General features: G+C 43.2%; 1 protein-coding gene across 1 annotated transcript; it reads right to left on the reverse strand.

Annotated features, from left to right (window-relative positions):
* Positions 1-23,879: 23,879 nt before the first annotated feature.
* FAM20C (FAM20C golgi associated secretory pathway kinase) lies at positions 23,880-83,026 on the reverse strand. Its single transcript, XM_059826373.1, is given in 10 exon segments — positions 23,880-25,005; positions 25,828-25,887; positions 25,983-26,064; positions 27,624-27,733; positions 28,342-28,522; positions 36,632-36,747; positions 38,542-38,634; positions 71,621-71,699; positions 80,474-80,635; positions 82,495-83,026. Coding segments are annotated over 10 exon segments (1,668 nt in total). The 3' UTR covers positions 23,880-24,752.
* Between the last annotated feature and the right edge of the window lie 61,153 nt (positions 83,027-144,179).

Genomic DNA, 144,179 nt, shown 5'->3' on the forward strand with positions numbered 1-144,179 from the left:
TCGGAGTCAGTGAATCGGGGACTTTTTATTATCTGATATGGCCAAATGGACAAATACAAGGCAAGCAAATACAAGGTGCAAGCAAGCTTTGCCCAAGCTGCCTGAACGCACGTGGTCTTGTAAGTGCAAAGATAATCACCCCATGGCGATGCAGGTCACCAGCTTCTTGATAGACAAGGAGGTGGGCTCTGAGCCGCTGGAGCACATGCACAGCTTGTCTATGTCTCCAACCACCAGAGATGGTCACTGTGAGAAGCTGTAACCCTCCAGGGACTGTTTGAATCAAGTCTGAATCAAGTGGCCATTTGAACCAATAGTCCCCTGCCTCCTCCCTTGGACAAGCCTGTGAGATTTAGTGGTGTATATTGAACCGGGACCCACAGCTGTAGGGCACAGGCAGGCTGAGCAGCTCGTGGTCATTTACTGCTTCTTTCTGCACCTTGTTGGCACCTGCAGCATTACGAATCCTGCACCTTGTAAGAACAAAAGGGATAGGAAGAGGCAACACTGTTACGTTTTGCTGATTTTATTTTCATTTGAAAGTAATAATTCATTCCAGTTCACTTACTCATAGCTCTCACCCACGCAGAAGTTTTCTGGGAGCTGCATGAACAATCCCAAAACAACGCAGATCAAACTGGCAGGACAAAAGTAACTGGAAACTGGGCCCTAAGCGAGTGCTGTTACTGAAGAAGGGGATGGTAGGCAGGGACTCCGTGTTGAGTTGTAACTGAGCTGCAGGATTGCCTCTTTCCAGGTCCTCCATCTACTGGTTTCCCTTCAGGCATAATCCCTTCTAATTTCTCCATGAGGTGCAATCTGTGGCTACATAAACCTCCTAGGATATTCCAGTTTTCTACAATACCCATCTTTGTAATGGGATCACGCTTTGTAAGATGTTTCCCACCTCTTAGTCACCAAGTAATAATATTTCCCCATTACCAGTATGATTTCTTTTTCCCATAACTCACCCCTCCTAACTCCTAGATCTAATTTGATGTATTTCTCCCTGTAAGCAAATCCAATTGTCAATGCTTTTCTTCATTCTGAAAAAAATTCATGTTTTGATAATACCAGTTAAACTACTCAAATTAATTCCAGGATAAACACTTGATGGTTAATGTGTCAGGGACATCTGATTACATTTTCCTCAACCCCGGACATAAGCCTTTTTCTCTTCCTCTGAATTAGAATAATCATTCACAGTTCATCATTTATCATCCTTCAAGTATTTGGCTATCTAAAACATGAAAGCAACTCTCAGCAGAGAACCGTCAGCTAACATTGTATGTTGAGGTTTCTGCTGATAGCTCTTTAAAGAGGTGTAAACTCCCTTCTTGCTTTTCCATTCTTTTCATCTTATGAGAGGCTTTCCGATGCACACAGCGTAGTCTAAAGAGAAATAAGCTTTGATCTCTGACACCTGAAATGCATTCTCACCATTAGTAGTTTCAGGTGAAAATATTTGTAGTGTAATGCTAGTCCTTGGTTCTGCTGTCTTTAGGAAGGTTGGGAGCATTGCTGTGTGTCTATTTGAGAAGTCATATTTTATGTTTGAGCTGGGTAAGTGTGATAAAAAGAATATATATGAAAATATAAACTAGCTTTGTTTCTGCTTCTTCTCGTTAAGTTTTGACCTTAGATTATTATTCTTCACCACATTTCAGTTTGATCAATTTGAAATGTCTTTGGGATTTAAAAGTGTCTGAAGCCAACCTATAGCGCTAAAAGTTTCTCATTTTTCTTACGCTCAGTATGTAGCTGCCTTCCTTTAGACAGCTGAATTTAACAAAATGAAACCTTTAAGAAGCTGAGTATTTTAATGGAAGCTCAGCTTCTTCCCATTTGTCTGGTGTGTGGTGCTTTCAGGTATATATGGGTAAGTTCTCAGTAAACTGCATATCTTGATTAAGGGTTGAAGATATCCTTATTTGAGAGCCAAATCCTGTGTATTTTCTGACTAACCTATTTTTGCAGTGGCATGTTAAACTAGGTGTGTAAGCAAGGGGGTGGTTATTTATAAGCATACCTCTCAGTTAATGAGTATTTGTGAGAGTAGTTTATTTTTCTTTAGTATCTTCCTCATTTTCCAAGTTGTTCATCAATTCCTATGAATAATTCTCAGGACTTCAGAATTTAGAAATATTGGTCCTAGTTCTTGAGCTCTGAATAGAACACTTTTGGGGAAATAATATAAGATGACATACATATTTAACTGCTGGTGGGAATTTCTAGGCAAACAGCAATTTATGAAACTTTAAGGATTCAGGGACTCTGTATATGGCTGTATGTTCAAAAGCTAATAAATAGGATCTCAGAAATTACAGGGGAGCAAAGTCAGCACTTTTACCATGCAAAAGATATTCCTAAATACAACTGCTTATGTGCTCGTCTGCTCTAATACTGGCGAATAGTCCCCAAAGTGAACAAAGCACAACATCTCTCCTTAGAGCTGCAACCCAGCTGTAAGGCGAAAATGGTATTATACGAGGCATTTTGCAGTGTGAAGCTTCAAAAAACTAGCAAGAGAGCTAGTTTTGTGCTCCATTTGCTGCCCCATGCAACAGTTTGCAGCCACAACTCCAAGGGCACCCAAACAGCCCAACATTGTACTTATAAAATAGAGCCACAAGCAAAGGACTTGTATCACTCACCACCACAGCAGCTGCTTGGGGTGAATGGGAGCAGAGAAGAAGGAGTTATGTAGGTGGTGACAAAAGTAGTGACATGACCCAGGAAACAACAAGGAATGTATCTATATTTAATTGCAGCTCCTGTTGTTAACAATAGTCTTAAGTGGAAACTTCAGTGTTACCATTTGGAGACTGGTCCATAAAGGGGTGATCAGTGGGTGGAGGTGAGACATGGGGATGGTTCTTTCTTTATAGCTGCCTGGGGATCTTGACAAATTGTGTTTTGGGTGTTTTGTTTGTTTTTTTTTTTCCTTCAATACCAGTCAATTTGGAAAAAAGATAAGCACAATTGCAAAAAGGAATTTTAAATGCCCTGAGACTAATGAAGAATGTGCTGATCCTCCAAAACATGCACTGCCACTGTCCAATACACAGCATTGATCTGAAAGGAAGCAACGATACAAGATAGTCCTGGATATTTTGCTTCATGTCTCTAGTTTTATCCCAACCAAACAACGCTGTGCCCATGCTAAAATGAGAAGCAGCGATCTTCAGTAGAAGTAACTCTGCTATGCAAGCTGCCTTTTCCAATGCAGTGTCCGACAGCAGTAGAATAAGTACGGCTCTTTGCTGTCTTAGCTGTGCTTGGTAGTGCTTGGTGTTACCTATTCAGCATACTTGGGAAAGACTTGAAGCAGCCTCTTACCTGACATTGGGCTCTGGGCTGCTAAAGGCAATTCATACTGCGGAGCAGCCTATAAACAGAAACAATCTTGAAAATTGCTCAGATGTGGAGAGATGCATCGGTATTGACAGAGGATATTGGGGTAGAATTATGATTTCTAGGAAGTGGGAGGCAAAGCAGCCAAATTATCACTTAAAATAAGCAGAGAATCCTATTCTGGCACATACTGCGGAGATATTTGCTGGCAGTGCATCGCTGTGCGCTGGCAGTTGAGAAAACTGGAGCATAGGAGCTTTACAGGTCATACAATGTACTTTTGAGCTATTCTGCAATAACTAAGCTTGGGAGAGAACACTTCTTTTTGTTCATTTTATTTAATAAGTAAAAATCAGACACCAGGGTGAGAAGATCATGGAAAGGCTGTCTGAATCATGAACTCTTTATTTGCATTTTGAAATAGAACTCAATAGAAATCTTGGATCCCAGTAACTCTAAATTTGGAGCATGCAGAATTCATCTCAGTCTTTTTGTGGTTAAGGGCCTATACATCTCTTGCTAGCTTTTGTGGGGAAAACTTCTTCTAAAAAAAGGCATCACAACTATTTATGTTTGTTTGTTTGGTACAGTGTTGAACAGCATCAAGCAGAGAGCCAGAGATGTATTTAGATTCATTCCCCTGGAATACGTGTGGGGATGGACATGTTCTTGATTAAAACTTGGAGTTTAGAAGATTGTTTCCCAAGGTTATTTTTGGTTGCTGGAGTCTGGATGTGAAGCTTGTCGCCTGGCTCCCACCCCAATGCATTCATATCTGATTTGGGCAATTTAGAACTTAATCTTTATTTGGAAGCAAAGGAGAGCAACTGTTCACTTTGCAGATTTCGAGGGATGTCCCCAGTTTTCCTTAGGACAGCGTAAAGCTGTTTGAGCAATCTGGGTCTTACAAATGCATCCATCTCACAGCTTGTCAATATATTTTGTTACCAGATGAGGGGTAGATTGAGAAACCTCTGAATTTCTTGGGGTGTCTAGGGAAAGGACAACACTTTTGTGTAAGAGTACCCATCTGAAAAGTTTTCTCCTCCCGTTGCCCTGCTTTGGCATTGGCTTCCCCCATGCAATGGTGCTCAACAGCGTGAGCTGTGCTGTGATGGGAAGGGAAACGGTGATGTGTTTGAGCGGGAACAAGTGGTTGTGGGGATGGATCTGGCAGCTTCACCTTAAGAAGCTCCTGTCTCCCTCCATCCAGAATGGGAAAGGCAATCCACAGGTCCTGCAGAAGGCAAAACGTGACATTTATGAGTGATTATCAGTTCAGGGGTCATTTAACATGATTCAAAGAGGCTGAACTGCTGAAAATGCTCGATATTCAGAAGAAAGGAATTATTTGTCTGTTCTGAGGAAACTAATCCGGTGGAGCTAATGAAATTATGGTAAGACCTGCATTACATGAGGTCATCAACAGCAATTTGGCTTCAAGTTGTGGTATCAAAGTGCATTTAGAAACTGGCAGCATTGCAACGCGGGAGCAGGTTGTCACCGTGAAAATGCCCCCAGAAGGGGTTTGGATGTGTCCTGGGCCACGGCATCAGGATGCTCCCAGCGGAGCACTGGGATCTGGCAGGACGCAGGGACACGGCGAGGGAGCGCAGAGCCCGCTGCACTGCTGCTCCCCTCTGCCTCATGCAGGGCAGGGCTCTCCACCAGCTTTGCCCCCCTCTGTGCTTATCTGGGTGACGCGTACAGGCTTATGCAAGTTGGACTAAGGGGAGAGCACAGGGTATGCCAGGCTGAGCAAGAGCGGAGGCTCCCTTGCTATATATTCCTTCAGGGTCAGTTGCTGTTCACTGCTTGGGATCAAATCCCCTTTAATCCCTGGGAGGGAAAGACCCCAGATGCTGCCTGCTTGGTTTCATTACGCAGGAGCAGAGCTGAAACCATTAGAGAGACTGTTTCCAAGCACAGCTGCCTAAAAATCTTCATGGTGCATATTCACGCCTTTTCCCCCACGGACAGCCAAGCAGCAAGGACTCTTTGTGCAAAACCCATTTAAAGAATTAACTCAGCTTCCGTGCTGTGCTCCCTGAGGAGAGGAGGAGGGTCAAGGTCCTGCAAAGATGAGGATGACACTAAAAATCATTAAACGGCAAAATGAGGGTGACCATTGCTGTCCTGGCCATTTAGGTTGCACATTTTCTTCCTACTCGCCCAACCTCTTGCTGTTAGGCTGGTTGCGTTAGAACTGAGAATTACATTGTCTATGTGCAGATATTTGTGCAGCAGCCAGTTTCTTGCCTCAATCTCTAGGCCTATTTCAAACAATTTTTGTAGTAGTTCAGAATTTTATTTAATTAATTTTATTAATGATTTATTTATTATCTGATGGGAAAGCTGAGCCTGGACTCATCTCTCGCTGGATGTCTGAGACATCACATGGACATGCACTTTGGAGACAGAAACTGGTGGCTCTGCCAAGCTTTACTGCTCCCTAAGTCATCCCCTGCCATTTGCAGCAGCATCCCAGTCCTCCCCCAGCTCTGTAACAGCCATCGGCCGATAATGCAACAAGTCAATAAGAAAATTATTTTCCCACTGCCCACCTTTCTAGCTAAGTGGTCCAGGGACTGGAAACAGGCTTTTCCTCTTTGAAAGATAAATATTCTCTAGCTGTCACAGTGTTTAAAAGTGGGTTTTGCTTCACAGATGACCTCAGTTCTAAGATTTCATGGATCATGATGTACCCTGGCAAAAAAATTCACCTTCCTCTGAACATTGCATTGATTAATACAGTAGTATGTGCTAATAACCTAATAATAAACTGATAAATGGTTTGATAAATCAGTTGTCACACAGCAAACCAGGAAATACTTCCCTTGCCAAATAAGAGGTCACTATCAAGCCTAATGTGAATTTAATAAGAGCACACATGCAACCGCTGGCTCCAGATGATGCTTGACTACAGGACATGCCTGATGACAGTGAACTTTCATGCAGAGGTGGTGAGGATATGTATTTAAAAAAAAAGATGTAAGCAGAAGAAATGAAAGAGGTCTGTATACCTCATATTGTATAAAGCCTTCTTACTGATTAGAGGTTGACCATAATAACAAAGGGTCAAAGGAAGAGCCTAATGCTAATGAGAGCAGGGAAGAGTTAAGGCGCTCAGGGTCGTGTCCCTGGAAGTACACACAGCCCCTTGCCTTTGTGCACCTTGACAGCAATTTGCACAGAGCCAGGCAAACCTTATCAATAGCATACGCTCCTGCAGGGCTGCGCCGACTATAGCAAGGAGGCAGCGGGGATATAGAAATATTGTCTATACGGCGAGATAGGGAAATACCTTTGCAGCACTGGTACCCCTCCAGGAGCGGTTCAGAGCTGGAGCTGGGTGCTGCTGCTGCTGCCCTCTAGATGGTGCAGTCTGATAAAAAATTTGAGAAGAGACTGTGATTTGCTTTGATTGGAGTCTCTCCCGCTTTTTCTGGGCAGAGATTTTTTAATTGCATTTACAGGAGGGCATATTGCCAATGACTGGGAACTGGAACACTGCACTGCTGGTAATTCCCTTAAGTGTTGGGATGAGAGCCAGATCCATATGGTATATGCACATTTCCTAAAACCTGGTGCACTGTACTGTACTGTACCTTGAGATATTTTGCACATTAAGGTTCTACCTAAAGCATTCTATTTGATTTTTTTAATATATATATATATATTTTTAATCCAGGAGTCTGGGTTCTTGAAATGCACAGCGTTTTGGAGGTCAGACAGTGAAATGTCACAGAGTTGAGTAAGAGACCTGGTTTAGTGGTTTTGAGTATTTATAGCTCAGAACCACAGGTTCCTGACTACAAATTTTTAGTGAACAAAACCAGTAGTGTATATGTCGTGCTGCAAAGGAGATATTTCACAAAGCCGATCACTGTCAAGTGGAACTGATTGGAAAAAAAAGAAGGAAAGAAAATGGGGATAAAAACACACCAATTCTTAAAATGCTAAAACTCATGCAAAAACACCACTTGAGACAGAGGACAACAATTTGAGGTGAAAGCCCGCTTTTGATTCACTGATGAAATAAATGCACCAGCCAGAGTGAAAAAAGCTACACCGCACGAGAAAGAGTGTGCGTACAAATGGGCAGCAGCCAACACAAACTGGAGATCACTTGGTCCAGAAAATGAATGTGAGGGGGAGATCTACATCTGAAAATCCAGAGCAGGAATGGTTAAGGAAAGTAAAAGGGAGATTTGTTTTCAAGCAAAAACATATCCTAGCAACATAACAGGCCTAATATTAGGTGGAGATACTGAAGCTGACACAGCTATGGGAAAGGGAGAGGTATCCAACAGATACCTTCTGTATTTGGAAAGCAGCTTGCTGCTCACATGAGCTTGGCTGGTGCCTCCTCATCCATCCAGCTAGGAAAATGTTAGGCATCATCTGCTAGTGAAAAAATCAGACTTAATTGGCCAAGGAAGTCTCTGGCCCATGATAATTCATTTTTTGATAGCTTAACTGCAGTAAAGTCCAGGACTAGAAGGATGCTACTGCTACATCAGTACTTGAATGGGGCCAGCCATTCCTGCTGGTGGGACATCTTGTCATCCAAGAGGTGGATAGTGAATCCTATGAAGATAAAATGCACGGACAGGACTATAATTAATGCTAAACAAATAGGAAACAGATTTTCTAGATAAGGCCTAAGTTTACAAAGTTGGTAATTGCCTAGATGTGGTCTGATTGCTGGACTGGAGAGTAGATAGATAGGAGAAGGTCATTTTGCTTCTGATCAAGCACGTGTGATGCCAGTGATGGGACTGTTCATGTGTTGAAGGGTTTGGGAGTGCTGATGGGAGCACAGAAGAGACTGGCACTGCCAAATTGAAAGAGCTTATCTGAAGGGAAGGTTGCAAGGGAACGTGACTGCAGGATATATATAACATGGTGAAAAAGGTCATAGCAAAAAAGTGACACATTCAGACTGGAGAGAAGGCACGCATGTTAAATGGAGGGCATCAGGAGAAGCTGCCAAGGGAAGCAGGTTGCTTTGTCATTTCCTCATGGCTTCAAATCAACTGTAGTTGCCTTTCAGGTAACTGCTTTGGTCAGATAATTACTGGGCTCAGTCCAGGGATACCTGGTGAAACGCTGACATAAGGAAGATCAGGTTTACATCAGGTCTAAGGTCCCCTCCTGGCCTTTAACTCCAAAGTAATGAAAATTGTCTCTGAAGAAAGATTGATAGAGACAGTGTGTGAGAGGAAAGGATAAGCTGGGGATTTTCTTCTCCCTCCTTGTTCATGTAATCTGAATTTAGTTGTCTCTTATCTCAAGCTTGGTAGGTCTCTTACTCTGCAGAAGAAAATAACAATAATTGCAAAGGAGACCCTTGAGACATTTTTAAGGACATTCAGCACCTGTGAGTATTTGAGGACATCCAGCACCAGCTCTGACCCAGCTCCCATCGGAGTGCGATACAGCTGTGTTGGTACATTACACCTGAGCTCAGAAGCCGCACTGATAGGCTCGTTCCCACACATTTCAGCAATTCACTGTGTCCTCCAAGGTAACATGTCCCCTCCAACACCTGGCAGGTCAATGTGCCACTGCTGGGGATGGAGATGTCAAATCTGAGTCTGTGCCCAGGTCTGGGGAGCTGAACAAACTGCTTGCCTGTGGACAGCCCTTAGTGGGGTTGGGCTTGCCCACACCAGCAACCATCCTGCCCAGCAAAGCATCAAAATAAGAGCTCTGGTGCTGGAAATTTGCCTGAATTAATTTTTGTGGGTTTTTATTTTTTAATCTTTACATTTTCTTCTCAGTGTATACTTGCTATTTACAATGAATTCTTCCTCTCCTGCCCTTTGAAGTGACCTTAGCTCAGACCTGCTGGCCTCTTCTCCAGGTTGCAAGAGAGACAGCATGACTGGAGCAGCTGGGACTTCAGATCAGGGAACGTGGTGGAAAAGAATATGGCTGTTTTTTGCAAGAGACTGTAAGCTCCAGTCCAGTGGGTTTTTTAAAGTATTATCAGAAGTGAAAGGCTACATTTAAAAATGTATAAGCAGGGACTTTCAACACTGCATGCCTTCATTCATAATTCACCAGTGCTCATTTCTAAAGAAGATTTGATATTTTTACAAGGTAAATGTACTTAAAAACCTTTCTTTACTTTGCAGTGAATGTGCGATTAAGTGAACTTACTGAAAAGGAGAGGGAAGCAAGGTTTAGAATAGGGTCACCCAGATAGCCATGAACTGATTGTAATTTTCATGTAATTCAGCTGTGATTGGGAAATGTTGTTGCATTCCTGTTCATAGTACAGCCACGGGTTTGGTGCTGGTAGAGCGACTTTTCTGAAAAAATCTCCAAATTCTTGGCTGGTGACTATTATTATCAGCACTTTTATGCCCGCAGCCAAGAAGCTGCTTGGTGAAGAGGAAGGAGCAATGTCATTCTCATCTCTCCCTGACGTGCCAGAGCCCCACATTGCTGAAACCAGTTCAGCAGACTGGTCTGGCCTGAAAGTTGCACCAGCGTGTCCTAATACCTAAACCAATCCCAAAGACCTGTTAATATGTAGGTACGAGAGAGAGCTCTGTAGATGCTAAACTAGACTTGGCATGAAGCAAATTGTCTACTGAGTGTAAGACCATTTTCCCAGCAGACCAAACAAAAAGGTGACTCCAAATCCCTGCCTCTTGCCCACAACCACGAGGTCTCATTTTGCTCATCTTTGGCAGTGTGCTGAGCCTGGGCTTGCTGATTCCTGCAGGCTAAGAGAGATTCACTTGTGCCGCTCGCTTTCCTCCCATGGAGCAAGGAGGCAGGCTGAAGTTCTCCAAGTTTTCAATGATCTTCCAATGTCCCTTGGAAGTAGAGACAAGGTTTCCCTATAATTCACTGAGAAAGAGTTATAGCACATCACAGAAGCCAGAAGGTGAGTGGACAAACTCTTGGGAAGTTGGGGCAGATACCAAGCCACAGCAGTTTAGGTCCTGTTGTGCAATATGGCTGTTCACACTTCAGCTAAGCTACCCCAAGACATGAGTATGTACATACTTGATTTAGCTCTGTTGCAAAGACACAATAAAATAATTTGTTCAAAGTCACTGCCTGTGGCAGAATAGGGAATGGGACTATGGTTGAGGCACAAGTTGGGTCTGAAGAGTGATGTTGTAGGCACTAATGCATTACACCAACAAGTAGCAGCTTTCTGGCTCTGGGAAGGCTTGTGCTTGGCAGGACAGCTCAGTGCTGTTGTACCTTGAGGATCCGCTCCAAAAAAGCTGAACTCTGGTGCAGGGCATGAAGTCCCCTGAAGTAAGGATGCTTAGCGCTGACGGAAGCACAGAACTTTATCCAAGTCCATCATGCTCAGGCTCCTGCTGGCACCAGCCAGCTGGTCCCTGCTACACTCCCTCCTGCGTGTGGTCTGCTCGCCCAGGACCGGTGTCGGCACTTGCATAGATCTATGCTGGGGGAAGGACGCAGAAGATGTTTACTCAAGCAAGAGATACCCACCGTTTCAGCCTCCACAGTAACTAGGAGCAAAGCACTTTTGAAGCACCTTCCCTGCACCTATTATATAGGCGCAGTGTGAGGTACAGCCATTAATCAGACAAGCTGCTGGAGAGAACTACTAATTGAGAGCAGCCTGACTCCCTGAAGTTTCCCTCCCTCTTTCTACCCGTACAATTTGTTCCATACATGGGTGTTCAAGAGCAGGTTGTGGCAGGTTGTGGTTTTACACTTTTACTGTGCAGGGGATTGGAGGAGGGGATCAGCAGTGTTTATACAATAATAAAGTGTGTGTGTGTTACATGGCTTTGTCCACATCCGTGCAATGGGGTGGATGCTGTGTGTTCATATTCCAGTTCTGCAGGAAGAGGTAAGAGCAGGTGGCTGACAGGAAGCAATTGGAGAATTTCCATGGACATCTGACTTCAAATGTCCAGATCGGTGGCTGCCAGCTCACCAAAGCAGTACCAGTATAAAGAGTGTTTCCAGCTGGTGTTGTAAAACTCAGCATGCTCAACTCGTTCGCTTAATGCAAGATTGTGTTGCAATGTGCAGTACTTCAACATAAAGAAGACTTTCTTTGCACTAGTAATCTTAAAGTCAAAGAGCCACTTGTGGGTGAAAATGCTGCTCACTAGAAGAGCTCCAGAGCAGGACTAGCTGAGACTACATAGAGAAATGAAGAAAAAATTGTAATCTCATGTATGGCTGGATAAATCAGGTGGAAAATTCATGGAATGCACTGGAAAGCAGCACAGTGAAACCAGAGTAAGAGGAATCAGCCAGGCCCCGTGTCCCAGATGTGCTACACCACACTCAGCAACCTCCAGACAAGGTCGCTGCTACCTCGAGCACTGTGAATCAGCACCTGCTGCTTTATTTTCTAGCCCAAAATCAGCATTTTCGTCCTCATTTTCTGCAGATGGATGCATTTTTCCCCCCCCCATCATGATCACGCTTAAAGGGCGCTATTAAAAATGGCACTAACTCAGAATAAACTGTGAAAGATTTTTGATGTGGCATACCCCTCTTAGGCACTCTTATCCCTCCTCTTTGCTGCTGGCTCAGGTGGGCGAAGAGAGACATCAGCAGCTTGGGCTCCTTTGAACAAAGGGAACGGGACAGTAATGTCCCCGTGTTGCATCTGGAAGGGGGTGGGGAACCGCCGCTGGTTGGACCCAAGACAACTCTTTGTGTGGGGTGTTCCTGCTTGGTGTTGTCCCCAGCACAGTGTTGTTATGCAAAGGGAAGTCTTTCTGGGGGAAATGTAAGGAAAAGAGCCTCTGTCCCTAACAAGGCCATTTGGGGACAGTCTCTGCCTAAATTCGTTCCTGTGTAATCCTCAACTGGATCGCACTTTTTTTTCCTTCTCTGCTCAGTTCTTCATCCTTTAGGAGTTGCCTAGGACGGCGATGAAAGCCTGCCTCCTTCCCTCAAAGGATCAAATCCATTTGGCCTGTTTTCCAGCCTGATTGATGTTTATATCTATTAATTGTTTTCCTTCTCATTTTCTGATTTCCTACTGATATCACAGAAAGCCCTGAAGAAAACAATCTTTGATGGAGAATAACATATTTCAGAGGACAATTTCCCACCTCCAATATTTGTGGATAATTAGAGGATTGAGTATAAATGGTTTGCAAAGCTGCTTATTAATGTATTTTTTCTTTCACTACCTAAAATAGTTCATATCTCTGTGCGTTTCAGACATCCCAGGCTCTTTTTCATGGAAAAAGTCAGAGGTGACCCCCTCAACTCCTGTTGTCCATGTCCTGCCAACTTTGATTTTAAGCAATATCAGATTTTTATCATCTACTGCAACATGACTCCTGGTGTTTACCTCCTGCTTTATCTTCCACATGCATCAGAAAGTGAGAACGGATTAACCCACGCACTTCCCAAAGCAGACAGGTCCTGTGAGTTTCCATAGATGGACAAATTGAGGTGAAAAAATGCAGTGACATCATAAGATCACAGGATGAATCGAGATGAATTCTGGAACAGGAGATTCTCCTACATGGTAACTTTTGGCTCCAGATGAAGGTACACATTAATCACAGGATGTGACCTTATCTGAGTCAGGTTAAGGTTTTCGACTTTTAACAAAACCAGAGCTGGGAACTCAGGGGGAAAAAGCCGTTTGAGTCACAATATATGGCAAACTAGTATTCAGGACAGATGGTATTTTCTAAAAGTAGCTGTTTACTCCTAGAATTACTCTTCTTCCTTCCTGTGGAATTTCCTCCTCATTCTGTGGCACTTCTGCCCACAAACTTGTCTTTTTCAGCATATTTCCGGTGGCAATTTTAACAATTTTTAAAAAAAAAAAGCTATAAAAAACCCTCTCTCCCTGTCTTTGTCTTCTTACCTTCATGTTCCTCGCTGGCAATATCCTGTCTTAATTATGGATAAATGTGCAATATTTAGTTATTTTGGAAAATGTCTTTTGCCTTCATGTAGGAGGTATAATTAGCAGCTTAGTTAATCTTGCTTTTTGTTCAGCTAAATGTCACACTCTCTATTTGTGTTGTTGCCTTTGTTTCCATCTAAGTAAGGAAATCAAGAATAGATTGCAAAAAGAAATGTATCTTGTTTTGTTTTCTTTTAGAAAACTGGCTTTCAGCTGCACTCTCCTCTCCTCCTTGCACCTTTTGTAAAGGATGGCAGTCTGTTTCAGATGCCTGCCACTGTGATCTCTCCCTTCTGACAAATCCCACCTGATTTTATGCCAGTGTGCAAACCAAAAGAAATCAGGATTTGGCCCAGCAGACCCAACAAAAACCGTACATGGGGCTTGACCCAACTCATTCGACACCTTATGGAGCAGAACTAGACCCAATTAAATACCTTAAAGGTGCCGTTCTGTGTCGGCCTCATTGTCCTGTGACAGGACTTGGCTTTTGTCTTCCTCAGTCACAATCTTGAACGTTAGCTTTTCTGTTAGTTAAGCCATATTTTCTTTCAGTTTGGACATCGATGACTTTCCACTGGCACCATATTCATTAAACTGCCTCTAAGTCCGTAGCAGTATTCAAAAGTGTTCCTCATTAAATCTTGGAAGGCAGACAACCTTTCCTCTTGTATGTTGGAGAGGATGAAAGTACTTGCAAAATTCTTCCTTATAGAAATAAAAATAGTTCCAGAAGCACAGCATTTTTTTTTCCTATTACACACAAGTTGCTGTGCTAATGATTGCAGCTAACATTGTCTTATGTTATTTCTGGATATATTTACGATAACCCCAGAATGATTTAACAGGGATTTTTCTCTTCATATAATTAACTAGCATTCTTGCTCTAGTGTCTTATTGGTACCCATCACCCTGGTTTCAACACTCATTTCAGAAATAAAATTAAAGACACAGATGCTGAATTTTGCACTCTTCACAATGCTGCATTTTGTTTTGTCTGCTTTTACCTTTTAACTCTACGCTTGTTATAAAATTAAAGATATCCCAACTCTTAAATTATAGAGTTGCACTTATTTTAGGGATAATGGAACTGCAGATGTAGTTATTAACTTGTTTGCTTGAGAGAGAGAGGAAAAAAATAAAAGAATTATTGTTGGTACTGCAAAAGAAATATGGAAAAAGTGCTGGCTTCGGATTACACATAGTAAGTGTCTGAAAAAACGGAGCCAAGTGGGAACCTGCAGTGCCAAACTGTTTGCAATTAATCCCGGCTCACCAAAGCTTGAAAAGCAGATTTTTCAGCTGATATATATTACATAGTACCCTGGAATAGGCAGGCGGCAGCTCCATTCCTCTGGCAAAATAGCTGTCTGCAAGAGAAGAGTTCATCTGTGCAGGAGACAGAGCTTTCTCTGAGGTTACGCACTGTGCTCCTGCAGAAGAAAGGGGCTGTGGGAACCCTGCTGCTTGCTGCTTTCATCCTGACTGGAAGTGCTACTTCTTAGGCTTCGCCTTCTCCAGTGGAACCAGAGCAACGGGATCAGTTAAAAGGGGGAAAGAAAAATCCCCAGACAAAATACATACTTTGCTACGTGCATACTGCATTGGCTGAGTAAAGCACCTGTGAGAGACGGCAGGCAGGGCAGTCCTGCGAAGTGCCCAAGCACTCGTGCAGTGGCAGCAGTATCATTCCCACAGCCTCACAGCCCAGCAGGCTGGGCAGGAATCGGCAAGAACAGAAGAATAACAGTTTTCAGTTAAAACGCTGTAAGGCTACTTTTTAGGAAAAAATTATGTTTATGGACATTTTCAGCATTTTCTTCTTGTTAATTTTTCCCCTGTGAAAGAAAAACTCTTTTCCTTACTATTCATTTGACTTTGGGTCTTTGGAGTGCTATTTTTCATAACCACATTGTTTAATTTTTCTAAAAAAGATTATGCTTTCCCAGATGGTGCAGGGATTGGGGTTTCTAGAGAATACAAATTCCACTTTTACTGTTAATTAGAAAGAGTTTTGAATACATTGTAGGACGCTTCTGCTGCTGAATTTCCAGTGGAAGACTTTGTCCATCTTCCTTGCCTGGGTGGCACGACTCTCCGGGTCTCTTCCCAATGTCCCTGTCCTTGTTTGGGTTTAGTCTTATATCTCCACCTCTATTTTATCTGTTGCTGAAGGGAAAGCATAAAAATTCTCTATTGAAGTAGTTGCCTTAGACCCAGTCAGGTTTCCACCATCACAGTCTTTTAACAAACCTGGGCATGTAGAACTTCAACAGTCTTTAATGCTACTTTAAGGAAAGAGCATCTTCCTTCATTCACAAGCACCAAGCATATTACTGCAGTCAGGCACAGACCAATGGTCTCATGAGCAGCACTTATTTCCACTATTGTTCATGCTCATGCCAAAGATTAATCTCTTTGCCCACAGCAGACTATTTGTCTGATTTATTTCTGTGTATGAAAGGGACCCTACCCAGAGCTCTGGCTCTGTGCAGTCGTTGCAAGGACATCCAATTATCAGTTCATCATTTTAGTTTGATTAAATGATAGTTATGATGAACAGCGCCACTTGTATTGTGTCCTCTGCTCTTTTGCGTTGCTATTAACACACACGTAGCACTGGCTGCGCAGGAGACCAGCCCTTGCCTGAATGCAAAGCCGGCTAAACTCAAAAAGGGCCTTTTTAGTGACTTCAGGGGACCTTGGATCCAGCCTCTGATACGAAGTGTCATAGGCTGGTAGTCATAATAATTTGCTTCTCCAGTCACAGGGAACTCCATGCCTCTAGATAGAGCCAGCTCAAATAAATACATATTCAAATGAGAACACACCATAGGTGGGAAGATAAATATAATTGCACCCAATTTTGCACTTGCACTTGTCCTCTACGAGCTAAAACGAGATTTTTAATAAACTTACTGTGAATATGTGCATCTGCTCTGCCTTTTTTGCATAATGAGCACATTCCTGATACTTAAAGAATTAGCTTCCTCTCTCTCTAAGAGATAGGCAAAATGAGGCGTGCTGTTATTCATGTATTTATTTATTCATTCATTATTTTTTGCCTGAAGCATACTGGGCAATCCATCTTGTTCCCAGGAAAACCCCAGGGGATATGGAGAAGGCTCAGTGTTCAGCTCTGAACTCAATTATCACAAATCTCATCCTATAAATGAGAACACGTTGCAGAGAAAGAAGAAAATGCAGCTCCCCATAGTACATTCCCTGAAAGAGAGAGAGAAAAAAATGCTTTTGGACAATTGCCTTGAGAAATGCAGGGGAGAGAGATTATCCAGCCTCCCCCAAATCTGTGCTGCAGGAAGACAAGGGGCTGGTAGCTGTCCTTCCAGGTACGTTTTTGCTACATCATGGTTTCACACACTGAGCAAAGTCCAAAGCAGCAGCGATAAACATGGACAACATACATCAGCCTTGAAGCGAGTATCTGCAACTCAGACGTGATCCTTCCCTGAAAGGAAGGCAACTTTTCTTGCTCGAACGAACCAAAGCATGAGCTTTTATTTCCCCCTTCAATGACTCAGAGGATAGGTCTAAAAATATATTATTTGCCAAAGTAATTCAGATGCTACAAAGCCATCAGGAGAGCACCTATAGGGTGTATCCCTGCAGCGTGACTTACGTCCATTACGTGGCACATCACTTCCACAGTCTGCCGAAACCCGCTCCACAACTGCACAATGTGCCCCAACACCTCCGAATGCTGCAATGAGGCCAGTTTTCCAGGAAAATATCACCAGCTCATAGGTTTTTAAATGTTTGGTACCACCAAACTCCCCACTTGCTAACAGACTGATAGAGCTGATATTTTCCTTCAAGTGATGTTCGTAGGCAGATGTGATTTGTAACCAGGGTGATTGTTGTAGTCCTCTTAATGACTCCATTTACAGCAAAAGCTAGACACCCACTTGTGCCTGGTCATAGGGGAACAGGGTGTGCAGATTGTGCCAATGCAACACAAAAGCTGTGGAAGCAGGAGCAGCTCTTTAAAACTGATATTGGTGCATTGCTGACCTCTTAGTGGCTTTGCTTTATTTAGGTAGTGGTCCTATTTAAGCATATTTCATTGTTTTATATAACTTTTAAAACTTATTCGGGTTCTGACTTAATCTGGGCAACTGCAAGAGTCTTTGCTGCAGTGAGAGACCGCTGTTCCTGGGATCTCTGCAGCTTTGCACTGAAGGCTGAAAACTGAACGATTGGCCTCAGATGCCCGAACAGCGTGGATAACCCCCCACTCTGTGTTGTGCTGGTTTAGACGAATCGCTGCAAAGGGGTTTGAAGGCTGATGAATGAGCAAGAAGCTTGTTGCCTGGCTGAAGTGGTGCCTAACCAGTCAGTACACCCCGATTTGTAGCAACACAGGGGGCTGTGTAAGGAATGGGCTCTCGGGCTGCTGTGGGATGCCGTTAGACAGGCAACATACCTGTAGTTGCCAGCACTCAACATCTGAATTATCCAGTCCGGGGGGCAAAGTGTGGAGACCTGGCAAATAAGTGTCTGAACCCGTTAAAATGCTAATCAAGCATGACAGGCTTGAGGTAGGATGCTCTAATGAGAGTGAGGATGTGTGAGATGCTGTCATAAATACGTAGCAGTCTGCCAGTTGGTTTGTATCGTCTTCGCAGACTACACAGGACTGTATATTCCGTATATTTTTCTTCTGATTTCTTAGCCTCCCTCCTTGGTAGGTAGCATTTATTTTCACCTCTTGCAAAACTGAGCCCCGTGTAAATAGCTAAGGGGTTACTCTTTAACCAGAAACCACGTATACCACCACCAGGTCAAATAAAACACTGGTACAGCCATTAAGGTCTTTTAATTTTTAACGTCCTTATTTCCAGGGTGTTTCTCAGAAGCTCAGGCGAGCAGCTCTGTACCACCGGCCTCTGCAGCTGCTCTGGGCTGGATCCAAAGAAACTTGAAACCACTGGGAAGGTTTCCATTAACTTCACTAGCTTAGGTCCTTTAACAGGAAAATACTGATCATTTCTGGTGAGTGTGGAGGCTTTGTGGGATGGCTCTGCCACTGTCTATTTAAGAGGTGAAAAAATCCACTGTGGGGACCACACGTCCTAAACACTACAAAAACTATTTTTCCACTGGAGCTTTCATTCAAACACCTGAGTCATGACACAGGTTTTCTAACTTTGTTTTGGCTTCTTCAGAGGGAATTGTTTCCTTCCATTTCTTGCATCAAACCTGAAGACAGCCAACAGGCTCCTCTTGCTCACCCTGCTCTTAACAGCATTTAAGAGCCTTTAGGACAGCAAGGAATCAGGGGCACTCAGACAGCTGAATTTCTGGTTACTTTTTTTATTTCATCTGTTGCCAACACATGGAGGAAAAAAGGCATAACAGCTACTGTGGCAGAACCACCCCCTCCAAACGCTTTGGTGTTAGAGCACTGCTGAAGGACCAAAACACCAGTTTCAGTGCCACTTTCAGGATAACAACTGAAGCCAGAGGGATCTGTAGGTACTGGATCAATAAGAATTGTTTTTTTCTTACACCAGACAAGCGGGTTGCTTGTGCCAACAACACTTGCAGTCCCTCCTGGTGAAGAAAAGAAGGGGTTTACTATACTGTATTTAAGGAGCAAAGTTCAGCAAGGCTTTTCTACATATACAGAGGCAGGGTCTTCATCTGCACAGGTACAGATAGTGCAGAAGATGTCCTCAAATATAGCCCTCAGATGGACAGTGAGGGTAAAGCACTTGGTCAGGCACTTATGAATGGGGTCTGGAGGAATAAGTGATTTCACCGCAATTATCACACAAGCTCCTATAGAAGTCTACTAGATGTGTCACAAAGTGGGGGCTTTGTAGGCATGACCAATGTAAGGAAACCTGCTGCAAACAGTAGAGTCTAAAGGCCACTGCCAGCATTTAAATGAAGCTCCAATTACAGTGCAAAGACTTAGCTATAGATGCCTCAATTTATAAATAATGAATTTTGGAGTTTATTCAGGCTAAAAAAGCATCCATTAAAAATGGAAATCCAGTGCAAATCAGTGAAGCAAACAGCTAGAAGTACAGAGAAAAGATAAACAATAATAATAAATTATTTAAGCTTATAGCTAAGAAAGCCATGAGAAAGTCAGAGACACTATTCGTCTGTAAATGGGGCAGTGAAAGAAGATAATGGGCCTGAATTCTGCTCTGTAAAACTCTCACTGACTTCACTGATTAGGAAGGAGTTGCTTAAAAATCAGCAGAAAGGGTTCTGATTTGGTCTGGAAAATGATGCGAACTTCACTCAGTGGACTTAACCAGAAAAGCCTTTTACCGTCACTGTTTATAAAGTGCTGCCTGTGGCAAAGATTCCTGGAGCTACTCTAAGAGGTTACACAAACTGTTAAGGCGAAGGACTGAGGAGGATATGCTAGAAGGAAAGCTGCTTGCAGTTTTGGATAGCCTGATTTGCTTAGTTTACAAATCAGAAGAGGATTTGTCCTCCATTTCCAAAGCTCAGCCTGAGATCAGAGCAGTAAGTGCTGCTCCTGGCTTATGTATCAGTGTCTGCAAGAAAGGATTTCACCATCAACTTGCCTTTGTCATTTTGAGTTTGTTTTTTTTCCCGCTACTTGGGCTTCCTCAGCTGCATTGCTTACATTTTGCTGACAGCTTTAACTTCCAATTGTCATTTAGCTGTGCATGAGGATTCAGGACATGCATGCAGATTGTAGTCCTCGCTTGATTTGTAGCACCTTCTGCAGGCATCCAGGTGCTCTGGCGAGCAACACCGACGTACACTATATTTCAGCAGACTCCGGCAACCACCTCTGGAGTGACACAGGGCTGGCGTTAGTACAGCACCAGCAGTTGGAGGGATGAGATTTCAAATTGTCTGTTTTGGGGAGGATCTATCTTAAGTCCCCCCGGTATGTATTTTGAAGTTATGTCAGGGTCAACTAAAGCATGTAGGTGGTTTTGTACATATGTCTATCAATCAGTGAGCACCCTTCTAGAAGAAGCGGTAGCTTCTAACTTGTAATAACTTGAAATTCCACGTGAAAACTTGTCCCAGGCAACTCAGCATTTCCCTCAAACACTCAATTTACAGTTTCAAAAGAATCTTCCTTGTGCATGTTCATTTCTGCATATTGGGCCCCAAATATTTTAGTAAACAACCACTGGCAAGAAAGTCCATGGAAACAACCAATATCTGGAATAATTTCTGGAAAATGGATTTTGTGGTCATACATTCAGTACTAGAAGCAAGTTTGCTCCGTCAGGATGCAAATTATCAAGGCTCTAGTGTACGTCCAGCTCCAAGCTGGAAACTCAATATGCTTAGGCTGGGGCCACAAAAGCCTTGATGCAGGGACAGTCCTCATGTGGAGTTTGGATGCATTAAGGCGACGATGCAGTTGCTGCAATGGAAGAGAGCAGGACACCCCCCTCGGACCTATAGGTACCGTGTACAGACCCACTAGCAGGAACCAGGATACTGTTTGGACACCCCTCCCTGTAACACCCACATAAGACGAGTTCATTTTCAGTTCAGTGCCCAAAGGCAACAGTCAGGCTGAAATCCCAGGTTCCCTCCTCCTCCGCAATGCTTCTTGCTGTTGCTTACATTGCAGTCTCCTTCAGGCTTGCAGCTTGTATATACATCACGGTCTCTGCCCAGTACTGCTGATCATAACAGTGATAACTAATTCAAACAATGAGAGCTTTTTTAAAAAAATTTGTGTGAATTTCCTTTGATGCTTAAATAACAGAAAAACAGCAAAACAAAATGAGGCTCTCATCTGAATTACTCAGGAGAATACAGTAAGCTATTCTAGGCTGTCAGATACAGTTGTAATTAGGTGCTTTTAGAAGTATATTATCTATTTTTGTCTTTTATTGTGCATACTGTATTTATTGTGCTGAACATGTTATGCCCCTGATAGACTACTGCAGATTTCTTAGTACGTTATTGCCTAGGTGCTGTTGCTACACCCATTTTTGAGATTCGGAGACAAACCGATGGGATTCTGACATTTATTTATCTTCTTAGAGAGAATCTTTTTGTCTGGTAGATACGTAGGACTCCTAAAGTGATGTTACACCCTGTCATGCTAATCCTCCTTAGTTCATGGATTACTGACCTAATGCACAATGACAGTCCTTTCAGAGCCATCGTCTTGCACTGTGCTAATCTGCTGTCACATGTGCGTGCTGAAGTGCACAACCTCTGCACATCAAACCTCCCGACAAGAACCCCCAAGAACAAGCTGTTCCTGTGCAACGGCACCCTCAGATTGCACCCACTGCTGAGAGCTCGGAAAGCTCTCGTTGCCTGTAGAAAGATGCGTTTCGCCTCAGGAGAGCAACACCCTTTCCCTAAAGGCTCTCAAAACCCGTGAGGTTTTCAGGAGAAGAAATTCAGGTCAGCTACGAGCTCTGTCTTGGGGCAACGCAGATGCACCCCGAAAGCGGAGGTTTGCCCCTCCCTGGGCTGTACAGAGCTATTCTCAAGGCTGTGTTAACCCCAAGAGCTGAAAGGCAGAGCCACAAGTTCACTTCCCCGCGCCAGCTTCCCCTCTGTCGTGCCCACTCACCCTGCCCACATGGAAAAGAAATAACGGAACAAGGCAATAATTCTTTTCCCCTCCCAAATACCTCGAAAATTAACGTGAGTCAAAGCTCTAGCTACCTGGCAGTGTGAACACGAACACATCAGAGCTTCCTGGTAGATACCGAGAAGCAACTCCACAGCTTGTTTAATTAATCCGCCATTCCACTTGCAATACCCTCCAGATCAGTCCTGGGTCCTCAGCTCCCCCGGCCACGCGAAGGGCCCGAACTCAGCTGGTGCCATTCATCGCCTTGTTCATTCATCCCAGTTTTTCATCAGAGAGCGCAGAGGAAAGGAAACCTCTCCCAGCTTCTTAACTAATATCTCCCTTCTTCAAAGATGCTCGTGTGTCTTATCCCAAAGAAAAGCTTCCCCTTCAGCTTTTCTGTATGGCTAATTTAGGACTGGAGACAAGAAGAATTTTTACAGGTCTAGAAAGCTGTAGCGCAGAGCTTCCAAGGGGAAGCATCAAAGTTTAGGAAAGGAAAGAAACTGGAGACCCTACAGAGCTGGTTACAATATGGCAAGGCTGAGTGACCTCTAGTTGATTATTCTATAGAAACACTACTATTTCTGCTTATAGAAATACAGAATCGGGTTCGTAAGAGTAAGTGTATATCCCTGACAGCACCAGGCAGCCTTCTGCAGAGACCGACAGCTTGAACCACCCTGCCGGGAGCTCCCAACCTACAACCCAGCTTCTAATGAACAAAGACCTTTGCTAAACCTGCTCCTCTCTGAGCTAAGAGGCTGCCAAGTGCTGCTTTCCGAAAGAAAAGCAGGTTTGCAGGCCCGGAGCCCCTGGCTGCCCCGACCCCAGGAGCAGAAAGCAGAGCTGTGCCAGGGAGGTGGATTTATAGCCCCTCTCTGCTGCCCCGGCACAACCGCGTAGCGAGAAGAAGCTGCAGCTGCAGGGAAACCCCGGCCAGGCATTAAGGATAAAGCAAGGATAATAGCACCCATTCCACCTGTTAAAAAGCCTAAGTTTTGAGTTTTTTGGCTAACAGAGAGAGCGAGTGAGAGCAAGCTGCAGTGCGAGTGCTGCATTACAGAGAACCCCCGCGCTACCACGGGCGGCTCTCGGAAAGTGAAAAAAAGCCATGGGGTGACACTGAAATTTTCGAAGCTGATGGACACTTGTATAATCGGAGATGCTCTGTTGTCTTTGTATGCAATGTATCTAAGAGTCATGGGAATTTGAGACGGGCAGTGAAATAGCAGAAGACATATGTTTTTTAGTGATAATATATCAACTTAAGATGTGAATGAGACGATATAGCAGGTCTTTCTCTCATTCATAGTATGCTGAAATGCCTACATTGTAGTCTATCTGGCTACAAGCTTTTAAAGTATATGTTTATAAATCCTTGAGAGGAAAGACATAAAATGAAACAAATGACAGCTTTGAATTATAGCTGTGATGAATATTGTTATAATAAAGTCTCTCCTCACCCAAAAGAGCGATGAGGGATTCCTTCTGTACCACACCATGTTTTCACAAGTCTAATAGAGCCACTTGTCCAATTTATAGCTTGCTTTTGGGCTGAAAGTCTCCACATGTATTACATGAACTCAGCTGTAAACGATTCACAACTATTTGGTTGAGAATTCCCTGTTTCTAGATCATTTAGGCTGAGATTTTCTGGGTTGTGCAAGGGCTTTTGCTACCCAAGTCAGAGGAACTGATGTATCTAAATCCTCCGGGCAGTGTGTCAAGCCATAATCTTTTAGAGGTGTTGCTCTACAGCTTGTTTCTGCAGCTATATTCGCAAGAGGAAGGGATGCTGAAATGATAGTCAAAACAATGCTTTCATGGGAAAGATTAGCCATTTCCAACACCATCGTCCTTATCGGAGTTGTAATGTATATTAATCACCAATTCGCTACATTAGCTTGACTGGCTGTTGCTACAAAAGGGGATGACAATTTAAACAACTACTTCTGGAATACTTGGCTGGTGTGCCCAGCTTTGCTCTGAACAAGAGTTTCAGTGAAAAATTAATCCATTTAGACACGATGGCCACGCATTTTGCCATATCTTTATTGCACTTTTACCACGTTGCAAACAATTCCACAAAAATGCTGCAAAAGTAAGCCTAGAGCTGCTGAAAGCAGCTTTTAACCCATATATGTATATATTTACACAAAACTATCAAAAGCAAAGTTGAAAAGTAGCAGCTCAGCTATGATAGTCTAGAAAGATAAGAGCTGCCACCTCCTTATGGACAAATAGTACAACTTGTCATTTTACATCACTTTGTAAAACCAACATTCAAGTATTCCTGTCAATGCACAATTAGTGAAATTCCCTTCCGATAACCACTGTATTTATTATTATTGTAATAATTATTATTTTTTGCCTTTAAAAGTTCATAATGCCTTAACCCTTTAAATGCCTAGTAGCTGGGGAAAAAAAGCATTCAATTTAAATAAGATACAGTGGATTAGAGCACTTAAAGGGTTAACACAAAATACTAAGTGGACTGTCACCACAAATAAAGTGAGTCACAAAACTATGCCGTCCCTCTTAGTTAAATTTGGTAGGTAGGTCTGGGGTTTCATAGATATACCATATATAAATACAAAATATTAAGTAAAGGCCTCCTTTCTATACAAAAAGGACAGGAGGTGTTTTGCTAGCAGACTGTTGTCTGTCAATGATCTGAGTATTTTCTGAATCTTTTCATAATCTCTCTTTAGGAACTAATGAAAAGCATCACATTAGACTTATTTTTCTTAATGAACTAAGCCTTTGCAGAGTCTACACTTTACCTACTTTGGGAACAATTATATCTCATTTCTGAATTCACTGAATTCATGAAGTGGCATACACAGTCTTTTGCAAGACTTTTTTTTTTCTTTTTTCCTTTTTGAATCTTCTTTACTTGGCTGGTAAAAACGTAGTCTTGCCATTTCACTACCTCTCGGTCGTAACAGTGTTAACATCAGTGTTAAAGTCATTTTCAACCACATTGTCATAACCATCCTTTTCTATACAGTCACTAACAGCCTTGAGAACAATCCGCAGCCGCCTGTCCATTGCCTCCAAGTGAGGCTGGTAGAGAATGGGAGCTATTTTATCTTTTAGTAAAGATTCCTTCATCAAGAGACTGAGTTTGTATTCCTCCTTGGCTAACAACTGTAATCGCAGATAGGTCGACTTCCTTATTCTAAGAGAAAAAGGAGAAAAAAAATGCAAATCAGTATTTTCATCACTATTGATCTCGACAGGGCTAAAAGGCTTACAGTCAGCATGGCGGTAACAGCGTAAAAACTTTATTATGGGATCTGAAGAGATGAGAAGCAGGCACTGTCACAGTCCTAACGAGCAGCTGGCATTGTCACCTGGCCAGTGATCTCTGGGAGCCCTCAGAGCTGGAGAGGTTTTGGAGCACAGCTCTGCAGTCAAGTGCAGGCAGCCTTCACGCTCATGGGCTGGGTAAGGCACCGACTGGATCTGGTGCAGCATTCACGGCGTCACGTCAATCTTGGCACTGACACACATGATGCACGTGGCATCGAGCTGGGGCGTGGGTGGTGGCAGCGGAGGCTCCCGCTAGCTCACCCGGCAGGGATCCCAGAGCCTCCGCAGACACGGAGCTTGCCCTGTGTCCTAGCTGGGCACAGCTGAAAATAAATATCACCTGTCCCCTCTCACAATGCTGGCCATGGGCACCGTGGAAAGCCACTGTGAAGCACTTGAACAAGCTGGGGGAAATTTTGCCACTTGACTTCCATGGGACATGTACTTTTTCTTAATAAAGCCTCTCTCACAACAGCTCACAGCCACGCTCCTGCAAGGTCCTGATCTCAACAAAGCACTGAACGTGTTAGTGCCAGCACTCAGGGCTAGCTTGGGTCAGGCTCACTGGGCAGGATTGTAACATCTCCTCCTCTCCATGGTATGCAATACAAGATTCACTCGAACATTTCAGTCCTGTTAGTGGAAACAACTGTATAAAATGGGAAACAACTCCGGAGGTGAAACGTACCTGCAGCACTGGTTTAAAGGCACCAATATGGAAAGTTCGTCATGGGAATATTTTCCAAACCTATTTAAAGATAAGAGCAAGAACATGACAAGGGCTGTTTTAAAGACTAACTTGTTTCTTTTTTTTTCCCCAGAAATATTATTAAAGGTATTTACCCTCTTCCATTATCTAAGTGGATAATAAATGTTTCATTTCCAAACTTCTCAAAAGTTTCGTAGTGATGTCGATCCATGTTACCTACGGAATAAAGAAAAAAAAAAGACCATTCTCACTCTGGCTTGCTGCTGAGCCTGCAGGTCGGGGCAATACAAAAGCTACGGTTCAGTGAGAAGCCCAGTGCTCCCCAAACACGATGGCTGCGTAGGGCAGAGAAAGCAACGGGTCTGCTGAGCCCATTTGCTTCTACTGTGGAAAGCCCAAAGCGTGTGATACTGGAAGATGGGCTGTTATGCCTCTGGGAGCTTTTCAAGCTCTCTGTAGCTTTTATACTTAAGGTCTAGAGGACCCATCAGGAGACAAAATGAACCTTCCCACCCTCCAGCAACCCCTCCTGGGGTGTGCCAAGAAAATCCCTCTCCAGTACGATGGCATCTCAACTGCTCAGGGAGCCTGGTCATCCATGAGGTAGCGATGTCCTAAGCCAGCAGAGCTTCGTTGGTGAAAATGAGCTCTGCTGCTCCAGCCCTGGGTCAGTACGGCATGCAAAGCAGCCAGGGTACGCATGCCAGGTGGGAGGCTTAGCTTAGGGAGGGGAAAATGCATTCTTCAAACAGGGATGTTAATCCATATGACTTTGCTAATATTGTATTAAACGTTTTGAACCATGACCAAATATCCTGGTTTTCCTCTAACAAGAACTTTGTCCAAATTTCTGACTGCCTGGAAAGCCAAAACAGTATTAGGCTCTAACATATGGATCACAATGCTGCTGCAGGGGTACAGCTGAACAGCTCTCTTCGGGCACCCACAGCAGGCAGACGTGTGATCTGCTTTTTAAGGTCAATGTGCAGAGTAGCGGTGCCAAGCTATGAATTTTGTCTTCATGGCGAGGGTCTTGAGCCACTTACAGATGCCACATATGGCTCCTGAGCTGTGGTTTAGCCTCTCCTGCTGCAGCCTATTGCAGAAATCTCAGTAGTGGCAATGGCACAGGATATGTCCATGCTGGCATGTGCCCGAGGATCAAGCATGTATGTGGGCACCTTACAGGTCTATTAGCTGCAGCAGAACAGGTTTCATATGAGAGTGTCTCAGTGTTAACTAGTGAGGAGGCTTGGAATAGGTCACTATTACCTGCTTGTTAATAATTATTTTATTCCAATCAGGTTGCATAAACAGAATAAAACTTCCCGATACATATCACAGTTGCCTTTGTGACAAAGCAACACCTCTTTTTTCCCCCCCTCACAGCTTATAGAGCAAGCAGCAGTGAATACTACTGCAGGTTGAAAACAATGTGCCAATAATGAACAGTCCTTGCATGTGCATCCAGGAGCTATACGTTACAATGGTAAAGCAAACTGTGAAGCCCTTAACTGTTGTGAAGGAGACTAGCCTGACCTGCATTCATCATCACTCTGCATTTCTGAACATCCTTATTCCTTTAATCTGCACTGATGGGAATACATAACCATGTAAATCTGCATTTTCTCATAATCATCTAGAACAGCACATAGAGTAAATGCAGCTTCAATCACGCTTTAGCAAACTGCTGAGCTATGCAGAGTGGTGTAGAAAGAAATGGTTCTTATTCTAATTAAATGTTGCATTTACTTTTTGAAAGAGATGAAACATACCCATTAGGAAATCAAAAACTGTCATATCCATTATATCCAGAATTCTGGTCCCGCTGTCATACGGGGGTGTTTGTTTAACCTCTTCACAATAATCTGGATCAACTTCCCATCTGGAAAAGCCAATATTTTGATATTTTATGTGACATACAAAGCTTACTGAGTATTACCAAAAAAATGTTATTTTGCAAAGATGTAGTTGTATCATGTTTGACTGAGGGCAGGGTCAGGTAGAGAGCAAATTCTTCAGGCTGCTTCCAGTAATGCAGGCAACCGATAAAGATTGTGACTGATGAAAAAGGAAGAAAATCACAAGGTTGAAAACTATCTGGCTAATAGCTTCAAGATTTAGGAGACCAGCTGCACCATCAGTCATATGCTGAAAACATCTGAGACTTGTTTAGGGCTGCTGATAACAGTGAATCTTTCTCCCTCTGATAGGACTTAGACAGGGCCTGTTGCATCCTGTCAAAGCCACTGGAGGTATCTGTCCCACGAGGGAATTATGCCACTGAAGGTCCTTTCAGGTTCAGGACCATAAGCTGGAGCTCCTTGCAAGTGTGAGTACTCCGTCCCTTCCCAAGAGCTGGTCCCGCTGAAGACATGCAGATGCTCTCCTAAGCCTCAGTGTTTTACATCAGCCAAGGGCAGTAACTGCAGCACTGTTTTATTGTCCCATCGCCCTTGCCAGCTGGCGAACCCTTTGCTCACCACTACTCACTCTGCTTTCTTGCGCTTGTGGTAGGAACGTCTCCAAGGGTTTCTCCAGGTTTTCCGTTTAGCTAAAGACAAATCAGGTAGGAAAGCAGCCAGAGACCCTTCAATCTGATCTGGTTTTCCACACAGGGCGTGCTCTGTTGAGCAGTAGTAGGAGCATTCCCCATAGAAGCAGATGTTGTTGGCTGGCAAATAAAGGAAAAGAGTTTTGAAACGTACCCTTAAATTAGTGTTCAAGAATTCATAAAAGCACTGATGTATGTATGAGCAGAAACAAATCTCAGACCCAAAACCCTGTTACCACACATAGTTTTCTGCCACTGAAACCACTAGAAAGACATTCATTTCAGTGGCTGGGATCACACCCTATGCTGCGCTCTCTGTGACTATTTCCAGTCTATTTATATTCCAAACCCCCACATTTTATATTTTTTTTTTAATCCTTTCCCTTCTCCTTTCATTTTCCCAGACTGATACATCCTTTGGGATATATTTGTTACCCCAGGCTGGAACCCCAAATCCCACAGCCGAACAAGAGGCACGTGCCCAAAATTAAGTCACCTTTCAAAATCTTGGCTCATTTCTTTAAGAACAGACAACAACATTTCATTCATTTACTTACTGGTATGAGAAGAACTGGCAGTGTTACTAAGGAGAATTATTTACCATGTAGACTTACGTGGGGGTGTGTGTGGAAGGTGGAAATAGCACAGATGTAACTCTGTCAGCACACATCCCAAACACAAATTTCTTTCTCCACACATCACGTTACTCCAACAACCACAGAAAAAGAATCTGCAGCAGGTTTTGGAGCGTGTGTTACCATAAAACCTCTCCAAAGCTGCCACCACATATTTCTGTACCAACAGGAACACCCACCCCTTTACAAGAACCCCCTTCCCATGTGAATTCACTGGAGGTGGGAGAGAGCAGCTCATCCCCAAACCCCTCCAATGTTGGACTATGAACAAGAACAGGAGCACAATGCTGATCTTGTCAGTGTGCTACAACTCTTTTGACATTGCTTTATGCACATAAAATGTCATTAGAGGAAGACTGTGCCCTTTCCTTATGGTAATGCACGAAGCTGAGAAGTCACATTGCTTCCTAATTCCCCACAAGGCCTCTAAATTAAAATATTGCTTCTGAGCTACTCTCCCTTTGGGCAGGATCAGTATAAATGAGGCAGGAAGGGCTGGTGAAGAGAGGGAGGTGATTTTCTGCCTGCTGCGGATGATTTTCTGCCTGCTGCGGACGACCCCGTGGCTCAGATAGGTAAGCTGGTGGGTTTTCATCCCAGCGATGCCCTGCAGCACGCTGCCCCGCACATTGCTGCGACATCCCCCCAGGCCAGATCCAACCTACGGCCGGCAAAGTGCCCGGCGGAGGGGGTACACTGCTGGTGGGTCACACAAGGAAGACAATGAGTCAAGAGGCAGGGAGCAATACCGGCCCCAGTGCTACGGAGGTAACAGGAGTGAGGGAGAAAAAGGGGCAAAGAGCTGCGATTGGGGAAGGAGGAGAAGGAAAATGTGGAAGAGCAATAAGGTCTTGTGATGTTTTTGATTGTATTAATTAACTGTAGTATCTGGGGCTGACTGCTAGCCATGGAAGTACACCAAATAATTGGACTATAAGGCTGATGTGGACTACTTGACAGTTTGTCTCAGCTCTTCATTTCCAAGCCTCTATTGATGGCCATCAGATTTGTCCATTAAGTTGTGATTGCTTTACTCTGGACACATCCCTCTGCTGTGACTGACTCATAAGGATCGCACATTTATCTGTGCTCAGGAACAACTCCAGCCCGAACTGTGTATTTGCGTTCACAGCACTGGCTCATACCAGTTAAATATATCCTGACTCAGTACAGAAATATTCACCCTGTGGTCAAAAACCTTGTTGACAATTACTGAAAGAAAAGTACTTCAGGGAAGAGAAAATTAAGAACAGAAATTACAAAAGGAAGGAAGGGAGCACTCAGCATGTCTGTACTTTTCATCTCTTAATTTAAAGTGTTTTACCATGCAGAATATCCTTTCTTAAAAATTATTTTAAAAGCTTTTTCTTACATATAAGGCATACTTAGTCCCTTAACATTTTATTTAAAGGAACAGTAGTTTGAGACTTCCCATGAGCTAAGAAGTGGCCATGTCCTTGGCCAATAAGCCACTCGGCTTGGCTCTTCCCTATGAACGCCAGCACAAGTCTTGGCACTGCTCATCACACAATACGCCTAAACAGAAACCCCACTTATTTTTCCTTTTAAGCAACTCAGTAATACAACTTGTATCTCTAAGAGTAAAGTTTTGAAAACCTTTTTACAAATTGCATGGGAAAAGAGCAATCGCAGTTAGGGAAACTTGGGCTGGAAGGGACTCTGGAGGCACCTGGTCCAAGCTGCAGCTTCAGGCCAGCTTCTCCAGGTTAAAATCTGAAGCCCTCAGCCTCTCCTTGTACACCAGATGCACCAGCTCCAGGACCATTTCAGTGGCCCTCCTTCGGACTCACTCATCTCAGTAGTCTAAAATCAAGTGTAATGTCAACGTCTAGACAAACCCAACCTAACGCAAGCCCTGGGTGCGCTGCCCTGCCGTCTATAACCTCTCCCGGGTTTCAAAATGCTACCGCAGCAGGGACTTGGCATGGCTTTTGCAAGGCAAACACAGGTGCCTCAACTTCGCCTTTGATCATCCTGGCAAAACCAGGAGGGCTTCATGCCTCCCTGTGAACTCTTCCATAATTCAGGATGCAAGTGAAGAGTTGTCCAAGCACCTGTGGGCAGCGCTGCCAGCTGCAGACGGTCTGCAAATGGGAGGATCATACTGGGCATTAGGAAGGTTGGGATACTCTCAGCCAATAAAAACTGGGGAAAAACATCTGTGATTTATACCCTTAAAAGAAATTATTGCAGACAAAGTATTTCAAGGGGTTCCAGGCTGCCACAGGGATGATTTACAAGAAATCACATACAGACGCTGTTTGCTGCAGGCTAGCACAGAGTTGGTAGGGGATACAAAGAGATCCCTTATTTCCCGGGCGCCCGCTGCCTCGGTGGGAAGGCAGGGCTCTCCCCTGCACTGCAGCCAGGGTTTTTGTTTCCACTGATTTGAAGCTGCAGTGGGGCTTGTGCTTCAATTCAGCTGTGTCAGCATCACCTGCTCGTCTGTGGAGGGAGGGAACCCACGCAGATTTATCTTGATCGCCTGAGACAATTTATCTTCCAGGGTTTCTACCACCTGACTTTCACCTGGCAGCTGGAAGCCGATGCTCGGTTATCTGCCACCGTAACTGTTTTGTAAAGAGCAAAAAGCCCAGCAATGTCCCCCTCCCGTGCTACCGCAGCCTCTGCTGCTCACTATGTAAATCTGACCTTTCAAAAACGGAATTATATAAAACACAGCATTTTGCACAGTGGGAAGATAAATACTGTGTTTAATAGTTTGCTTCTGAATTTAACTTTGGGAACAATGAAACCCTGCTCCATATTGTCAGCAAAAGCAACTGGGACTAATCATTTGACAGTAATCACATCTTCGTATCCAGATAAATCTTCAGGAGAGCTCGGGGGGTACGGCAGCGATGCATTCGCTGCTGCAGAATGACACAGCTAGCACGTGCGCTGCCTGCACCACGCCGGGCCGTCCATCCCCGCTGCTGCTGGGCTCCTCCAGCTATTTCCCACAGAGCCCCCATCGCCTGCAACGGGAGTCCAGTCCTCCGAGCGATGGCAGGGTGCATCCTGTCATTAAGACAGCAAACTTGCGGTAAAACCACAAGTGTGTTTTTTGGTGAGAAGTTACCTTCAATGGCAATTTTCTGCCAGCTGTTACTCTCCCTGTGGGCTCAGACCTGTGGTGCTTAATCTCCGCAGCTCCTGTCCCATTTCTGGGGGTAGTGGAGGTGAAAGGATGCTGTATCTCTAGTTGCTATTAAAGAAATTAGCTGCTTTGATTGATACAGAGTAGACATCCTGGTATGTCTACTCTAGCTCTTATACAAAAGTGAGATGAGTTCTTATTGCAGGCAGTGAGATGAAGCACCCTGAATTATCTGGGGAAATATTCATTTTTAAGGTTTTGTAAAAATGTAGAAAAAAAAGAGGTACCAAATATAGAAAAGCACAGTTCTCATTTAAGACTTCAAGGTGCAGTAGCAAGCTTCTTTGAAACCTAAGTAGGTGACCCACATTCTGCACAGCAGGCTGAGGGTGAATTTCCAGCTAGAGACACGAGCCCAGTGCTTCACCGGCAATCCCACGCTAAGAGCAGGGTTTGGCCTTTTGAAGGCAAAACAGAGGGAAAGGGGAGATGAGGTCTAACTGGAATGTGGTCCTTCTCCTCCCATTAAAATTGCCCAGCCCATATGTTCCTCTCTCATTCAATACAGGTGTTTCTCTACAGACCCCCACCCGTAAGTCAACCTGCACAAGAAGCGAGCGCCAGCAATTAGTGCTCCTGTAAACTGGGTAGAAATGGCAACAGCAGCAGTGCTGGCAAACCAGAAAGGGAAGGATGTTAATACATGCTGAAATGTTCAAATGCTGCGAATTTGCAACTTGCAAACTCCTTCTTCATTAAAAACCAGAATTGTTTCCCCAAAGCACTAGAGGCAAGAGAATCCCAAGTGGTGTTGCAAACGTCTGATTTTCATTATCTGAGGATGAATGGATACAATTCGTAATGAAATCCACGCAAAAATCATGGTCTGATGATCGAAACTCCAACTCATTACAACAATTAAGAACCAGAGTGTCTGTGTACTCATCTGCACATTTTCCGTGCGTCATCCTGATAGTTGAACAATAATTCTTCTCAGGAGGAAAAGGAACAAGTGGAGATACCTTAAAGCAAATTGCTTGGCAGAGAAATTCTTTTATTGTGATTTGCATGACTGTTAATAGAGGACATTTAGCAAGCCTGTGCAACTGGAGTACTGGAAAGAATCCTGAATATTTACTACAGGAATGCATGAAAAGATCTTTCTTGTACCTGCTCAAAATAATAGCTAATTCAGAATTGCTATTGTTCGCTGAGAGGGGAAAAAAAAGTCCATAACCACTTGGAATTGGTTAATATGAACAAAAAAATAGTGCTTACTAGCTGTGTAACATTGATTTCTTTAAGCTGCTGCCTCAATTACTTCCAAAACGAAGGCTGACATCATTAATATGTCTCTTTTTTCCTAGCAAATTACCATTCATTTGTAAGAGTAGCAGGGCTACTGCAGTCTGCCCCACTGCAAAGGATGTAAAATTAATTTAAATAATTACTGACCTATTTCCATTTCTCATGTTTAGTCCAAACTGCCTGGAAGTGCACTTTTCTGCAATCTGCTTTCTCTCGGAACACAGCCTAATGCATCGACTGACCTGTCCGCTCGCAGCCATTTCCACTGCCCAGTGGAAGAAGGGATGCCTCTGCAGCGTGCTCTGACACTACAACTGCCTGCAGCTGCCTGGCAGCAAGAGGCCTTGATTTCCATGCCTGATGGGACAAGTGAGATGGCCCAGGTGTGGAAATGCAGTGAGGTTTCTTCTGACACATCCCCGCACTGGTCCAGGGAATAACATGGTGTATCGATGAGCATCATCAACATTTACCCTCTGAGGGTTTCCACTGCAAACAGCGGTCTCCCAGCCCGAGGGGAAGAGCTTTGTATAAAATCAATTACATTTAGTGCTCATTTAATTTTAAGAGATGCATATGGGTGCATGGAGAGGGATACATTGCCAGCAGACACAATGTGTCCCCATGACCACTAACTCACTGAGCACCACTGGGGATGGAGACGCAGAGACACAGCCACCTGAAAGGGAATCCCAGAGGGGCCTCGACAGCTTAATGTGGGTGCACAGATTGGTTCTTGCAAGTATCCCTATGGCACACCTCAATTCTTAGCTTTGTAACCAGCCCTCCCTCAAAACCAAGTGACTTTGCTGCCCTTCATCTGCCAGAGGGGACAAGTCAGCCTCTTCCAGTCTTCCCCAGGCTCCCAGTCCCTCTCCATCCTCCCCTCCCCAGGCCGTGGGGCTCGTCCCAGCACTCTCCTCTTTTCCCTTTTCTGCCCTTAATCTGCTGCTTGAGCTGCCTGCTAGGTTTGTGAATTTGTTTCTAAACGCATAGTGTAGGACCTTTATTGCTTTTTCATTAAGCATTAATTAATGCCTGCCTCTTAAGGTCAGTATGAAATACAAGATGGAAGTTGGGCATATGTTAATGAGAATCTGACTAATTAAACTGGGGACTTGTAGGGAAGAACTCTGACAAGTAACCAACACGATTTAAGCAAAGTATATTGATTTAGGAAATGTAAAATTAAAAGAAAAATTAATTGCTTAAGCGTTTTATTCTCCAGAAAAGCCTGATTCATAGTTAATCAAATATTTTAATTGAATTTATCTGAGGCCTCTAAATAAATTTGAATAAAGGATTAGGCTTGGATCATCCCTTGGATGTCTGGAATTTCATAATGACAAGATAAAGATCTTCATCCGAACCGGCAGCCTTAACTCTGCATTGCCATGCTCTGGCTGCTGTAAGCTGCTCAGTACTTGAGTACAGTTTTGTAATTCTCAGAAATCACTCAAGTTCACCCCTAAGCCTTGATATATAACCTGGGAAGACTAAAAAGCAAGCAAACCAACTAATCCATGTCTTACTTGCTAAAATGGGAATAACATGGCTTATATTTCAAATGAGCCAAAGTACCTTGTGCACATAAACAGTCACAAGATTTTTTTGCCATCTTTTGTGTGTGATTGTTTGCCTGCAAAAAAAAAATGTAGAGAGACAGAGAGGGAGAGAGGGAGAGAAAGCGACTGAGATACAAGTGCCTAGCACACAGAAATGTCTGCACATCAGGTTTGGTGAACACTGTCGCCATGTATTGTCACCGTGTACTGTCCCCATGACTGTACCATGCAAAACTGGAGCACTCATAACACCGGGTAAGATGAAACCTCTTGTAATTATGTAATGTATTTTACAAGTGAAGTTACCAGAATAAATAACTGCCTGCTCAACTGTGTCTCCTGCAGAGCTGAACATAAATATTAAGCTAAAAATAACGGCCACAATAATGACTTTATTGGTAATCACGAAAGTGTGATAAACATTTTAAGAGAGAAAGCTCTACAATGACAGGGCTCTGGTTTCTAGCTAACAGCAATAACTTACAGTTACGTCGGGAGAAACTGTAATTAAGTCTTTGGATCTTGACTTTAGTGATCTGGGATAAACAGCTTCTGGCCAATCACACACAGAGCAAGGGAGAGATCTCTGGAGGTTTCTGCTCCAGATTGCCTGTTACACAAGTCACAGTCTGCATTCAGCAAAGCACATTTGCACGCAGCTGAAATAATATGATTTAAGCTCACTGGAACATAGCTATATGCTGTAAATTGAATATTTCCCTGTATATTCTTTCTCTAAGAACATACTTAAGTATCTATTTTGTGCCTCAACTCAGAGCCTTAATTTCTCCATCTCAGCATCCCAGATGCTAAACAGAGATGATACCACTTTCTCCCACCCTTTGCCCATCTTTACCTATTCTAGATGTATATTCTGGTGAGCGGGGCATGGTTTTACCCTGTGTTTGTAAAGTTCCCACCCTGCGGAGCTCCATCCTTGGCTGGGGCCACCAGACATAGGGGAAGAGTGAAGAGGAATAGAAATAGAGAGTGCTATCGGTTCCTGGGGTCAGCCCTCAAAGCATGAACAAGGACTGGGAAAAATTCAGGTCACTTCTACTCCAGCCTCTATCCAGCAGAGAATTTGAGCTGGAAGCAGGATATGTTACACATCTATTTGCTTGATTGTTTTCAAACTCCTGTTGTAACAAAAACTGAGGTTCATGACTCTGAGAAAATTAGGTTTTGGTCCTCCAGTCAAAACCAAGAAATAAATGCATCTGACCAACAGAAGTGACGGATCACATTGCAGTAGGAAAAAAAGTCTAAATAACTAATGGGCTAAGTAATGACGTTTTGGGTAAACTGAGAGCAACAGAAGAAATTGCTTTAGAAATTACTCTACATAAAACATTTGTTGAATACATTGCTTTTGTGAACATAAAAGCCTGTCTCTGCAGATAATTTGTCAAGGGGAAAAGGCACTCAATTCAAAACAATAAAGTCTTCTTTGTAGGCTATGTCTCCACATTTATTTTTATTCAAAGGTCTAAAAGACAGTTCTATTAGAAATATCTGAGCAATTAAGCAATCTACACATTGTTCCCTTAAGTACGTGTTCGGCGGGATAGAAAGAATATAGTGTTATTTCCAAGATTACCTGGTGAGATGAAAAACGTTCTCCACAATTTCTTGTCACGAGTAACATCTCGTATTTCTCTTGTCATGTTAACCAGTCTACCTGCAACTGGTGGCACGCGACGGAAATCCAGGATCCTGGAAGAGAAAGAAAAGAGATCGTTTATGTAAAGGATTAAAATATAATGATAGCGATAGGTTTTAGGAAGGTTCATTACACTCTGAAGGCACATTTATCTGTGGTCTTTAAGGAGTAAAAAGCCCATCAACTTTAAACTGGATAATCCTTCGTATAATATATTACAAAATACATCCGGAATATGATCAGCTCTGACTTGCCTACATAGTATGGAGCAGACGCAAAATACAGAGGAGTATGGGGACACATTGTTCCATGAAAAAAAATCAAGAATTCCTGAAATCAGAGACAGTAGAAACTCATTTTTTACTTTGTGCTACTTCAGGATTGTTATAACATACATTTTGCTCACCAATTTTTTAAGTGTCTTGAGGAATGGGATTTCAGCCTCTTTCTTCCATAAACACCATCTAATAGATCCGAAAACTAGCAATTTTTTTTCCTGACAGTCTTAGTATTTGTTTGATTTATTTGCTTCTGCTCCTCTCTGTTTTAATACCCTTATACCAACCTAAACAATCTCCCTGAGACTAAAAATTTTCCCACGGGCAAAGGCTGGGTGAAGTGCCTTTCTCTACCCCGAACTCCCCCGCCTTAGTAGATCATTAAAAACTCCCTACGACGCATTGCTATTAGATACAGTAAAAGAGCAAAGTCCCCATACAAAGCCTCCCCATAGGTGGGATTTTTATGTCCACTATCTGCTGATAAGATTTTCTACATTGGGTAGCAACCGCTTTTTCTGCTTAGTGTGTGGATATTTAACATACCTCCCTGCAGGAACTCCATTAATGTTTTTTTCTACAGTACCATCTGCTTAAATGGCAATATAAAATATAGAGCAGAAGGGATCAACAACCAGGTCAACAACAATAAAATAGAGAAGATCCTTGAAGGATCTGACCAGGATGGCTCTTAATGGCAAATCTACCCTGTGCCACCCACTGACAGGTTCCCTCATCCTAACCATCAACCCAGAAGGCAGCAATACTACATGTACACCCAAATAATTGGTGGCCCCAAAGCTTCAAGCTTTTAAAGATGTTTCTTGGCACTTCAGGGTGTGAAAGATGTTTCAGTTCTAACTCAGCCTGTGAAATGCCATGGTTTCTAGCCATACTGTTAATAGCTCCTCACTAATTATTAATTCCTGCTTCTAATCTGGGCAGGCTGAAGGGCTGCAGTCCATTCTGAGCCTTGGGGTATCCACCACAGCCGGCACTAACTCTGCCTGCAGGGACATTTTCAGCTAACAGGAGCATGGGATGACCATCAGTGTCCTCTCCTTCCTACTAACTTGTGGCCTAAACATGCTCCTGATAGGGGACGGCCCCAGCTTTTTGCTGTGAAACCAGAACTCCTTCCCCATCTCAATTATTCCTCTCTGAATACTCGCACGATTCCCCATGTCTCGCTCAGATTTGCATGCCCTGGAGCTAATTGGGGTGAGCCAGACTCCCATCACGCTTACGCTACATATTCCCAGGAGATGGGTCCTCTCCATATGCACTTCAGGATCACAGGGGAAATTCATTTCTCAACTTCTCTTCAATACAATTTCTCCTTCTTTTTAAGAATTACTTATTGTCAGGTTTCTTATTCCCACAGCGAGTTGCATTTCCTAATTATTAATCTGCCCTTTCATCATCTGCCATTTCATTTATTCATGGCATTTGCCCATCTTTGTTCCATTTTTTTCTTTTTGAAAAGTAATTCAGTTACAGGGCTGGCCAAGTGCAGAAACTGATCACAATATTTCCACTTTTCTTTTAATGCAAATCTGGTTTACTTGCCTGTCCAAATGAAATGCTGCTATTTCTGCATTATGTCTTTCATAGTCTGAGAAATAAAAAAAGTCAGGCGGGGTTTCTTGTTCTCTGGTTTGTCTGCAAAGAAAAACAAGGAAAGTGGTTTAATGAAGGGTTAGCATTTCTAAGGAGCAGTGCTCAGTCATCAGCATGTTATTCAGGAGTTCAGCAGTGTTTGCTTAATGGAAGGCCTTTAAATACTTCATGTGTGCATTATTTGGCATGTAGCCTTCATTTTATCTTCTTTTTTAAACTACTGTAACAAAAAATAGGAATTCAAGACTTGTGCATGCAGGCGGCTGTCACAAAGCTATTCCACTCAAGACTCTCGCTCTATTTAACAAGATCTGTTTTATCACTCTCAAACATTTCATTAGTGATAGCGGTGAAGACAATGTCATTTCATTAAATTGTCATTAACTGTAATTATGAAATTTCCAAAAGTAATAACATTTTTCTTTCATCTCTGGCAGCCATGCAGCTCCTATCTAAAATATGACTCTCCCTTTGTATTACTTAGAGCCAAAAGTGACATGTTTTTCTCATTTCAGAAGAAATGGGATCATTGCAGTTTGACGGCCACGACACATGTCATGTTTCAAAGAACATTAACAAGACCGTGCTCCAGAGAGGATGCAGAATTTGTTGTTTCTTCAGTTTGAGAACCAATAAAAAATGTCATTCTGACAGAAATAGAAAGGCTAAAGCTTCAACACCAAACTCCATGGAAAATAGAAAGCTCTATATAACAGAGGAGCAAATCTCTGTCTCACTTTAGGCAATTTCCAGTCCTGACGGCTTTTGGATGGAGCACAACTCAGGCAGTGGAGCAGTACAATGTCTGGGCCCCACCTCAACCTGCATCATGCCCGATGTTGAAGTCTTAAACGGGAGATAAGCACTGCAAAGCTGTTCTGCAGAGCATCTGCAAGGGAGGACAGTTCCCCAGAAGAGGAAAACAAAGCTCTTTCTCATTCCCGCTGTCACAGGTGGCCAACTGACAGCTCATGCGTCACCCATGCTACACACTGGCAATTAAAATACGGCTTCTAGACCGGGACCGTGTCGCATGAAAGGCTTTGGGGTGGTGCGGTTGCAGAGCTCAAACCTCCAGAGAATTTGCAGCAAGTCCTAATTACAGGGCTTGTTGGCAACCTGAAGCTGTGCCCAGCCATGCTCATTCCCACAAAGACCACCATGACTATCGGGACTGGTACATGCCAGCGAGCCCTCCTGTATCCACCTTGCTGAAGAAACCAGATGAGTCTCATGTTTTTTGGCTATGTGAAGATTTTGCTATGCAACCAGCAGGGTCTGAAAGACTGATATGCTTTCTAAGACATTTTTCTTTATATTAACATCTTGGAGAGGTACTCTGTCTCACCCCAAATGATGAACAATTGCCATCACAGAGACAACATCAAGATATTTGACTTGTGTCCAGTATAACTCAAGGTTGGAGGGTCCTCCAACACCCCAGTCGTGCTCTGGCCAAAACAGCACTGACCACTGTAGTAGTAGTGGTCACGGAGGTGGCCAACACTTGGTAGAAGTCCTGCTAGGGCGCTGCTGTGCCTGCCAAGGGTTCACAAGGAGACAAGCTAAAAGTAAGCCTCACGTAAAATAAAAAATAGTATTTTGCTTTGTCTCCATAATAAATGCAAAAGGAGAAGGAGCATGCCCACAAAAAGGAATATGGGAGAGCCAGAAGCCTGTGGCATGTCACACAATACTCCATGCAATCAAGACAAAAGCTAGGAGAGCTGCAACCTCGTTGTGCATATTCCCATCAAAAGTGAAGAAATGAACTCGGAATATGAATTCAAAGGAAAAGATTAACATATTTCTGTTGGGCAGAAAATTACACATTTGTGTATAACTTTCCCTCCCCTCCAGATTTTAAATTATTCAATTTCTTCAACAAATCAAAGAGAAAAAGATTCATCACAAGCTTTTGCAAACTTTACACATATCAGCACAGCTGATAAGTTGCAGAAAATATTACTAATTAGCTAATCAATGCTATCTGCTTTTTATCTCCCAATGACTTTAAACAAATCATGGCTGTTCCTTTACTTGAAAATCTTGCTCCAGAAAATCAGACTTAAATAAAGGGTAGATCTCAATCTTGCAAGCACAGCTAGACCCACAGCCCAGCTCCTTTGCGCTGCCTGCTCGACACAACGGGCAGTCAGTACATCACCGCCGGGATAGTCCGGTCTCTCTAATTTCACTTTTCTATTTGCTCCCTGCCACCCCCGGCAATGGCTGGGGATATTATTCATTTGGGAGTAAGTATAGCTGTGCTGCAGGCTTAGACTTGTTTGTACATATTTCTCTCCTGTCATAATGTATTATTAAGTGGTAGCACACCCTCCTAGAAAATCATGAACTTGATTGTCCTAAAACCTTCAAAAATAGGCACCAAATCCACAGTGCAATCTAGACAATGGCAATATTGGTATTTATTAAACCTGACTATACATCATGAAACAAACTCCCAAGTTTCTTTGGTGCTTCAGGTGCTTCCCTCTATTTACCTACAGAAGACACCCTCCAGCCACAGTCCCCATGGTCCATGCCCATGTCAAACAGTTCCGGCTCCCACTTTTCTGCCTCTTGGAAATACTGGGTTATTCTGAATGGAGACTGGAAGGAGCATTTATCAAATCCTCAATCTGCTTTACATGCCTTATGTTCCTTTGCAGAGCTCTGCAGAACTAAGATGTAGCAGATCCCTCTCCTGAAATAACCTTGAAAAATCCTTTCTGCTGACTTACTCCAATATCCCATAGAGACAACTGGAACCTTGTTCCTTGAATCTGACTTGAGCTGGCAAGAGTTTTATTCAAACTTTGATATTATGATTATAAATTACAAATTATATATAAATTATGATACATTTATCATTAATTTGACGTCTGCAGCAGTACAGTAAGCTGCCATACCACCAGCAAATGCTAACACGGGTGATGATCATAGCCTAAGGTACACAACTGAGTTCAAAATCCACATGACCCTCTAACAGCTTTGAATGAATGGAATGAATGGACTGTTAGGAGAATGGCTTTAACAGTGTCAAAAAGGGCACCTACACTGTAATCTCTATTTTTTACTTTATCTGAATGTGTTTATACAGGATTTTATTTTATCCACATTAGAAAACTTTTCAGCTATTTTTCAGTGTGCACAATCTAATCACGCATTGTCTGCTTTGGTGCTAATTCTTCTAATAATCTATTCTGACGTGTATGTATAGAGATGTGGAAGATCAAGTTCTGCTCTCAGCAACACAGGCGTACAGTCAGCAAGTCCTACCAGTTACTCCGGTTTTACATCGCGGTAACTGGCCCTCAGTCTCTAGGTGACAGGCTGGGAAAGGGGCATGCACTCCGAGTCCCTTCCAGGTCAAGTATCTTATAAGACAACACCGGAACCGATCCATCCCACAGCATGTTTACATCAGAATTGCATTTTAAAGGGGTGAAAAACCCAACACTCAAGTTATTTTGGTTTTATTACCTGATGGCTATTGAAGGTTACTTTCTAATAAAATGACACACATAATGAGATATTTGAGCAAACAGACCAAGACGCTGAGCCCTCTGCAGAAGTGTATGCTTCTGAGGGACAATAAATCAAAGCAACGGTCAGAGCTCCTCAGTGCCAGCAGTGACATCTCACAACGTGCGGGACACAGGTTCTGCACAGGTTGCAGACGGTGGGAGAGGATTTCTGGCAGTGGCCTTTTTTTTGAAAACAGTTGGAATCTGGTGATCCTCTCTTCGGAGAAGGATTTGGCAGGTATTTACAACGGCAGGCTGGGAAGCTCTGGAGGAGAGACAGATGGAGGTCTGTTCATACTGCACACAGTTAAAAATTACACAGTGGCACCAGACCAATTACAGCATGAGGAAAAGACAAATCAGCACAGTAACACTGGTAGAGGAGAAACAAGAACTAAGGGGAAATCAAAGCCCATGAAAATTCCCCCACCGTGGCACAATTCAGAGAAAACATGGGAAGTAAAGAATGATTTTAAACAGGACAGGGACACATTTGCGTTGACACAAGACAAGATGTAACTGTGGTCTGATCTGTGGCTGGAAAAGCAAGTCATGCTTACAAATAGAAGAATAAATCTGGTGAGTCAGCTCCGTTCTAGCTATGGTGGGGACCTGTTTTGGCGTTCAGTAGTATTTGAATAAACCAACAAAGTGATTTGCGTGCAGGAATAATTTCAAAGCCTCAAGCTTTTCTTAAATGTTTCTGTAAACATTTTTTTGGCCAGTTACTTGATCTCCAAAACCCAAAATTACTAATTTCTTGGGGTTTTTTTATTCCTGCCATTCATGAACCTCATCACTACAGTGAGACTGCAGGCTCTGGCATTTCAGAAAACGCTGTTAGAGAAACTGAACCTTTAACATGGAAATCTGTATTTAGTTTCCAGGACCACTCGCACACACCTGCCTAAATTATCAGGATAATACCCACCAGGGCCATGTGTTACTCGAAAGAATCCTGCCTCGATACCAGACGTCCTCCACTCTGGAGGGATCCTATTATCTGTATAGCAGCAAAAAGCTGGAAAATAGGGCAAACAGCCCAATCTGAGTCAAGTGTTATCCTGACAGCCACATGCTGTCTTCCTGTGCCGCATTCCAGAGACATTTCAGAGACACTTTTTGTGTCAAACCCACGTACCTTAACTAATGAAAGGACGTGCCGCTGATTTGCAAACAGTTCCTTTTAAATAGGTTGCACTCCTGTTCTGACACGTAATCAGGGGAATCAACCGCAGGGATTAGGGACGATGACGGATCACAACAACAAGCTTTGCCGCAGCACGGAGTGGGTTTGCTTGGGTTAGACCATTTTGCAGATAGAGACCCTGACCTTCTCCAGCCAGGGAAATTCGGCAGCAACAAAATCACTAAGAGACGTAACAGGCCAACAAGACATGGTAATTGCATTGGCAGGGACACGACTAACACTGATAAGAGTGAATTTGGCTATTGGAACAGATAACTGGAGATTATCTGGGTCTACCCACAACTATAGGTCGCTATTCTTCTCCTTTGGAAAGCAGCTTTCCTCTCTTCCCGTGGAGTATTTAAGGTGTTTAAATACCTGTCCTTGAGCTGAGTTGCAGGCTTAACAGTTAATACACAGTGTTACCGAAATGATAAAATATAGTTATACAAGACTAAAAGGCTGCCACTGAGAAGTATGCTGCTGTTTCAATTACTTTGTGGCCTGGGAGGGATTTGGGGACTTCTCGCATTTGGACGCACTGCGGTGGGGCTTTGTGGGCAGCCTCTCGCACCGGCAAGCAACCAATGCACAGATGCTCCATCAAGTCCGGAGAGCCTTTCTTCCAACACAGACAGGCATGAAATCTCCCCAGCCCTCACCTATGAACTTCTTCGTTGTACTAGTAGAAAACTCAGACTGAAAGTCCGGTGTCTGCCTGCAAGATTTTCTCCCTTGCCCCCGCAACCCTTATGTCAAATTGGATTGTGCAGCAGTGGGATCTAGAGTGCCCTGAGATAATCTAAAGCTTATTATTCTAAGTGAAGGAGGCAGCCCGTGGAGAAAAAAAAGCAATGCTCTGAGGCAGCTGCAGTCCTTAGGACGGTACTTAGATTTTGCATGCAGAGTCGTATCATCCGGGAGGGCTTTCTATGTGTTTGGCACCAGTTAGAACAGGTGGAAAAAATGCCACTTAATTGTATAATACATTTTAGTGGCTTAGTAAGTCCTTAGGAAGATAAATGATATTGCTAATGCAGCTACCTCTACAGTAGCAAAGATATCTGGTGCCTATTTCTGACTCCTTATGGAGCCTTGGCAGCTGATGGCTTTGGCTTTATCAAAGTGTTCTGCTACAAAAAGCACTCCCAGGAATGATACGAGCTGTTTACAAGAGCAGAATACAGTCCAGAAAACGAGCGGCCAATCCAGGAATGCAAAGACATGCAATTTAAGTGGTGCAGAAAGGATGTTTGGCCCGTTTCATCGCTATCATCCAAACGACAATATGGGTCTCTGCAGGATATTCAGGCTTCTCCCGTTTAACTAGCAGTTCTGCAGCTAGAAAAAACGAGAGACTATTTACTGTGGCAGAAAGACAGAAATTTGCACAGGGATGTGATAGCAACAGGAATAATTAGCAAACCGCCAAAAGGATAAATACCGAGATCATGCTATTGCATGCCAGCCCCGGAGTGCTTTTCTCCCGAGCAGACAAAGAGAGCTTGACAACAGCACATGCTCAAGGACCAGTTAGCTTAATATAAATCATAAACTTCTGATGCAGAGAATGACAGTAAGTTTCTGAAAGAGCATTTGTATGTATAAATATCTTGTTACCTGGCACAGGAGGACAGCGGGGGGAAGAGGGAGAGAAAATCCACAGGGAAACCGTATATTAAGGTGGGCTTTCTTTCCATTTCCAGTTGTGGAGTCAAAGAAAAAAAGGCTCAGGAGGTCACCTAATCCATCCCCAGGCCCCAGGGTGAGATCAGCTGGACCTAAACCATTCTTGACAAACGTCGTTATAATGTGATCTTCAAAATGTCCTTCCACAATCCCATGGCTACAGCCCTCTCCTCCTTGTCCCCATGTGCTGGCCTTACTCTTCTGCTAATTTCCAGTCTCACTTTTCCTCCTCGCTCCATGATCAAGGCAAAGCCATCACAGTAAGAGTTGCTGCAGCTGATGTGAGTGCCTTTCCAAGGAAGGAATACACGCGATAGACACGCCAGAACGGGCTCCCATTCCTGAAAAGAGCATCCCCAAGCCAAGACCTGGGAATTGAGCCTTAAAGCCTTTATACTGTGGATTCCTCAGCTCAGAGGCCCCTTCTTTACTAAGCACAATTCATTTATCTTTAATTCATTAAAAACCCAACCAACCCAAAGCCTTGAAAGCCTACTTTAGCCTTTCCCCTTCAAAACAGCACTGTTTCTAGAGGACAGTTTCTAGAAGAAGCAACCTCTGATTACTCTACATAGACCAGGGAGTTTGTGAAAAGGTTGTGCAAAACCAGCACTAGCAAAAGGTTCCTGCTGTCGCATGCAGGAGATGGAGAGAGAGAGAGAGAGAAATATAAGCAGATTTTCACCTGAGCAAAACATGAGTTACCACTCCTGACTACTCAAGCAGATACGATATGAAGGGATGAATAATGAGGGTAACTAATATTATCCAAGAATATGAAAGATTCATTTTATTCGCCACTAAAATATAAAAATAATAATAAAACCAGACATTTTCCTCTTCTTTGGGGCTCTTCTGTTCCTCCTAGTGATCTGGATTCGGTATTAATATCTCAAAATGTACCCTCTCTATACCATTGCCTTCACTGACATTGTGCTGACAGTAAAGTCAAGGCATAATCTCACCAATCATCACTTCATTGTCTACCAGCACAGAAGAATAGCTCTTTTTTTCATTCATTCTTTTGCACTTTCAGATACATAAGACATGAAGAGAATCTTTGATCAGCACAAAACACATAAGAGTTTGATCAACTGGGAAAATTTCCTTCAGCAATTCAGAATATTACTTCCAGCTCTGCCTCTAAGTAGCTGCCTGTCACCATGGGAAAAGCAAATGGAAAAAAAATATTAGCGTAAGCACATTTGTCAGGATGTCTTCCCCACCCGCGCTTTTCGGCGCGACAGCCAGCGGTCCCCTTCCTGCTGCCAGGGCAGCCGGCTAAAGAGAGGGGGTCCCTGTGCTGGGGGCTGCGCTCTCAGCCTGGTCAGATCTCAGATTCATGGGTTTATTATTATTATTATTACTATTACTATTATTATTATTATTATTATTATTAGTGGTGGTGGTGGTGGTGGTGGTGGTGGTGGTGGTGGTGCTCTTGGTGTTGGTGTTGGTATTGTTGTTGTTATTACTATTTAGAAGACGGCTGAAAAGAAAGCAAAATTAAATGCTGTTACAAAGCAGGTAAGCCATACAAAACCAGAGAGATGAGCTCCAGTGCTACCAAACTCTAGATGGATGTACATAGGCACACTTAATGTATAATCCAACATATACAACAATATCTAATACCACCTGCTGTGGTACTGGACACAATGTGACCAGACAAATAAGATCATTCTTTATAATATTTGCCTGTATTTCCCCTGCACCCCACAAACATCTCAAATTTAAAAGGCAGGCACAGCGTTAGAAAGCATGCAAGTTTAAAATATTTGAGGTAAGATGAGTTGTTCCAACATTATAGGATAGAGGCTGATCTTGGTTATTACCAAAAAGCAGCACCACTGAATGCTGGGTTAAGTGAAATAAAGATGCTTTTCACGACTGCATGTGTAAGCTGCGTACAGGGCTGCTTCTGTTGTAATGACACACCCGGCTGCTTTTTGGTCAGTAGTGGGGATTGAAGTGTGTGTTTCCAAAATTAGAAGCTCAGGTCTTCATACCTTGATTTAAAGAAGCCTACCCTCTGCGCAGGGAGCTCAGCGGGCGGTATGTAATCCATGCTGGTATGCTGATTGCGCAGGAGGCAGCACACGCATGCAGAAATTGTAGGTGTGCACATGTGTGGGACATGCTGCAAATTCATCTTCATGTCCCTCTTTTGGGATGCTGGTGAGATGGAGAAGAGATGAACATTGATGCCACGGTGGCTAAGTGGCAGTGCCTGTTGGCTAGAAATTTTTTTCTACCGTCCAAAAAAGCAGGGCTTGTACAGAAAAACAAACGAGTCATGGTGTGAAGAGAAGGGCAAGCTCTGGGAAGCTCCTGTCACTAATTTACTTTGCAGATAAAAAATTCTTAACCCAGAAATAAGGTTCGATTCATCTTTGAGATAGAAACCTGACTTGACATACAAGAGTTGAAAGATTAAGAGGTACTTGACAGCACAACAAAAGAGTTCCCAGTGCCAACGTTAATATGGTCAATCCTGTTGCCACAGCAGGGAGAAAAAAGCCTCACAGCAATTAAATAAGCAGGAGACATCATTAATGAGGTGCTACAATGATATTTTGTGCCTTTCTTTAAGGTATCTTCATTAAGAAACTATATCACTATCAATATTTTCTGCCCCTGTACGGCTCGGATTCCTTTGTGCTCTTAAACAAGTGGTGAGAGCATTTTTGCCATGCCAAGCCCATGATATCCGTCCTCTTTCCCCTTGATTTATCCTTTTGAGGCTCTGTTGTACCTTGTCCGCTAGCCATAAATTGCGAACATAAGAAATGATACAGCTGCAAAAACTATTTTTGAAAAACGGGCAGTACAAACAGCGCTCAGTGTGAGCCCAGGTACCTTCAGCCCTTCTTCAGGAACAAGACTGCAGAATATTTTCTACAGAGGTTTTTCACTACATAACATTTGTAGAGCTCTGAGAGCACAGGAGGAAAAATATGTGTAAAATTAGAAGTCTAAAGCATTTTTTCAGCCCTGAGAATGTTATTTAATATGTCTGGGGGTCATTAAGGGTAGGGATTTAACGGAACAATAACATTAAACATATTAGAAGCATAGCAAAGCTCAAATTTCTTTCAGCTTGTTGGATTTTTTCTTTTCACTGTACGTGATGTATGTGCCGTTGAAATTCCAGGGTTCACAATAGGTTCCAGTTCAAAATGGAAAAGTAATTACTGTGAATCTGATGTATTGATACATAACTTCTTCCTTTTTATTCATGAGTTTCCTTCCCATCATTACGAGAACCATGAATGCTAGTAAGCTTGTCCTCAAAATCTCCCAGGAAGGAGGAAAATATTAGCCCCGTTTTTCAGCAAAAGCTGCAAAACACGGAGCTATTAAGGATTCAGCTCTGCCCCAAGCGAAGCACTCTAGCCTCATTAAGCACATGCTTAACTTTGGGCACACATATAGCCAGTGAACTATGCGTGTCCTTGACAGTCAAGCATAGACTTAATATTTCCTTGGAGCCCTTTTGTGCTCAGCGCCTTGCAAGACCAAGCCAGCGATAAGCACCAGATCCCCGCAGCAGCTCTGGCCGCTCACCCTGTCTGCTTCCACACTCACAGTTGTTTTTTCTTCTTTGTCTTCCACCCACGACAACAACTACTTTGGGAAAAAAATGTGTCATTTTGTCAAAAGGACAAGCCAGTTTGGCCACGGGCTTTGATAGACTCCAGATGCCACCTTTCAGGTTGACACTGAGGTCTGCAAGTCCTACGTGTGCTCAAGACTCCTCATACCCGAATAACTGAACCACACAAAGCACTGCAACTCCTCTAAACTTATATTGCCAGACTAACCAGAAATAAGCCTCAAATCCTGGCTTTCAATGTGTCTCCGGCCCCACCCAGGGAAATACAAATAGATCTCGAAAAGCTCAGACAGCTTTTATGAGCTCTCGTGTTCCAGAAACGCCGTTTGAGCTGTGCCAGGTAGAGGAACGGGCTGAAGGGCCGCAGGCAGTATATATGAGCAATACAGACCCAACATTTTCCTCCCAGCCCAAGTGGAAGAAGTTGTTTGGACTGAATATTGACAACTAGAAGCACCACAGTGTTTGCACTCCCTATTCAGCCCATTTGGTACAAGCTCCCTCTTTCAGTTTGTAGTGCAGAGTTTGAATTTCTCCTCTCTCTCTCTCAAATAAAATGTTGGCAGTTCTTAAGATCGTGTAATAGGGATAAAACCTAAGACAACCACACCTCTCTATCAGCCGTACAATGAGGCTGTCATTTTATCGTGGCTTGGAAGAATAAATAAAAGGATGCTCCAGCTATGAAAGTGAAAAATCCTTTGAAATGTCACTGTTTTGTGTCATGGGTGACCTATATATCTGCACTTATATAGGGGAGCTCCACTTTCCCAAGGACCCCAAAGGAGTAACCGTGCTAACTTACGGCATGCTCCCTCCTCCCTTCCTGCCTACCCATGCAGAAGTCAAACACTTTTGGCTTTTTATTTACAGTTTACCATTCATGAGCTATTGGATACTGAATTGCATTAAGTGCCCAAGATTTTGCAGATAAATAATTACTGTGAAAATCATTAATAGGACAGCGCCTACATGGTGTGTACGTGTAGACTAATACATTAAAAAAGAGCATGAAATTCTCATTTGTACAGCGAGCTGCTTTTACCAGCTATGGATCTCAAAGTCTGGATACTGTTCTCACATCCAGTACAAAATGAGAAACAGGGGATCAGAACAGCGAAGCATCTTGTGCAATTTCCTCCCGCAAACCCCAGATCCTCTGAGTGCCAGTGGATGGCTCAGCTCAAGCCGCTACACATCAGTGCCCCCAGAAGTGCCCCGCACGGGGGTCCAGAGGATGTGCTGGTGCCCAGTCCTTCTGCTGGTCAGAGGGGGAGATGCCCCAGGAGAACTGCACGGTTTGCTTTTCAAGCTTGTTTCAATCCCAAATCCTGAGAATCTTCCATAATTATGCGACTGAGGACAGCAGGCATGTGCAAGATAATCGCTCCCCAGGGCTGAGTGTTTCTAATTCCTCGGAGGTGTGATTTCCCAATAAAGCACCCGCACCCCTGAACTCGCCTTACCACTGCTATTAACATTCCTTAATGTGTGGCAAAGGGTGATGTGCCTCTCTGAGCTGGAAAGAAGATGTAATTGCCTGTTTCAGACTACTCTGTGGTTACAAAAGAAAGGGGAATTGCTTTGATATGGTGTGGTATTTCACTGCTCGAATAAAGCAAATTATGCAACCTCTCTCTTTTTTAATTTATTTTATTTTTACTCCTGTCTCATTACTACTCCTCCTGTCAGCAAACAGGATCTCCCTGAAGGGTGTCTAACTTATTCTTTGCCCTAAGCTGGTTCCGTGGTTCATGGGTCAACCCCCATTTTTTAATGTGCTTTCCTCCCAACCAGAATTTTGCCTAAACAAGGAACACAGAACTGCTTTTCATTGCTTGCCATTCCCTGGGTGCGCAGGGGCACCGGCCCCGTCCCGCTGCAAAAACCAGCGGCTGATCAACACATCTCTGAGGCTGACTATCCCTGACAGACATGTGTCCCACCTGGATTATTCCCATCTGAAAAACCTTATATGTTTGGGAATGTGCTGACATCACCACTTTGCCATTTTGAGCATATCTCAAGCAGTTACTTTCCGACCGGCGGCTGCCAAGGTGATTTACAAGCGCAAATACTCCAGGGTGCTCCTAAACCTCTCGAGTACTTGGGAACAGCGTTTCTCAGCCTCGGTCAGAGGATGCCCTAACTTTTCAAGAAGAAAGAATCCATGGACCATCTTAGTATTAACCCAAATGTTTCACTCCCTGGCTAAATTTGAATTAATTAACTGTATCTTTCTCAACCTTGGCTGTTCATTTATTGCATGAGTAAGAGTGGACTGGGTTGGGAGCCCTTTTTTGTTAGCCATTTCAGAGATTAATTGTGCTGCTTTACAAAACTATAAAAACCTTTGCTTTCTCTCTAAAATTCTCTTCTTCCAGGTTGGAAACCCCCACTGCTAATCCGCGCTTTATATGAAGGGCACCACATGAGTCACAAATTACACTGGAAATCACACAACAGGGTCCTTTTAGCTTGCAACCGTCTGGATAAAGGACTCCGCAGCCCACGGGGAGTCACTGTGTTATTCCCAGGAGAAAATCAAGCCGTATTAACATCTCTTCCCTCTTCTGCATCTCCACTGAGAAGGAGGATTTTAACCTCCCGGCCTCCACACGGGCCCCGCTGCTGGGGGCTGCAAGAGCAGTCCCCGCTCTCCACAGAGCATTATCCCTCTCCTCCTTTAATCCTAGTTGTAGACACAGCATTTTAGGAAGAAAATGGAGGTGGAGGTTTTGAGGAGCATCACTGAAAAGGACAGCAGATGCAGGATTTCAAAAGGGCTCAGTATTGGCCTAACCTGCTCCTCTTAAGTAAAAAAAGACCTATTGAAATCTCTGAAAAATATCCCAGATGAAAAAATAAAGAGCAGAAGGATGTTAGGGGAACTGCTCCGCGGCACTACAAGGGAAGAAAGACTCTCGCTGGCTGGGCTGCCCAGGGCAATTGCTGTTTTATATACACATCTCCCATCAAGTGCAATGCGTTCGGCCAACTCCCACGCTCAAGGTGCAGAGAAACATTCATGCTTGGTGGATCACAAAAACGCATCCACTCAAACCTGGAGTGAAGATATAGAAGGGTCATGTGTGTGTGTGTATCTGTGTGTATAGGCATACAGAGGGGAACGCTTTTCACCGGCGAGCCTAAGCTGAGTTAGCGTTCAATGTGAAGGTGTGCTCCCCTTCACAAGACTTAGAAATTAGTTTCGGCTAATTTAAACTTAAAAGCCTACCTATGTTGAGGTTGCTTGGTAAGATAAGGGAAGATTACAATAAAGTATGTGAGGGTTGATAATAAAAGCAGAGCTTAGAAAAAGCAGCACAAGAAAAAAGAGACAAGAGTAGAGGACAAGAGAAGGGAAGAAAAATCTGCCAAGACTGTGCAGTAAAACCTTTAGTGAAATGATGTTGACAAAATTCTTTTTTATGGGGCTGATTTATGACATGCAGCTGCTTTTCTCTAAAAGTGCATGTCTGGTTACCTCTCCTTGAGTTTTTAACTGCGTTTAAATGTCTACAAAATATGAAGCTTATCTACTGTACAGTGCGATAGATATGTGCGTGCATAGCCCACAGCAGTTTTGTGGCAGTCTGGCTTCAAAGAGAGGACTATGTGTTTCCTAAAGCCAAGGACACTTGTATTTCCCTTTTCCTACCTTTTAATATGAACTGTGAGGGTAAGTATATGGCGGAGCAAAATGATCGCTTGATTTAATCATTGGACTTCATCATCTCATTCTTTCAGCACTTACTGTTTTTCCCTGGGTCTGATCCAACTTCCCTTCTACTCAGTGAAAGGTCTCCCACTGAGTTCAAGGTGAACTGGATCAGGAAGGACAGAGCCAGTTCAGAAACTGGAACCCGACCTGCCCAAACTCAAATTTAAAGGCCAGTGAAGTCATGGGAAAAACCTCCCGTTGACTTCAGTGGAGTGTGGAGCCGATGCAGATTAAAGTGAGTAACTAAATGAGAGAGAGCAAACACCTTGTTCTTGTCCATGCCTGGATGGGGGGGACAGAAGACATAACCTCTGTTTTTAGTGTTTAGTTTAAATATGTCCATGACTTCTTCCACAACTCTTGCTAATATCAAGGCAGATATCGCAGGATTAAGCAAGAGCAGGAGTACAAGAGTCTTAAATTAATATTGGAATTTCAACTCTGGCCAAAGCCCACTGTGTGTCTGACACTTTCAGGACTGAGATCTTGGATAAAAAAGAACACACAGGCCATCTTCTTGTGTTTTATTACAGGTCCCTCGAGTTCCCTCCTTAGAAATCTCCAGTAGGCTGCTATTACCAAATTCCTGAGTAAATTCCAATAAAGTTGAGTAAAGATCTTCATTTTATCACAAACACTGGTAAGAATGAAACCTGTTTTTTTTTTTTCCTGGGCACTGTTTTCCATGCAGCTCACAGGTGGTGATTGTATTGACAGGAATGCTCAACAGCAATATGAATGTCAAGAAAGTATTACAGGATTAGTTACAGACAGTCAGACTACTTTCTGACTGAATCAGCTTATTGGTTGAAACAGATAGAAGAGGAAAACAAAGGAAACAAAATGAAGTGGGTTAATTGCTCACCTACAGGAATACCTGCAAAATCACCCAAAGGCACAAAACAGGATTAAATTTTCTACACATATATAGAACTTTTTAGTCACATCTTTAAAAATAGTAGCTTCACCCTTTGATTTCCAGCATCACATACACGGGTGCCATGCCATCACATCAGTCTCATTCTTTAAATTAGGGATTTCACCTACATAACTACTGTGCAGACTGCGAGCATGAGCTGGACTGCCCCGGGAATCTCGGGGCAGAGCCACCTCCTGCTCCCACCACCTAGGTCCAGTCCACCTCTGTTAACAGGGAGCAGAGGACATTGAAAACCAAAAAAAACCTCCAGTAAAGTCCTATAAAAATTAAACACTCAATTGTTCTTAATCTTTTACACCGCGAGGAGAGAATAAGAAGAAAAGAGAAGAAACCATACCTGGCAGATATTAGTCTCTCAGCTCAGTGCTATTGGAAGGCACTGGAGAAACCTGTACAGACTAGACTAGACTAAAGCAGTCTCAGGCAGGGTTGGAAAACACGCTTTCCAAAAGCTCTGCACTAGTACAGGTCGCTTCATAGCTTGCTGGAAAGGATGGGGGAGCGATGGAGTGAGTCAGTCCCTAAGAAAGCGCCTTCAGTACAATGTTCATCCCCACTAAAAACCCAGTTCATCCCCACTAAATACTCTTTATTGGACACCGCCTGTCTTTTAGGACATATTTCCAGATACACCTTCTCCTCCCCCAACATACAGTAAGTCTTTAAACTACATCCTAAATCCGATTGCCTTTGTAGCAGGCCAAGCACTGTGGCCAAACAGCAGATCTATTTTTGATATGACCTTAAGAGTTAAACCCTGCCATTAGGTAGATGCACACAGCTCCCGGGGCCATAGCAAGACTTCCCTTGCATCTTGCAGTGCTGGTTTTACTAATGATTAATATTCAGTTTTGTAAGTTTAATGAAGACATTGTTTCCACTTATCGACAGGTCAGATGGCAATTGCAAGACAGCATACTTGTTAGATGGCTGTGGATTCCCTGCTAATATGTCTGATTATTTATGCACGATGTGCATTTCCAAATAGATGACCATATTAAATTATATGCTTCTGCCTTATTATTTCATGAGTTTTAATGGTTTTCCATTTTTATTAGGAAGAAGGAATAGTCACTCATGCTAACGATGTGCTGTAGCTATGCCTTACATCGGCATCTCTAAAGTTTTTGGAACGTCTTTCTAAAGGCGTATCAAAGAGCAACTGCCTGAAATTGTTGATTTTTATCATGAAAATAAAGACGAGAAAGCAGATTGAGGCTTTTTTTCAAAGACAGTGAGATTTTTTGGCTTTTTGAACTATTCTGAGAGATCCAGCAAAAACTCTTCACACATGAGCCTCATGCTCAGCTGAATTCACTCCTGTACAAAGTCGCTTTGTACCAGTTACACCTAACTCCAACTCTGAAACCTACTATCTTCCAGAACCACCGGGCAAACACATGCACTCCGCATGGGTACCACCTTTGAGGGATGGGAAAACCTAACCTGGGTTGCCAGAGAGCAGACACAGTCCACTTCCAAACCAGAGTGGGTGGCTCCAAGTTGGCAAAACTCATTCGAGCGCTCTGCACGCAGCTGGGAGAGAAGAAGGAGAGGCACAAAGACACACAAAGCTGCTTTGTGGGAGTTTAAAGTCCGACTCTGAGCTGCAATTCATTGATCTGCAATTAGACGGGCAGCCCCACGGCATTACAGATTCAGCTTCTCCTCCAGGGACACTGGGCGTGGGGACATTAATTTTGAAATGAAACGCAGCAAGAAATGTCTGTGAATTGCAGGAGGATTTTCTTGCTGCTTTATAAATCTAACTGCTACTGTAACGTTATTTAACTAAAAATAACGAAGTCAGATCTAGCTCAAAATGTGATCAGCCCATAAATAGTTAGATAAACTCCTTCCAGGCACATCATGTACTTGATTTCCATTTGCAACACGTACTGAGGCTCTGCTTCTGCATAAGTAATGCCTGCAAATGGTAGATAGCAAATTGTCCTTAAACATACAAAACACTCTTACCTTACTGAGCAAAGGGACACGACTGTGCTTTTATACCCCGGATGATCTTTGCTGTCTGCACGCTGCAAGAGTGACTGCTAGTTTTGCAGAGGAGATATTTGAACATCTGAATAGCAGATTTCAAATAGCAATGTGTGCTCACAAACAAAAACAAGTCTGCGAGGAATTTATGGGGACCTTTTATTTCCAAAACTGCTGAAATGAAGTTTCATTTTCATTATGCTTATTGACTGTGCGTGTTTGGAGTGGCAGGGGAGGCTCCAGAGCTCTTCATTTCGCTCCACCTTATTTTGCACCTCCGAGTCCTAACCCTCAGTTACAAATTCAGAGCCCACTTTGATGGATCATGGTTCGACTGCCATGATGTTAAGTTAATCAACAGTCTCATTCCACGCTATAATTACTGCAAACAATTCATCATTTGAGGTGTGCTTTGCAGGGTTATGTATTAGCTGATGCTGCTTCTGTCACTGTTTGTCACATGAATATTCTCTTTACCTGCTGTGTCTGTGTGTGCCTGAAAGAACCGTGGCATTTTTAATGGCATAATTTCCTGGGATGAACTGAAAAGCAGCACAGCATGGTCTGCATTATTTATATGCTGAGTCCTACAAATGGCAAGGAAAATACTGCAGATTTCCTGGAAATAAATATATTCATTATACTGAAGCCTTGTGCATAATAGACTATGTCACTGAAAGAATTTAATTACTACCTCAAAAGTATCTTCATTTTGCTAGATTTGTAACAGAAAATGAGTGTCTAGACACATTTTAATTCAAAGACAAAAGACTCCTTAACCACTCAAAAATATCCCGTGTTGATAAATCTAGAAACATGCCCTACTGTTGCTGCTAATCAGTAGAAAATTCTTAGCATTTTTACAGCATGAAATAAATTGTAGATTGAGCCAATTGGGAATACTAATGACAGAAGCCATAAAACATTTTGTAACATCAATTACGACTAAAGGAAAAGGACTTGCACCATAGATCAGCAGAATATTTTGCAACCGTGCTTCATTTAAGACTATGATTCCTGGACATGATTTGGGAGTTGATTTGCCAAGAAGGACGTTCAGGAATATGTAATTGGCAGCTATGCAATTGTGGTGCTCCTGCAATTCAGCTGTAGCTGCAGGATTAGCTTAGATGGGAGGATGCAGGTCTATTGAGCCTGATAAATCTCCAGACTCTAGCTGAGTTTTCCAAATCATATTGGAATCAATAATAAATAACCTGATTTTGGTTAAGCCCTTAAAATGGTATGCTAGGTTCAGTCCAGACCTAAAAAGTGATCTGAGAACTAACAAACCCCTCTTTTTAAAGCTCAGATTTGTTTTTATGCATTCCTTATTGTTATGCACAATAACGACGCTCAATAGCCAGATTCCAGTGAAATGACTATTTCTGCCTTCTGACATGCAGGATTTATCAGAGGAGGGCACTATTTTCTGCTTTACACACTATCATATGCAGTAAAATTAATTTCAAGTCATCATTGTAATTTCACCAGCTTGTTTTTAAAAACCCGTTTGTAAGTGTCCTTCCATCCTGATGGAATTGCCTTTTTAAAACTAGAGATATTAACCAGAGGAATAAATTGAAAAGGGGACTGCGACAAGGAGAAAAGTTACAGGGCAAAAAGCAAAAGCCAGGCTTGTATTTCCTTCCGTTCCCTCTTCCCCATCATAGGAATATTATCTCCTTGCCCCAAAATAAACAAATCAGTAGATTCTGAAACAGCGTATTTGAAAGAGCTTGTTTTCATCCTGATGCGGAATACCCTTCCAATAGCTATACACCCCAGGAAAATAATTTCCCACCCAGATACAGCTCCTATTCCTCACGCCAGACTTGCTGCAGCTCCGCACTCGAGACAGGCAATATTTGGTCACAAGGTGGTTAAATTAAATCTCTCCTCAACACAGAGGAGTTATCCATGCTCAGCCTACAATGCTCCAGCCAAATAATGCTTTGCTAATGATGTCTGCAGTTAGATGACAAATCAGGCCATTTAAATTGCTTCAGCACATACATCCTTTACAGGCAGGGTATCCAGGTAACCGTTCCAGCACGGCTTCGAGGTGGGAGGGAGAAAGCAATAGCTAATTTCTTCAGCTACGTGGAAAATTAATCCTGAAGAGATTTGTCTGGTTTGTTATGGTCAATTTGAAGAAAAACAATTTAAAAATAATCATTTAAAAATGTATTTTAAAATGTGTAGTTATGCAAGAAAGGACAAAATAATTGTCCTTCAAAAATACAATAATGGCTATGTTTAGTTCTGAAAAGAATTAAAAATATTTTAAAGCCCTCAATAGGAAGGTTTTCTGTACTTTAATACACGTTAGTATCAACATGCTTCAAATGACAGGAAAAATATCAGTGCAGAATTTCAGGTGCTGTGACCAATCACCTTTTTGTAAGTTTAATGCTAACTAAAATACAAAGTACTAGATTGTCTTTTTTTTCCTCCCTAAAACAAGCTCAATAATAATTTTAATACCTGCTTAAGGAAATGTTATTGCTGGCCCGTATTGGATGCTATTATGGCTCCACTTGAGAGACGCCTGCTAATGTCCTGGAGAGCCTTTGGAAAGGTTTAGCTACACCAGTGATGTTGGTTTGGGTGGAGATGGGGGATACGGCGCGTTTTTTGTGCCCTGGCCTGGGCTGAGGCTTGTTCAGGGTTTCAGAAAGGGTTTCTCTGGCGAGGAGCCACGTGGAGAGGCCGGAGACGGGACAGGCTCCCCATCCCCACTCTGCTCTCCAGTTTGGGGGCCCTGAATATCTCCTTTTCTGGGATTCCTCCCTCGGGCATCCTGAATATTTTAGGTCAGGGGAAGGGGATTCCTCCAGCTGATTCACAACCAGGAATGCTGAGATAAGACGAGAGGCCAGATCTGGCTCCCTCTGAACCCCAGGAGAGTCCTTCCACTGCGCCCACAGAGACCCAACAGCCCCAGAGCCCCGCAGATCGATGTGACCCCTCTCACAGCCCACCCGGGGGGCGAAGGAAGGGGAAAAAGCCTTCTGCTCTGCCTGCAAACCTGCCCAGAGCAGGAGACAAGCTGTTCTCCTCCACCCTCACACAAGGAGGATGCCTGGCTCCGTCCCCACACCCGTCCGAGGGACAGCCACAGTATTTGACCCCACACAGGACAGAGGGGCGGGACAGGGAAGGGACCATCACAACCTGCACCGTCCCTCAGCGACGCACGCTCCCTTGATACGTGCCAGCTGCAAAGGCATTTGCCATGTGCCAGGGCAATGGAAATATTCACACTCGGGCCGTGCTTCCCTTGCGATGCGGACCATTTTAAGTATTCACCAGATCTATCAAACAGGAAAATACAAACAACTTCTGATATCCCTTTCCTTGAAAACTATTTTGGAAAATATGACTCATTTACTTCTCTTCTAAACAGGAGAAGTAATATTTTCCAGCACTCCCTGAGGACGCGTTTAACCAGAAGCTAAGCCAGATGTAGAAACGTCTGCAGAGGTTTTTGTTCCTTTCATAAAAAAAAGAGAAAAAAAAGAAAACAGTAAAGCAAGAGTCAAGGTATTATTGGGGTTTAAAGCACTGTTGGCCTTTTGATTACCCTTAAAATCAGATCAGATCACAGAGAAAACGCAGCATATGACCAGCTAGAGAAGGTCACACTGCAAAAGAATGCAGGTGGTCTCATTTTTCAACAGCTAACGTAATAGAAGCACCAATCTTCCAGCCACCAAAGAGCCTCTCCTGGTTTGGCAATTGCTACATATAATATCTGATGAACTCTGATGTCTCACTGCTCAAGGATAAAATCCCAGCAGGCAGGGGCTGAAGGGACAGCTACACAGTCAGAGGGAAAAAATCTTGTATTATTATAGCAGCCACTTATTTTATTCGCCAGAATTAAAACCTCTTCACAGATAAAAGTGGGGATTTTTTTTCATCCCACAAAGCAATTTTAGATTTCTATAGAATCATTCAAAAGCAATTAAAATCCTACTCCTGTTGATGGATTTGTATTCGTTGCTCGCAGTGATGTCAGGCTTTGAAATTCAGGGCTGTTGAGTGTAATTCTTTGGGGCTTTGGAGTCATTGCTGAGTGCCAGAAAACGCCTTCCATAAGTTCACAGATATTAAATGTCTTTGGTAACACCAAAATAGTTTCAAGGCCTGTAGCTGTTAAAATCTAGAAGATATTGCAATAAAGAACCGGTGCAATATCAGGCAATTCAATACACTGCAATTTCACCCTTTTAGTGAGTGAATTTTTAGGGGGAGAGAAGAGAGAATCCAGTAATCTAATAACACTACAGTTAGATAGGAGCAGGGAGCTTTTCCAAACTGTCCTACTGCATCGAGAGTGATAAACTTACATTGCCAGGGAAAAAAACCAACAAAATCCGTCACAAACAAGCAAGTAAACAACGCACAACCAGTATCTACACAAAAATGATTCATAGCCCTCATCCATTTAAAGGTCTGTGTTATTTAAACCAGAAAGTGAGCCTCCGACACCAGTGTTTGTTTTGGCTTTGTTGTATATAACAAATGAAATTGTTGTTAAAAATGTAATTCAGATGTCAGGAACGTGAGGCCGTTCCCAATCGCAGAGAAGCAAAATGGCAGGATTAATACTGCTGTGCCTGAAATTGCACGGGAGGGATGAACCCTGATATATGACACTGAACAAAAGGAACAAGCCTTGCCAAACACAATGGGTTTTAGGCATCTCCTGCAATATAGGTACCACTTTGATCCCTGAGAAGGTCTTTCTCCTGCCAAAGGATGCAGCACATAATAGGAAAAGCATAGGGTCAACAATATTGGACACAAAACCTTGCCAAAACATCAGCAAAACACTGATCAGTGATTATGACTATTGGCTTATCAGCACCACTGATGTCTTATCGAGATTGGAATCACCCCAAGAATCTGGTGTTTGTGGATAAACAGGACAATTTCTTTTCTTCAGCCACATTTAGTCTACAGAATTGCAGCATTGTTGCTCCTTGAAAGGCAAATGCAGACAAAGTAAGTTAAATAAAGCTATAATCATGCTGCTGCCTGACATAGGAGATTGAGAGAGGCCACCAGGCAGAACTGGCAGAAGATATGGGCTGGCTCAAAATGGTTAGAGCAAAATAAAGTCTTCAAGGACACCAGCAAAGCCCAGCTGAAGTCAGCAGAAGAAGGATTTGTGCCTTCTGCTGCTGTTCTGGGTGCAGCTCGGCACTTTAGCACGGCTTGGGCTATAGAGTGCAGCGGGGAGGTCATGACGCTGGCCCTAAAATGGAGAGGCAAGAATGGTTTTCTGTCCTAACTTTGGGCTCTCGTAGCACAGCCAGCCTGAAAGGAGGTATGTGACCATCCACACGCAGAGCAGCGTTATATTACGGATGGATCCCGAATCCTTCACAGCATCATATCCTACACAGCAGGGAACAAGGGGAGGCTGAAAGGCAACAACCCATTTATTTTTTTCCACGTTTCTCTTCCTCTAAACTCAGAGTAATAGATACAAATAGTCTCGCTCCTGTAAATCATGATTGAACTGCGGCTGTCAGGAAATGAAGGCGGTTGAAGGGAGGGCTATAAAAGGTTGTTCATTACTCCTGCCTTCTTTATGAGCTTCTTCAGTCCCAGAGACAGATGGGTTTGGGAGTGGAGCAGAACAGGGGACTCGTGTGTTCAAAGAAATGACAGGATCCAGGCCTGCAAGGAATTCCTCCCCCCATCCCTTCAGATTAGGGGGTTAATTAATAACAGTTAATTAATGACGTGTCAATCATCATGAAGTGCATGCCTGTGTGAGAAAAGCTGTCCCTCGGGGCGATAAGCATTAAGGCCTTCCCTGGAGTTACGTTTTAAAGAAAGCCCTTGTGACAATTTCTGTGAAGCCCCGAAGAGGATGTTTTAATCCTTTTCTCTTAGGATTCACTTCTGGCAAGAGCCAGCCTCTCACAGGGAACCACCTAGCAGAGGCACTGCAAAAGAAAATGGCTGTGGTGTTGCCTTCAAGGTGAGTCTCTGGAGGACACGGGACGGTGCCGGGTGCAGGCTGTCCCCAACAAAATGGGGGGCTTGGACTGAAAGCATCTCAGGAACTCCCTTGTCCTCAGCGATGGAGCAGCAGGAACCAGGGGGAGAATTTGGGGGGTATAATCTCTGCTGTGAAACACCCCGTGCCCAAAGCAGACACCCCATTGCCATGTCCACTCTTCCCACGGTAACTTCAGGAGGGATGGGCATTTGGACTTGAGCACCGAGGAGCTCTGCTCTCGCTCCCCTCTGCCAGATTAACATCCCAGGCTCTTGGCTGCCGGGACATTCATGCCCATCTGCTTGCCGGGCACGATGCCCGCTCACAAGTTGTCAGACAATTTCACGGGTGCCAAAAGAGCTTGGATTTGAATAGGTGGCCTGGATATGCTGCAAAACCCATCTCTTACGCATGGCCTCGCCGACTGCTAACAGAGCAGGAGCTGGCTGTGCTCACACCGCCCGGAGCTGCGGACTCGCTCCGGATTGGCGCTGCCCTGCGGTACCGCAGCATGAAAGCAGAGGCTTCGCCGCTGCTTCGGGCGAAGCATTAGTGCCCTGAGTGCTACAGAAGCACATAAAAAACAGCTTCTGTACCAAAATACCCAGTGTATGCCAAGACAACTTCAAGGCACCGTGATAGAATCAGCAGCACAAAAGCCCGACTCTCCGAAGCAAAGGCATGGGAGGAGCAGAAACCCCCGCGGCTCCCCACGGGCAGCGGCAAGTAGGTCAGGCAGAGCAAAAAAGGGCATGTTTTGGGCTAAATTCCCAGTTACCCAGCTCTCGCACCTGGGGTTAGGAGGCTGCAAAAAGAGATGGTTTCAACTTGGAGCTGGCTCTGGGAACAAGAGAAGTAGGCAGGCAGTGGGGAGGGCAGGCTCTGCCCTCCTTGGGCAGCCGGTTCTGCTGGTGTCAGAGCCCTGAGGTGTCCGGCTGGCTGCTGCCCTGGATGAGGGGAGGGAGACACAGAGGCTCGTAGTGGCTCTGGGTCCGTGCCGAAGGGGACAGCTGCTGTCCCCACCTTGCCCAGCGCTGGCACAAGCCCGCCTCATTGCACCCCATCCTTCTCAATCTCATGGAGAAAAACAGGGTTTTGCTTTAAGCCGCCTCTGCCGCTGTCAGCCCCAGGAGGCAGAGCTGGCGCTGGAACCACGGCATCGCTCTCCCCTCCTCCTGGCTGAGGCTCTCTCAGGGCCTTGACACAAAACCTGGGCCGACAACATGAAAGGCTGAAAACCCGCTGGGTTTTAGGCCCCGGGAATCAGATTTTCTGCTGAATAAACCCCTAAAGAATCGGATGCAAAAGAGGTTTGCTTGAAAATTTTGGCGGAATTATCATATCGTGGCGATTCGAACAGGCACAAAATACAGGGATACAAATACGCCAGGACGAAATTCTCTTCTTGTATATCATGAGATACAATCAAACAAAATACAAGTCATTCCTACTGAAAACTAAAGAAAATAATCATTGCTAGATTTCCCTGTAAATCTACAGATTAATTTAACGTCTTCCTTTCTTTTGCTGCTTCATGCCAGCTTATCAAAGCAGTTCAAAATCCATATACAGACTCTGTGTATCCGCAGTCTGTGTGCCATATTTCTGCTATTAGAGCTCTCCGTGCACGGGCATGGCGTTACTTGTCCTCTGGCTGGGTGGCTACCCCCGCACGAAGAATTCGGACCGCCGGTTAGCAAGGTTTACAAAAGGGGCCTGAAATCCTAACAGGATCAGTTGGATGCTGCTGCTGAGAACAGCATCTGGCTTATGTGCTGGCTTGGGGTATTTTATTATCTGTAGCGCATAATCCAGCACTTTAAACTGCTACTATTTACAACAGTTTTACTGTTCCCCCTACTCTCCAGCGCCCACACATTTGCAGATGCTATTTACTCTGGGTTTCTGCTACTTCTTCACATGCAAATGAGACTTTCTCACTTTTATTTACCCACATGCAGAACATTACAGCAGGGTGGAAAATTGTAAGTTAACAAGAAAAGTACTAACATTAAACCAGACACCGAAAATGAAAAAAAAAAAAAGTCAGAAATGTCCAGCGTGTCCGAAAGCTGTGTTATTAACAGCTATTATGGCTATTTTAAACCCCCTTTTTTTGTTTGTTTACAGCAGTGAGTCACCAATAGCACCGCGCCAAGGGCGTAATTTGGACGTGTGCTGTGTGCTCTCTCCTAAGCCCCTCAGCTGTGCCAAAACCTTCCTGTCTCGACCTACGAGACACTGTTACTTTGGTCGTGAGTCCCTCCCGAATGCCACCCAGCTTTCACATCGTAGCTGACCACAGGACTGTGCCATCTGAACCAGTGACCTCCGGCAAAGTTGGACGTGGCTCCTCAGCCACTAAACACGCTGTTTTGTCAGACCCATTTCACTGCTGCTTATCTCCTGCCCCTTCTGAAAGCCAGCAGCCCTCACTCAAGAAACCTGCAGAAAAGTTGAGGGCTTTAATGAGCTGGATGTTAGAAGAACAAACAAACTTCAAACAAATCTTGATGCGAGTGGCCAAATCCCCATCTGCATCCTCCAAAGCGATGGCGATCCCCAGTGTGAGATAAGGACCAGGGGCAGAGGGGGGGCAATGTAGCTCCATAAAATACCCAAAAATAACTCCTCCCGAGGCGGGGAGATGAGCATGGTGCAACTCGTCTCCAGGATAAAGCTGTGCGTGCTGCTCCAGAGAGGAAACAGCTTCAGCCTCTGGTTTACGCCACAAGTCTTACACAAACCTTTTTCCCTCCCTGAATTTCAGTCTCCTGAGCCTAGTTTAAGGATTATAAATTATAGAGAAATGGAGACAAATTCCCATGGAGTATTTCAGGGTAGCAGTATCTGCGTACCCCACTGAAAACATTTTGGACACATTTTTTTTTGCTTAGGTTTACTAAGGACATCTTACCTCACTGCTACACCGAGGAGCCCCCCATGTGCCAAGCCCTGTTACTTAGCAGTAAATTACAGGTTATGCATTTCATGCCAGCTCTTCCCTTGATAATGTTTGCTGCTTTTCTGCACTGCTGATACAGGGTAAGAAGTAAGAAACTGAGTAACTGAAAGTGGGTCTCTGATTAAAAGACAAAGCCACAGGACTGCATTTCTTGGTATGTAGCAAATTAAAATGAAGAAGTAGCTTGATTAAAATCAGACACTGAAGATGCTTCCTTCCTAATACACTATGGTACCATGGAAAAAAAAAAAGTTAGCTGCTATAATAACTGGCTTTTAAAGAAAAAATAAACACCAGCATGTCTTTGTTCCCAAAGACTAATTAGCAAGATTCTATGAGCACTTAAATAGAAGGCAGCTAATCAAGCAGAGACACTTCCCTACTGTAAAATATGACTGCCCACTCAGCTCTCCCTTAAAAAGGTGGTAAGGGGCAGGTACAGTCAGTACCTGTGGCCATTTGTCTCTGTGGAAGACAAGAACAAAAATAGATACTGAGCATCGTGTTATCATTTGCCAGAGAAACCCCAACAAATGTGTTGAAGAAAAATGCAAGCCTTGAATTATTTGTGCAAAAACCCCAGTCACAGAGACCACAGGGCTGACGTTTCTGTGAGCTGTGGGGTGAAGTCTTCTCCTGCCAGGAGCTGGAGATGCCATGAGGGATTTTGGGGAGAATTCACCAGCAGCGGTGGATGGCGGCTTCCCAGTGCCGGGAAGTGGGATGGGGCTGAACCCCATGGCCAAGGTGATATCCAGCAAAACAGCCCTGGTTTGCTGGAGGAAGGTCTGCTCCCTCCCACCGCTGGGACTCGTATTGTCCCATCCTGGCTCAGAGCCGCTCCAGGAGGGGATAACCCAGGGCAGCTTGGCTTGGGACAGCACAACAGAACTGGCACCGAAAGAGAGGGAAAGAGGTCTGTTTTCCCCTTCCTGGCTGCCAGCATGGTAAAATGCTGCTGTCACGGATCCCTGCAGATCCTAATCTAAACGGACGACCTTTGAGCTACCTGGACTTTGCAGACTTTGACTCTGGGGTCATTTCATAAACATGCTTGCAGAATTTGTGAACAAATTTCTCCTGGGCTGGATGGGATTGATCAATATTTCAGCCAGCAGTTGCTGAACTGTGGCAAGGGGGAATGCAGTGCACAGTGACAGACAGAAGACTGTTTTTCACTACTGTCCAGGGCCATCAGTCACCTTCAATCCTGATCCAACTCCCCTCCTCACTGCAAATTTTCCAATCTGCATAAATGAGATTTGGACCAGAGGCACTGCTGGGTCCTAAAACACAATTTGCATTGGAATACCGAAGAAGCCTAATCTGATGAACAGGACTAGTTATAAAAGAGAAAAACAGTTCATGAGTAATATACCAAAAGTTAAAGAACTAAAATAATACACAGTAACCTCTACTGCCCTTATTTAGGACCACATTCAGATCTCATGTACTTTAAATATCAAGTGATATAATTCATCCAGTTTACTCCAGATTTATTCCTGATTTAAGTACAATCAAATCTCACTCAGGCAAACATTTCAGCGGGGATTTGGTAGGTAAGGATTTGAATGCCCTTAAAAAGCCCAAAATTTCATGAATGAGGTCCACAGAATATCTGATTACTGACCATTATGTCCAGCAGCAAAGAAAGCATTTCTTCTTCATGCTGTAACCACACAGCACTCCTTGCAATTCTAAAATACGCCTATATAAACCGAATACTGGGATTACTAGCTTCAACCTTTCCAACCAGTTTATTCAACCTTAGGTCTCCAGTAACACACCTTGCGCAGAACCGGCGTTCTCCAATGACCGGTGCGGTAACACAGCTTAAGCCGAGTGACAAAACATAGCGGCTGGGTTTGTACTTTGACCGGCAACTGCTCGATTGGGTTTCGCGCAGCACATTCCAGTGTGCCGAAGTGTTAATCCTGGAAGGCTTCTAGCATAGCAGCTACTGTATGCATATCTCACTTCTCTAGCTGCTCAGAGAAAACATTGCAATTTGATTTAATTGCTATGTTGACTTATAACAGTATGTTTATACTGGATGTCTGCCAGCTGAAATGCAACAGGTTTGCAAAATGTATTTCCTCAAAACAGCATGATATGCAATGTAATAAGGAAAGCAATCTTCCAGTGGCCCCAATTCTGAAGTTCATTTCAACTCGTCTGACTTGGAAGCAATGCTACCAATTCAGAAGAATTACACCAACCTAATTGATATGATAATCAGGCCTGGAGGCTGCATTTTGCAGGTACAACAGTCACACTGCAGCTTCGGAAAGGGAGTGTTACTGTAGGAAATGAAAGCGATTAACAGTTGTTTGTATTACGGGGATTGTTTGGCCTATTTAATATACCTATCAAAAGATGCATTATTTGTTGAGCAATCCTAAATGGAAATCAAAGAAAAACCTAAAGAACGTTGCTAATCCTTTGTCGCTATAAGTATGACATTTAAAAACCAGTAAAAAGCTGTGCTTTGCCAATCAAAACAAAAAAAATTATCTTCCCCGTGACCTTGGCTGCTAGATTTCAGCCTGGCTAACGGCACCTATGTCTTTGGCCCAAAAGATGTGCTATAGGACCATTACAGAAACTGAAAGGTGAGTGTGCTTGTTTTATTTCTGTAGAGCACTATCTTAGCACTAGACCGTGACTACCAGCTTATGCTGTGGCTGGCACCGGGATGGGCCATGTCTCCGAGGGCTGCGGGAACCGGGAGATGCTCTCAGTGGGTGGCATCATTTCTACAGCAGCGACTTTCAGGAGGGATAGCAGGGGCAAAAGGTACAAACAACGCGGTCAGCACTGTTTGATCAGTTAATGAACGGGATTTTGTGAGACGATCGCCTGCAATTCAAGGAGACTGGATTTCATGACCCCAAAAGTCTCTTCTGGCCTGATAAGACCCTAATGCTAATTGGTTCTACTTTAATAAAGACTGTAACCACGAACTTCAGCTACTGAAAGAAACGGCCATGTGGCTCTTGCCAATCCTGTACTATGATTTGTAAAAACAGAAGAAAAGACAAAAAGATGTTAAAAATATCAGGCAAAATCTAAAGTTGGAACAGAACTGGCTTTTATCTCAGTTTCAGTCAAAAGCGAGTTCACTAGATACGGTAGTATTTCTTTGAATGGAATAAATAAACCTCAAAGATTTTATAATGAATATCCTTTCTACACATTTCTACAAAGCAGTCTATAAAACTGGGAATGAGAGATGTCATTCTTAAACACATACCACAGGACACTTCTCACAACTCCAATAACAAGGTATCATTTTCTATTCGATCCTATTTGGCTTTTCCATAAGGAACTGTAAAAACCTCTCTCAAAATCCTGGCACCAGCATATGCAATAGGAATCCTAACACTGACTCTGCTGGAGCAGAATCTCCCCCTTCAAGAATAAAGCCTTGGGATGAAAAAAATAGTGTTGGTTTTGTTGCTGAGCCAGCTATTTAACTCCACCAGCTAGCAGAAACAAAGGGAAACCAAATAAAACTATAAAGCACATGTTCCTTTTGGACAAATAAGCCAAAACCCTTTGAAATCTATAGTTCTACACCATCCCTACCTGAAGTCATGTGGAAAGCTGTGGCTGCAGATATCAGTGATCACGTAAATAAATTTTATTATGCTGTACAATACTAGTACAGTTAGACACACCAGTCATGGGAGAAGGGGAGGTTGCTATTTTTTTCCTGTCCCATATGGTAATAATTTTGTATGATTGAACTGTTATGAGCTAAATAAAACTACACATTAACTGTAAAATACATTGCAGATACATTAAATCTTCCCTGGAGTTTTAACAAATACTCACTTTTTCTATGATGCATTTGGAATTAGCAAAGGAATCTACATTGGACCATAGGATTATAAATAGATTTGGCTTCCTCTGCAATACTTTATGGGCAATTATTTCAGAAATGAAGATGCAGAGCCACAAATAAATAAAATAATTGCAGCTGATCAGGCTTTATTTACCGCTATCACATTTCTCTGACTGTTAAGCTTCCCTCCTCTCATTTGCTCCGCTAGCCTGAACCAACGACCAGACGAAGAGTTGTCAGTTAATGTCAAACACTGAGCACAAAAGGTGCCAAAGGCAGATTCTCGTTTCCCCATTTCCAAATCCTGCCTGGGCCTTTCTGGAGCTGGCTCGCTCCCTGGATAAATTCAACGTGGACTTGGGAAGCTGGGAAAGGGCACAGCAAGGCAGATGGTTTCTGCAGGGTTTCAAGCAATTTGCCAGGGAGTACATTTTGCTGTGACTCCCCTGCAGAAGTCACTGCCGAAGGGCTGGAGACCTCCCCTTCCGCCAGCAGATGCCCGGCTGTGTCAGGGAAGGGTTCGCATGGTCTCCCCTGTCTACCACAACCCTGCTCAAGCAGGTATTAATTCTGTTTGGAAGACACTGAGTGCAGCTATGTATAGCAAAACCAGCTTTCCAGGTAGGTCAAATGAACCAAACCCAGGTAGCGACTGGTCCCATCCCTGCATATTACCTGATACGTACTCACACCGTTCAGCTTTCAGTACTTCAGATCTCAGACAGGGGGGGAAACTCAATTATTGATTTTCCTTGGGATGAGGCCTGAAATCCTACTGATACCAACTCTATTCTCTAAACCACAGTGGCTCAGTTCAGTTAAACATAGACGTGCGACTCATATTGCCCCCTCCAGCACCGAAGAGATGAAATGAGGCCTTCGCAGCTAGGCACTCCGTGCTGTTTAATGGTTCTGTTACCTGGGATTCACGAAGAAGGTTGCTTGTACAAAGAGGCTTATCAGCTCAGGAGAGAGAAAAGCATAATCTCTCCTGCTTTGAAACGCCGTGGAGCTGGTAACCCAGTAACAACTGAAACACAGGATGCACCACGTGGGGTTGTCCCGACTATCCTCCAAGGGCTTCCTTCAACAAGCTGATCTCAGAAGTAGCCACCAGGATGACGTTTCATTGAAAAAATTAAGCTATTTAGAAAAAAATGTCCTTTACACCACCAGTCCTGATGACCAGAGATGTCTGGCCCTGATCTATGAGCTCCCTATAGACTCCTGTCCTAGGAAGGCACACCCAGCTTTGGGAATCCTGGATCAGAAGGGGACCCTGCAGAAAAGAGGGAGCACCAGAAACAGCCTGGAAGGTGTCTAGGGCCTGAAGAAGGTCCTACAAGAAGAAGTCTCATAGCTTTAAAGCCTGATTTTTATTTTTTTTTTTTGTAGTTCTAGGCTGCTTATTTCTGTATAAAGAAATGATGCTGCAAACCTCTCCAAGAACTTCATCAACAACAGTCCATAAGCTGGTGAAAGAAGCCAACAGGACCAGATGCCAAAGGAGCTAGGAAGATTTACACTAACCGAGCATCTGGCTCCATGTTCACTGTTATCAGAATGAAGACAAATGCTTGCAAACATCCTTATTCAAAATCACTAATGTGTTCAGCGATGCTCAGCGCAAATGCAGCAGTGTTGCTACTGTAAGGTGAGGTGCCTGGGAACACAGCTGCTGAACCCTCTAATGCTGCTTTTCCCAGTAGCGTATGCAATGCAAAGAGCAGTGAGAAAACAGGGTGTTGCTGCCCTTCAAATCAAGGAATGATTAAGACATCATCACTTTCTGTTACTGTTCTAGTGGATAGTATTAATTGCTTCTACACAGGAATGTGGCTATACCTCTATTGTCATTCATCATCTTGCCAAGGCTGTGTATAGTACAGTAGAAACAGTAAACTTTTGATTTGACCTCATTAGCATTCCCAGAATTACAATGTCATAGCAATGATAAAGATTGAGGTTATCTGCATCTCAGCAAATGGAGAAGAAACAAATCACATGCTATGTAAAAAGCCAACAACACAACCACGATTCTGCCAAACGCTTAAAGGCTGCTCGAACCTGCCTGGTTCTTGATTTCGCATGACAGCACACAATTAAGTATTGTGCCTATCAAACTTGTAGGTGTAGGGGGATGGACCCACACACTGATCATCTGAGGATTCGGGGAGAGGGCAGAGAAAGGAAGGAAAGATGCTGAAAGATGCTCTCTGACTTGTCAGTATTATCTGTGCTTCCTCTGACGTCTCCCAGGCAATCAGTGATCCACTAGAAACATGGAGAAATTTGTGTGCAATTTGGGAAATAACACAGAGGCATTTGGCCTTTGCACAAATGCCATGTGCTGCCTGGAAGTTCATAGGATTTCCTTGCGATTCCTGGCATAAACGCACATAAGGAGGGTTCCTGCTCAAACGTGAGCTGGAGGAAAGTGGGACCAATTATTTGGCCCTTCTGGCAGTCAAATAACAACAAGTCAAATATGTACTTGTCTGAGGTCAGTCTATAGCAAAATCTATAGTGAAACAGGGAATTTCTCAGTCTCCAGCCAGCAGCTTACCCCCTGAGCTGTGCTCCCCGCTATAGCTGTAACACAATGCCAACACATATTCCAAACCACTCGTTGTCAGTTACTTTAGTCTTTTATGGACCATCCTAGAGGAAATTAACTGAACTTCCCTACAGTGGGAACAAAAGAAGGAAATTAATTTATTATTCCAGTGGTACCCTTGACACAGATATTGAGTAGCTTCATTAAACATTTTGCAGCCCTGAGTGTCCTTACTAAACCCTCTACAATAAGCATGAAGCCATTTTCCTTATTACAACACAAACATACAGGTCAGGATTCAGAACTCATTTACATCTGCTTTGTATCTGAATAACTTCCCTCATCTCAATGGGATCTGGGCAGGTGCAAATCAAGGCTGCATCATCCTAGTCCTTCCTCTTCTCTCTAGATTCATTACCTTGCAGTATCACTCTCAGATAAACTCATTTACACAGAGTCAGCATAGCCACAGCCAAATGACTAATACAGTCCTTTAATATAAATAACAATAAATCAACAGATTAAATTATAATTTATCAGACAAACACTATTTAGCTCTTCCCAAAGCTGTCCTGAACCATCTCTCTTGTCTGGCCACGTTCCAGAGGAGCACTGACACTAGATAAAGCTCAGACCTGCGGAGTAAGTTTACATAAGAAAGAAATGCTGAAAACTTCCTGTATTTATGACGGGAGATTTCACAGAGATCAGAGTGAGTAACATTCCTGAGAAGACTGTAATGCATCCGAAGCCTCCTCAGAACCTTTTCCAAAGACCAGTCTAGCAGGGCAAGGTTTCCACAGCCCCTGAAGCTCTACATTCAGCAGCAAGCCCGGGGAACCAGACACACTAACCTTGAGAGATACTACAGCAAACTGTTAACAGCTTAGAAAACAACAACAGGCTATTCCACCACAATTTCACTTTACAACACAGACATTTTTTACTTACTTCATTGGTTTAAACAATGCTTGTCCATAGTTCTGGAACGTCATGATCAGCTTCAGCTGGGTGCCTCCTGATTTCATCGCTGTGGGGAAAAAACAAAACCGCTTTAAAATGCTACATGTGGATCTGCTTACATTGAGCTTCCTTGAAACAAAATCACATCATCTCTTTTGCTCTGTATTAGATTCAGCACTGCGGTATCTGAGCATCAAGCAGGGTAATCCTAACTGGACAAAAGATTATTCAGCGGGTGCAGAGTACAGGGGAGGGCTTTGAGCTGCCAACCAGGACTAAAAATTGATTGTACTCCCTGACATGCCTTTGTCTTCTTCAGTTGGCCAATATGGGCTCCATAAGCACACTAACTAAATGGCATGTATATGAACAGACCATTGCAGTCTTTTTTTCTCCATCTTCAATCGCTTTTGGAGTTGCTTTTAACAAGGGACACACATTGGGAAAGGAGATGGGGTGCTTTCAAAGACAACTGCGGCTGGGATGTACAGTCAATGCACAGCAGACATTTCCTTAATTAAAAGGATGAGCAGATACTATACCGATCTCTGATCTCTCCTGCAATTTTAAGAATTGTTGCTGAGCAGTAGAGATATGTAAATTCACCTCCTCTATGCACAATGGATATGTATCCAAGTCCATCCACTAACTTTAAGGGATCCCACGGTGGTTCGCACATGAGAGCAGAGCTGTGCAGAGCGGGTCGCTGGCTCTGCTGGGAGGGTAGGAGAGGGCTCGTGCCGGCGGCAGAGACTGCAGTCCACACTGCACACCGAGGCCGTCTTTGCTCAAACATTAAATGTGCTCACTTCCCAGCTGAGAGCCAATGGGAATTTAAGACTGACATTTATTCATACCAGTCCGAACAATTTGGACAATATCACATTAACAGCCAGATTATAGTGTTTCTAAAGTCAGAGCGAATTTTTTTTTATATATGAATTCAAAAAAATTCATTTTACTTGATGATAAGGTTATATAAAAAAGATAAATATATACTTTGGCAAACCAGCTGCTTTTTTACCATCTCAACCGAAACTGCTCTGAATAAATGCAATCACCTATACACTGACTGCTTAGCTCACTTCTGTGTTCGGAGAGGCAGGCCATGGCAGTCATGTCTGTGTGGATGAGTCAGTCTTTTAAAAAAGCTTCCTACAAATGATCAGATAATCAATCCCTTTCTTTACAGTTCTGACAAAACCTGTGTCAACTGGAGAACTACATAAATGTCAAGTTACCTTGCTCTGTAAATTTTGGCTTAGAGCTGCCCTTGTTCCACCTATACAGCTTGTACATTTTTTTCCTCTAACCAACGCCGTTAGCTGCACGTCCTTTTAATCACTCATCTCTGTGCCTTATTACTGATAGGTCATCAGCTCTCTTTCAGCACTTGTAATCTATACTTTTGCAACAAAATGCTATGCAAATCTGGTCAGTGTAATTACACTTCTAGAATAAAATCCCTCCTGCCTTGCTGTTTTGCTGACCCCAGCCTTCTCTTGCATTTCCAGTTTATCCCAAAGGAACAAATAAATAATTAGAAATTAAAGGGCATTAAATAACTTGCACTGAAGAGGTAAAGCAGAAGCACGTGGCTTTCACCTATTAAACTCCCTCTCTTGTGCTGAACAGGTCAGTGATCTGCACCCGAGGGAAGAAGGAGCAGCAGGCCTTTCCATAGCTAGCCCAGAGCCTGAGGGCAATGAAAAGCAGCAATCCTCCAGCCAAAAACCTTCATGTGCTGTCCTAGGACCGCCACAACCCAGCTATGCACTCTGCAAACACTCCTGGTTAGCCTGGACAGCAAACAGGCAGCTGGAGCTGCCCCTGCCTCGTGCCCGCAGGGATGCGCGGCCATGCCCAGGATCAGCCCCCACCACCTTCCCTGCCCGGCTGCTGCCGAAGGTGAGGGCTTTGCCCAGCTCTTTAAGGCATAACCCGTATTTGCACCCCTGTTCACGTGGGCTATCCCCGTTTAGGTCAATAGTATCAGCCTCAGTACCAAAGGGCAGAATTGCCTCCTTTCTGTCAGATATAACTCTCCCCACCTCCACTGTCCTCAACTTAGCTGCTTGCAGACTGCTCATGCCAACGGAAGACCAAACGTCTTTTCTCTAACACTGATGTAATTTATGCTTCTTCATTCAATTCTGAGGAGCTCAGGCCTTAGAGATTGGCTCCCTCTCCTCCAGGAAACATATGTGTCCGAAACATAGCAAAGATCCTGTAAGCCCATCAGAGAAAAGGGAAGGATAGAGCCTATTTTGAGGTACAGCTGGGAAGCCAAGCATTTGGGAAATCACAGCAATGCAAAGAAGAAAAAAGGATGTTGCAGCATGCCCTTTTCTAAGCACAAAGTTTCAGATACACTAAGAGGCCTGGTTTCTCAGCTAATTGAAGCCACTCGACAGATAATGATTTTGTTAGCAGCCGAACTCAACAATGAGTGTGTCATCACCAAGCAGGGAAATGTATGAAGAAGATTAACAATTCAGAATAATTCTTCCATGAGACACAAAGGCCTGGTTTCCTGTCAGAAGGAATTGAGCTGAAGTAAGACAAAAGCATCTCCCCAGTCTTTTTCGATCCATCTTATTGTATTGCTTTAATTGGCTGCAATAGTAGCCTCAACTGAACACAAGTTGGGCTGGCATGTTGTCCCCCCACTGCTGCTAGGAGTAAACTTTGGACCTCCCCAAAACAGAGGATGACATCGGTGTCCCACCATGCCTTATGGCAGGGCATGCTGGAAGCCACATGCATCGTGGACAACAGCCCGTGCCAGAGCTCCATGTCAGCTTCCCCCGCCATCACCCAGACTCGCGTGCAGATATTCCCACTTCGGCTGCTCGCTCAGTGCCGCAGATGTGCTGGCCAGGCTGGAGGTGATTCAAAGCCACCCTCCAAATCCAGACTAGTTAGAGTCTAACATTGTAATCCCTGCAGAGAGAGACACACCTGAGCTTAGACTGTCCTTTTGAACTCAACAAAACCCTTCATGCACCTCTAAACTAAGCAGACTTGGGAGAAGTCCAGGGCGCCCAAATCTTGGGGATGGCAATGCCAGGAAAGAGCAGATCTCATTGGAGATGATTCACTCAGAACTCCAGGCCAGATTACTTCCTTTGTCCTAACTTAGTGTTACATCTGCCTACTGGCTTTCCTCTCATTTTCTGAGCTGTATTCCTCCAGGAACTCCCCTTCCTGCTCAGACCTCAGTTAAACATGTCCCTCTGGCCATTCTGGCCAAACAGCCGGAGCCCCGTCATCTTCCAGGAGCTTATGCTGAACAAACATTGTTTGCTTATCTGGAGGTGCCCTTGTCCCTTCACCTACTGCCCATAGGAACATTTCTGAAGAACTGATAAAACCCAGAAGCAGCATATACAATTTTCCAAGAAATCGGAGGATGCTGCACCGTTGCAGTCTGTCACGTCTACAATCAGCAGGCTTAGCTATTTTTAAGAAGCCCTTGCAACGTAAGGCTATACTGACGCCAAGGGAAACTTTAGCCACATTCTGAATTCACCTTTTTTTTTAAGGTTTCTGAATGTACTGTAACATCACAGGTCACGAACAGCTCTGTAAAAGACTTTATAAACCTGCTAGCTCCCAGCAGGTACCTCAAATCAAGTCTCATACAGCTCCTGGATGTACTGGCACAGTGTTAAAAACAAATCGCAATACAATCCTTACTTTTTATCTTCAGGCAACTCAACGTCTCTCTTTTCCCCCCAAAGCAGAAGGAAATGGAAAGCAGTATTAACCTTTCCTGTTAACCCAGTGCAAGGCCTTTTGCGAGTGAACAGAAACCTTCCTAATTTTAGGAGGCTTTGCAAAAAAGTCCCTGAGATATCTTTTTGCTTGAGTGTCTGTGGGATTAGAATCTTGTCCAAAGACCAGTGAAACTGGTGGGATTCCTTCTGTTCTCTCTGACAGACTGCGGTTCAAGCCTCCAAAAATCCCCACTCCATTTACATCTACGAGCCTGCTGGCACGGCCCCATGCCACGTCTGTTACCTCCCCACCTCGTCCCCTCACCGATACGAGACCTGAATTCCCTTCCTGATCCACGGACACCATCCAATATAAAAGATGCACTACCTATCACCTCTCAATCATCTTTTTATAACTGTATGCTGCAGGGTTTCTGGCTAGCATCTGGTACTAACTCCTAGTAGAGACACAATGCTGCTCAAAGGGATTTGACCCAAAAGGATTCGGAATTTGAATTGGTCTGGCTTTCCAGCTCCTCTGTCTTGCTGCATGACAGCCCTCATCCGACTGGCCTGTCTAGACCGTATGGTCTTCTGATGGAGAGCGAGAGTCCCAACAGGACCTCTGAACCTGGCTTTTGGTCAGAATCCAACAAACATTTTAAAATGTATTTACTTATGCAATGCTGATGCCTGAGAAGTGAGATCCAGTCAAAGCCTGGGATGCAGTTAACATCGGAAACAGAGGACATTCAGATCCATTTTGGATTCCTATTTATAGATCAAGCTTAAATCTAACATAAACATGTTGATTGGCTTTAACAAGTAATACACTGCCCCAGGCTAAAGACATGGCCCCGTACAAGCCGTAGAGAACATATTTGAAAACAAATTCAAGCCCTCATCATCTCTTAATTTGTTCTTGTCCAGCCAATTCTGCTAACTTGTTTTTAAAGGCCTTTCTTGGTTTAGTTGAGAGAGTAGAAGACTTCTGGAGGGGAAGAGATCTGTGAAATCATTCAGAGGCTTTGTTGTACATTTTAAGTCCCCTCCTTTCATCTGGAACTGTACATTAAATCAATCTGTTGACTCTTGGCAGATTCATTGTTTTCTTATACAGTAAATCAATGGTGCTACTTTTCATTATGTTTTTTACACATTCTCAACAGCACTTTTCCCCTTCCTTTGGATGAAATTTTTATAATTACCTTTAGCACCAGAATTTAGGTTCAATATTTAGCATCTTGTCTTTTTCCTTTTTTTTCCCCCTGACTTGAAGCAGAGTCCACCTCAGTTAACTGCAGCATTTATTCACTGCATGAGTAATCTTGCATGCTTGCTTTCTAATTTCTGCCTGTACAAACTGAAGGCATTGCAGGTTCAGAAATTAACTCAGTCGGGTAATGTTTCCAAACCTTTCCCACCAGAGAATTTAAAGAATCAAAAAATAAAACCCAACTAAAGACAGGAATTACAAAAGCCTATTCTGCACACAGGCAATCCCACAGCACAGCTCCTCTGGACAGCAATGCAAGCAAGATCAAGACCACACTGCCTCTACAATGCACCATGCCATGTTTGTTGTTAAACTGCTGACAGTCCTGCCACAATTATGCACAGACCTCTTGTAAATATGCAAGAAAATAGCTAACTATGGTTATTTATGTGTACAATAAACAGTTATGAAAGGCAAAGGAAATGTGCAATTGCCTGTGCGTGTGCTTCTGAAAACTGGGTTTTGGTGCTCAGTGGAAAAACAATCCTCTCTAGGCTCCGATTTATGGCAGGAGGAAATTTGCAGTGAATTAAATCAAATTAAGAGCTATCCCTTTATGCTGAAGAAAATGAATTGGAAATATATATCTTGATGCAGGGTGCAGAATACATCCTCAGCTCGAAAGCTCTGGGTAACCCTGTCCTTTTCCAGGCCAGCTCTAGGTGTCACTGTGGGAGCTGAATGTGATGCTCCTTCCCATCCATGGATTTGTTCCATTTAAACTTTAACATTAAGAAAATGTCACCTTGGTGCTCCCTGCTCTTGGGAATTGCTTCTGTCACCGTTTTCATTTTAAAATAACACTGCACATTACAGAGTTGTGTGAGCGGTTCTGATAGATGGCGAGGGATCAATCTGGTCACCACCCTCCTCCATAAATAATGCAAGCTGACCAGGGAAACGACAATGTGGCTAAGAAAGTTGTTTAGCTGCAGTTTGGATCTAATTACTGTAGGTATCAAGAACCAAATGTCCTTTGGTCAAATATATTACTCTTTATTAATCAGTTTACATACTTTTGAATCCCTGCTGCTGCTCTGCAGTAAAGCTGAAAACTGGCAGGTATTATTTTAAAACATATACTTTTAAACACCCAAAGAATTGGCAACATAAAATAAGAGATGCTGCACTGTGTAAAAAAAATATTAACAATATGCTTTTTCTTGCTTTGCAACCTGACTGAAAGCTCCTGAAACCCCACAGAGGCAGGCAGCGGATGCTACCAGCAAAATTCAGATCCTGGCATCTTTGTGTTGGCAAAAGTCCCCTTCCATTTCCATAGGCTTGATTTTAGACTGGGATTTATGTGTAGGAATCACTCCCTGCCAGCTCCCACAGCGACCAATACCAATACCCAATGTACCTCATGTTTTAGTTTATGGAAATTATACTGAATCATTGATAGAAACCATGGCTCTATGTTTTTGTTAGGGGCACAAGAGGCCCTACCGTGCTCTGAAGAGCCTTGTTCAAACATTAACAGAGAGACAATCCCACAGGAAATCACTAATAACAATCATAAATCTTCCTCTGTGGGCCCGTGGCCCTTTCCCCCCGTTGATCTGAAAGGTCTATCAAAACCGTAATTAATGGAAGCCTCACGACACATCTATATGACACATTAGGTGAAATCATGGCCCCAGGGAAGTAAATGGCAAAACTTCCACTTACGTCAGCGGGGTCAGGATTTCACTCCTATTTTTTATGATAACCATGTTGCTGCTAGGTTAACTGAAGCATAGAGAGGTTAAGCAACATGCCCAGAAGCACAAGCGAAGATCAAGCCCAGAAGATCGAGTGAAGAGTGAGTACTAAACTATTATTTCTCATTCCTACCTCCCTTTTTCTCCCACCAGTTTCTACGTCCCTACATCAATCCTAATGATCCCACTGCTCTGCAGAACTGACAGACTTCATGGCTCCAACGCTGCCGAGTTTGCTGCAAACACTGCTCTCCTCCTGCATAGAGAGCACGGCTGAGCTCTGAAGTGTTGAAGAGGTGAATACGTAGCAGCCATGCAGTACAAAACACCGCTACGGCCAGTGCGTTTTGTGTAAAACTCAACAGATGAGCCAGGAGATGGTTTGCTTGAGCATCACCTCTGCACAGAGCTGGGGACAGCCTGGTCACTGCCTGGGGCACTGCTGCTCTCCGCGGGGACAGGGACGGGCACAGCCTGCAGCTTTTCCTCCTCGACGGGTGTGCTCAAAGAGCAACGTTAACACCTGTGTTACAAAGTGCTGGCTCAATCCCCATTCGCACGTGTCGCTAATATTCCAGAAATGAGTTGGTATTGAGGGGAGAGATCAGGAAAGGTGAGGGCTCTGTCAAGGAGAAAATCACCCGGGCCGTGTCTGTGCAGTGCCCCCGTTACCCTCCGGCGCAGACCAGAGGAGCATGGGCAGAGCCTGCTGCTACCGGCAGTGCCACATCCGAGCTAGAGACGGGAAAATACACCGCTTAATTGTCAAACCTGAGCTCCTTAATGAATCACTCTGACCCAGAGTTTTGGGGACAGAAAACCCAGCACAGGTTAATAAACAAGCCTGTGTCTGGCATCTTTCATGAGCTAGGTGTCCACCGGACCCTTGAATCCAACATGTGGGATGGCACCTGGGTACTGCAAACTGCTTTATCCAAAATCCTGCCCCAGCAGAGCTCAGAGCAGAGCTGTGTGCTGAGTACAGCCACCGGGCAGCTTGATTCATGGAGGCAAAGCTCTCCTATGGCATCCTGCGTTTTACACCTACTCCATCCGGATCAGCTACATCAGCCCACTCTTGATGACCAAGGATCTCCCTTATTCCTGCTCAGCAGCTGCTGTGATTCACACGATGGAAAATGTAAACCTTAGGGCTGCTCGCGCTATTCTTGCACAGGCCATTTCCTGCTGAAGCCAGGGGAATTTTTAACTTGCAGGGATAAAGACCTGCTGACCTCACCCCGCGGTGCCAACACACCATCAGCACTTTTACAGAGCTCCTGCTATTTCATCCCTCTGAAACGGACTTAGCAACTTTGTGGTCAACGCAAGTAACTTCATTTTCTGCACAGCCGACGGAAACCGCTGGCTGTGGTGTAGCTCTCTACCTCTGGAAACCATGGGGTGTGCATTTGTTTAGTATCCCAGGGCTTTTGTTCGAGGTTGTGGTTTTTTCCCCTGCGCAGCTACGCAGCTAAATTCAAGGAGACATACGTTGTCATTAAACAGCCCTGGAGAAAAGCCTCGAACTGTGTCACCTTGTTTAACCAGAGCCAAAGGTTGACATGGGCACATCCCGTTGTGGATTTACAAGCAGAATAAACAGAGCTGAACTCTGCTCAGCGGGAGGCCGGCTCGCCTGGAGCTCCCTGCACGGGCCCGGGGAAGCTGCAGCTCCGCAGAGCCCCGCGGCGCCGGATGCTCCCGCAGCCATCGCTGCAGGTCAGCCGCCTCTCTCCCTCCTCGGGAAGACGAGCGCTGCCAGACACAGCCTCCTAAATAATAATCAGCTAATAATACAAATCTAGCTCACGCAAGATGCTATCTGCTTTTTGCCATCCTTTTTTTTATTATCATATTTATTTTAAAGAACGGAATAGGGCACTTTCAGCCTGACGGTGACTAAAAGATGTCTGAAATGAATGGGGTTTGCCTTGCTGGCAGACTTCTCAATTATTCAGGTAACACATCGCTGGCGATATCTCTTTATGTTTAACAGGGAAAATGAGCACAGAAGTCGGGAAGCAATGTTGTAGGCACGCCGGAGAGAAGCCATGCAATATATTCATTAATATTCAAACAGCAACGAGATCCTGAACAACGAGCAAATAATCATAAAAAAATTATATATATCTGAACATACCAACACTGGTTATCTTTTGGGAGACCAGGTCTTGTAGTAAAGCCTCAATTGCAGGATTATGTCTGGAATACAACTCGTACCGATTAATGCCAATGTGGAATTTTAACCAGTTTGGGTAGGAGTCTATGGAGGTTTCTCCAGTTGGCAAAAATTCTTCATTATCTTCATTTTGCCTACCACCAAAAAAAAAGAACAACACAACAAAAACCCAAAAATGAGGAGAAAGAAATAATGTTACAGTTTGTAACAGGCATCAAGAAACAGGGCTTCAAAACGTGACAACTGGGAAAGGCAAAGCACTACAGAGGTGGGAGAAGTCCCCGGGTTGTCCCTGCGCCGGCTGCGCGCCGGGAGCCTGCGCCCACCTGGGGCCAAGGGGCAGATGGATTTTCACCACCGCTCTTCATGCCTGATATAAAGCCCGTGGAAGTCAGGAGCAAAACTCGAGGTGACATCACTGCGCGTTAGCAGAGGCCCTTATACAGCAGAAATACTGAGCTGCAAGTTTTATATTGTGTTTAGGTTGTATTATGTCGCACACATCTTTTACAAGTTTGACCTAAACGACAGCATCATCCTGAACCTTTATTTAGCAGGGACCTGGGTCTGGAAACGGAGAGTGCGGCACTGGCTTGACCTGTTGTACCAAATGCTCCCACTCTCTCTTCTTCTCTTCTGTAAATACGAAGAATGAGAAGAAACTGGATCACTCTGAACTGGTTGCTAACAAGTAACTCTGGATGGCTTTGCCCCTTCCCTAGCAGTAGGATTCTATTACGGAAAAGAATTGCTAAAAGGACTTTTAACTCCTAAATTTCATGTTGGTTTTGTGAACTTTGGCTGCAGCCGCCAAGGAAAATCTGTACAACAGGCAGCTGCATTGTGGACATCAACGATAATTTTGCTCTTCACCTACTGGATACACTACCATGTATCTTCAACCCAGAAGTCCTCTGCGTTTTCAGTCATCTCCAGATGTTCACACATCTGTGACTCTTTTTTTCTTTTTTTTTTTCCTCTTCTCTCAGAGAAACCAGAACTTTTGCAGGTTATTTCACTTCACAGTCAGTTTTGATTATTAGATGGAAGGGGCCTGGACAATTCACATGCTCATGGGGTGGAAATCAGAAATATTTATCCCCTCTTTCTAAAGGTTTAGATCATGCTGGCTGCTCTGCGGCTTGACAGAGCTTTTGCACGGTACAATGCAGCTGTTCAAACATTACGCTGTCAGTGTGTTTGGAAGAGGGTGCTGTTGTATTAGACAAGCCTTTTGATTTTTCAGTCATTAAAATTTCTCAGCATTTCTTACAAGCCAACAGGGCATACGATTCACAGAGGCAACTAACTGCTTTGAAGGCTGGAGAGCAGCAGAGGTGCCAGGACACCGGGAGTTAATTGGGGATGAAGAACGGAGCACAGATCGGATCCTGGAGGCAGAAATACCTGCCAGGATGAACGCCTTTGCGGTATTAGACCCTGCTTTTGAGGAAAGTCAGTGTATCGCTGCCTGGTCTCACTGCTTAGCCCCTACACCTCTGAGGGGGAGAGGCGGAAGGCACTGGAGAGGAGGCTCGCTGAGCGCTTGCCCTCTTTCTTACGCTGTTTTTCCGGTAGCATCTGCCTCTGGCTGTGCTGGAGATGGGGTATCGGGACATACAGACCCTTCGGCCTCAACACTCCAGCCTCCTCGTGCTCCTGTGTTTATCTGTATGTCACGGCCCTTTTTTTTGAAGAAACGCCACCGGTCACGCCTGTGCCCGATTCCTCTTTTCCCCGGTCACAGCGAATCGCCCTGTTTAACCCTCTGCCCACTCCAAACCAGGCACTACATCCATTCTCGCGGACGCCCGGGTGAAAACCTACGTTACAAAACGGGAGGCAGCGCCCCGGGGAAGCGCCGTGCCACGTTTCCGCACCGACCGCCCAGCGCCCCGCCGGGCTTCCCCCCGCCCGGGGGACAGCCCTGCCCGGGGCAAACCGTACCGAGCCCCGCCGCCCCGCGCCCAGCCCCACCGGGCCGGCTCCCCGCCCCGGTACTCACCACTCGGGCTGCTCGGCCGCCCGGGGGTTGAACCTGATGTCGCTGTTGACATTGAAGAGGAGGTCGCCGTCGGCGAGCGGGGGCAGGGCGGCGCGGTAGAGCGGGTGCTGGAAGAGGGCGGCCAGCGGGGCGGCGGCGGCGGCGGCGGGCGGCGGGCGCGGCGCCCCGGGGGCGATCAGCCGCCGCGTCCGCGCCGCCGCCGCCCCCCCGCCGCCCGCGCCGCCGCCGCCGCCCGCCGCCCGCTCCGCCGCTTCCCGCGACTGCGAGGAGAGGTTGGAGCCCGGCTCGGCGCTGAAGTCCTGCAGGATCCGCAGCGTGTGCTTGCTGGGCCAGCGCGGGGCGGCGCGGGGCGGCGCGGCGGCGGGCGGCGGGCAGGAGCAGCCGGGGCGGCCCTCGGTCCCCCGCCGCTCCAGCCGCGGCAGCAGGTCGATCATGATGTGCATGGTGCAGGCGACGAGGAACACCATGAGGATCAGCACCCGGAACTTGCGGACCAGGAGCATTTTCATGGCCGGGGCGGCTAATAAATTACCGGGGGAGGGGGAGGGAGGGGAGGCGGCGGGGTCGGTCGGGAGCGCTTTCGCGGAAAAAGCCCGGGCGGGCGCGGGTCTTCCAGCCCCCCCCCGGGGCTTTGGCTTGCTCCTTTCGGATCGGGAAGCGGGCGGTCAAGTCAATAAAGTTATCTCCATAGGCGCCGAGGAATAAACAGGCTAAAAACAATAGGTCCTCATTTCTCAGTATCATCAAGAACTTAGGAGGGGGAGGGGGAGGGAAAAAAAGGGAAAAAAAATCAAAAGGAGCACCGGACCGAGCCTTTAAAATCAATAGGAAAGCAACGCCAGCGGCATTGCAATATATAAAGCCATCTGTTCACGATTTCTCTCTCTTTTTATTACAGGGATCACAACAAACAGGGAAAACGGGTTCCTGAAGAGAAACCGGCATCAGACACCGCCTCTGATTAAATAAAATTAAAAACAAAACAAAACAAAAAGACGGGGAGGAGGAGGAGGGGGGAAGAATAATATTAAGAAAACCTGTACGGAAAGGCGACAGAAGAAAAAAAATCATCCATAATGTTTGGCTGTGCTGGAAACGCTGACTCCCTTCCTTTGAATGTGACCAGTGATGCAGCAGAAGCGCTCTCCCGCTCGCTCTCGCTCCCTCTCTTCTCTCAGACTGTTTAAGAACATTGGCTGGAAAATCATTTTCTATGAGCGGTTCCAGTTTCTTCATCCATCGCGTCCACTGCTTGGGAGAGATTAGTATATTCAACTGAGATCAAGTCTGGGTGGCTGCTGTATCCGAGCTGGGCTTTTGCTTTGGCTTGGGTTGGTTTTTTTTGGCTGCAAAACTGTCTGATGGCACAACTGCAACATAAAGGTTAAATACAGCACAGAAAAAAAAAAGGGGGGGGGGGAAGGAAGGATTAGAGGAAAGAAACTAATATAAATCAGTAGAGGTTCTTTTTAGCAAAGAGGTCCCGTCTTTGATCCCTGCTGGGTCTTACAGATCTGCCTTTTAGAGAGAGAGAAAGGAAGAGAGAAGGGGGGAGAGAAGGGAAGAGGGGGGAGAGATCTTTGGCAGGTGCAGAGTGAAAACCTCTTTCAGCTACACTGAATTCTGGAGACTGGTTGGACTAGTAGCTCTGCAGCTCCAGCTTTCAGTGGGTGTGTTAAATATTATGAGCGAGCCATGATTCCTGCCTTCCTCACGTCATAGTTAGGAGATTGGCTAAATAAACGCTACAGTGATAGTAACAGGAAAACCTCAACCAAAAGCGGGTTTTTTTCCCCTCCTCTCCTCCCTCCTTCCCACCCCCCTTTTCATTCTACTGCAGCTCCAACTGGGGCAAGGAGAGGGCGTCTCTTCCACAAAGGTTTGCAAAAGGAAAAAAAAAAAAAGATAAAAAAGTGGTAGCGGAGAGAGGAATCTGCGCTAATAGCGTTGCAAAGGGTAAGCGCGGTCTGTGTGCCCAGGCTGGGAGCAGCGATTCTGCTCTGTCATCGTCTGGGCTAGAGAGCGGCTGGCCGCCCGCTCCCCTCGCGCCCAGCCCCTCGCCGGAGCAAGGTCAACACGGAAAGCTGTGTGCTCCGCTTCCTCCAGAGGAACAGTCTTTATTTTTAATCCGAGATCCTGTGAGCTGTGATAATCCGTGAGCGTGCTGCGAGGTAACCTGCCCTCTCTCCTGCTGCCATTAGCTGCGCAGTCGGCTCCCTGGCTGGGTGGCCTAATGGCTAATGGAGCTGGTGGTCCCAGGGCCAGGGCAGCCGCCGGAGCCCAGCGAGTGCCATTGATGGTTGTCTAAGGTTGAGGGCAGTCTGGAGGAAGGGACAAGCCACTCAAATGGTCTTCAGGTGATCAGGCAGGGGTGCTCTGGGCTGCTGATTTCATCTTGGGGCAGGGGGTCCCCTGGATTTTATGGTCCTTAGCAGGGCTCAGTCGTCAAGTGGGGCTGCGGTAGGAATGAGAAAGGTAATGTGCTTCTGCATGCCCACCACCACCTTTCCACAGAATCATCTCAGCGCTGATCGGGCTGGCCCATTGTTCCCTGGATCAAGCAACACTGAAGTATTTCTTTCCCCAAAAATTTATTTTTCCCCCTCTAGGCTCCATCCAGCACCGTTCCCTCACTGGGCGCTTCTGCAGAGCCTCGTGCTCTGCACTCCTCTGAAGCACATCCATGCGCTTTTACAGTGTCACCATGTTTTGCGCAAGGGAAGTCACTGCTTTTCCAATGGGAAAAAAAGATTGATGAAAAAAAAGAGCTGACAGGGCCATGATCCTATGGGCTGCTCTGTGCCTTTATGGAGGAACAAGACTTGCTGTCGTAGGGGGACCTCTTCGTACCAGGGTTCAGAGGTACAGCTCGCTCTAGGTGCAGCACTTTGATTCCCGTGGAAGCCATTATGTCACCCTGGATCCTTCAAGTACAGGTGTACTTAATCATAGCAAAACATTTTGCTATGGAGCCAGAAGCAAGGCTTTCCATCTTTTTCCACTTTCACACCACAATCAGCTCAGTCAAAGGGCTTCTGGTCAGTTGACTATGAGGACAGTAACACTGGTTCCTTGTGTGCCATTGCCTCCCACCACTGCTCAATAGCAAGCCTGTGTGGTTCTGCTTGGGAAATTGAGTTCAGTTCATGAGTTAACTACCTCTCTATGCAGTGAGCTAAAGTTCAGCTTATTTTAACCTAGTTAAGCAAGTTGGCATTTTAGGTCCGTCAGGAAGAGCCTTGCAATTTTGGTTCAGCTGGGGAACCCACCGCTGCTGGAAGGGGATATGATATGTGATGGGGGTGCAGCATGTGGAAGACTATCTGTTTGGTTTGGGGTTTTTTTTGCCTGCCTGTGGCTGCAGCCTTTCTCCTGCTGAGCTTCTGGTGCTGTCTTTTAGGGAAGTCAGCTGAGGTGGATTATCAATCAGCCCAAGGAGACAAAAGGAGGCATGTGGAAGCTAGAGCCTGTGTATTAGGGAGTGGGGTGATGGAGGAGAGCTGCTAAAGCCAGTGTTCCTGGAGGGGTGAGTGCAGGGCACACAGTTCCCTGTGTATCACTTGTATTCACTTTGCTGTGAATTTTTAAGGGGTTCTGGGTGAGCTGCTTGTAGCACTTCATGTAAAGCTCGATAATATGACGTGTTTGCTCTAGCGTGGCGCAATACGGTTTGTAGGTTACAGGTTGTAGCTACATGGATTTTCTTTCTTAGTGTTTGTCGTACTACAGCTGAAGGCTCTGGTATTAGATGGGGGTGAGCCTGAACAGGTATGTTGAAGAGAAAGTTGCAAATTACTTAAATGAGTTCTTTAACTTAAAGTTGTTTGAGTACATCTATTTCTTTGCAGTAACAGAACATTGTGTCAAACATGCTGTAACTCTAGATGCAAGTTATATAATGAAAGTGAGATTAGCTTTGAAATATAGTATAAGCAACTAGATGTAATTAATGTTTTTCAGAAGGTGAAATAACAGTATTGTGAACAAGTAACTAATTCCTTGAAACTACTTTTTTTTTTGTTCCCATCAGTAGAACCTTTGGTGCATGTTGGCTATCCAGTTAAGTATGGTTTCATCTAAATTGTGTCTGTCTGTGAACTGAACCTCCCTAACTCTCTTCCATGAGCTTTTTGTTCCTTGAGCCTCTCAAACACTTGAGTTTTATCTGAAGGTGGGAGACTGCTGGATGTACCCTATTCCCCTCTGTAACTGACCTTTGTGGACAAGTTTTGCCAGGACCGAAGTTCCCTAGAGATGTGAATAAAGGAGAGCCATCTTATCTCCCTGCATTTCTTCCCTCTCCTTCCTTTTTTTTGTGGGATTTAGAAGAACTGAGTCTCACTTTTGTAAGATTATACTTACTACTTTTGGGGGGAGCTTTTTATAGTGTAAATAGCACCCATACACTAGTGAAGTCAATGTTGAAGCAGCAAGTGTCACCAGCTGGAGAATCTCCTGTGGTGATCTGTAATGGAGTCATGGCTCTATTGGCCTGCAGCTAACTGCTTTGAAGTGCCCATCAAGGGTAGGGGCCACCTCACCCCAGTTTGCGAAATAAGCAGTAACACCTGCTTTTAGCAAGTCTGATTAAAAAAAGACCCATTGGGTCTTTCAATGTGTGCTGTTCTCAAGTACCCTTCATTTTCTGGTGATCTAGGATGAAAAGTGCTGGTGACCCAGATGTGGGCAGCAAAGGAGGGCAACTCCTGCTGTCATCCTCCCTCGAACCTCCTGTGGGTCACTTGGGCTGGTGCCATGCTTGCATGGACAAGAGGATGTCTCTCAGCTCTGGTCCCAGCCTCCTCATAGTCTTGGGAAATTTCTTACACACTGGTTAACTCGGGCTGCCTTGAGGGTGAAGTTCTCTGTTCCTGTTGACAGTCCGCAGGTATATTTTTTCCTTAAATTGCCTGATATCTTTTGGGCTTCAGTCTTTCCCAGCAGGGATTAGCAGATGCTGTTACCTGAATCTGATTTTTCTTTTGTGTACTTATTCAATGCAATAAAGCAAGTTTTAACAGAAAATAACATCAGATAATTTTTTGTTTCTCAACTTCAGAATCTACAAATGCTTTTACCCATCGATGTGGTCATCTGTGAATAAGGTGCATTGGCTGGTTGGAGAACACTAGCAGGCAGTGAGCTTGTGGCTTTGCTTCAGACTAAGGGGCAAGGTATAATGCTTTGTTTCCCGAGCCTTTCTTCCTCCATCCTGGAGACTGCCTGTTAATGATCAGCACCAGTAGCGTATTACAGCCCTTCTGTGCCTCTAAGCTGTGCAGATTGGTAAAGCAAGGGAATGAAGCCAAGACGCATCTAGCTTTTCCCTCTCCTGTGTGGGCTTCATCTCTAGCGCACCTCAACGCAAGGAGGATACCAGCCTCCCTGCTTTCCCATTGATCTTTCCCATGAATAGGTGCGAGAATACAGCACTGCTCTTGTTTTGGAGCTACTGTGCCTTTGGTATGAGTGAAGGGGCTCCTCCCACCCCTCTAATCATCTGTTTGGGAGCACAGAATAAGTGACAATCTCATGTCTGCATTCCTGTTGGTGGCCCCGTGGGGCTGGCAGGGAGCTCGCTGTTTGGGACAGGCCGGAGATGGGAATTTGAATATCTGCTGGGTTGGGAGGGCTGAGGTGGCTTGTGGTCAGGAAGCCACAGATTGTAGATGCATGAAGCCACTAAGATAAGTCAGGAGCTGGGCTGCAGGTCAGGATAGCCTGGAAATTGGGCAGCAGGTACAAGTTAAGGAGCAGGCGGGCTCAGGGACCAGGTCAAAAGGCTGGTGCAGCTTCCCAGGACAACCTTGTGGCTGACTCTGGGCAAGCGTGAGCTTGGTGCAGGAGAGTCTTTGTGCTTGTGCTGGGATCTGGGGTGTGTGTGACCTACTCCAGTAGGAAATGGTTCCCTTTTCCTGCTGCAAGGGAAGAAACGGGAATTTGTGTTGAGCCAGCTGGATTTCGGCTTTACCTCCCTGTCTATGTATCTTGATGCCCTGACCTCTTCACTTTCAGTGCAAGTGCAGCGTTTGCATGCAAGCTACCTCCCCCTGGTTTCAAACATTTGCCTCCAAGACTTGGAGTTGATGGGAAAACAAAAATTCTTAGTAACTGCTGACTGTTGTTCAACCTTTTCTTCAAATGAGCTTTTAACCATGGAACTTGTGTGTGTAGAGCCATAGGGTTTTTGTAATAATTGCCTGATTTGGGTAGTTTCAGAAGTTGGTTGTTTATTACTTTACTGCCCAAGGTCTTGGGCTCAGTAAGAAAAATGTAAATATTTCTCCTTATCTAAACTCTATGCCTTCATATGGAATTCCGGTATGTGGCAAACAGCTCATTTCTGCTGTGCTGTGTGTTGGCCCAGCGTTACCCCTATAATTGCTAGCATTATGTAAACAAGGAAATAATAAGTTCTTAATGGAATATTATGACATTAATAAATTATTGCATACAGCTCATTTCAATAATTTCAATGAAAACAAGTCCCTTACATCAACTCTTTATTTTCTTTTTTTGGCCATTGAATTAATCTTTCCTCTGTTTTCTTGGAAGTATTTGAATGTTATTGGAAATTTCACATTGAATTACTACAACCATGAGCCAAGGTTGCTTTGGATCTAACAGGCTCTTAAATTTGATATTACAAATTAACACTAAGCATTTTTTTGCATGTTCTACCTTTGCTTTTATTTAATAATACAGTCAAGAATTCAGGAGTGGTTATTTCATATATCCCGGCATTTCTTTGTTTTGTGCGTGAATTAATAGCTTATCTGCTGGTGAAATTGTGTAGATGTTTATTTTCCTCATTTTTGTCTGCTTGCCTCACTGAACAGCGACAATGGTCAGTGTAAGTGATAATGTATTCAGGTAAATAAATGAAGCACGGTTTTGGGTAAGTAAACATACCCAGCTATTTTTTTCCGTTATAACAGTTTACAGCCTTCTGATGTAAAGCCTGAATGCAGCAGGGCAAACCGTAAGTCAGGCCTGATTGCACATTTTCAATCAACGTAACATTTTTATTGTTACTTCTAATGGAAAAATGGATTTTCCTTTCTGAAAAACTCTAACTATGATGCTGGAAGTCCTGAGGGCATCACATGCCTTGCCTGGCCCCTGCAGTGATGCTGCCTAGGGTGCTCTTTCTGCTCTCCTTCTCTCTCCTCCTGCTGAAGATTCATGTGCTGACCCAATTTATTGATGCTTGCCTTATAAACACGGATCACACTGGCAATCTAATCGGTACTGCATATTAACCTCCTGCACTGTGAAAAACACCTTTATTGCTGAGGAGTATGCTTGATACTGAACAGACAGCAATTCCATAAGCTTGATTTCATAGTCAGCTTCTTGTTGGTGTATGAAGGATCGGTGATACCTGTTTGAAGTGGTGTGCTAATATATTTTTTTAAAAAATTAAAACAAACTAATGTTGTGTTGGTTGCCTTCCAGACCAGGATTTTGTTAGCTATGTGATATTTCTTGAACAAATCTTGACCAAATCTCCTCCCCCAAATCAAACAGGCAGTGTGGCCACCCATTCCTTCCTGTAATGGTTTTGCTAAGGTTGACTGGAGGGGCATTGAGCTGCAAGCTTTTCAGCTAAGTAGGGATGAAAGGAGGGACCTGTGATTGGCTTCCCCTGTTACCAGCAGAGCTGGCTGGTACTGTCAGATCATCAGAGCTGGGCAAAGGGTCGCTCATCCTGGAAATGCATTGCCAGCCTCAACTGATTTCACAAAGCTGAAGCTTCCAGCTTCAGCCTTTTGTTTTGAGTGTTCCCATTCTTTACTTTGGGATACAATATTCTGGATGATCCAAAACCCCAGGGATTGCTTGACAAACCTGTTGAAAGCAGAGAACTCATTATTATATTAAGGCAATGAAACAGAAGGCTTTTCCCTGCCTGTTTATTACTCCTCAGCTGTTGCTGCTGCAGATCAAGGGTTAGCTCCTCAGCTGGTATCAGCTGGCCTTGATTTCAATGAAATGCCATCTAATTATATCAGCTGAGGATCTGGTCCACAATGCTTAATTATTCCATTGGCTGGAACAAAGAGCTGCCTGGCAGTGCAAGAACAAAACCTGTTATTGTTGTCACTAGAGCAATGTGATTGGCCTGTGGAGGGGTCACATTTGCTCTAGTCATTCAAGTGGAGTAGTAATCTTGCATATAGCTATGTTACAGAGGGGCTGAAAAGTTACCTTCTTAAGTGGTAGGATGTCATAAAGAGAATTAGCTGTTAGGAGGTTGTGTTCTTATCTAAAAATGATTATTTAAACTAAGTCAGAAGAAATTATCTTGACGTGCATGATGTAAGAGCATGAACTACTTGAGTTATCATAATGTCACCTTCCTATAACAACTGATTCTTTTAAAAAGTATTGTGATCAAATGACCTGTATTCCTTGTGGACTTTCTGAGTCCAGGTAATAGTGCATGGATCTTTTTAAAGTGTATAAAACATGGCTTGCTAAACTACACATAAAATAATTTTGCAGATTCATTGACATTGATGGAGCTACATGATTTATGCCTGGAGAAAATGTGTCCTGATGCTAAAACAAGATGTAGTTACACATGCACACGGGAAGCTTCTGCATGCTGCAGTGTGCAGTTGCACGCACACCATTTGAGAGTGTACAAAGACATGAATGCATGCACACATGAACAGTTTAATTGTATACTGAAGAAGCTCTTCTGGGAATTCTTTTTTGTTGCTGTCTAATTTTGATTTCTATGTATGTTTTGACTTAACTTGAGCTTTTTTTCTTCTGGATGGCTAAATTTTCAATCCGATAATTTTAAAAAACCTGAGGAAGTAAGAGAGCAAACCACAAAGACATTTTAAGCATGCCACAGCCTGGAATAGAAATTAAAATACTAATAAAAACCCTCATGGGGGAGAGTCTTACAACTAGGCAGTGTAACCTAACAGGCTGTGAATTACTCTTCCCCCAGGAGACACCAGGACTCTCCCCAACCTGAATGCTTCTGGCTGTGCGATGCTGGAAAGCTGCTTCAGTTCTGTTTCCTCATCTGATAGGAAGGATACCCTAGAGCATTTTGAGATCTATTAATAAAAGCCGCTACAGGAGAAACAATGATGGTATTTTAGGTCTCGCTTCTTTGGAGGATAATTCATACTCCTGACTTTAACCCCACAAGAAACTCAAACTCTTAAGAATATTCTATATCGGAAAGTCTGAAACACTGGGACTTCGGGTGAGTCCTTGAGTCATGAAACCCCTTAAACTTAGTAATGTCCTTATATACATAACAATCATATATCCCTAAAGACAGCGTGATGTGACTGGCAGTGCAAAGCACAGTGTCTCTAATGGGAGACACTTGTGAGAACCCCCTTGCACCTCCTCTTTTCCCCAGTCCCCTCTGTCTGCCTACTCTCCTGTGGTGTGGTTTTCTTGCATCCTGTCCTTAAAGTGTTTTCCTGAACACTGTTCAGACACAATCACAGATCTACTTCTGGTGATTTGATATTAAAGACACAAACTTTGACCATGGAGGATTCCTGTGCAATAGTTGTTACTTAAAAAAAAAAAAATCCCTCTTTTCCCAATAGTTGATGATACTTTTGTTGTCTAATCAAGCCTTGCCACAAAACTCACTGCAAGCTTGGAGAAAGGCATGTGAGAGGCAGGTGCTTGAGCTTCCAGCAGCCCTTGTCCTTTCTCACCTCATGAATTGTTGCTTAGCAGGTCATAGTGAAAACATAATTTTGTAAAATTTTAAATTTAAAAATTCCTAGTTCCTAACAAATACATATTTTAAAAAAATTTATTAGCTTGGTGTGAGGTTCCTTTCTAATGAATTGCCACTTGCCCTATGGTTTGGGCCTCTCCTTGCCCGATTCTGCCAGGCCATCCCAGTGCTGCTGTAATGCTGCCAAGGCAGCAGCTCTAATCCCAGCCTGCACAGGTCCTGCTATGCACCCTTGAGATTGAATTGAACCATTCTAGCGTGAGTTAAGGTGGGCCCAGGGCTGGCTTGGCCTTTCTCTTCATGAAGACGTGGGGAGTCAGCTGTTGGCTTGCAAAGGGAGGTGGCAAGGGTCTCTGGTGTCTCTCTCCTGCCCTTCCCATCAGTGGGATGGGGTTTCCTGGAACTGTTTTCCTGTCAGTGATTTCCACTCTTTCGGTTCTAAATTTGCCTTTGTTTTCCTAAGGGTTTTTTCACACTGTCTCACTTTTTTGGGTTGTTCTATTGGTATGTTGCAATAGTAAACTCTAGTGATTAAATATGGTTATCTTGCCTTTGCCGTTGAAGGTGGGAGGATGTGTATAGCCCTCATGGTAAAGCAGCCGTGCTGTTATGAGGGAGGGATGATCTATGAGTATGGGAGTGTGTCGGGGTGCTGGAGGCACTTTTGTTTTCTGGCTCTCTTATTTCTTATCAGGTCTTGGGCTTCCCCAAGGGATGGGCTCAAATACTTGAGACAGCTTAGGTGCCTGAGCTGGAAGCATAATGGCCATACACTCCCTTGTAAGTCAGACCTAATTGTCTTTGGTGTTGTCATTTAGTTGAGAGACCAACAGATTTCCATATATAGGTTGGAGTAATAAGACTTGATTTATCTGCTCCGTCTCTTCAGAGAGGGGAATGCTTTGAGGCAGGGCCTATCCTTTATTCTGTGTTTGTACAGTGCCTACAGCAAGAGAGCAGTGTCCTCAGGTGGAATACAGGTTAGAAGAAGGATGGGGATAATATATATGCACAGCGCCTGTAATCCAGTGGTGAAAGCAGTTGCTCACTTACCTTCTCTGCTGGAAGATAAAAACTTTGGGCAGTTGCCAAGAAATGTGTCAAGGTTATAACTCCTGGGCTGTAAACATGAATGTCAGACATGAAAAGTGAAAGTGGTTTCAAGTGCAGGCTTTTTCTTCTCTGGCTCTTTGAAGATTGAGGTAACTTAAAAAAGTAAAAAAGGTTTCCATGGAAATTTTTGAAACCAAAGGAGTGAATATTAGTGTATGCTTTGTTCTGTGTTCTTCACAGCTGATAGAAGTCACAGTGTAAATGGACCTAACTGCTGAGTGACCTTTGACAAAACCAGATAGGAAGTCTTTGTTGTTGTCAGTAATGGTGATTTCTTTTTTTTAAGGTAAGAAGTCTTTTTCAGTGAAGTGATTCACTAGTTTTAACTGAAACTTCGAGACAGGGACATGGTGACAAGATAGAGATTGCAGTGAGTAACAAGGCTCAGTCAATTATTGACTAGCCCATCTCAGCACCTTTGTTTTCTTTGCTGACAAATATCACGACCTCTGTATACAGAGCTGAGCCTGCAGGAACCGAGCATTGACATTCTGAGTGTCACTGTGAGAAATGAACATTTTCTTGTTAAAGTGAATTGAATTCTCTCCTTGCAAAGCTTTTCCTATTATTTTTTACATTAGCGTTCTGTACATGGCTGTCTGCTCTGATTTCTGTCCTTTCTCGTCGGAAAACATGCAGAATAGGTACAAGCCAGTCCAGTAACTGTTGTCTTGTAAAATATTTCAGAAACTCAAGTAAAGCTAGCTAGAGCAGGGCTAGTGTGGCCCAGATATCAGCTGGGACCCTTTAGACATGACTGCCATACATACAGATGCTAACATGGTGATTCATAAATATGAATCCTTCTTCAAATGGCATATCTGCTATTTCTACTGGAGCTAATAGTTTCAAGAGCACAAGGGGTTTGTAGTAACAGTGGCTGCAAAGTTCTGCTATGTTTATGTTTTGCTGCATGAAGGTATGCATCTCCCTCTCTCCTTTCCAGCTGTCTTCAAATATAGATTGTGCCCTTCTGGCAGGTTAGTCACAGCACAGGGACTGGACTTCTCTCTGCCTTTTGCAGAGGTGTTACTCCTTTCAGCACTGATGTGGCCAGGAAACTACCAATGAGGTAGTGCTATGCCCCTGGAGCTCCTTGCCTTGATGTGATGGGGAAGAGGCTGTTGCAGCTGGATCAGTTCCCCTCAGCTTGAGGTGGCAGCAAAACCTGGCTGGCCTCCTTGATTGCTCACTCAGGTCAACAGAAGTTCTGATCATGGATCTTCAGCTTGGCAGTTTGATATTCAAGGACTGAACAACTTGATTTGAAAGTCCTTGAACATAATACCATCACCAGGAGTAGAGGTCCTGCTCAGCTCATGGTGGAGACCTTGTGCATAACACTATCAATGTGAGTAGAGGTCCTGCTCAGCTCACTAATGGTCAACACTTTGCTGGACTAAGTTCTGCAAGACCCACATTCATAATACTGGAGACCTGCATATAACGCATGGCCACAAAGATTTTTTTTGCTTGTTATCCAGAAGGTCCACTTTAGAATTCTAGTTTACAAATGGAAATGAGGTAGGTAAGTCAACTGCTAGGGGTAATAAAGTGAAAAATAAAACTTAATATTTGTACTGAGTTAATATGTGGAGTGATGCAATAAGGTTCCTGGTACCTGATTGCTTCTGTGCCACAGAAAACAAATAAGCCAGCAAGAAAAATAAAAATTGCATGAAGAGCAAAGGAGCAGCAAATCCAAAAATGCTTCAAAGACAGCACACTGAAACTGGTAGGGTTTAAAAAAAAAGCTTTTGGAAAGAAACATTAAAAGGATAAACATCAAAAGAAGAACAAAAGGAGATAGGGACAGATAAATTAAAGAACAAAATTATGAAGCAAAAGAACAAAATGTCTTATACAGAAGGACTGAAAATGAAGGACATGAAGAAATAATGAAACAAGGGAATAACAGTATGAGATGCAGTTTTAAGTGTCATTTGCATAGGTGCTCACAGTCCAATATGAGCATGTTTTATACTTGCTATTTTATTTAATTTATTTTATTGTTCCTTAACCCAGACAAGATAATTATAGAATCCGTCTAATAATAATTACAGATAGGCTGTGCCTTCTACCTCTAGTCTCTAGGAATAACACAGAAATGTACTGTGAGTAGTCAAGAACTGCTTGGATGCTTTGCTTTGTACCACTGGCAGCGGCAGAAGTGGGCAGGGGGGTTGCAGATGGCAATGGGCAGAGCACTAGTATGTGCTTGAGTTTGGGTAGGGTGTGTAATAGTAGGGTGAAGGCTGTGTGTGGATGGGGAGGAGGCTGCTTTCCCTAGGGAGTCTTTGATGGAGGTCTGACAATGTGTGATGTCCTGTCTGCCACCTATGGAGAGGTGCACAAGAACACATAAAGTACCACTGCCAATAAAGTTCATAGGGTTACTTTTATGCAGTAAGGAAGATGCTATTTCCCAGACTCTTGGCACGTAGCTGTTACTTGAACTTGATGTGGAGATCAGCAGATAAATTAGCCAAAAGGTCCTGCTGTGCAGCTGCTCCAAATGTGCTCCCCCTGCACCGATGCTCGGGGCACAGTGACATAGCACTGGGGTAAGGGACGAGGCTTACTGCGGGTGTCTGGTGTGTAACAGATGCCCAAGCATGCTCCAGGGTGAACACATTACAGAGGCAGCGCAAAAGTCAGAGCTTAATCGCTCTATTTTCCACCTGTTTTTGTGTTATAAACCTGTAGCAGGATGGGAGTGAAATGGCCAATGGATCTCATGAGTCCAGCCAGACCCAAACTGTTTTCCTTGTAAAGGACTTCAAAGAAACGAGCTGAACCTCCCCCTCCATACTTGGTCTGGCATTTTGGTTTATTCTCAGAAGGGAGACATCAGCATTGCTGCAAAGCAGTTCAGGAGCAGTAAGGATGCTGAAGGCACTGAAATACAAATAGCCTTACCCCAGAGGGGAATGTTGGCGGTTTGTATGCCCCTGTAGCCTCTTTTCCACCATTAAATTTATAGAGGCTGTGTTCCGATGCAGCAGCACTTTCTCATCTGCTCCTTCATTGCAGTGGCAGCAAGAAATGGGTGAAGACTGCAAACATGCTTCTGTTTAGATGGCACTTACTGTGGGGTACAAAGTAATTTAGTTCTTCACTTACTGGCACCTGACAGCCAGAAGGCTGAGAAACAAACAGCAGAAAAGGGGATTGAGGAGGGAAAAAAGAACTGAGACTTAGAGATGAGAGACACAGCAATGGCAATTGCTTCTGAAGACTTTTAATAGAAAGGTTGGTGGAAAATTATTTTCTCCTTTTCTTTGCTCTCCAGACCCCAATGTTCAAAGGACAGGTGGTGACTCTGGTTGCTGCCAGCCACATCCTCCAGAAGTGCTATTCTTCTGACTTGGGCAGGCTAATGCCAGTAGTGGGGAAAACTTGCCCTGGGTGCTGAATATGCACATCTGCATTCTTGAAACCCAAGCTGAACTTTTATTTAGTCTTTGAGTCATGATTTAAAAAAAAAGCAGGAGTCACAGTTGTGGAGAAAAGCAGCAGAAACAGCTTTCTGGCATAAACATATGCAAGCCATATTTCTCCAACAATCATTTCCCGTGGATGTTTAACCTCTGAAGGACACTAAAGTCAAATTGAACTGTAGGTTTTGTAACATAAGATGGTATTGTCAGCCTGGCAAGTCTGACAGCCACAGAGTGGTAAAACAATATGAAAGAAATGGTACACCCATATTTAGGGCAAAAACCAAGGAGCTCTTCCCAGAGTCAGCATTAATGCTGCCATCCCTGTGTGACTATGGCCATGTCATTTAATTTCATTGCATCATCTGAAAATGGGTGTAAAATTAGTACCATATGCAGCCGACATATAAAGGCCAGGGGAATAAATCATGGTGGGAGAAGATTGCGTTGTTCTTAAAGAGGAAAAAGTTGAGGCTGTGCACATCTGAAACAACTGTACTTTCTCATCTGCCCAGAGGGTAAGTGGGCACTTGGGGAGTGCTTGCCCTGCTTAGGGTGAGAGAAGCTAATGGCATATCTGCATAGTGATCTGCTGCAGAAGGTAGACGAGCCTCATAACTCACCCTGTTGAGGGCTGTCCCCTAATGGGAGTGGACTGGGATCTACATGTAGTAGGGGCTGGCTGTGGCTGGGATGGTGGGGCCAGCCAGATGTGCCTTTGCTAATAATAACAGGAATTGCCTTACGAGCAAAGCTCCATCTGGGTCACTTGTGTAAGCTGCGGGGTATCGGCTTGTCTTCTCCTGGACAGGTTATGTAATCGCATCAGAAATCAAATATACAATTTGGATTTCACCTTTTTCTGAACATCTGGCTGTTCGTGTTTTAGGCCTGCTGATTTTATAAGGATCCTGGTTAGAAATAGGTCTCTGTGCATGCAGGCAAGGAAAACAAATGCTGAAAGGTTGCCAAGACAATGACCTTGGAATTAATTTTCAAATTCAAGTGAATCTTTATATTTTCTCAGCTCAAAGTTTCAGTAAGAGCAGTCTTGTGGTGTGTTGACCTCTCCAGCCCTAATTCAGTGCTTATTTGAAAGAGTCCCTCTTTTCTCTAATGCTGCATTTCCACCTTTGAAATCAGCAGAGAGGAGGGCACTGGCACCCTGCGACGAGCCAGGACATGACCTAAAGCTGGTGGCATCTACAAAAAGAGTCCAGTCGACTTCAGCAGGCTTTGGACCAAGCTTGTAAAAGGCTGCTGGCAGGGCACTCTGCAGTGCCCTTGCAGTGTTTTAATTTCCTCCCTTTGCTGGTCTCGGATAGTCTGAACCTACTGACCTTTGATGCAGGCTGATCATCTTCTGTTTTTCACCAGGGAAGCAAAACTCAGGACAAGTTTGGCCGGAGAATTGTCAGAGAAGTGATTGCAGCTTTTAATTTGCTTGACTTACTGGCTGAGGTCCATGTTGGCAGATATTTTGGTAGCTCATTATTCTTGGAGGCTTTTCTCCATGTGTGTTCTTTAAAGCTATGTTCAAGGTATCTGGTACACCCTGATCTGTGTCCCTTTTACAGCCAGCTTCAGGATCCCCTTCTCAAGGAAGCAAAGTCAATAGGTTTGTATGTCGCAGCAGCAGCATGTAAACATAAAGAAAGGTTTCACAGCCTTGTTCTTAATGCTTTTAAGCCCAGGGACTTTGAGGAAATGAGAAGTATGAGATTCTGTTCCTTCAAAGCCCCCCCATCATTTTTAACTGCATTTCTAATTATTGTAGCAGATAATAAATACAATACATGCACCCATGCGCATAAGACAGCATTATTTTGTGCTTAGTCCATGTGTTTCATGTAGAAATCTGGATGACAGCCAGATCAGTAAATGACTCTGATTTTTAATGGAAATCAAAAACACAACAGATGTACTGTGTACTGAAAAGAGTTAAAAATAACTGGTGGCAATCTCTATGCTTGCCTTTAAACAAAATACATAATATACAGAGCAATGGTTGTTTAGTATATGGAGACTTGAACATTAATAATTGCCTCCACTATTTCTGAGAATTTGCCAGGTTTATGCAGGGCGGCCTTGAGGTTAATGACAAGTTTCATAGACAGGATTTCTGCTAACATTTTAAGCACTCTTTCCATGTTCAAACCCTCTGACTGCTGTGAGCTGTGAAAATCTTTATGACTGCTTGCATGTTACAGTAACTCTCGTGAAAAGATGCGCAAATGCTTAATAGAAATTAGTTCCCATCCCTGCCCTGCTGGGGAGCTGGGTATTTTTATTTCGTTTGTATCTGGGTGAATTGAGAAGCTAATTCTGGGTCACAGAGTAAACTTTTTTAATGCTGCTGCCTCTTTCTTATGACTGGTACCAATTATTTCTCATTACAAATCAGAATAACTAGTTCAGCATTACATGGAGGATTGGCTGCATCTGGCAAACCTGGATTAATTCCAACGTGCTGCATAACTCCAGACTGACTGCTATCTTTGTAAGAAAAGGATTTCTTTTTAAGAGTTAATTTAAGTGCTGTCCCAATGTGTACATCTTCCAGTGTGCTTGGCCTCATTGCAGCTGTCAGATGACTAGGGAGCCTTTATCGAGTCATTTTGACAATACACATTTGTAAGCTGGTGTAAAGAAAACATTTTCTTCCTTTATGAATGTTATCTAGTGGAAGAGCTTCATCTCCACATCACACTTATACTTTAATGCACAACAGTTTTAAATAGTCTCCATGTAAGATACTCTGTGTAGACTCGGAAATAAGTTTTAGGGAACAGTTAACCAAACTACCTGAAAAGCTGATTTTTTTTTAAGAGGAGTTTTACCTATTTCTGCCAACTTCCATACAGTATACTTTTGATTCAATATGTTGTTCTTTTTTAAACAAGAACTTGTTGTCTTAGAGTGCTAAAAAAAGACCTTTGAAACGCTATAAGACTATAGGGATGAGTTATGCTGGAGAAACCAATATTATATCTTTCATCATTTGTCTGGTGTCCTTGCCAAAGTGCTAATTTAGCAGTGCACAGTAGTGCACCAAAGTGAGTCATGAATTCTTCAGTATAATTACCACGCAGTGCAAAACCGAGGCTACAAAAGTCTGAACCTTTTCCTGTCTGTCGTTTTTCCTTCTACTCGCTTTTCAAATACCATATGCTTTGCAGGAAAGCTGTGCATTGCATCACGGCTTCAACCCTGGTCTGAGCAGATATGATTAAAAGCTAAATTTTTAGTTAATAACTAGAAGTCCTTTTCTGTGGGACAGGCACAAAAGAAAAATGTTTGGATTATTTTTGCAGCTAGAATGTGGTGGTTTTTTTTTTTTAGGGAAAACACTCTGGTAGTGACAGGCACTGTAGAGTTGTAGGACTTGATATGAGATCTGAGTAAATGCTGAGAGATAGTCTTGTTGACATTTTAAAATTAGTTTTTCCTTGAATTGATTTTTATATTCTCGTATTTGTCTTGCCCATGCATTTCAGAAAGTGATCCTTACACAGGAGTTAGTTGCAAAGAGCAATTGGAAAGCTCATGCATTCATTCATGGGGTCGGACCCTGAATAACTCAATCGCAGAAGGGTCCCAATGACTTTGTGTATTATCAGTGAGATGTGAAGGTGCACCTGCAATCTGGAGTTTCAAAATTGCTACGGTATCCAAATTCACGTGCATTTAAGTGCATTCATCGAGGATCACTAATTTTTACCTATTTTCTAAGTGTATACAAGTGCTCAAATTCCAAAAGGTCATTACAAAAGACAGAATTCTTTACAAAGTTGCTAACAAGTGAAGTCTTCAGAAACAGCTGTTTCAAGTTGGTTTTGAAATTCCACATCTTCAAAGTTGCTACACATGACTGTTATACATTCTGGACTCCTGTTGAAAGTAAGAACTTAGAAATTCAACACAACTTCTTCAATGCAGGGGAGACTTATGTTTCTTCAGATGGTGCAAGAAGATGAAGCCTGTTTGCAAACATGCTAACTTAACTGTGTTGATATGTTAAATATTACCTCTGTATTTGAACTATTCCTGCCTCCCTGTCTGTGTTACGGGATGATTGCAGCACAGGTACTACTGAAGTGTGAAGAGTTGAGATGCTACAGATCTGGGGGATTTTACCTCCTTCAGCTGCTGCAAGGATGGTCAATGTTCAGTGGCATATGGTTTCTAGGTGTTGCGAAAAACTGCTTCCTGAGCTCTTAACTGCTCTTAACTCTCTTCCTGCGGAAGGCACAAAAAAACGTGGCTGCATTTCCGAAGGCATAGTTATGTTTCAGAGAGCTACTACAGAATACTGCCATTGCAAGGTCCAACTACATGACTCTCCCCACCCCCTTCTTAATATTTCCTTATTTGATAGGGAAATGTGCCTTTCAGACATAGGTCTATTCAGTAGCTATAGATGAAAGATGATTATTTTCTAACTGTGACAATGGAAAAATACAATGACAAAAGATGTTACAAACTCCACTCGCACTTCTGGAAACTTCTTCCCCCTCTTTCCCAATTACTGTTTTGGTTGCCATATCTTGATTCTGGCTTGTGGCTCAGCCCTGCCCTTGTTTCATGCTTGAATAAAGGCAATTAAAGCAAAGGGCTTGCTCATGTGAGCGGGGTTGTACAGATGCAGGAAGATTCGCACTTTGCTGTCACCGTGCTCTACCCACACTACTAACAAAGCTTTCAACCACCCTTTTTCAGTAATTGCATTAACTAAACTCAATAGTCGGACAAATTCCCACACATGTCATTTCTTTCCCTTTCATAACTGTGTTTATAGGAATACACTGTGGTGAGAAGTTAATTCTACATCTGTGCTGAATCAGATGTCTTTTTTTTGTGGAAATGGACTGTTTCAGAACTGCGATGTTGCTGTTGTAGGAGCTTATATAGAGGTGAGACTACCTAAGCTAGTAGGTTGTTATGTACACACTATTCTTTTGCCTGGAAGTTGAATAATAAGTTAGATATCTAAGGAGTATTGTTCTTCAGGCTATGGATATGTTAGGCTTGTCCATTATGGGGTCTGCTCTCTTCAGTTGCTGCAGCATCAACAGCATTTCTCCCGATTAATTTTTTTGTAGTTCCACAGATGCATGAAGAGTTTCAAAGCACAAGTAAAAACACTTTCTAAAAGAGTCCACAGCCGAAGTGTGAGTGTACATCAAGAGGAGATAACAACAAATGATAGAACATACTTGGTATGAAAGACAACGTAATTATGTGAGAAGCTAGAGTAATCATCTGGGGCGGGTGAAGAAATCAATTGTTTCAATGAGAGCGTGTTTGATGGAAAACTTAGACAAGACTTGCTGAGACGGGGCTTATACCAGAGATGAGACATGGTGGATCAAATCCAACAGGATGCTTTAGGCACTGGGACAGCACAAACAACCCTGTCCTACGCACTGTGATTATGATAGCTGCCTTAAAGATGGGTTCAGTCTGAATGCTGCATTACCTTGATTTTTGTCAATCGAAGTCTGATGCAATTAGATGAAGCCCTTGCTCTGCATACTTGACACTGCAAGATGCTGAGGAGACTGGCCCCGATCCAACAAAGCACTTAAGTGATTCCATTAGCTTAAATGGCACTACCTGTATGCTTAAAATTAAGCATGTACTTAAGTGCTTTGCTGTGTTGATGCCAGTGTGTACAGTGGGTGGCAAGATCAGATTCATAGTGATCACCAGTCTTGCTTTAGTTTTTGCATGCATGAGGTCTGTATGTTTCATTTATTGCCTCTTTAGTCCCACTCTTCAGGTTGTGATTTTGATAAAAATAAGTGGTGACACTAAATAAATCACCCCCAAAAAGTGCTTCTCTCACAGAATTTTTACAATGCGCGCTATCGCAAACCGTTCACCCAGAGTAATGCCAAACTGAGCCATTCCAGTTAACAACACTGAAGTGTTTGAGGCGGTTAAATAGAGACTGATGCCTTGTAACCCGTGAGCGTTGTTTGGGAGCAGATGAAGAATATTATTCGAAATAGCTGATGTTCTTGACTGAACGAAAGCTGCACAGCCAGATGCCTAATGACATTCTTGGATTAAATGGAGCTATAGTCTATGTATAATTGTGGTAAAACTATATCATAAAATACTATAATTATTACTTGGTTTATATACTGTTCTTAAAAAAAAAAAACCCAAAGGCACTGTTAATTCAGAAGTAAGCATATCCACTAAGTCTGGAAAGTTAGAGGTTGTACAGGTGCAAGAGTCTATGGATAAATTTGAAATTATTTACCCTAAATTAAAGAAAATGGCCTTGGAAGGGACCTCAGGAGGTCATTCAGTTCATCTGTCTCTAAACCACCAGCACCATATATTCCCCAGTCTCCCTAAGCTATCTGTTTCAGGGCATAACAGTCTTTACCATTAGAAAGTATTTCCTGATGTCCAAATTGAATTTCCCTAGCTGTAATTTTATCTCATTATTTCTTGCCTAACCTACCACGCACATGAAGAATAGATTATTCCCTTCCCATCTGCAGCATCCTTTTACAGCAGTCTCAGGGCAGCGCTGAGCTACTGGTCCTCCATCTGAGTCTCCCTTACTGCATATTTTTTGCAAATTTTCACACTTCCCTCATTTCCATCCCTCTAGGATCTTGCTCTGGACAACCACCTGTGAGGGACTAGGAAGGGAACTGAGGCTATACTCCTAGGGTTTTAGGCAACAAGAAAGTCTGGTCTGTAGAAGAAATTTTGCGTCTCTGCCTTGCCGTATCTCATCAGAGTGCCAAGTCCCAGTATACATGCCTGTGTGACTTTGAGATGGCTTTTTTATTAAAGAAACATTTAATTCTCAAACTTCTAATTTCTTTCACTTAGCAGTAAGCAATAGAGGAGACAAAGCTGTGGTCAGGCGCAGCTGTTGCTGAAAGGTCTGTGTTTTACCAGGGAAGCCGGGCAGTGGATTTGCATTCTTGCTCTTTCCGTGTGACCGCTGACTTGCTCCTTCACAAAGGAGTCTCAGTTCCGATGCTGAATTTTGGTTCTGTTGGGCAGCAGACAAAAGGCGAAGACTGATGCAGTTTACAAGCCACACTGCAATTTCTACAAGCCTTGGCTGGCCAGCGCTTTGGGAGAGACCCAAAAACTCGAGAGAGGTACGAAACGGAAAAAGAGAAGGGAAGCAGCTCCTGAAAGTCTTCTGCACTGCTTTAGCTCAAATCCAACAAAGCTGATTTTGGGCTTGGGATATTCCAGTTACATTCCAGTGATTGATTTTTATTTTGCTGTTAAAGGTATTTTTATTTTTTTAACAGCTTGGCATACTTGATAGCCCTATCTCAGCATTTGGGCACATTTTAGATGTAGAGTTTTCCTCAACTGGCTCAACCAGTATTAAAACTTTTTTTCCCCAGGAATATCCCTGAGGACAGCCTGAGAACATCAGGAATTCAGAGGGCAGCTCTTGCATTGCACGCTTTTACTGAGCAACCCTTTCCTACACATGTATGTGCACTGCTCTTTTATTATTCCCGAAGCACCTCAGGAAACTTCTGCAATGCGCGGCCCTGCCTTCCCTGCAGCTTTGATAACGCTCTCCTGTTGACAGATGATACTCACGTGGCTGCAAAGCCAGTTATATTTACACTCTCCCAGAAGGCTCGGTGCAGTTGTCACAACTTGTCAGTGGTCAGGACCGAACAGTTTGTGGTTGGTGTAAGATATTTTTCTGTTACAGAATTTGGCATGTTTAAAAAGGAACTGGGTGACTGTGATTATTAAGATGTAATCAAATGCATTAAGGCAACTACTTCCTTCACCATTAATAATGAGAAACCTGGCAATATAATCTTCTCTTCATTCTCTTGTTTCACTTTTGTGGTGAGAAATGAAATGAAAGCAATCAGGATCTCCGGGAACCTTTTTGCACTGTGTATTTTTGTTGTTGTAAAAATCATAAAATAAGTACTTCTGTCATGTAATTTTAGTTAAAAATTTTCCTGGAGAAAATCTTTCCTTTATCATAGCTTCTAAGTGCTCCCATAAATGGGAATTAATTCATCGAGGTACTCTGGAAAACTCTCCCTTAAATCTCACTTGCAATATGTACGTTTCATTTTCAGGTAGTCTGCTTCATTTTTAGTTTCCTGTAAGGTATGTTTGTTTACTAAAGCTTATATAATTTATTTTAAACCCTCCCTAAGAGTTAAGGGATTAGGAAATGATGGGTTATAGCCATAATTTTAGATCATGTTTAATATCTTAAATACTTTTCCACTACAGCAGGTTAAATAGTCACCAGCGTTTACCTTATAAAGCCTCATTTAAACCTAATACTCAAAGATAAATGTTGTAGAAATTACCATTTAACACTTTTGTTTGACATGGGCTTACAATGTTTTCTGAACTGAGGAAAATGAAGAAAACTGAGTTGAAATGGTTGAATTCCATTATCTTTGATTCTGCTCTTTTTTTAAAACTGATGATCGTTTCACAGTTTGTCTAATGACTCCCTTGAGTTTGTTAACCTTTGTAATTATACCATTTAATTTTTCATCTATCTCTTAAATCAATTTATATAGTAGATTCAAGACAACTTCTTCATATTCCAGATTAAGCAGTCTGTTCCCACTAGAAGTTGGAGTTATAATTAGACCTCCAAGGTTGAGGTCTTCTGATGTGCTTTGCCAATGCTGGTCTTAGGCTGATCTAACTGTAATAACACAGACTGGCAATTTCCACTGGGAGACCTCAAAGGTAAACTGGGATATCTCAAAGGCAATTCAGTCAAGTAGAGGAATATTTTATTCTCACTTTCCAAAGTGATAGAGTGAAAGAAGGTGAAAGACTTCTGCAAGATAACAGAGGTAATCCAAAAGTCCTCGTTGTGAATGGCAAGACCCCATTCATTTCAGTGGCTTTTGAACTAGTCTTCTGAACCAGGGAGAATGAGGCTCGGTGGATATATCTTCAGAGCTGGTAGAGGGTGTGTACAAATGTTTTTCTCTAGCTTAATTTGACTGCTCTTCACACTGCTTATGTGCATAGAGGTGCTCAGCCAGGCAAGGGGAGCTTGCTCAAAGGGGAGACCCACCTACTATGTTCTGAGATCAGAGTCTTGCCTTTTACTACTTCCTTACTTTTCTAGTTGGTTAGAAACAGGTAAATGAAAAGAAACCTGGAGCTTTGAGGTGTTTTGGGTTTTGACCTCTGAAACAACTAATTCAATGGACCATAGCTGAAAATGAGGGAATAAGAGTTTTATGATTGAGAAACATGAGAAGAAAATTCAGATGATCAAGTGAATGACAGTTTCTTCAAATCAGATTTTTCACTGACTTCAGTGAAATCCTGGATTGGGACTGCAGAGTGATGTATTTTCAAAAACAGACATCAAAATGGTTTGTCAGGAATCAGACTGCACGTGACTGTAACCTTTCTCTCCACTTCACATCACAAGGCAACTGTGAAATCCAGTTCTACAAACAAGAAGTCTAAAATATTTATTTTCATCATCATGTGGAGCCCTACAATCCATGAAACCAAGATTAAGAATACTTGTGCTACACCACTAGGGATGTGGATGATTTTGCTAGCAGATTAAGTCACTTCATGGCATTTACCATTGCAGTGAGTTGCATCTACACTGTTGTTAAGGGAGCTTCAATTCCTGCCAGGAATTGTCTTCAGAAACATGACAGGGACCCAAAAGTCATCTTACAGGGATTAAAATTTCAGTTCACTAAGTGGTAGAGATGTTACATCTCCTAGCTTTTGAATCCTGTTTCTGAGAGCTCACATGCCCTGGCAGAGCAGTGTAGCACTGAAGCGCCCTGATGGGGTAGCCCTGAATCTTCCCGCTGGTCTCAGAGTAATTGCCCTCAGCACCTTTTCAGCTTTGTCTCTCACAGCAGAAGTCTCTTCTTCTGGCTGCTTGGGTGATGTAGCTTGCAAGCACGGGGCAAAAGAAGTTTTATAGCACTTGCTTTTTTCACTGTTATTTCTCAATTGCCTTTGAGTAAACATTATAGATACAGTGGAAAGAGCTGGAAAAACATGGATTATGGAAACTTGTTCTTTTAGAGACTGCTGAAGTGATCCTTGATTAAGGCTGCTGAACTAGACTTCAGGGCAAATACATGAAGCAAGTTTGAGTTAGCATAGCTGTGAATTGTTTGCCTTAATGCCATTAGGAAAACTGCTGTAAAAGCTGCTTTTAGGCTGAATGATGAAAGTCCTTGAGATACAACCAGGCCTCTCTACTTCTATGCTGCTTTAGCTTGCTCTGTGCCCATCCCTGGCAAGGATTTCTCATGGCACCTCTGCCAAAGCAAAGGCTTATAGCAGAACACACTCTGTATTTCAGTGCTTTTATGGGTTGTCAGTTCTTTCTCATTGGTTTATCTTCTCATTCTGGGGAGGTGAGAGCATGGGTTTTAGTCCTCCAACAGGAGCATCCTGCCTGTGTGCACAGCACACAATATGCTAAAGCCCTTTATTCAAGGACAGGCAAGTGTCTTTCCTGCAGCACATTGCTTTGGACCTGTGTGTTGAGGGTCCCCAAAGCTGCCAGCATCTCTTTTATGAAATGCCGAGCTCCTGTTAGCCTGGGGAAGAGCCCTGACTTCTCACACTAATCCCTCCTGAAGCGATGCCGTGCTCAAAAAGAAACATATGGAAATAGGCCTGTTCTCAGCAGCTCCCTCACTGCTGCCTTTCCACTGGTGCCAAGTTGACAGTGGCAGGGAGACCTTGCTCATCTCCCCCCATGCCACTGTGATCTGTTTCTGTGAAACTGTCAGGATGGCTCCTCCAAGCAAATCATCTGTTTCCCGTGATAAATCCTGTGATCCAGCTTCACCTTCCAGCAATGGGTGGGTCTTGCAAATAAGTTTGCTGGTCCTTGAGATGACAAAGTCCCTGTCCTCATAATGCCCTGTGCCAGAGCCCCCTACACAGGGGCTGGGCATGCATTTGCCTCCAGCTTTCTGCTCCCCAGCTCACATGGGTCATGTCACAGCAGAGCTGTGACTGCTGATGTGGTTTTCTGCCCCTTCTGAGTTGAGAGAAGCTCTCCCCATGTTTCTTTTCCAGTCCTTCCCAGGTTAGTGCTGTTGCATCTCCCCTGCCAGACCAGTATCACTCTCGGCTCTCCTCCTGTTTTGCTCCTAGCCTCTGCTATGGCTGACTCTGCTTTTCCATCCACAGAACCTTGGAGCTGCTCTAGAGGTGGGGTGGGAATTGCAAAGGGATTTTTTTGGAAGAGGGCATCCTAACTGTGCCCTACAAGAGAAGGAAAAAGTAATGTAGGCTCTAAGTCCATACCACTTGATCCCTGCATTTGGTTCCCAGTGTATGGAAGAGCTTTCCTAGGGACAAGACCGTCCAGTGCTCTATCAGCCCTTCCCTGGAGGGTGTACAGAAGTCATGTCCTCCTTTCAATGCTGGACTAGGGGGATGGGCTTTGCCCAGATTTTTTCTTTACTCTTTTTCTTCTGCCCCAAAAAACGAAACTGCTAGCTCTGCCTCTGATAGAGGGGCAAAAGAAAAGGGCTTTTTATTAATTGTTGCATAGAAAATCAGCGGCAGCACTGCGAGGACGAATTTATCTTCCAGCTTTTCGACTTGTACTTTAGTCATACTTTGTCAACCAGACAATGCTCATCACTTATATATATATAACCCTTCCAGAGAATTCACAAGTAAGGAGAGTACGTGTATAATGAAATAACAAGTCTTGGCATTTCCTACAGAAGCGGCCAAACATTCAGCTGTGATCAGTTTTATTAAGAGGAGAAACTGCTAGAAACTATAGTGGCCCAAATAATTGATGAGAGAAGAATTTGATCTCTGGCTGGTGGCTGTAATAAATTTCTCTTGTTAGCTCAGTTCATTTACTGTAGGTAGGAATCCTGTGCTGTGATTAAAGAAGCAAAATATTTTAGGCACAACAGAATGTACCACTTCTTCCAATGAACTGGAAAAAATAGCCCTGTGGGTAGATAAATAGAAGAGGAGGTGCTTTTATTTGAAGTCCCTATTAAATTAGGGAGCAGTTATTTTTGTTCCTCACCCCTTGCAGGTAACAGTGAAGCAAAATGGTATTTCTGGGACTATTGCCTCATACAGACTATGCCCAACCTTTTCATTAGCAGCTCAGGAGCTGAGGCAGGGGAAAGGAGACTCCTTTCCTTGGTGTGATTGCCAGGCAGGAAGATTTGGGGAGATGCCTGGGGAGGAGGAGAGAGAAGGTTGGGCATCGCTGCAGAAGAGGGGAGGGAAAGCTCATGAACAATCATATTTTGGTTTGCTTTGACTATGGGTGGTGTTCGTGACCTGGATCTCCTCCCTCCCAGGATGTAGGGCTGGTGAGCCGCTGAAGGGCAGAGCCAGGGAGCAGATTAGGGTGTGAAAAGGACCCTGCCCAGAGAGGGGCAGCGCCTGCTGGGTGCCCACGCAGCCCTGTCCCTTGTGTTCGTTCCTGTCATACATGCAAAAGCATATCAGTGCTCTGCTCTAAATGTGAAGCTGCTTTTTGCGAGGACGTTTTGGTAGCCTGGGTTGCAGGCACATATTTCAGAGATTATTAGACCCAGGCAGAGAAAGGCCCATAGCCTTTCATCAGGGCAATGTAAGACTAAAAAGCACCACTGGGGCCAAAGACAGCAGCAGTTACGAATAACTCATTTAATCTGTGCAAGAAAATGCATAAATAACAACATTGTCCTAAGAAACAGTTATGTTTAATGTTTCATTAATGTTTTGTGCATGTTGATAATTCTTTTTATATAATTTAGCATGCTGGGCTCTTCCATCCCTGGAGTTCTTTCCAGATGGGATAGCAAACGCAAGAGAAAGAAAGCTGTCATGGCCATCAGTATGTTGTTAGAGTTAACGCAGGAGTTGTCAAATGATGCCTCTTTGCTGCCGAAAAGCTCTGTATTAGCATGAGGCTGCAAAACTGTACCATTTATCACCAGCGAGTATTATTTGAAAAGATCATTTAATATCTGTCAAGGCCGCTGTAATATTTTTTTGGCCAAAGATTTTAAGTGGGAAGATGTGTGTGCGCACGCCTGCAGCTCTGATTAATTGTAATCTCACATAATGCACTCCTCAGCTTGACATTTTTAAAGTAACGGTAGGTTGGTTGATTCCTGAAATTAATTATAATTCAGATTTTAGAGTGTGAAAAACAGATAGAGGGCTTTCTTTAAACCCTTTAGACACAGCTAGAATTTGGACTGATTTATTATGCACTTCTACTATGCTCTGCTGCTCATGTCATGAAACCTTTAGGAATTTATTGCAAGAAAATGGCTCCTTTTCACAAATTTGATGAAAGGAGAAGATGGAATTGGCATTTTAATTGCATTTTGCTAAAGGAAAACAAAGCCAGTCAGGGCTGTGGCCCTCGGTACACCTGATGAATTGATTCTCTGGTGTCCCTAAATCAGATAGAGTAAGAAAAACTTGTATCTGCATGAATCCCTGTGTGAAACTTTTAAAAACATAAAAGCTAACGTATGCTGGGATAGCTTATTTGTCTTCCTTTGCAGAGATAAATCAGCAAAGTCTAAATACTTCCTAGCACTTCAGCAGGAGTAGTCTTTTGGTAGTTCTCCTTTAGGTGTTAAACTTACGCTTTTCTTTAGAAAGATTAAATTGTCTTCAAGTCCTCCTGAAACTGTGACAGCAGTGATATTAACTTCTGAGTTCAACGAACGCACCAAATAAAGGTCTGCTCTGGAGAGGATGTTTTGGAATTACAGCTGTCTGCACAAGGAGTTATTGAGAAACAGCCACGACAGCAGGAAGGCTGCTGTCTTAATCTGAATCACTTTTCATGTGTAAACTTGGTTAACTTTATCACACTTAACAATCTTTTTAATATTAATGAAGAAACTTTCCAGTTAAGGATTATAATATAGTAATACCTGCATGCTCAGAAGGTCAGAAGATGGAGGGAAAATATAGTGAAATGCTGTCTGGGCTCTTGTAGAATAACTCAGGTGTGTGATTTGGATCTAAAGAAATGTTTGTAGCAGTGTGATGGGTATCTGTGCATCTCCATCGGGTATCAGAGCCTCGCTGGGAGCTGCAAGCAGATTGTTACAGAAGAACAATAGGATTTTTTTATAAAGCTCTTCCCTGTTGGCGAAGAAAGATAAGAAAGCCTCCTCCCCTACTTGACTCATGCAGTAGATAAGATAAAGATCTCTATATAAGATAAAACTTAAGTGCAGCAGGAACTTGGAAGAGCCATTTTCTAGGAGACAAACCTTAGCAGGCATCAGTTTGAAAAAGAAAATAGACATTGATTTATACTGTGTTATAGAGGAATTATATTTCTGGTAGTAAAAGCAAATCCCAGTTGTTGGCTCCAGATGTACTTTCTATTGGAGACTGTGGATTGTAACAAAGGCATCATCTGCAGGTTGTAATTCTCCCCTCCAGAGCTTTTGGAGGCTAGGGAAGTTCAGTTGTTTGCTCGGAGATAGCCTTCATACCATGTTAACACGCATGGCAATCATTTGCAAAATTTGCTGACCTTAGCAGGCTGCAAGGCTTATGTCTTATGTGGATGAGTATTTCTTGAATTTCTGTTCTGTGGCGAGGACAAAAAGAGGTTTTGCAGTGTATCGTTCTGCAGCCTTACCTAATCACTGTAATGACAGCATCCCCAGTCATTAGGATAACTCAAAACCAAGCAGGAGGGTTTTCTTTTCTTGGAACACTCCCTCTTCAAAACAGTGACAGAGCAAGAGAGATTGTCCATTTTTCTCCCTTGCAGAACAGATTTTCCTTTTCCTCTTAATTATCTGCACTGCCAGTCTCTGCGTATTATCTACCTCACTTGCTCTCATGATTGTAGATGCTAGGGATTGTGCTAACACGTTTTCTCTTGCATTCAGAAATCCAGTTGGTGCTACGTGCAATACTCTAATAGCATATATGGGTCAGATTGTATTCTGAGTTGGCATGATGAGCTCTGACTGAACTCCCTAGGGACAAATAACCCAAATACAGGCCTGTATTGCTCTAGTAACTTGGTTGTGATGCACTGCTCATTACATGAGTGCTTGAGTACCTGTACTTTCATGATTAATATTATGTAAAATATAATTTAGGTGTTCCACTGTCTGTTATCTCAGGGAATATTTCCCTTCTAGGTGAATAAATTCTAACTTGAATAATGCAGTTGCAATTTTCATTTTTTCACTGTATTATCCAAATTCTTGGGGTTTTCTCCACCACCCTCCCCTTCATATAGGTACTCTGCAGATTCTCTAGAGAACAAGATTTGCACCCTGAAACCCAGAGTAAATTTCAGAGGAAAAACATCTTACTATAAACTACATTTAAACAGAATATTGAAACACATACAAAACTCTCTATTAAGCAGCTGTATATTGAGACCTAGTTAAAAAATACCCAAAGATCCTTTAATGGAAAGGAATACATGAACCAGAGGGGTCTTCTATGCAGTGCAGCACTTGACCGAGGCAGAGACTCAAGTAGAAAAGGTATTTGTTCTTGGTCAGGTTGGAGGTGCCATGTTTTAGATGTGTCTGTGTGCTGGAGCCCTTTGCAACAAAACTGGGTTGTCAGCAGCTGGCTGGCAGCCACGGGGGCCATCTCATGAGAAACGGGACGCAGGCGCTCCGGGTTTGCTGAAACCAGGTAATTAATCAGAGGATGAAAATGAGAATGAAATAGAAGGGTTTTCAGGTATGATCATCAGGTATATTCCAAAATGGATTGTAATAGAAAGTGGCAGAATATGCTGGCAATAAATTCCAAAGATGAAGTGCATTCATTTAATCAATTAAGATCGAGTAGTGGAATCAAAGGCACTGTATTAGTTGCAGCAAATGCAGAGTTTAAAGCATTTTATCATAGTAATTAAAAAAATTGGCTTGATTTCCGGTTTCAAATCTGTCCTGTGCTTGTAGTAAGCATTATGAATAATAAAATAATAGTATTATGAGTCATTTAATATTTATCACTCATCTTTCTTAGTTGCTTGAGTAAAATTATACTGTACTTAAACATGAGTTTTTCTCTCTAATTCTAAATAGCCAATTTCTACCACCTTTTTGTGACCTCTCTCCAAAACTGTTTCATACCCGTATCCACCCACAATTTCTTTCAATGAAGTGAAAAATGATCAGGATTATATATATTTCCTTCTAAAAACATCTTTTTTCAAATGCTCACCCTCACTTTACTACTTAACAGAAGTATGATTTTTTTTTTTTACTTTTTTTTAATTGTGGAGAAAAACCTTAATGGAGACACACTTATACAGCAACAAGATCCTTTTGCTGTAATAGCTTGTTTGCTCAGAAGAACCAACTGAAGCTACCCTGACAAATTAATTCTTTTATGGGTGTGAGCTGTATTCCCCTTAGGGGTGTGTGTGGTCAAGCTGTACCAACACATCCTTCCTAATGCAAGCCAGTCCTAGGCTTGGAGGAATAAGCTGTGCTGGGGCAGGCACTCTTCAGCTGGTGTAAGGGCACCCGCACCAGGCAGTGGGTGTTGTGAGCAGTGCGTAGCTGTTGTGTGAATGCAGGCTCCAAGGATGCTTCACAGTGAGCATCTCTCAAAGGCCCCATTAAAGCATTTCCTCTCTTTCTGGCCCTGTCAAATAAAAGTTTGGCTCACAGAGAAAAGTTTTCAAATTACTCTTGGCTTTCAAACCTGAACTCCACCCTCTTCCAGGGGTGCTGATTTAAATGCAAATATAAAATTGTACTGAATGCAACTGAAAAAATATGGGTGGCTTCTCAGCTAGAGCAAGGCTTTTTTCCACCTGCACAAACAGAATATTTCATGCAGAACTCTTCCCCTTGCTAGCTCCAAGAGGTGAATGTTTCTGGTCCTGAGCGTTGTTTGTTCCCAGCCCCTGAGGGGTTTTCCTGTGTGTTGGCTGGGGAGGACTGTTCAGTGCATGGATCCTGGAAGAATCCCTTGGAGATGGGTTGGTACAACCTGCCACCTGATGTGCCACACGCTGAGGTGGAGCCATGGTCTCTGCTAAAACAGATTGGACCAGGAAAGGAAATAATCATTGTATAATCTTTACCCAAGAAGAAGGAAACAGTGCTGCACACCACCGTATTTTTCTAAGCTCTTCATATACAATTCTTATTTTTTACGTAGGTGTTGTCTTCTTCTATTTGCCGTTTCCTTGGATCCTGATACTCTGAGGGTAGAAATCTGCTTCCCATCTTTGACTCCTGAGTAACACAGGAGGAGCTTTACCCTGATCCACTAAGTACATCAGAAACAACTGTGGAAAACAAGCTGTCAGCCACAGATTACTGCATGACCAGAACTCCGGTGCTGGCTTTTTTTTGTGTCTGGTGTTCGGACTTGAGCACTCGGTATCGCAGCCTGCTCAGAGGAAAGTTGGTTTTGGTTCAGGACCCAAACCAGAGGAACATATATTCTATCTTTCATAAAGCAGGATAGTCCCTGACAATTTGTAAACCATTACTGTGAGATTTTGAGAGAAGCTGTTCCCCACTGTTCTGCAAAAAAATCCGTAAAACTGAGTTCCCCCCACCCCCAACCTGATAAAACACAAAACCACAAAAACTTGTAACTAAAACATGAGGCGGAGGAATTTTCAATGGCTTTGGGGGGAGGAAGAGACAATAGCAAAATATGTGGCAGCCTCCAGCAAAACCCCACATGGACAGCAATGCATAGTTCATGCACAGTAAAAAAAAAAAAAGAAAAGAAAATATCTACCCAAACCCCCAAGGTAGTTCATGAGTACTGTGAAACCCCATTGCAGAACTGATGTAACTTTGATGGGCCTTTCTTCCTAAAGAGCAGCTGAGATTCCTGCTCATCTCCAAAAAGTCAATTTAAACTATATCTGCTGCGTGTTGCAGCAAATATCTCTTGTTTGAAATCCTTGTTCATAATCTGAGAACCCCAACACTTCCAGGATCCTGCTGTGAACTGCGGCTTGACCGGCTCAAGTCTTACATCCCACTCTGCTGCAGAAAAGTTGTGTTGATGGAGCAAAGGAAGGAGAAAGGAAAAAAAAAAAAAAAGAATGTGGGAGAGAGGCAGCAGCACTACCCTGTGCTTGGGCAGTACACGCACATCTGCAAGCAAAAAAGGTAGAGCAAAATCTGCTTGTTTAGCTGCAGATGTTCAGGTCATTGGCACCTCTAACAACAAGGCAGAACTGTTCATGGGGATGTCCATTGAGTTCTGTCAGGGACTGAATTCCACCAGAATCAAAACTGTTTGTGAAATCATGTTGTTTAGTCATTTTTTTTGTTGTAGTGGAGGAAAAAAAAGAAAAAAAAAAGACAAGAAAATTACAGCAGCATCAGTATGGTCCATGTCTGCAGTAGTAAAACAACAAACTTCAATTGCCCCTTGGGGAATTTCAAATTACATTTTTCCTACTGTGATAGAAACTGTCAAAAATAATAAGTAATTCATGCAGAAACCAAATGTTTTGATAAATCCAAAGCAACTATTTCCTCCAAAATTTCTATTGCAAGGAATTTTGAAGTGTTGGTGTTTTGTTCTGTCCTGGAAGAGAAATTAATCTGAACATGAAATGAAACCAGAAGTCCAGTGTGACTCAGGGCTGCAATAAAATGCTCTTACAGATAAAATTCCAGTGGTCTGAGCATCACCAAGGATGTGGTGGATATGGCTTTAAGTCCTTTCATTAACACAGACTTTCTTCTCTTATATTCAAGCAGTTCAGTCTTTCTGCAACTCATTTATCTATGCGGAAATGATCAGGACTATGTAGATCAGAGAGCTCTAGATGAAAATCATGAGAGGATCTGAAGATTTCAAGTAGAGCTGAATTACCAAAGAGACATAATTCTATAAAAAGTAGGGTGAATTCTCAGTTATGGCAAGCAAGGCTGGGCATCGAGTTTTGTGTGTTTTTTTTCTGGGGAGTGGCCATGGTTCAGCACAGATAGAAAAAGACTCAATGGTTGGCTGGGTATCTTTATCTTAACTGCAAAAAGTGGGGAGAGGGAAAATCCAAGGCATTAAGAAAGGCCCATCTGTCTAAAACATACACTGGATAAAATCCTAATCTGTCTTGTTGATTGCTATGAACGTGTTTTCTCATTTTCCTCTTTCATCTGTATTAAAAAAAGATGTAAGTGTAGATGTGTCCTCCTGTCTTTCAAGAAGCATATACAGTAATCAGGATTATATTGTTTTCATACAAACATGGAAATTAAATAAAGTATTGCTCCTCTTTGTTCTATTTCTGCAAGAAAGACAGAGCAGATTGTGCTGTAGTGTCCTCCTTGTAACACCTGCTACGTGCAAACAACATTGGGGTGTGTATGAATGTGTCTGCATAACTTCTACCTTCCAGAGATAAAGACAATTCTTGGCATTTTTCCTCCGATTTACAACTGTGCATCACTGGACCTTCTTGTGGTCTCTAGGCCTGCAACTAGACTCTGAATCTTCATACCACCAAAGTCAATGGGAATGTAGACAGTGGGCTTGCTGGAAATTACCTTTATTTCTGAGACTGGTATTTTTGAGCATCTCAGTGCTCCTCTCAGGCAGCACCTTGAAGCTGTGTACAGGAGCTGGGTATAGTTGGGGTGTCCACAGGTACATCCCTCCAGCTGAGTATTGCTGGTGGATGCCCCAGAGGAGCCCAGCAGTGACTCAATTCCTTTCTTTCTCTTGAGTGTCTTCATGAAGAGGGGGGTGTGTGTGTTAAATTTGGGATCTCTGAACCTTAAATTGTCCGCTCCAATGGTGTTTCTTCACAGCAAATAGCTGGACCCAGTGATCTATTCTGAGAGCAACCACCACAGTTTGGTACATATTTATGAGGATGGCAAGGGGCCCAACAGGAAGCATGAGGTGAATCTCCAAAGCAGGGCCAGCCCTCCAAGTTAGTTTTTATTAACTCACGTATAGCATGGAGAGGAACAGGGAGGTAGGAGCAGCAGCCAGTAGGAGTGAATGGATACACGCGGGAAAGGGGTATTTTTCCACTCCTGCTGCTGAGTCCGTTCTGGCTCGAGGCTGGAGCTCAGCAGCTCTGTTTGTCCAGACACGTCCCAGGTTGGGCATTTGAGGATGAGCAGCAGCGCAGTGAGACCATCAGCGCTGGCAGGGCTGCCTGCCCGGAGAGCTTGCCTGTGCCAGCAGCACATGCACCGACCCGCAGCTCAGGGGACACGCTGTCTGAGTCACTGCGCGGGGGATTTGTCGGATGCAGATTTGTTGGGCAGACCGTGGGTGTGCTCTGCACCCTGACCTGTTTATGTGCTGTACCCAAACAGTTTGAGTTTGGTTTTTTTTCCTCTTAAAAATGCTAGGTCAAAATATAGCCATTTTGGTTACAAAGCCTCCTGTACGATGCCCGTGCCGTAGGGCAGTAAGCTCAGCTGCAGGGCTGAGCCGTAAGGCCACCGCAAGGTCCAGCCCTTGCTGTAGTCACACTGCCCTGGGTGCTGCACACTGTGCGCTGCTTGGGAGATATAATGAATATCCTGACGTGAATCTGTCTCTTTAGGAGCAGACTGTGTTTTTCAGTAGACTTTCTCCTGTCCTGTCATACCCTTCAAATTGCCAAAAGTCATGATCGCTGCTGTGTGTGCAGGGTAGCGAGAGGCAGGTGCTCAATTGCTTCATCTCCCCAGCAATTGCAAGAGGGGCCGTGGTCCCAAAGAACACGTAAATGCCTGCAGCGAGTGCGCTGATCTGAGTAATGCCTGAAACCAGGCTCTGGACCTTGTTTAGAGAAGCTGTTCTTTATGAGGACTGTGTTTTCTAAACACAATGTTTAGAAAATCTGTGGCAAATTTAGGAAGACCACGGAGATGTTTGCCAATATTTGTGAAATGTCACAGAGAGTTTCAGGGGCAGTTTTACGACTCCTTTCAATGTTTTTATTGTGTTTAATAGTAAAAGCAAAATTACAGTGTTACCTTATAAAATAAGTAGATGCATCAGTAGATGTTAAACAAAAAAGGACTGCTTTTACTGGTGCAGAAAAGTCTTGAATCTCAAATAGGAAACAACATTTTTTTCTCAGAGCCATAACCAAGCAAGCAATAAAATGGGTGCAAAGTTGCACCTAGTTTTATCAAGTACCTACCCATTCTTTTAAAGGCAGTCCCAAGCAAACACTACCTGGCAATCCCTGTGTGCCTGAATTAAGAGGCAACGGTGTTAAGTGTGGTGAAGATATGGGAAACACCCTAAGGCCCATCTGAGAAGAGGAAACCACATGCTACGGTTATCATCTGTCCTGGGATGTTCTGCTCTTTTATTTACTACAATATCAGAGTTAAAACCTTTGCTTATAACCTGCATCACTGTGCATCTGATTCTGCTTTTGCTGATGTCTGTAGCAAGAGTGCATTAATAAAATTTGGCTCCTCTCTGTTGATATGATCCTCCAAGCATTCACTTCTCTGTGAAAGGCAGGGAGAAGCAGAGTAGCCTCAAAGGCTCCAGTGACCCTTCTCCAGCAGAAAGCCTAATGCAATTAGTCTCCGCTGTTGTTTATTATAGTGAGGTTTTCCTGCCAATATAGTGCTATGAATGTACTACGGGCAGCAGGGATGACTGCCTTGCCCTGATACCTTGGAGAGGAGAAAGGGTGTTTAGGATATGCCTGTACCGCGAGATGTGGCTTGCCACATAGTCAGGGCAAATAGAAGTGGCTTTAAGGTAATGCAGTGAGCTACCACAATCACAGTGATGGCTCAATGTAGTTTTCAGGGACTTTCGGCAAACAGCTTGTCCAGCATGGACTTGCCTATGACTTGAGTTCCATAGCCCTGCCTTACTTGACAGGGAGGTGGAATTCGCCCCGGGGCACCACAGGGTGCTGGGCACCCTCCTCTGCTCTCACCAGAGGCCCTCGGGGAAGTGCCCAGACCTCATGGGGAGGCTGGAAAGGACAAATGTCCGTGTCACACTTTTCCCCACAGCTCTCAGATGTTTTTCTGATCCTACCCAGATCTTTGTTTGTGCTCCCAAATCCCACCGGAGCCACTGGAGGAAGACAAGTCTCCGGGAAAGGCCTCCAACAGCGGCACAAATTATGCGAGGATTCAGACAAGTCCTAACCTGACATTTTTCAAAGTGAAATGCAAGACCCGCTGCTTGCTGATTGCTTTTGCCCTGTAACAGCAGCTGAAGCGCAAACAACATCATTCGCCATGGATGATGACAAGGAGAGAAAAGAGAGGGATGGGGAAGGAGTGAGAAAAAAGAAGTATTGAATCAAATTATGGAGGAAAACAAGCTTCTCCATAGACAATTTTGATGAAACTATTAATTTTCTGTGTAGTGCGTCGAAATTATCATGACATATCCACTGTCAGTGCCAGAGCTAGAGAGCTAATTATATCAGATACAGAGGAAGATGTAATTATCTCCCCTTCCTCATCAGGGCTCATGGCTGCCACCAGAGCAGGACATCAGGGCTTCCTGCAGCCCACGGCAATGGAGGAGGTTGAACAGAGCCCTCCTGGGATGCTCCAGGCTGGGATGCTCGGGGCTGCCTCCCGCAGAGGGGTTTGGGTAAATGTGGTCCATTTAATGCTGCTCATCATGGACATTTCCCCTCTTTCCCCCAACTGAGCCAACCAACCAGCCAATGGGCTCTGTAAGGTTATTCCTCATGAGATTGAACCTATAATTAGGTGGAGGTTTCTCACAGAGGTGACACACCTCCAAGCATTACCCAAACCTTAGAAAATTAACTTCTGCAGAAAACCTAGAAAAGTAGGGAAAGGGGGGAAAAAAATATTGCATTCCAATGGAGCTGAAGACCATGGCCTCTTTAAATGTTATTAAGTCAATAATTAAGTGAATTTGGAGTGTGAACTGTGTATCCACTTTAAATGGATTAATGATATGAGAATTCATACAAAATTGCTGTGTTGATTTTATGTTAATAGCTGTTTGAATATAAGCTGAACTATTAACCAAGGATAAGTGGAACTAATGTGCCAGCATTACTATAGAAATATAATTGAAAGGATGGTCTGCAATTTGCAAAGGGCCTTGTTTCTCTGGAGTGCGTTGGGGGAACAAAGGCTCCCATGGACATACTGGAAGGATGTCAGTTAGGGCGGGAGGGCTGTGAATGGAGGCATGCTTAAAAGAAGCCTGAATGGCTTAAATAAAAGTTCAAGGGAGGGTTATAATTCAGCTGTCAATAGTGACATTGGAGACACCCAGCAGGGCAGGGTATCTAGTTTGTTAAGATCACTAGTTTGTGCTTTAAACCTCTCAGGACATTCCCAAGACTGCTGTTTTTTATGTCAGCAGCCAAGGAGCAAATAGTCCCAAGATCTTGGAGATAAATTTGTGCTTAGAGCCGCATTTCACATGAGTCAACCCTTCCCCTCACTCCGTCCCGTCCCGAGTGCAGCATGGCAGGGACAGGGAAGCTGCTCCAAAAGCAGAGGAAAAGTTGTGCTGGTTGGTAGAAGGAGGCATGGCGAGTAGGAATGGCATGAAAAAGAGCAGAAGGAAATGTAAGCTGTCTTTGTGTTTTTCCAAACAACAAAGTCTGGTCGATTGTGGAATCCCCATTACTTGAATCATTTAAATATAAGCTGGATAAAAGCCCTCAAGAAAATACTCCAGAGCGTATTCCTCCTTTGGCAGGCAGTTGACTAGGATGACCTAATAAGTCTTTCCAGTTCTTATTTCTTGGGGGCTATGGTTAAAATAAAGATAGGATTGAAACTGCTGCTGAACGACCTTCTTTGTTCTCAGCCTTTTGATTTTTCCCCTCCCCTCTTGAGGCAGCATCCAAGGTGCTGAGCAGGCAGCCTGTGCGCAGCCCACAAAGGCAGGAGCAATTTGGGGTACCCAGGGATCTTGAAGCCTTGAGTCTCCCCTCACTTATGGCTCTTTTATGTGCTAGTGTGGTTCCTCTTGATTTGTGTGAGTGGGGTAAAATCAGGCTCAAGGTTTTTGATGCTGATAATTTTACATGATGTTGTGATAGTATCATGGCAGTCCTCTGCAATAAGATGGCTTTGTAGGTGCAAAAGTGCTGCAAACTTGCTAACCGGGTGGAAAAAGTGGATAGTTTTCTGCTGGATTAGTGGGTTGAACTGGCTCAGTGGGTTTCTCACGAGGGACAGGCTGTGCAAGGAGGAGGCTGGAGCTGCACAGGCAGGAGCAGGGCATGAGGGGAGGAAGGAGCAGTGATGGATGGCAAAGGGAGCAGGATTCCCACATTTAGCAAGGGTAAACTGATGGATCTGCTCAGGCATGCCATGTAACTTCATGCTTAGTTTGCCTATCCGAAATTTAGGGATAAAGATGCTTCCTTTGTACACTGATTTCAGAGCTTCTGTTAAAAAGCCACCCACAAGAGTAGGTCTGCTCTTTGTAAAAGCGAGTGCGTTCGCCTCTGTCTCTCCAAGGACTGGCTTTAAAACTATAGATTTAACATGACTTCAGATTTTGAGATGAAGCTTCAAGTTCTCTGTTGCTCTTGTGTGATTGCTAGTGATTGAAAAGATACCAATGGGACCTGGTTGAATGCCCAGATGTCTATAAGAGCCATTGATTCTTGACTCTAATGAGGGTTAGATCAGGCTCCGTAGGTTTGCACATAAAGCCAGCAATGCATTGTCAAAAAACAGATCAGTGCTCAGAATTTATGGGCACCATTAAAAACACAGAATTGGGTAGGTGATTAAAAGCGTCGTTCATCATATAATGCTGCTGATATTTAAAGAAAATGTAAATAAATCCTTAATCATGTTTTTCATCCTTTTGAGGCTCGTCTGGTAGAACTGCAAACAAACAAACAAACAAACAATAGCAGCATATAGATGTTTGGAAAATAAGCTGCATGATTAGCTAATCTCATCTAACTGAGGCATAATGATAAACTGGATCGTACATATTTTGTAGTTTACTACTATTAGTATGATTGTGTTTCAAGGTCAGAATTTTTATTCCTCTAACTTCATAAAAATGCATGCTTGGAAGAAATTAAAGTATTTTGTATTATAGATTGCAGAAAATACCAATATTCATTGCTTAGAGGCATGAAAAATACAACACATCTTACAGCTTTGGGTGAAATTCTTCCATTATTCATTTGGGTCTGGCTATTAATACCAAATCTTGATTTTTTTCACTCAGAAGGAGCCAAATCTCCACATGCCCAGAATATTCCGTACACTTAGAAATCTACAATTTACAAATGTAAATTTGCATATTTACATGTTCAATTTGTCAAAACCCTTCTCCCAGTAAAATTATATATATTATCAAGCTATAAGGCTTAGCTCTCCGGGACTCTCTCCTCTCTGGAGCACAGCTCAGAACAGCTGAGCATAATTCTCCATTTGTACTGGGATGAATGCTTCCTTAGTGCTGCATTTTGATACATTTACTCATCTTCCTTGAATACCACTTTATTTCGCTAGTAGTCCAATCTAGTAATGGACATACCAGTAATCTATTTTGCACTTACGGAGTAATATACCACTTGACGGATGGAAAGATATGTGAGTAGTTATTCATAAAGGAGAGGAGGAATGACTGCAGGTCAACTCAGTAGCAGAAGTAGGAGCCTCCACCTGGATGAGGAGCTTGGCAGGGTGGGGTTGCCCATGGAAAATGTTGGGAACAGCTTACTGTTGCAAGTCTCTATTTTTTTCACAGTACCAGAGCTATGTATCCTTTCACTGCCAGACATATGGGCAGCCCCTAATGAGGCTTACATTATTGCTACTTAATATGCAAGTTGTTTTAAAGCAAGTGAAACTTGCAATGGTAATGAACACTTAAGCAAAACACATTTTTCTTCACTGGCCCATTACTATCCAGAGATAGCTAATATCTGCTAAATGATTTTTCTCTCAAAGATAATGCCCAGATAAGCCATTAATGCCTCCTCCTATGCAAAAATTATGTCAGGTCCTCTAAAAGTAGGAGGTTGACTTTACGACCACAGTATCTGAAAGCAAAATACAAAGTCTGGCAACCTTTCCACTTGCCTTTGGTGCCCACAGGGGATGCCCGGGTTATGTTTTTGAGATTTTCTCCAAAGTCATCAGAGCTAAACAGTTGTGTTTTGTTTTGTTTGTTCTGAAGGTTAAAATTGTCAGTTAATGAAATGTTTTCAGTAGGTAACACTTTCAGAAAGATGCCAATAATAACAGAACTCATGTTGTGGCCACCAGCTAGTGACTGTGCTACAGCTCAGCAAGGGAACATAGACCCACAGAATATTCTGCCACGATGTTTTTGGGCAGAGGCATTCCTTTATGAGCAACCGTCTCCATTGCCTAACTGGTGTCAAAGCAGCTCTTCTTAGAGAAGAAAAGGTGACTTGTGCACAACCTCCTGCCTATCCCTAAAAAACACAGCAGCTCTGATGGTCGTACACCTCTTCAGGGTCAAAACTTATTGTCCCTAAGAAAGCTCCCCTTTATGGTAGCTTGGCTGCTATATTAACAACATAGAGATTTTGGCCCTGTCAGCAGCATGTGCCCCTCTGGGTTCAAAGCTGGTTAAATACGGACTCCTCTTTGCCCCAAGGAGAGTATTGCCTTAGTGCCGAGCTGCGTCTAGTTGCAGTCCTGTGGAAACCAGAGGAAAACCAGACTCAGCCATGTGCATGGGGACATGCTTTGCAGAAGGTGCCTTGGCTTCTCACCAACCCATCTCGTCTCATCCTGGAGGAAGCAGCCAAAGAGGCTCTCCTGCCTCGGGGAGGCTCTATGGAGGGACGTTTCCTTAAGGGAGGGCAAACTCATCTTCTCTTTCTCTTCTCTGCCTTTCCAGTTAGCACCTAGCTCCTTCCCTTCTCCTCCCCACCATCCCGATGGCCCCGTTCCACATCCAGTACTGACAAGCCCTTTGCAAGCACCTGAAAAAAATGACTCAGGTTGCTGTTCTGCCTCCAGATACAGAGAGTTTGTATTCCCTGTTTCTTTAATAACCTAGACAGTTAAATTAGAATAATATTAAGGGGCAGTTTAGTGAGGATGAAAAGTGAACAGTGCTGCCAACTTCAACAGAAAAATATCTTGAGTCAGGTTTTCATGATTTACACAGTAATCTTAAAAATCACAGTTAAAATTACTAAAATTGGCCCCTTTTCCCTTTGCTTTCTGATTTCTGGGTCTTTAGGGTACAATCATAACGTCTAGAAAAGTACTATTAATAAAAATTAAGAGAGGAACTAGCTGAGTTTCTCATGTCATTGCATGCTTCTGGCAACCAAAGACAAAGAATGCTCAAAAATCATAAGACTCGAGATAAAAATCATATGAGTTGGCTACACTGTTCCAAGACTCCCCGAGAGATCCTGTACCTCCTTCAGAGAGCACAACTGTACTTTTAAAATTACACCATTGCAAAATTAATCAGGGGAGAGGATCAGATGGAATAAATGGAAGGGAGTTTTGCAATGACTTAGATTTATGGCCGGAGGAGGCTGACTCATGCCTCGCTGCAGCTCTCGTGCACGCCCTGTCATGCTGCTTCATTCAGGGCTCCAGACACGTCTGAAATGAAGGCATGTTGCATGTCTTGACTTCCTTTGGAGAATCAGCAAAATCGTTGTTCCCTGGGTCAGGGAGATTAAACAGTTTCTTATCAGGAGAGTGGCACGGCAGCAGGGAGGTGAAATCTCTACATGACCACAGTGCAGGAAATCGTTGTTTTCTTTCCTCAATAAAGGAAAAGGCCAATTTTCATCTTCACCCAGCCTAGGTAATATTTCTGAAGTTAGTTAAACTCATGTTTGTGGCTGCAGAGTTATACTTAGTCTGTCAGACCCTATTGATTTCCAAGTATCAACATTTTGTTGCAATATTGTTGAGTATATTATAGCTGTTCAAATAGTACTTTCCAAGGCTCTGTTCTCAGGTTGATCTGTGAATGATTTACAAACTGCTTCTAGTTTCTGAGCTTACCATTAGGTGCTGGGCCGTGTAGTTATTTGAAAATGTGTATGATTCAAGCAAATCATTGACAGCACATGAAGTGTTCATGTACAAAGTGATATGTTCAAAAGCACAAAGGATACATGAACGACAAACAAGCGTTGAAAGACCGGAAAAGCACAACTTCCACGTCCTATGTGCACCCTCTTAAAGGTGATTGGGTTATTTATTATTTGTGGAGTGTAATTAGCCACATTGTTTTTTTACTTTGTAATTTCATGGTTGCAACCATCCCCCAACAGGAAAATGATGCGAGGGGAAGAATGAATGGCGAGTCAGACCGCTACCAGCCGGGCAAAGCCTGTGGCTTGCTCCTCGGGGTCCCAGATTGATTTTTCCCATAGTTATGACTGATGCTTTAACCAGGAATGTGGAATGAGTTTTGACTGTCATCAGCAAAACCAAGAGGCTGTGAGCTCCCTGTGGGTGGAGGAGAAGATGTTTCCAAGCATTATAAGCACTTCTTCACATGTCTGTAGTAAAGGAGTTGAAAGACAGACTTCGTTATTTTACAAATTATCTTCTCAAAGTTGGTAGATGGGCAAGATCTAGTGAAGATGCCCAAGGTTACTCCAAACTAACACCTCGGATGTAATTTGGCCCCCTGAGCCCTTTACTTCATTTGGAGGAAGGTTGGTATGAAGCGTGCAGCTCTGACTGCAACTCTGCTGTGTTCTTGTTTCAAATGTAACGTAAGCAAATGCATGGAGCAGGATTTTTTTTTTTTAACTTTGTGAATATAGTGTTAGAAAGATAAAGAGAGTAGCTGTAAATACGCGGTGTGGGTGGGAGATGGATGAAAGACAACATGTTGGTACTTGTTAGGGAAGAGTTTTGGAAACAGAGTGCACCTAATTCTCCTTTCATTGATATTGAACAATTCAGGAATAACTCCATTACAATCAGTAGAGCACTGAGAGGAAAACCGAGTGAAAAATCTCTTACCAAGTAAAAAGGGCATTTCTTGGCAGATGCATACCGGCTGTGGCCTGTAGGTCGCAGCAGAGTGTATGCTTTTCATCAGAAAATACCACTTCATCCTTTGTTTTCCCAAAGTGGAATTCCCCAGTGAGATAAACCAACTCGTATTTGGCCATATCACTAACACAAAACAGCCTTGACCTTGCTGGCGAGACAAAAGGATGTTTCTGTAGGTTTTTGCTACGCGGGTGTGAGCTATGTTAAGCGGTTCAGACCATGTCAATCAGCGCCACGTGGTCCAGCAGCACAGCGCCTTCCCGTCACGATGGGAAAATGATGGGAAGGACTAAGACATACCAAAAACGATGCTGGGAAAAACTGGAGGTCCCATCCCATTTGGTCAATTAAATTTCTCCAATTAAATTTCTCCATTTTTTTTCATGTGCTTTGGATCCAAAATTTGCACAAATCCACGTAGTTGTCTGTTAAACTAATGTATCATATAGCAATAGAAGTATGCAAAAAATGTGACACCACATACGGTGCTGCAGTGAGAAACTGCTCCACATTAATATGATCCTGTCATGTGCTACAGAAATGAAGAACTTTAGCAGATGGCACTGATATAACTCTTTCTGGCTGCAAAGATAGGAATAAACAACGACTTCATACATTGTTCATTCACTTCATTGATTACTCACAAAATATTAAATGCAGATAACAAAAAAATACAAAACAAAATTGTATGGACATTTCAATGACAAAGTGTTCTGGTTTTCACCAGGAAATGCTGAGAGGAATCCAGCACTTTGTAAAGCCAGCCATAAACATATAAAAATATATGAATGCCAATGGAAATTATTGACTGAACAATCTCCTTTTTGGTGGGAAATACGTTTTATTAATATTTATACTGATCTGCTTGAAATACTCAAGGCAGAATGGGAAAACCAGTCAAAACTCTGAAAAATTTAAAGCATGTTTTCAACTGGCTGAAAACCAGAAGTCATCATGGGATTTTTAAAGAAAAAACAGTCTCTGTTTCTTCAAAGATTCACTTGGTTTAAGGCCAGAAAGGACCGTTAGATCATTTACTTTGACATTTTGTTTCATGAAGGCCAGTTACCCCTATATTTAGCCTGAAAACTTAATTTGGTTAATTTTTTTTCCAGAAAAGCAACTAGCATCTACTTTTGATTTGTATATGCTGAGAACTGCAGAATCCACCATTTCCTCAGTATTTTCTACAAGCAATTTATAACTTTCCCTATTTAAATATGTTCTTAATTGCTTACTTAAAATTGTATGGCTTCAGATTTCAGACCTTGCTTCTTGTTATGCTTTGGTCCTTTAGATGAAAGGATCCTTTGATACCCAGTGTTTTCTTCTTTTGTATGTACAAACACACTGCAATCAAGTCACCTTTCCATTGTCTTGCTGGTTAATTAAACTGATTGAATTCCATAAATAATATGTAAAACATTTTACTAAATTATTTTAGACTCTTTCTTTACTCCAATTTCCAGCAGCCTTAAAAAATGCAAGTGCTAAAGCAAGATAATTTGGCTGGTGCTGTGTGCAGAGGTAAAAATCCACCCCCCAATTCTCTTCTTTTAGTGTATCCAAAGGCCAAATTTGCTTATTTACTTTTTTTTCTTTTCCTAGAATGAGGGCTCATATTCAGTTGCTTAACTCTGTCCCAGCTCACTACTTTCCATGTAGTCGTCCTTGCTGCAAGTATGGCCTACGTTCATCATTGATAGCTGTGAAACTTTGCATTTGGCTGGATTAAAATGTGTCTTGTTTTAAGTGCCCAAAATTGCTAAATAATGCACATCGTTCTTCATAATTAACCTCTTATTTTCTGATGTTGATTCCTGCATGATTGCTGAAGATATACAGCCATTGACTGTGGTTGGCCCAAAACCATATTGTGCTACAAACAATCTCTCTTCTACAATGTTTCATAATGTTTTTATAATCAGCATGTTGTGTTCTGCTGAGTTCTATGACTCACCAAACTCTAAGTGTGTTGCATCTATGCAGTTATCTTTATCAACCAAACTTGCAATCTCATCTAAGAATGACATCAGATTTGTATGATGAGGTCTGTTTTCTATAAACCCATGATTACTGCCATTAATTATATTTCTATACTTTATTGTTTTAATTAATTATCTTTATTAATGGAAATTTTTATCAGCTTTCCATTCCCTTACTTGGCATTGATGCTGGTCAGCTGGCTCACTTCAGCTCCACTTTTGACTCAGCACCACACTAGCTGTCATCCAGTGTTCAGGAACTTCCTTTGTGTTAGCATATTTATTTAAAAGTAATTTCAACAGGCTCGATCTTCATGGCCCAGACACTTAACGTCACTGGTATTATCTGTGCCCTTCCTCTTCAGTGTCAGTAACTTTCCTATTAAATGTTGGGAGGGGGAATTGCTATCACAGCACTATGTCACCCAGGAATTCCTCTACATCATGGCAACTTTCATGTTAAAGTGGCAGATATTATCAACTTTGGGCTTTTCTGTCATGATTGAGCAATTGGTTTAGTTCTACTTATTGTATGGATAAAATCAGAGGGGAGAAGCATTTCACCTAAAACTTCAGGACAGATATGTCTAATATATATGCATTAGCAACACTAGTCTCCAAAAGTCACCTTTTATGTATAGACTTCCGTAGTTCTGCCATAGTCAAAGAGCCAGTGAATTACTAGAATCTGTCCTATATGCAACGTGAGGCTAGCATTACTCCAGAGAGCTGGAAACCCAGGAATCTCCCAATTATCCATGCAGACTGACATCCATTACTTCACCGGCACAGGCCGTGAGACTGCATTCCTGGGGAGCAATATCAGTTTTGCGTGGGTTACAATGGAGACTTGCATGGTGTGACGTTTCCATGTGAGCAGTACTAAAAACAGCCTTAGGCACACTGTAAGTCTTTTCCAAAGAGAGCTTGTATTTAATTTGGTGTGCTATGGAAAACTCTGGGCAAGGTTTCCACTCAGATACATTATATTTTACAAGGGCAGTCTGCCAAGTACAGCATTCTATATTTTTTATCATTCACCTTTCGGAAAATAAATAGAAGTCCTTATAACAATTAAATACCTGTCTGTTATTCCCAGGGAGACAGGGTTATATGCCAGAAAACTAAACCAATTTCTTTATCAATTGTTGGATATTTAGATTCAATGATCAAGCAGCCAGTTCAATGCAACACATATTCTCTTTTATATGACTAAAGGAGAAGGAAAATCATGATGAAAGAATACCATTTGGGTCCAACTGCCAAACATGATGGAGAAGAAATTAAAGGCAAAATTGTCCAGATTGCACCATGGATCCATCCATCTACAGATTACTATATCTCTTTTTCCCTCTCAGAAGTGCAGATGACATTGTGGTAGACTTGCAAATGGATCTAGCACAGAACGTGTGACCAAAATCATCTGTGTGAGTGAGAGTGAAGAATTTTGCCCAAGAGGCAGGTAATTTAGTACAGGTCTAAAAATCTCTGCCTTGGGAATAAGTAGTAGTCTCATTAGAAATGCCTCCATGCACTACATATCCCTGTAGCCTGTTGTTCTGTGAAGACCTTAACAGAAGAATCTTACGTATAAGCAACGGATGCTCTGATTTGGACTGTATTTATAGAATAGTTTTAAATCTGGCTAGCAAACAGCAAAATCTTGGCTGAAAAGTTGTGATGTAAGAAGCACTTATTAAAGATGCCTGCAAACACATCTCTCATTGTCCACATTTGCATACCCAGAGGTTAGCTCAAATAATTGACAATAATGTCAAGCATATCTTATTTATGCTATAATTATTTTACTCACATATGTCACAGAACATAATTATTTTCTCAGTGTTTTAAGATTCCTCCTACAGATAGGGAGCCATAGAAATGTCTTTCTAACATGAGCTCGGGAAGAGCTGGAAGAAGCTGCAGCTAAAGAGAGGCTGGGATATGCACAGCTGTTCTTATTTCCAGCTGGTTTTTGTATGTTCTCCGGGTGGAGCAGACGTTGATAGCTGTTCCCTTATAAAATATGTAATAGTGTACTTTATGACCTAATATATTTTCCAGTCCTAGGGCCTGATCCAGAGTCCACTTAGCTCTCTGAACAGGCTTCCAGTGGCACCAGTAGAGCTCTATCAAATTCTTAATGAACCAATGCAAGTGAGAGGTAATTTAGGGCCATTATCTTTGTAGGGTTGCATATGGTTCGGTGATGCTCTAACATTTGCCTCCAGAGTTCTCTCCCTGCTGCTTCACTTGCTTTCACTAGCTGTTTTTCACCAGCCTTCGGAGATTTATATACGGCAACTCTGGGTCTCTTACACTGTCTGAGGCTACTTGCTGCCGAGTTGCAGACATCGTACTCTCTTGCCTCCTTGGCAGGCTTCCCCGGGAAAGCTCCAGGCCTAACGGTGGTTGATAATGTCTGATGACATTTTGTGGCACTCCTTTAGTCTTGTCAGTCTTGTCATACTTTTCTGTGTTATGCGTCGTCAACCGCAGCCTCCTAATTGTGACTTGCTATTTCAGTTCATTGGCAAAGGTTGTTTGCTTATGAGTTAGTATATCCACTTCAACAGCCTCAGAGAATAGAGTGACAGGGAGAGCACGCTGGAGCTTTTTGTTAAGGAGGAGTGCTGAGAATCCTTTCACAAGAGGCTAATTTCCACATACAGGGTGCAGGCTGAATTTGGGACACAGGGAATGTAAGCGAACGCAGGAGCCAGACTGCTGAAAATGTACTGAGACTAAAACCACTCAGAGGGAAGAGGAAGATTCTATACTTGCTCCCGGGCTTGGGACTCAACATCCTGGTTGAGACCCATCTCTGCCTTCTTAGGTTTGCATCGTTAGGTTGCAAAAAATATGGGTTCAAAAATAGGATCCAGCCATTCTGCCAGCAAGTTTTTTGTGCATCGCTCATTTATGTGCATGGGCCACTTGAACAAAGAAATATTGCTTTGCCTCTTCTGCAGAAGAGGAGATTGTACTGGCTTTATCCTACTTTGGATATGATCCAAAATGGCTAAAGCCATTTCAAAACTAGTATGGATGTGCCAAGTACATATATATCTCACTAGTTTGATGTGGTTATGCTGGGGACTCCAGATATTTCACACCTACTGGATGTTTCTGGGAAATATTGTTTCCACTCCTGCAATTCCTTGTTTTGCTCTTGTTTGTGCTTGTCCTGTTAGATCAAATGAGGCTAATGACTGAGGGATAGCCATGCTTCCCAGGGATTTGAGGACTTAAATGCTTGAAAGCTATTAGCAGACGTGCTCTGCTGTTGAATACATTGAAGCCTTTTGCTGCAGGGGATCATCCTAAAGGCTGTAAGAAAACAACAGCTCAGTATTTTGACAACATCAGCTCACAACTTTTTTTAGCTAGAACAGTCTTTTTCTGATCCTAATGTAGGTCATGGCTGCAAGTTAATTTGTTCCATGTGCCATTATGATGTAGGATACATTCAGAAAAACAGGATTCTCCCAGGGTGAGAAAAAAATGTGTTTACTAAGCAGTTATAGCCCATTTTATTTTTTTTCCTCCCAAATTTCCCATGTGCTTTCCCATGCTTTGCTTTGCCCTCCTCCCTCCTCCTTGTTTTCCTGCATTAGCAGCCTGATTCCACATCGCTGGCACAAGCAGTTTAACTCCCGGTGCTCTCCAGGCCTCTGGGTGTGCGGGCGGAGAGCAGCCCCATCCCAGTCTCCCTTAGGAGTGCGGCTCCTCTGTAGCTCCCTCTGACTGTACTTGAATTTGCAAGTCAGAGCACACTCACGCCCTGCCAGGCATTTTGAGACTGGTGGATCCCAGTCTATGTGGTGTTGATCGCCTGCTCCTCCGGATCCCTTACAAACCTACCCCAGGTCCTCTTCAGCTTCAATGGGAGCAGGGAGAAGTGGATGTTTCCTACGGCTTCCGGGTTTTCCTGAACTTTACGCGAACGCTGATAAGAAAAGTGCTTGTTCTTACTTTGTCTGGGCTGCACACACACGGGATTGGTCTCCTGTCTGTCTGTCTGCCTGCTCTGCAGTTGGAAGAGTGGCTGCAGGGTGGACTGCCATACCTGGGCATAGCTTTACCATAGGTGATTGGTAAAACCATAGTCCTAAACCCAACTAGCAAACTGTCCTGAGCAGAGGCCTTGGGCTTTAGACGCTGCATAAACTGAGACAGCGTCTTATTTCAATAAACCATGTATTTGATTAGTAGTTTTCGAGGCTGTTTGGTTGGTGACGGTAAACAGAGGGGCTTTGCATGTGGCCTCCCCAGTGCTACGGCAGTGAATTTGCTCTGATAACATGCGTGCACGCGGAAGAATGAAAAACCTAATTAGCGTCACCTGAGATGAAAGCTCTGTAATCATGACTGCAATCTCAGAGCAATTAATCATCCACGTACAATAAGTCACCAGACTCATTTTTCTATTTCGTCTCTAACTTCTTCTGCAGATTTAAAAGAACTACTGGAGCAAACGAGATGATGTGGGGTTTGGGATCCCAGCTCAGTACAGCTGACTGGTTAATCACAGTGGGAGCACAAGCCCAGAAAACAGCCAGGGTGGCTTAACAGCTTTTGTCCCAGTCCCCTGCTGCCATCGCTCAAAACTTCACCTACCATTTCATGAGCTCTCTGTGTGCCTGAAAAGGCTATTTCTGGCAACCTGAGCTAAACTAGTTCAGCCACTTTGAAGACTGCAGAGCCTGGAGAAAGAATAACTTTCCCATACATATATATATATATACACACACAGGTTGAACTTCTGTCTATATAGGTTTTTCAATTCTGTTTTAGAGTGGCTGTGCTAAAATGCCACACAACAAAAGCATCGTAGTATGAGTCCTCGCTGTGGAAAAAATTAATGAAAATGTAGAGAAACTGGTTGACATATGACCAAGTTGAAAAATTAAGCCTATTCCTTGGAGTGTCTCTTTCAGCTTCTGAACCGGCCACATAAAGCTTGTGGGTTGCCATAATGCTAGGTGCCTTATGAATTGACTATGCAGTAAAAAAGGCAGTGAAGGATCATATTTTCCCTGTTTAGCCTGTAAGTTCATTGTACTGCGTTTCCAGGAAAACTTGATTTTCACAGCACATTAGAGACCAGGTCTTCAGTTGTTATAGTGATGTAGCTCCACCTAAGTCAATAGATCTCCCATGGTTTGTGGTAATTAAGGGTGGCACTGAGCCTCCAATGCTCTGTCAGAGAAAGCAAAATGTTTAGTTTCTCTAAAGCAAAATAGCAATTTATTAACTGTTAAAACCTGAAAAAAAAGAATCTTGAAGTAAATTAATTTGATATGCTCTTGACACCAGCAAAAGGGGAATTTTATCGCTTTCATCCTATGTGTGAAAATGTTGCATGGTTTTACAAGCAACGGAAGTGTGTGACCAACAGTCAGACAGAGACAGTGTGACTTATACGAAAGAAAGAGCACTATGAGAAAATGTAAATATTTATAAAAAGACAAAATAGAGTCTGTAAAATTATCTTACATTTGAGACATATGGATACTATCACCAAGGATAATATAAAGAGAGAGAAAAAAAGCATTAAATTCCACTGACAGGGACTTTGGAATAATCTAATAAAATGTATGTGGCTACACAGTACAGTTTCATTCTACAGTTTTAAATTCAGGAAGAATATATCTCAGGATTATGTTAGTGACAATATCTCATACCTGTGCCCAGCAAGATACTGCTTTTTCCCCTCAGATTTGTCTCTCATGTTGGACCCAAACTTTCATTGCTTATTAAGGCAAACTCCCAGCACACTCAGTGGGCTAAATTCTCTTCTCATTTACATGGAAATGGGAGGACTGAAGGATATGTACACAGGTTACAATGTCAGACTTCCAATCAGATCATCAAAATTAAAAAGCAGTTCGATAAACCCAATTTTCCAGCTGAAAACACAGTATTTTTGATAGCTGTAATCTTTTAAGTGATTTCTGACTGAGTTTTCATATATAAATGTCCTTGCAGCACCAGCATTTTTTCTTTCTTTCTCTTTTCAGTGCCTATTCACAGTTTCTCTCCAAGACATAAAACTTTATCATGTAAATGATAGTTTTCTTAGAAAGCAAATCCACTGGGATTTTTAATTAGAATATCTTCATGAACATCTGAACCAAAGTGTAGCACACTATGAAGTCTTGAAGTCATGCTGAACAGTACTGCTCGCATTTTAATTTCATGTTTGCTGTTAAAAATATTTGGTGAAGGCAATATTTCAAAATACACAGCTCAGTCACATAAAAGTTCTTGCAACTGTGAGAAAGCGAAGGAGCTTGAAATATATACAAAAACCTTCTTTGGAAGAAGGAGCAGGGCAAAATGTGCAATAAGAAATTATATTATAAAAAATCTTTAATTTATTACGAGGGCAATTTTCAGATTGCAGTGTCAAGGTCCTTCATGTTTATGAATATTTTCTGCACTCACCTAATAACTGAGAGTCAAGGAGAATCTATCAAATTAATTTTAGTTTTGGCTGGAGAGTTAGACTTTTTAAAGAATGCTAATGATTTTGTCCAGACATTAATAAATCTGCAGTAAAACCCAGCATGCAAAAGACAAATGAAGGGACATTTTTGTCCTTCATTCCCTTTCTCTTCTTGCAAGGCTGGAAATATTATTTATCTGTGCTGCTGGTGCTAGGGACATCTTTTTCAGTGCATGGTAGAAGATTCAAATGTGCAGTGCAGGTTAGAGGGACAAATCAAAATGGAGAACGTTGTCCTTTGTCTGCTGGGAGATGCCATTGTCCCACGAACATGGAACAGACAGGAAATTTGAAAGAATAGCATCACCTTCACAAAGCAGAAATAAAGCTCTGGACGGCAGCTGGGAGGGTGTATCGGGGAAAGGTGGGTCTATACGGGTCCTCATTTTTAGCCACTTTTCCTGAGCATCTTCTGCTGAACATTGCTGGAAACAGGTAGTCCTGGTAGGGTGTTCTGGTGCGGCCTGGCTGGTTCTAGGAGCTTTTCCTTAACTGCGAAGCAACCACCGCTGTTGGCACTCCCACAGGAGTGGATATCGCAGTCCAGTGGCTGTGTCCAGGCAGAAATCCATTTAGCTGAAGTGGGAACCTGGGCGTCTTCAACTCCCATTTGCCTCACTGGCAGCTGAAGACATTAATCATCTTGCACAGGACCCTGAACATCTCTTGTAATCCTAAATGAGGATAAACAATGAAGTTGACTTTGTTTTTTGCAGAAAAGTGGATACTGAATGTGAAGCCCAAAATACAGTTTAGTCTCTTATTACCACCTCTGCAAGGAAAAATGTAATTATATTAAGTTCTAAGTAACTTAGTTTGGGACAAGTTATTTAGTCTCTCTGAAGTATCAGTCCATTCCCCAGAGCATTAAAGAATGAATGCTGATGTCCAGACTATTGCCATAGCAGCCCTGTGAGGGGTTACGTGATATATAACACACCAGAGTCTTCCAGTAATTCTTCTGTAGGTTAATAATGAAAACAGAGCTATGTAAGTCTAGGGCTAATACAGTATGCAGAGATGCAGTGAAGCCTGGGCAACCATTTAAAGTGAAGGAAAGTAGTGGACAGCAGCCAAAAGCCCAGCTTTTCTCCATTTTCATTTCCTCATAAATACAAATACTCAACATTCATTGCTCTCTCCTGCGGTGTCACATGTTTGGATTGAATGCTGAGTAGCTGTTTCTGCTATCAGTGATGGATAAATTCCTAATGAACTGTGTCAAGACAGCACGTGGATTTTTCTAGGTGGCATCATTCAAGAAGCTTCTTACAAACTCTATCTCAGTTTCAGTGACTAAAGGATTAACAGAGTGAGACATAGCTATTATAGTGCTATTTCTCTCAAAATGGGTTATGGGTGGGGTTTAGGAATCTTTTTCTGGACTCCGGCTTTCTGTATAATGTGTTCTCTCCCCATAGATACAGCATATATTCTCTTTCCTGAGCGTAGTGAGTGAGGAGTATAGTCTCAGGGTGAAATCTTTCCAGCATTATTTGATGTAAAATACACAGCTGGATTGATTCCCAGGTCCATTCTCATCTCTTTTGACTTGCAAAGCCATGGCCAGGCTCCAGGAAAGAGGTGGAGCACCCTTTAAAAATGCAGAGTGCTCACTACACCCAAACAGCTTAAAACCTGAAGGTATTGCCTAAGGAGTTTGCTGTGCAAAGGAATTACAATATAGGAGGCAACAAAAAGACAAACTAGTTTAAGTTGATGGACAGAGACATTTATAAAACATAGCTCCTTTCTATCTTGGTGTAAATTCTCTCACAGAGTCACAGAATCACTAAGGTTGGAAAAGACCTGTAAGATCATCGAGTCCAACCGTCAACCCAACACCACCATGCCCACTAAACCATGTCCCGCAATGCCACGTCCACATGTTCCTTGAACGCCTCCAGTGATGGTGACTCCACCACCTCTCTCTGTTCCCCTTTCCTCGGTTGAGGTTATTGGCCTAAATGGAGCAAAATACTTAGAGCATGTTCCTTCACAGGTGCTAATGTAAACAAAACCTCCAGAACACCAGGTGAGACCTTGATCCTGCAATGACCGTGATGCACGTGGAGCCATATGCTGGTGCACAGTCCCCGGAGGTCGGCGTAGCTCTGTACAAGAAATGCTGCAAAGAGGTTCTGCCCTCAAGAGATGATATCACCCACCAAGAAACGTGAGAGAATTCACACTACTCTTTCTACTTCTATAAGAATTTATGCAAAGAAGAGATGAGTAGGAATTTTCCATCAAAATGCTTTTTCAAAAGAAAAAACAGTTTCTGAGGGTGGAGGAATTGATGCCTTTTTGGAGTTTTTCATTGGAAAAAAAATTTGCCTTGAGAGTTATAGACTCTCTATCTGCCTTGATAAACACACACACACATTATGGCAAATGGTACAATACTGTCATGTCATCTCATTGTCTTGTGAATAAGCGGCAGATCTCTGAGTATCAGTGAGAAGAAACAGATGATTCTTTTTTGGCTACTTCATACTAGTGAAAATTTCCCTACTTGAGCATCTTTAATAGGCACTTCAGTACTTTCACATAAATCATTTAGAGTTTATAGGGTTTTCTCAATGCTTTGAAAAAAACATGGAGGAAAGGAGCCCTTATCTAGTACTGGTTGATATTGCAAGAATTTTGCCCTACTAGATAACACAGATCAGACCCAAACTGTCTTGTGGGTCTTTACATGAGAGAACCAGCATTCAGTCAGTGTGCCAAACTACACATCTGGCTAGCAGGTTAACGCATTTGTGGGAAAAGGCACATTCCATTCCAATTTATAATATACAACAAATGCTTGTTGTTTTTTTTTTTTAAAAAAACAACCACAAGTATTTGCTATTCCAAAAATAATCTGTGGGAGGAAAGAAAAGAGAAAAAAAAAAGAAAGTAAAGAAAAACCTTGTTTCATTTTTCTATGGAAACCATAATCCTACATGATGGAAACAGTAAAAAATCAAGCTCATAAGGATTTCTGATGATGGGATAACCCTAGGTTCTTTGTTCTGAATATAAATTGATACATTAAAATGTGCTCATAAGAACTGCAGCTTTAGCGTGAGTAGCCAAGAATAAGAAACTCAGCTTCATAAAATGACACCTAATGTGAAAGCTGTCCAAAAGACATTGTTCTATATAGACTCCAAAAAAGGCCCGTTTGCTTGTGAAGCAAAAGAATGGGTAAAAAATGCAGCCTGCCCCAGAAGCTTGTTGTTCAAAACTGGGCTTGTATACATGTTTCAAAGTTGGTGCTTCATTATTACAAGCCTTTATAAACCCAGTCAAGCCAATTCCATAGAAAATTAGCTTTTGCTGCTTTTATTTTCCTTTATGGAACAATATGGGACATGAAAACACCCTTCTAAGCTAGTGGAATCGCTCTTTCTTGCTCCAACAAAAACTTACAGTGAAATTATTGCCCTATACATTCAACTACAAAGTTGAAACTGGGATTTTACCCACTTTCCCTAGTTATGGATATATCTGTACATTTGCTGTTAGTTATACTAGCACATTGGGAGTAGTTCTACCAGCTGTAGTGAGAATACTCTGTATCTACCCCTTACACTGTATAGTGAAGCCAAGATTTCGATAAACAAAATTTTAAGTGATATAGATTAGATTTCCATTAACTGATTCTCACTTAACTTATGCTGATTTGAAGTCAGTATAGTTCCAGGGATACACAAACAGAATTTGAAATGATGGAAGTTTTTTGAGAGATCAGAACTTGAAAGTGTAATTTTTTTCCAATGTAAGTTAAGCTGGCTTGAAACTAATTGTATTAGGCTTTATACCCTTTCTGCTACAGCAGCTGAGGATATGAATGTTTTAAATTAGTGAAGGCAATATCTTAGTGGAAACGAGCCTTGGTGGCCAGTTAGACAGACAGGTAGGGAGAATAAGCTCAACACATTTCATGAATGTAGGCAGCTGGATAAAGAAGAGAAATCCTATTAGTGCCCAGTTAAAAGAATGACTGTATCATGAACTCAGTGCTTATTAGAGGATCCAGAGGGACTCCTAGCATAGAGATGCAAATCCATAGGAAATTAGGCCCCTGAATTCTCATGCTCAAGGAATCACTGTTTTTGTGGAGGTGTTCTGAACTACGAATGGTGAGAAATTGGTCTCATTTATATTTCTGTAAATGAAGAATAACCCCAGCGCAAGGAGATGGAGTAATCATTCTTAGATATTTCTACAGCTCCCATGGCCTCAGAATCTGAGTGCTTTCTATATCTACATGGATCAATTATTGCCTGTGAGCTGGGGAGATGCTAATATCCTCATTTCACAGATTGCATCTGAGACAGAGAGAGACTGGAGTCTTGTTTCCTAACAAGATTTAAATCTATAACTTCTATTGGTTTCATTACAAATCAAGGGACTTGAGATGCTCTGTACTAGGCAGTTTGCTCCAGAAAATACGTGCTGGTAGATGGAATTGAGCTGGCATGTTTTGCATCCATGGTTACCTCTTTAATCACAGAGTTTTCTTCCCTGGCTGGGGAAGACTGTGGCTCTTCCTCACTATGTAATAGCCTGCAGAGCTGATGCAGGAGGTAAATGGGAAGGGGAGGGAGGGGGAGAAAGATGCTTTTATTTTCACTTTATCATTTTGGGAGGTGATCAGATGCTGCAGTCATACGTATTCTGAAAGAACTGGGTAAATAATGGAATCCATCGTCTGATGGCAGTTGCTCATTTGCAGTGTCTCACTTCAGGGCGTTGTTTCTTTCCTGTGTTTCCAGAGAAAATTCCTCCCAGGGTAATGATGAAAAACTAGTCACAAATCAACACAACTCAGAATATGAGAGAATCATAAAATATTGCAAAATAAAGCAAACAATACAAAAGCCCAGTGCTTTCATCATGCAGGGAAAAAGCTCCAGAACACCAAGGAATTTTGGAACTATTTCAGAGACTCAGAAATCATGAAACTTTGACATTTTCCCTCTCAAGGCTTTTCCTTCTCTCTTTCTTCTCTCCTCCCCAGTGAATCACTCAGTAAAAGAATACATTACCTGGAAACACAGCAGGAGTCTTGGCCTTAGTATAAGAGAGCAGATTATAATGAGTATCATACTAAAGAAGAGGGAATAGAGAGCATCAGCAGCCAAAAAAGATACTCAATTTGTGGGATATGATGTAACTCAGACAAGATGTCAGTGATGGTGTGGAAATAAAACAATGTCAGTCACTGTGAATTAATTATTCTCCTATAAAAACAAATCAGTGGAGCAACGTACCACACAGTTGTATCGAGTCATGAGGTTTAGCTGTCACACAGGGAAGTGGTGATTTCATACTGCCCAAGGGCATGTGTGCTACTCTGGTAGGGTACTGAACGTCTCATTGCAGGGCAGGCAGGCTCTCAGAGTTGAGGCAAAATTGCAATTACCATTATAAACCCTTTATATTGAAGAGCTTATAAACCCAGCCAGAAAATTTTGCTTTAGGCTGAAACTGAGCTGACAAGGTCTCAGCACAAGAGCAAGTGTATCCAGTGGGGAATACTCTTTGTTGTGCTGAGAACAAGGTTTGATTTAATGAATGAGAGGAGGTAAGACCATAATTATTTTCTTGGGGGGAAGACGAACAAGCAAAACATTAAAATGTACACAATACCAATTCATGTGACTTTTTGAAGCACAGATATGCATTACATCAGTAATAGATATAACTGCAAGGCAACAGAGCTGTTGCTCTGCCTCATAGCAGAGTTTGGTTTCATGCACTGATTTGCACTCTGAAATGTCTGATAAAAAGTCCTTATTGTGCCCAGGCGTGAACTTCTATCTCCACCTTCAAAGCTGGACTCACTCAACCTTTCTGTTGTCACCCTCAAACACATAAAATTCACAGCAGCAATAATTCCACCTTCCTTAGATGGTGAAAGGTAGAGGCAAAGACCATGACTGTCCACAGAGCAAAAATTGTCATCACATCTCGCTGTCACTATCATCCCTTGGTAGCTGTAGCAAAACAGTCTATAAGTGGTGTTGGAGATTGAACTGCCTAAAGCCCTTGGAGGTTTGTAATGATGCTCCAGTATTTTTTACATATAATTTGGAAACAAATCTGTGTTCTTAATCATGACCTTTACTCTATGCTGACAGTGCTTCCCATCCTAAGAGTCGACATTCATTAAAAAGCAACCAGTAACTGGAGAAGAGTTGAAATAGAGACAGGAGCAGGTATTCAGCTGGGTGGGCAGAATGGGTGTGAAGTTTCTCTCCAAGTCTCTTCTAAGCTCTCACATTTTTCCCTCTTTGAAAAGATTTAGCCTGAAGAGGTGGGTTCTGAGAATCACACTGTCAGTCCCCTTGCTGAGCATTTGGCTTGTGGTGTTAGTGAACACTTGGGGCTTCTGGGGGCTTGCCAAATGTCACAACTCTAAAATGAACTTTTGCAGGCGCAGATGTAATATTCTACAGAAAAAACCCCAAAACCTAGTGGAGTGACTTTTCGTAGTGTTTTCATCTTCTGGGCTTACACTGTAAGTGAATGGGATCGTTGATAGCCAAAGGAGATGACCATTTTGGCTAGGATTTTCAGAGAAGCTCAGAGGAGCAACGCTACCAGTTATCAGTGATTATAAATTGCTTTTGGAGCTGTAACTTTCTTACAGAGCAAGGATCTGAACAAGTCACTGCAGGGAAAATGAGGCGTTGAAGTTGCAGCTCTTTGGCTACCCCTAAAAGCTGCTCCTTACCAGCTATCCAGTAAATGAACAATACCTCACTTAAGAAGTGAACTTTCTTATATGCAGGAAATGCTGCAGCAGCTAGAAACAGGCAATTACAGTGAAATAACTGAGTGCCCACGGGTTCATGCTGAGGGTAACCCTGCAGTAACCCCTGCCCATACCCTTTGAAGATCACAGCCTCTGACTTGCTGCACAGATACTGTGGACTCAGAGATATACTGAGCTCTCAGAGACTGTAGTCAGCACACTGTCTTATTCTTTCACCAAAAGCTTCCTTCGAAAATTTAAGCAGAGGCAGATCATTATATCAAGGCGTGCTTCACTGTTTTGTAACATTCAGAGGTTTTATTGCATTCACAAGGGTGAGACCATATGACTCACTCACACCTTGCTTGGATGACTGGTCAAACACAAGTTCAAACTCAGGAGGTGAAAACCGGTTTCACTAATCCCCTGTCCTGCTTGGACTTGAAAGAAGAGCTTTCTTTAAGTCGGTAACTTGCATACGTAAAGGGATCCTCTTTTGCTTGTGCATAGCCTGAGAGTTAATACATAGAACTATGATTTTATAACGTGCTGTTTGCTTTACTGAATGGTGCCATACAAACTAGTTATAGCTGAACTCAGCAGAGCATGCATTTACCTACTATGTGTGTTTTTACACACATTTTGGAGTCCTATGTGAAGTGTGCTTAATATTTGCCAATTACTAATCTAAAACCATCTTGGAGCTTTTTTGAAGTAGCACTAGCAAAAAAGCTTGTTTTACCTACATACACATTTCAGTCTACGATTTGGAAACACCTGTTGCATGGACTTGGTGCACCTATATATCCTTCAACAGCTTTTCTGTCAAGGGGACCCTAAAGGCTGCCACCAGCTCTGTCGTACTGGGATTTATCCCCTGAGGAGTGTTATGGCCCAGGGTGGGATAGTCTGATGCTAACAGCGCTCAGAAGCCCACCTGCAATGATAGCGTGCTTGCACAAAATGCATGGGGCAATGGGGCTTCTCGCTTGAAGATGTTCACATCCCCATGGGTGAAATTTGGGCCAGGCTACACATTTGGTTAATGCTAAAATGATGGGGAATAAATGTAATCTCCAATGGTGTGTCCTAAATGAAAATACTGTTTTTAAATGGTGCATCAGTTACTCTGTCTTAGATGAGGACAGAGGATAAATATTTTTGTGAATGATTGACCTGAAGTACTATCAAAGGTTCCGTCCAGGCAGATGTGCAAAATTCCTCTATTTGCCCCTGAACACAGATATTTCAAGGTTATAAATAGGGAGAAAATCTCTGCAGAGCAAGATACTGCAAATAAAATTTAATCTATAAATGTCTCTCTTTAAAGGCACAGTCCAAGCTCTCCATTTTATCTTCTTGACAAAGCAAAACAACTCAATTTTGAACTTGCTCATATTGATTTTACATCAGGGAATTCCACCAATTTCTGGGAAATTATTGATCTAAGCAAGATCAAAATCCATCCTTTTCTTTCTTTTCCTTCAAAATTCTTTTTCATCTATCGATTATGGTTGTGTGGCTTACTAACTCGGAGCTAATAATGACCAAGTGCTTTGGGACAAACCAAACTGGCTTAATGGTCCACAGCACCAGAATTAGTCCCTACAATGACCCAGAAATTAATTAAACTAATCACTCCCATGTAGCCATGTACAAGGAAGCCTCTAGTATTGTTGGCCACCCGACTACAGTATTTAAGGCCACGCAAGTTCCAGCTGTTGAAAAATATGAAGGGATCATCCACCTTTTACGTCTATAAGTGGGGTCAACACACAGTGACACTCGGTGTAACCCTAACGGCATCAGGTCTCTGTGTAGCGCAGTTAGGATTAAGCCAACTGTAGACAATAGCAGTTTCTTGCGCTCGTTTGTTCTTTTTTTCTTTTCTGGGGTCAGATGGTTCACATCTATGAAAAGGCATATTTCTTCTTGATCGCTTAGAGACGGTAATCATTTCTTGCAGCGTTTACAAGTCTTGGTGTTTTTATAATATATTTACAGTGCTTGACTTCCTTAGTGAGCAGATCCAGATGTAGGATAAAAGCTGCAGCCCAGTGAGGGTGTGTGCTGAGTACAGTTGTAGCTTGTTCTTCCCAATCCAAAGGGAGAAGGCTATAGATTAATTGTGTATAATGACATAAACCCCTGCCAAATGGCATGCAGGAGCTTGCAGGGCAAACCTGCATGTACAGAGTCCAAACTCAGATCTGAAATGTGCTAATGACAGATGCAGCTCTGTCTTGATGGGAGAGTGAAGGTGTCTTGAGGCCATATGACTGCTACCATGTGAAGTGACAGTGTGTGGCAGCTGGTGGCACTAATGGGGGACTAGACCGCTTCCTTAATGCCTTTGGAAAAATACACACACACACACACATAGTTTTATACAAAGCTAAAAGGTCTGCTTGCTTCTTTGCTCTGACTCCTGTCCATTTAACTTCACCAGCTTACCAAATTACTCCTGATCCACATAGGCTACAGTAAGCTTCAGGCTGGGCCCCATGTTTTTGTAAGAATTTTTTTTTCCAGAATCCTTTTTTGGTAATTCTACATGAGGCTCTTTGTCCTTCCAGTAAAACCACTGTAAAACAATAAATTTCCCCCCACGTACAGTGGTGTGGTGGAGAGTGAGATATGGTCCTTAAAGAAGATTCAGGTCAGCAGGCTTAGAAGTGAGCATATGTGCGGGAAACATTGAGGCTGAGAGAGCAAAATGCCTTCACAGAAGGTGGGGGATGCACACTCATTAATAAATCTCCCTTCTCTCTTCAGCTAGCACGCTAACCTGGCCGAAGAGCATGGTCTGTTCCATATCAATTCCTACCCCCTCTTCCTCTGCCACCTACCTGGTTTTTGCATTTACTGGCAATCCCCTTGTTATCAGAGAGATATCTTTCTGTGGCACATGGAGTAATACTTCTGAAGTTACCCAAGCAATCCAGTTAACATGCCCCTGCATCTCTCTGCAGAGGGAACCAAATCTGGGGACCTTTGGGGCATTGCCTTTAAAGTGTCTATCAGATTTGAACTATCCCACTAATGCAAACGCACCATCTGTTATCTCTATTCTGTATGCTGCAGATCCACCAAACTCGGCAATGTTCCGGAACCTCTGGGGGCTGTGTTTCATTGCCAGGTGATGAAATCCCAGAAAATAAGAAATTTGAAATTAAAAGGGGAAAACAGAGTGGC

The sequence above is a fragment of the Gavia stellata genome, chromosome 18, assembly GCF_030936135.1.
Source record: "Gavia stellata isolate bGavSte3 chromosome 18, bGavSte3.hap2, whole genome shotgun sequence".
In the NCBI taxonomy this organism is placed as follows: domain Eukaryota; kingdom Metazoa; phylum Chordata; class Aves; order Gaviiformes; family Gaviidae; genus Gavia; species Gavia stellata.